Source organism: Salmo salar, chromosome ssa10, assembly GCF_905237065.1.
Source record: "Salmo salar chromosome ssa10, Ssal_v3.1, whole genome shotgun sequence".
NCBI lineage: Eukaryota > Metazoa > Chordata > Actinopteri > Salmoniformes > Salmonidae > Salmo > Salmo salar.
In genome coordinates, this window is record NC_059451.1 from 35,466,523 (window position 1) to 35,610,701 (window position 144,179).

At 41.9% G+C, this 144,179-nt stretch overlaps 2 protein-coding genes and 1 long non-coding RNA gene across 5 annotated transcripts; all 3 read left to right on the forward strand.

Annotated features, from left to right (window-relative positions):
* Positions 1–7,640: 7,640 nt before the first annotated feature.
* LOC123724406 (uncharacterized) lies at positions 7,641–9,934 on the forward strand. The gene is made up of 2 exons (XR_006756939.1): positions 7,641–7,979; positions 9,525–9,934. It is a non-coding gene; the product is annotated as an uncharacterized lncRNA (long non-coding RNA).
* An 11,093-nt stretch (positions 9,935–21,027) lies between these two features.
* On the forward strand, positions 21,028–48,059 carry LOC106560305 (volume-regulated anion channel subunit LRRC8C). 3 transcript variants are annotated; one of them, XM_014123063.2, is made up of 7 exons: positions 21,028–21,471; positions 26,995–27,140; positions 34,558–34,956; positions 41,465–42,072; positions 42,311–42,632; positions 42,715–43,077; positions 43,415–48,059. In XM_014123063.2, exons 2-7 carry the CDS (start codon positions 27,003–27,005, stop codon positions 43,979–43,981), a joined length of 2,397 nt encoding a protein of 798 aa, XP_013978538.1. In that variant the 5' UTR covers positions 21,028–21,471; positions 26,995–27,002; the 3' UTR covers positions 43,982–48,059. The 3 variants fall into 3 exon arrangements, with proteins under 3 accessions (XP_013978538.1, XP_013978539.1, XP_013978540.1); XM_014123064.2 differs by having other exon boundaries at positions 21,029–21,471; positions 34,558–34,947; XM_014123065.2 differs by lacking the exon at positions 26,995–27,140 and having other exon boundaries at positions 21,032–21,471.
* Positions 48,060–56,949: 8,890 nt separating this feature from the next.
* Positions 56,950–66,991, forward strand: LOC106560304 (volume-regulated anion channel subunit LRRC8D). The gene is made up of 2 exons (XM_014123062.2): positions 56,950–57,787; positions 63,345–66,991. Coding segments are annotated over exons 1-2 (2,544 nt in total). The 5' UTR covers positions 56,950–57,786; the 3' UTR covers positions 65,888–66,991.
* Positions 66,992–144,179: the final 77,188 nt, after the last annotated feature.

Genomic DNA, 144,179 nt, shown 5'->3' on the forward strand with positions numbered 1-144,179 from the left:
CCCAGACCATGACAGACCCTCCACCTCCAAATCGATCCCGCTCCAGAGTGCAGGCCTTGGTGTAACGGTCATTCCTTCGACGATAAATGCAAATCCAACCGTCACCCCTGGTGAGACAAAACCGCGACTCATCAGTGAAGAGCACTTTTTGCCAATCTTGTCTGGTCGAGCAACGGTGGGTTTGTGCCCATAGGCGACGTTGTTGCCCGTGATGTCTGGTGAGGACCTGCCTTACAACAGGCCTACAAGGCCTCAGTCCAGCCTCTCTCAGCCTATTGCGAACAGTCTGAGCACTGATGGAGGGATTGTGCATTCCTGGTGTAACTCGGCAGTTGTTGTTGCCATCCTGTACCTTTCCCGCAGGTGTGATGTTCGGATGTACCGATCCTGTGCAGGTGTTGTTACACGTGGTCTGCCACTGCGAGGATGATCAGCTGTCCGTCCTGTCTCCTTGTAGCGCTGTCTTAGGCGTCTCACAGTACGGACATTGCAATGTATTGCCCTGGCCACATCAGCAGTCCTCATGCCTCCTCGCAGCATGCCTAAGGCACGTTCACGCAGATGAGCAGGGACCCTGGGCATCTTTCTTTTGGTGTTTTTCAGAGTCAGTAGAAAGGCCTCTTTAGTGTCCTAAGTTTTCATAACTGTGACCTTAATTGCCTAACGTCTGTAAGCTGTTAGTGTCTTAATGACCGTTCCACAGATGCATTTTCATTAATTGTTTATGGTTCATTGATCAAGCATGGGAAACAGTGTTTAAACCCTTTACAATGAAGATCTGTGAAGTTATTTGGATTTTTACTATATATCTTTGAAAGACAGGGTCCTGAAAAAGGGACGTTTTTTGTTGTTGCTGAGTTTAGTTATTCACATAGAGTTGATATTTTAGAGTTCCTTCATATGTGAGATATGTCAGATTTGTGAAAAGGTCAATTTACATTGGAAAAAAAAGTCTATCTGCACAAACACTTTTGAACTTGGTGCTATAAGGTTCTATCTGCAATCCAATCACACAATGCTATGTTGTCAATAAAAAAAATATTGTTTGTAAGGTGATGTACTTTTTGAGTCATGAAAGAGGAAGAAATCACAAAGCAGTTCTAAGATCTGGGACTTTAAAAATAAAATCTCAAAACCATACATTTTGCAAATAGAATCTTAGAGTCTTTGATTATTCATATTTTTTTTATTTAACTACGCAAGTCTGTAAAGAACAAATTCTTATTTACAATGACAGCCTACCCCAACGACACTGGGTAAATTGTGTGCTGCTCTATAGGACTCCCAATCACAGCCGGATGTGATGCAGCCTGGATTTGAACCAGGGACTACAGTAACGCTTCTTGCATTAAGATGCAGTGCCTTAGACCACTGTGCCACTCAGGAGCCCAATATCATAGTTTCGGCTCCTCTTCTACAATTACCTAGATTTTTTTCACCACTTTTTCAGAAGAATGGCCATCACTTAAGCTCTTTATGGTATAAATAAATCAATACAGGTGCCTTAGAGCATGTTTCAGGCCCGTTGGAGAGGCATTGCTGTTTTTGTCTTGTTCTATATCAGGGATGGGCAAGCCCGCAGATCTCATTCAGGGTCTCAACTTACTGTGGAGAGTTAGAATAGTAAAATACACAAGGTGCAATTTCTAATTTGGTTGTACATCACCAGTTTTTTCATGTTATTTCAGTTACTGACAGTCACTCCATTAGCCCATGTCGGCTAAAATATTTTAGATTGGTAAGTTAGTGTATCCACCGACCTACAGTAAACTGCCCCCTTTTATTTTGTTAGTCACTCTCGACTCTGATATCATAAAAAAAGGCAAAATGTGTAGAATTGCAGGAAATATCTGTAGCCCTTTCCTGCAGTGAAATTACCTAGTGCCTCATGGGTGGAATGTGATTAATATTTTTCAGAATTTCATAACTAATAAACATTCAAAAAAAAAAACAGTGAACATCCAGTGTTTCTATGTCAAACGGGTTGTTATATTTCAGTCTTCTGTGATGTATATAAAAATACCCAAAATGTAGTACATTTCAACTCTATATCTGACAAGGTACAGTTGTCTTCTTTTTTTAAGCCCATAACCATGTGTGTGAGGTGTATACTTTTGTTTCAAAGTAGATTTGTTTAAGACTACCAAAAAACACTCGCTGTGACCCTGATTCAGCCCACTGCAGTAAAAGTTTAAAGGGGAACTTCACCTGCTGATTTCACTTTGTTTATTTGGCTTGCTCTTCAAGAAATGCTGGCGGCCCATGACAGAAGCCAAACGTGAGTTAGCTTGGGGGTGTGGTTTGATGTGGGTATTTCTTGGGTGTGTCCTGTCCGGACCGATCGTGATTTGGCTCAAATGTTTGACCGAACCAAATATGAACCAATAATAGACATCAATGACGGTAGGCCGTCATTGTAAATAAGAATTTGTTCTTAACTGACTTTCCTAGTTAAATAAAGGTTAAATAAATAAATCTATGTTTCACAAATTTGGACAGCAAAGTACAGCACATGAGAGTACATTACAATAAAGAAAATAAGAGTATAATACAGTAACATACAATACAATAGAGCACAGTAGAGTACAGTAAAGTATAGTTCAACAGTCCAGCACAGTAGATTATAGTACAGTATTCAGGGGAGAGGGACTGCCCCCTCATTCAAACCACGGAAGTTCAAGATAACAATGTACTGCAGACATTGTTATCAGAAAACAGGATCCCCCATTATAGTGAATGGAAAAATGTCAATATTAGTGGTCAATCTTCGTGTAAATAAAAAAAATTTTCGAGACAATCATGGTACCAATAATTTATTCTAATACACCAGATTATCTTTTTGACCTGCACTGTTGGAGCTTGGAGTTTAAGAATTTCACTGGACCCTGCAGTTACATCTGCGACCCTGTGCGTGTGACTAATAAAGTCCTCTAAACTAATCCGATGTATGTCCTTGAACAAATAATTTTAAAATCCCACACAGAATAAGTAATAAGGATAATTTAGTTGCTAATGGTAGCCTGCAGTACCCTGGTTGGCTTTCAACTTGAGTTACTCAATGAGCGGGAGCAGCACTGAGCTAGCCTGCAATGGCACTTTCTGAAGTAGCTTCAAACTACGCATGTTATGTTTCTATGAGAAGCCATCTTAACCAACTTCATTTGGCTTCAATGTACAATTGAGTCTTCACATAGGAGTGAATGGTGTCACGTGATCGATGGCTTTGTCCATTCATATATACAGTCATTGACTGCTTTGTATCCTACTTTACTCTAATGTACTCTACTCAATATGTCTTTAAAACATTTATTCAGAACCGGAAATTAACCTGATTTCAAATCCGGAAAATACATATTTCCAACATCTGGAAAATATATATTTTCACCTTTCATTAAAAAACTAAAATTAACCTAACTTCAATGTCTAGAAAAATATACTGAACAAAAATATAAACGCAACATGTAAAGTGTTGGTCCCATGTTTCATGAGCTGAAATAAAATATCCCAGAAAAGTTCCACATGTACAGTTGAAGTCGGAAGTTTACATGCACCTTAGACAAATACATTTTCACTCAGTTTTTCACAATTCCTGACATTTAATCAGAGTAAAAATTCCCTGTCTTAGGTCAGTTAGGATCACCACTTTATTTTAAGAATGTGAAATGTCAGAATAATAGTAGAGATAATTATTTCTTTCATCTTTTATTTCTTTCATCACATTCCCAGCGGGTCAGAAGTTTACATACCCTCAATTAGTATTTGGTAGCATTGCCTTTAAATTGTTTAACTATGTCCAACCGACCTCACAACCGCAGACCACGTGTAACCATGCCAGCCCAGGACCACCACATCCGGCTTCTTCACCTGCGGGATCGTCTGAGACCAGCCACCCAGACAGCTGATGAAACTAAGGAGTATTTATGTCTGTTTTTGGAATATATGCCTTTTAGATGTCTTTTCAGCATCATTTTTTGCTTACTGGGACCTTTCTAGTTTTCCTGGGCGTGTAGGAGGGCGGTCTCGCCTAGGGCAGCAGAATGGACAGGGCCGGGCCTGTTTGTAGTCTACATTAATGTGATAAATGTTGTCTCCTGTGAACTGGAACTAGCTAGCTAAGTGCTAACGTTAATGGTTTGCATATGTCAGACGTTGACACGACTAGCCTTCTTTGCCTCAGAAGCTGCTACTTCATGGCACTAGTATTCCACGAAATGTGCATTCTATCTGACACAAACTGATTAGATTTTCATTAATCGATAGCTTCAATACCAGAACCACTTTCCGACCACATACCAACCCTGTATTACTACGCACTTGTCACTAGTAGTATAAGTGTGCGGGACTACACCCCCTTTTCACTCTTAAGGATATCAATAAACATTCATGAAAAATATTATTTTGGCTAAATAAACTCATGACTGAAACTGTCATAATTTCAAATAAAATACTAACTTAATGTTTCTATTCAGCTTGAAACAGATATTTCATTTAACTCCGTGTTCTTCTGTTACAGGTAAGTTTCAACTGGTTACTTTTTCTCTATACATACAATTCAGAACACTTGTGATAATGAGCTTTCTTTTCACATTCAGTTCAATTTTCTTCAATGTCTCTTTTCTCTTTTTTGTTCAGTCTTTTCATGAGAGTATATACATTTATATTTAGCTCTCTTTTCAAAGTCATTTTTCATGAGAGAATGGAAGGAATAAGGCTATAGAGTCAGAGGTTACTGGCACTTAACCCTTTGGTGGAGTTCAACCTTTACCACCAGCTCAACACAACTGGACCTCGAAGCCAGTGCCACTGGGTTCTTTCATTGTTCCCCTCTAATCAGGGACTGATTTAGTCCTGGGACGCCAGGTGGTTGTAATTAATTATCAGGTTGAACAGAAAAACAGCAGGCTCCAGAACTCAAAGGGGAAACCAAGTCAGTTGTACAACTGAATGCCTTCAACAGAAAATGTGTCTTCCGCCTTTAACCCAACCCGTCTGAATCAGAGAGGTGCAGGGGGCTGCCATAATCAACATCCAGGGAACAGTGGGTTAACTGCTTTGCTCAAGGGCAGAACAACAGATTTTTACCTTGTCAGCTTGAGGATTTGATCCAGCAACCTTTCGGTTACTGGCCCAACGCTCTAACCACTAGAATACCCCTGCTTTATACCTTACCAGTGGTTTGATTTCTTTGCCATTTCTGGTGTGTGTGGTGCTTGTGGTGGATGAGAGCTCTGTGTTCTCTGGAAATTAAATGTGAGGCTCTTCTTCAGGTAAGTCAGTGTACACATGTTGTGTTGCTTGGTGTGCTTCTCAGGTATCTCATGTTGTGTCTGTACTGCTGACCTGATAACGATTCGATGGTGTAAGACCGTGGCTCACTTCTCTGGGCCATGACTACAGCTGGATACCATCCTTGTGGAGACTCCATGTGCACTGTAGCACCTGGTTGCAGCTCTGGGAGTGGTTTTGCTCCTTTGTTTTAGTAGTGGTTTAACACACATACAAAGGACAACATACAGATGCACACAAACATCCACAACATCACCCCTGCCCAGACCTGCTAACACCCCATCTCCAGCGCCCGCATCACTTTCCGTCACATGGTCTCAAACTGCACCATTTTATTTCTCTATGTCACCCACACACTTTCAACATTCAGACAATAAAGCATTTGGCCTTTCCATTGTGTTAATGATGGAGGATTGGTTGATTTACAGGTTTTAAGTATAATTATTTTCAAAATGATTGACTAGAAAAGTATCATCCAACCCATCTGTTATCTCATTGCACCCTCATATGCCATGTGCCAGTATCAGTTATTTTTATGTCTTGGTTCCAATTGTTTTATATTTTTTCTAAGAGATTGTGTTGCTGCTCTTGTACAGTACATGCTGCAGCGTTGTGTGGATACCTTGTGGTGTGGTATTGCATGTTGGTGGACTCTGCTGGAACGTTGAAGAGTGCTCCTGAGTACTCTGCCCATGAGGATCTGTGCTGGGGAGAGTCAGTCCATTCGATTGTGCTTTGCCAGGGCTTGAATGAGTCAGTTTAATACCCCAGGCTGATGTAAAGCTTCTAATTTTAGTGCTTGGTATGCCATTAGTGCTTGGTATGCCATTTCTAGCGAGCACTCCATTCATTCTGCTGTATGTGCTGTTTTGTCTTCTGTTCATCACTTCAGGATACTTCGTCATGTAATCAACAATCAACAGGTAAGACTAACCCCTGATCTCGAAGATGTCTACAGCCACTTTCAGCCAAGGGAGCTCTGGAATGTCATGTGAGAGTAGGGGCTCTTTCTGATTCTTGGGCTGATACTGTTGGCATGTGTAGCACATTTCAACCATTTGTTCAATGTCTCTTGTCATTCCTGGCCAATACAGGTGTTTCCTGGCATGAGCTTTTGTGCACTGCATTCCTCGATGAGCAATGTGAAGCTTCTGTAGCATGACTGTTCTCCTTGTTTTGGGAAGGATGATTCTGTCTCCTGCAAGCAGAACTCTGTTTTGTCCTGCCGCTGTGTCTCTGATTGACCAGTATTGATACAGTCTTGGGTTGAGCTGATTTCTCTGTTGTGGCCAACCTTTGCTGTGGACCTTGTAGCAGTTGTAATGTGTCATCTTTCTGTATTGCCTCATTGAGCTGTTTCAGCATGTCTTCATTAAGGGCGTCTGTTGCCTCCAGAGTGTAGATGATTTTCTCGTCTGTGACTTCATCAATCTCTGTGTGTTGACTCCCCACGACCGCTCGTGGCAGCGAGCAGCATGTCGTTCCTAGGTGTGTAGGATACGTTCAGATCCTACCTCTGCAGCTGGAGGAGCTTCCTCTGGAGTCTGGATGGCGCTATACCCAGTGGCTTCTTGAGTATGGACTATAGCGCCTTGTGGTTGGACTGTACGTTCACTTCCACCCCATACACATACTGGTGGAACCTTTTGGCAGAAAACATAATGGTTAACAGCTCCTTTTCTACTTGGGCATTGACACGTAGGCGATCAGTCGTCCCTATTGTGGTAGACACGTCCCTACTCAGTCTTTGGATGCGTCGGCCTGTATGACGAGTTGTTTCTGTGGATCAAAGAATTTTAGTGTTGGAGCAGGGATCAGAGCTGTTTTGAGCTTCTTCAGCACTTCCTGGAGCTCGTGCTGCCATTGCCAGGACATGTCTTTGCGTAGCAGCTGTCGTAGTGATGCTGTGAGTGATGCTTCACCATGGATGTACTGTCAACTACTTTGTCATGCCCAGCAGTCATTGTAGTGCTGGGCACGACTGCCTATCGAATCTTTTTGCAGCCATGTATGATAGGTGGGACATCTGGGTTCAGATGGATGTGATGTTCTCCAGGATTAGTTCAGTCAGTTGCCTTGATGAGCCCTACCCAGCTAGCTAGTTCATGCTTGTGGCTAGAAACCTCAGTGAGAATTTGAAACTTGTCTGCCGAAGTCGGGACTTATCGGACTACAAAATCAACAGATGTGCTTTAGCTGCCTGTCACCCTGGCCTGATATTAGTTACAGTATCTAGTTACTTCCCTCTTAAGTTACTGCAGGACAGCAGTGCTCGGCAAGTGGGACTCCAGAGCGAAGGACACACTGTGCCTCGTGTTGTGTTGCCAGCTTGCAGGGCAAATTATCCCCTTTGAGCAGCAGTAGTGTGACTTCTAGATGGTGAACCAATACTGCAAGTTATTTCTCCCTCGCCCATCGAAATAAACATCACTTTCTTTTACAAGTTTTAAATTGCACCATGCTGTTGCTGGCTAGCCAGCATAAACTAGCTAGCTAAGAAGGGTTCATCAGGACAATTTACTGAACCAAATCCATTCGACATGCGTCATCAATTTGGGCACCAGGCGTGTCCGTATAGCCTCTCCCCTTTAGCTTGGCAGCTGTTTTTATGTTAACTCGATTGTTTGTGCTCGACAAAATTCTGCAACCAGACCATGTTGTGGATTCTTATGACTGGAGGACTCATTGACTAGGTAGGTATATAGATGACTAGTGAAGCTTGACTTTAAATACAAAATAATAATAATAATATAACAAGATGCTTTTATCCAAAGTGACTTACAGTCATGCTTGCATACATTTTTACTTATGGTTGGTGCCAGGAATCAAAACTACCCTGGCATTGCAAGGCTCTACCAACAGCTACAGAGGACCAAATTAAGTTACTTAGTTTACCTCAGATTACATGTTCATTCATCGATAGCTTCAAGTCCAGAACCACTTTCAGACTGTATGACAACCCTGTATTACTACGCACGTGTCACTGATAGTATAAGTGTGCGGTACTATATACTACAACAAATAGCGTCAGCTGAAATATTTAGATTAATCATGAAAATAAATTCACGTTCATAGAGCTCTGGTTGCTATTATGTGAAAATTTCACAATCAGCCAAAAAGCTTACGCCAATTCAACATGAATAATTGTTTTGTATAGTATGTCATAGGCAATATCATGCATGGTCATTTCATGTGTATGTGAAAACAAAACTCATAATCAAAGTAGACTAAGGAAGGGCCAACATTTATACTTTAGCCACTGATTGTAATAGATAATGACTTTACAATCATTTGTAAATAAAAATGTATTGCATTCAACATATCTTTAACTTCTATTTGGATGTCAGACTATCAATCCTTGCATCCAAAGCCTTTTCTGTGAAATTGAGAATGGTAACATTTCTCTAACCTACACTTTTTGTAAACTCAACTTTCTGTGGCTGGTCACTCACTTACTTTTTGTACCATTAAAAAGAGTTGATCCTCGGTTTTTAAATGTGGACCCTTTATCACTCTTTCCTTAATCGTAGAATATCCAATGTCATTTTTTTAATATATATAGATTATTGGAGTTATTGACATTGTCATCCATGTTGTGTCAACATTGCTATTGAACTCGATGCATTCTGGAAATGGCTAAAACACCTTACAAACACTCCAAACCAACTTACTGTATCTGAACCCAAAGTGTCAGACGTCAACACTACTAGCCTTCTTTTCCCCAGAAACTGCAACTTCATCATGGCACTAGTATTCCATGAAATGTGCATTCTATCTGACACAAATTGGATCATGACAATGAACGTGAGTTAACATACTTTGACTAATCATTTAAAATAATTTGCATTCAGAGGTCTGGTTGACATTACGTGAAAACAACACAATCAGCCATGTTATAACTTGTGAATAGCTTAGTTCCGCCTATTCAACATAGGCTAGGCTATTTCATGTGGATGTGAAAACAAAACTCAGAATAAAAATAGACTACTAATGACTTTTTTTAAACATTTAATTCAATTAATTTCATTGCAAATGTGAACGGCACACCTTTTAGACACCTACTCATAAACAGAAATGCATAAAAGGATGACAGCCAGGTCATCAAACCCTGGGACTTTGGGAAATGTGGAGCTATCTTATTACTTTGACGGCCTTTACAGGAAGATCTTGCATTAAGGTTTTTTGTAAGGCAGACTGACAGTTTTTTATTTTGACATTCCTCTTGTTTCCCACCTAAGCTGGCTACAACAACCTGGAGGTGGCAGAGCATCTCCAGAAGCAAAGGGCTGACATCAACGCACAGGACAAAGGAGGCCTCATCCGTTTGCACAATGCTGCCTAATACAGGGTCCGTCACCTCAAAGATTACATCAGGCTTTTGAAGATGTTTTACATGCAAACCGCGTTTTTGCCTCAGCTCCTGCTTTTCCCAGTTTCTCTTTCTTTGACCCTTGCCTGTCCTGACTCGGAGCCCGCCTGCCTGACCACTCTGCCTGACCCTGACCTGCACCATTGCCCTACCTCTAGATTATTGACCACTGCCTACCTTGAGCCTGCCTGCCTGCCATCCGGTACCCCACCTCTGGTTTACTGAGCCCTGCCTGTCTATTGCCTGCCCTTGTTGATTATTAAACCATTGTTAATTCGACATTGTCTTCATCTTACCGTCATACCTGATACAGAATACCTACACTGTGACCTTGTGGCCTAGGATATTTAACAGCTTAGGTGTCATCGGGCTTTAGAAGACATTGTGATTGTTTTGTTTACAAAACCGTACAGCACATACAATGGAAAAACACCCACAATGTGATGAAGATGACCTTGTGGAAAGCCTAGATATGTAACTGCTTGGATGTCAGTTTTTGGGCAAGTCATTAGGTTAAATCCTTTCCTCTGTCACTTGTGAGGGAAAAATTATGTATTCACCTTATTTTTTGGATATGTAACAATTATTTACTTAACAGTAAGATATTTCTGTCCTGCTAATGCTGTGTTTTATGGTCTCCACTCCTCTCTAGCACCCTGCAGCTAGTCTGGGTGTTGAGGACATGGGTTCTACTAGAGATAGCTTGAGGCTGACAATTGATTGATGTTGGTGATAACCTAAAAGCTGGCATTCTATAGACAAGATGTGGTGTGTGACTCGCGATAGCCTGGAAGAGTTGAACAATGCCTCATTGTCTCATCTTCCTGGCATCTGGGAAACTAAAATACCATCCTGTGTAGATGACCAAGGTGGCATATGGGAAGGTTAGAAATGACTGACTAAGCAATCTTGGTATCAGCTATATAAAAACTGTGCATCATCTATAAAGGCTAGACTCTCAGCCTAACAGTCTGGGCCTTCACCCCTCTCCACGAGGTGGCTCAGAAGGGCCGTAATCCGCTGTGTGCTCTACTGCTGGCCCACGGAACTGACCCTATCATGAAGAAGCAGGAGAGAGACCACACTTGACCTGCCCACGAAACGCATCCTTTCTCTGCTAGTGCTAACAGTAGATAACATGAAGATTGTTACATACACCTTCCTAGAGGGAACGCAACACCCTGCTACAACTCAACTCCCCGTGGAGTGAGAGGTATGGGACTGTAGGTGCGAGTAAGGATGAAAGGCAGAGAATGGTACTGTTTACAGGGAATTTATTCCGTCACATGGTAATTTTGGGGGAAAAGGGGCTGGATGGAACCAAAGAAAGTAAATATCAAAGCCCCCTCTCCTACCTTACCTGCCTACCCACTACTTAACACCACCTGGTGTGCTAACCAAAATACAAGGGGTGGTCCGCCCAGGTCTTACCTAGTGTGCATAGACGGTGAATACTACGGGTTATGTATGCCCGCGGGCCTCTTGCCTAAGCACTCCCTAGGTGCCTTCCCCTCTGGGAACAAATGAAACAGAATATTACAAACTACTTCACAACAGAAACTAACTCGGGACATAAAAGAAGCGCTCTCTCTCTGAGCAACAAACTAACACAGAACATAACAATCAGCTCTCTCAGCAACAACTAACATAGTACATACCAACTCTCTTTCTGAGAAACAACCAACATATGATATAACCCTCAGCTCTCTTCTGAGCAACAGAACACTGGCTTATATAGCTGGAGAAGGAGTCTAATGGGATACAGCTGTATCCTGATGAGGGGGTGGGGTCAGCTCTCCAATCATCAATGGGGCCGACCAATCAGCTGCTTGGGGGAATTTCAGGAAGCCATCCTGCAACACACATACAAAACCACAACACAGAAACTGGGGAACGTAACAAAGATGTTAAATGAAAAGTGTTACCATCAGTATTATATGTTGATTCTCAACATAAACAAGAGAGCTCTCATTAGTTTTTTGCTCAAAATGGTAGACATAGTGAATGTATGCATGTTATATGTTTGTAGTTGCACAACTGTCTGACAAGGACGTAGTCTGTTCACAATTCCCATCAAATATATTTTGACACACATGGCTAGGGAAACCCCTTATCAACCAGTAACTCTCCCTCTGACCACATCCTCCTCCTTCCTCAGGCAGATGATATCCGTACTCTGTTGATGTACACAATGCCCTCAGACGCAGAGAAGAGGGATCACCAGCTCATCAAACTGTCCATTCTCGGGACAACATACATTGCTCGATCGGTACTTGATTGGCCCATTTGCCACCTAGCCAAACAGACTGATATTTTAATGCAGAAATCCATGACCTATTGTATTTTAACATTTTGTGTGTATTTCTTAGAAGCTGGCAAGCTAGTGGCGGGCTGTTCTGAGGTTCAAACAGTTTAATTGTGTTTAACATCTGCTTATAATCAGTTATCAGTTATTACACATGAAAAGATTAGCTGTGGAATTTTCCACTCTATTAGGATATTATTGCTTTGTAACTGATGTAAAGTGGAGTGACTCCTCCACCAGTCCTTTAGGGTTGCAATGTTAAATGTAAAACTCTATTCTCTTATAAGCTGAGGTGAACCAATGGACAGTAGACCAGCAGCAGTTGGTATGTAACCTGACACCACTGGAGGTCATGATGGTATTTGTTTAGAACAAGAAAGAAAACAAGTAGTTGGCCACTACGATGCTGAAAACTATATATTACAGTGGCTACAGTTCCAAACACAGTAGTTAAGTGCCACTGGAGGTCTTTATGGTGTTGAAGAACTCTTGGAAGTGATCCAGGCTGAGCATGTGGGTGAGCTTGTTGTTCAGTAGGTGGGGGAGCTGGGCTGTACCAGGCTGTGGTTTGAGCTTGACGAGGCCCTCCCAGCGAGGACACGTAGTCTTATGCCTCAAACAGGAAGGAGTAGAGTATACAGTAGTCATCATGGAAATGACTTTGGTGCCATATATACGGAACTGGGTGGAGTCTTATGCAACTCTGTTGACTCCACAGAGCTAATGTTTCAATACAGAAGAAAACAAGGGATGAGAACTATTAATTGCCTTATCGCTTTGCAACTTAGGCCCATAACCTATGGTTAATTATATTGGTTTTGAGTACCACCTCGGCTCATATATCCAGCAGGGCCCTTTCTGAAATGAGATGGGATAAAACTTAGTTGTTTTAGCGGTGTAATGGCTCAAACTGTATTGTCCCCAGATGTTCATTTTGTTACATGTATGGCTAACATAATACAGAATAATTGAGTTCTTTATTGCACCGTTCTCTGCTTGACACACTGCAAAGTGTGTCAACTATTGTATTCATCTCCTTTGATTTGATATATAAAAATGTCTCCATGTTGTTATTTGTTTAGTTTTGTCAGATGTACCTCAGTTGGTTGAACATGTTGCTAGCAATGCCAGAGTTGTGGGTTTGAGTCCGGCCGGGACCACGTATACCAGATTTAGCTGGTCTTCTCCTCAATTACTCTGCAGCGCTGGTCGGGGGCTTCCAGGGGGAGCAAGATTAACAAAACACGGCTATTGTGAACAATGTGCTGGCCATATTTGTTCGAGCTTTGGGTGGGCACTGGGTTAGGTATCCTCACATAAAACAAAACATGATAGCCCTGGCCTATTTCTGCGTGACAGAGTTCATTACACCCCTTTGGGAAAGTGTTTTTTAGATGCCATACTCCATAGTTTTTAACAGTTGTTATAGAGGCAGCACATAATAGGCCAGGGCTTTATGTAAGGAATGAATATGATTGAACCCATTCTTACTCTGATGCAGCACTTATTGAATGTTTTGAATAGCAGGACAGAAATCAAGTACCTCATGCTGTACTCATGTTGAAAAGACAGGTCTAAGAGATCTCCTGGCAGGGGTTAGAAAGGATGGTCTCCCTACAGGTACAGCAAACGCTATGTTGGTTTGACATCACTGCAGTGAACAATGCTCCTTCTTTTATTGCGCCTACAATAAAATATCTTGCATAGATAGTTTTACATACTAAGTATTGCATAGTTCATTTTGTTTCGGTATGTTGCATTGAAAATTGCTAATATTGCGTTGATTCGATCACACAGTAAAGGGAAACGTTGATAGTGTTAACGGGGGAAACTAGAAAGTTGAGTGAAGTTCAATCTCGTGCTTCTCTTCGCTGGCTGATATTTGTTCTGCATTGCAGTCTCGGGGAGCTGCACGCAGTTTAGAGGAAACATTGCCTATGACCATATATATATAGTTCAGTAAATAAGCTCCCCAAAAATGCCATATTGTTCGATTTGGTATTGAAGCGTGAAAATTGGCATACTTGTATATTTTTTATTTTACGTTGAACAAAACCTGGCTCAGTTGGTAGAGCATGGTGTTTGCAACGCCAGGGTTGTGGGTTTGATTCCCACAGGGGACCAGTACGAAAAGAAAAAAAAGAAGAAAAAAATATGTATGAAATGTATGCATTCACTACTTTAAGTCGCTCTGGATAAGAGCGTCTGCTAAATGACTAAAATGTAAATGTATAGTGCCATTTCAACAAGCCTCAGGTTGGCCTGTAGCTCTCCCTATAGGTCAATGGTGAAAATGCATTTGCCTGCTCTTACAGATCTACATGGTCCCAAATGTATATGGACCCATGCTTGTTGAATATCTCACTCCAAAATCATGGGCATTAATATGGAGCTAGTCTCCCCTTTGCTGCTAAAACAGCCTCCACTCTTCTGGGAAGACTTTCCACTAGATGTTGGAACATTGCTGCAGGGACTTCGTTCCATTCAGCCACGAGAATTAGTGTGGTCGGGCACTGATGTTGAGCGATTAGGCCTGGCTCACAGTCGGTGTTCCAATTCATCCAAAAGGTGTTCGATGTGGATGAGGTCAGGGCTCTGTACAGGCCAGTCAAGTTCTTCCACACCGATCTTGACAAACCATTTCTAATGGACCACGCTTTGTGCACGGGGGCATTGTCATGCTGAAACAGGAAAGGGCCTTCACCAAATTGTTGCTAGAAAGTTGGAAGCACAGAATCATCTAGAATGTCATTGTATGCTGTAGTGTTACGATTTCCCTTTACTGGAACTAAGGAGCCTAGTCCGAACCATGAAAAACAGCCCCAGACCATTATTCTTCCTCCACCAAACTTCACAGTTTGCACTATGCATTCAGGCAAGTAGCGTTCTCCTGGTATCTACCAAACCCAGATTCGTCTGTCGGACTGCCAGATGGTGAAACGTGATTCATCACTCCAGTGAACGCGTTTCCACTGCTCCAGAGTCCAATTGTAGCGAGCTTTACACCACTTCAGCCGATACTTGGCATTGCACATAGTGATCTTAGGCTTGTGTACGGCTGCTCGCCCATGGAAAACAATTTCATGAACGTCCCAACGAACAGTTATTGTGCTGTCATTACTTATAGAAGCTGTTTGGAACTCGGTAGTGAGTGTTGCAACCGAGGACAGACGATTTTTACGAGCTTCGCACTTCAGCACTCGGTGGTCCTGTTCTGTGAGCTTCTGTGGCCTACTACTTCACGGCTGAGCTGTTGTAGCTCTTAGATGTTTCCACTTTACAATAACAGCACTTACAGTTGACCGGGGCAGTTCTAGCAGGGCAGAAATTTGACAAACTAACTTGTTGGAAAGGTAGCATCCTATGATGGTGCCATGCTGAAAGTCACTTAGGTCTTCGGTATGGGCCATTCTAATGCCAATGTTTGTCTATAGAGATTGCATGGATGTGTGATCGATTGTATACACCTGTCAGCAACAGGTGTGTCTGAAATAGCCAAATCCACTAATTCAAAGGGTTGTCCACATACTTTTGGCATGTAGTGTAGGTTCAAATGTTTGTATTGGTTTGGGGAATAACCAAATCCACATGGTCTTTGCGTTTACCTTGATGATCGCAACAATGATGAAAAGCCAGTATTAAAAACAAAATAACATTTTACACTCCAAAAAAGGTATATACATCATCCCAGTATAGAATATATTATATACTGTGTCACTTTGAGGAAATTTGACAGGAAATATGTCATGTACACATCACTATAGATAAAATCCCTTTAGGAATGCATTGTATCCAGCAGGGAGATACAATACCAGTCAAAAGTCTGGACACACCTGGTGCCACATCGCAGCAGAACGGGAGAGGTGGCACACAATTGGCCCAGCGTCGTTCGGGTTAGGGGAGGGTTTGGCCGGCCTGGTTGTCCTTGTCCTATCGCGCTCTAGTGACTCCTGTGGCGGGCTGGGCGCAGGGGCGGAAATCCCGGGGGGGACCCGGGACACGACCCCCCCATCCTGGGAAAAATATGATTTGTCCCCCCCAATATATCACTGAAACATAACTATGTCATTTAAATAATATTAATAATACGCAATGAAAGCAATTGTGCTGATTATAGACACTTAATAGCACGTTTTTAAGTTTCAAAAGATTGCGACCCCCCCACCCTTTGCCTCACAATGGTTTGATCCACTGCCAGTTCCTTAGCTTGCTAGGTAACGTAGAGGTCGTATCTGCTGTCTGAAAGGCACTCAATGCACGTAACTGACGTGAGGTTAATCCAGTCAATCGCGCACACACACTAGCTGAATATGCAGAGCTAGCGCGCAAATATTAACTATTAAGCTAGCTAGTACCTATTCCATTTGTGGCATCGTCAAAGATGGAATCTTTGCTATCGTCAATTTATTCCAAGATCAGCATGCATGTAAGTTAGTGCTTCAAAGTCCCTGTGATAAGGTTAGCGATAAACTGAACAGAACTACACTCTCTTCTACCATTGTTTTAAATATATTTAATGGTCTCGTTGCAAAAGCTAAATTGTCGCAAGGGAACTTTTATTTATATATTTTATTTCACCTTTATTTAATCCGGGTAGCAAAGATTATAGCAAACACCACTGAATTGGTGCTCGCTAGCTTTGCTAATTCAGCTATTGTTAGAAGACAGCCAATATGAAACAAACGATTAAAATTACAAAAGGTTACAGCATATGTTGTGTAAATGGTGAACTCATACAGCTGTCAACTCTTGTCACTGCAATCCGTTTCACATTTGCTAGCTACCTTTTAGATCGAAGCCCATATAGAATGATAGAAGATAAGATGATAGAAGCCCATCTCCTACTGTAAATAACCTACATACTGTGTGTGTAGCCAGCCAGGTAGAAAAATGGCAGAAAAAAGACGGACATCAGAGTATTTTTCAGTACACCAAAACGCAAAGTAAGAACCCTAGTAGCCTAATATCTCAAAGACTAGTTGATAAAATGTTCATAAGAAAGAAATGAAATTCTAATGGAAATGTTTCACAATGATGTCATTAGGCAGAGCAGGCAACAGATGGCACACAGACAGCAGAGTTGGGGACAGATATGCAGGGACAGACTGGCAGAGACAGGGAGTCTCAGGTAAGTTTGTTGAGTCTTTGTTTGGCAACATTATGAAAGGTTCTCAATTTTTTTTACTTGTAAAATAGGAACATAATTGGAAAATGCCATGGATACCCCCACTCTCAACTTAAACTGGTGACTGAACTAAGATTTGTTAAAGGCAACGGTATTGCTGTTGTGATTAGTTGTGTAGTTTTGGGTACCGGTAGTTAGGAGTACGGCAAACACCTTATTTCTTTGGTTCCTCAATATACATTTACCATATTACAACGTAGGCTATGTGTTACAGCACTACTTTTGGTGTCCCCCTCAAGAATTGCTCTTGAGAAAATTTTATGTAATTGTCCCCTCCAAAGTTGATATCAGATTTTCGCCCCTGGCTGGGCGTAATGCATGCTGACACGGTAGCCAGGTGTACGGTGTTTCCTCCGACACATTGGTGCTGTTGGCTTCCGGGTTAAGCGAGCATTGTGTCAAGAAGCAGTGTGGCTTGGCGGGGTAATGTTTCGGAGGATGCATGGCTCTCGACCTTCGCCTCTCCCATGTCCGTAAGACTGTAACTACCAATTGGATATCACCCCCCCCCAAAATGTTTTTTTTTGGGACACACCTTCTCATTCAAGGGTTTTCCTTTATTTTTACTATTTTCTACATTGTAGAATAATAGTGAAGACACCAACACTATGGAATAACACATGGAATCATGTAGTAACCAAATAAGTGTTAAACAAATCAAAATATGTTTTCTATTTGAGATTCTTCAAAGTACACACCCTTTGCCTTGATGACAGCTTTGCACACTCTTGGCATTCTCTAAACCTGCTTCATGACGAATGCTTTTCCAACAGTCTTAAAGGAGTTCCCACATATGCTGAGCACTTGTTAGCTGCTTTTTCTTCACTCTACGGTCCAACTCATCCCAAACCATCTCAAATGGGTTGAGGTTGGGTGATTGTGGAGGCCAGGTCATCTGATGCAGCACTCCATCACTCTCCTTGGTCAAATAGACCTTATCCAGCTTGTAGGTGTGTTTTGGGTCATTGTCCTGTTGAAAAATAAATGATAGTCACACTAAGCACAAACCAGATGGGATGGTGTTTCGCTGCAGAATGCTGTGGTAGCCATGCTGCTTAAGTATGCCTTGAATTCTAAATAAATCACAGACAGTTTCACCAGCAAAGCACCTCCACACCATCACACCTCCTCCTCCATGCTTCACGGTGGGAGCCACACACCCATTCACCTACTCTGCGTTTCACAAAGACAGGTTAGAACCAAAAAATCTCAAATTTGGCCTAATCAGACCAAAGGACAGATTTCCACCGGTCTAATGTCCCTTGCTCTTGTTTCTTGGCCCAAGCAAGTCTCTTCTTATTATTTGTGTCCTTTAGTAGTGATTTCTTTGCAGCAATTCAACCACAAAGGCCTGATTCACACAGTCTCCTCTGAACAGTTGATGTTGAGATATTTCTGACCTCTGTGAAGTATTTATTTGGGCTGCAATCTCAGCAGAGGTAACGCTGGGTCTTCCTTTCCTCTGGCAGTCCTCATGAGAGCCAGTTTCATCATAGAGCTTGATGCTTTTTGAGACTGCACTTGAAGAAACATTCATAGTTCTTGAAATGTTCCGCATAGACTGACGTTCATGTCTTAAAGTAATGATGGACTGTTGTTTCTCCTTGCTTATTTCAGCTGTTCTTGCCGTAATATGGACTTTTACCAAATAGGGCTATCTTCTGTATACCACCCCTACCTTGTCACAACACAACTGATTGGCTAAAGCGCATAAAGAAGGAAAGAAATTTCACAAATTAACTTTTGACGAGGCATACCTGTTAATTGAAATGCATTCCAGCTGACTACCTCATGAAGCTGGTTGAGAGAATGTCAAGTGTGTGCAAAGCTGTCATTAAGGCAAAGGGTGGCTACTTTGATTTGTTTAACACTTTTTTGTTACTACATGATTCCATTTGTGTTATTTCATAGTTTTGATGTCTTCACTATTAGTCTACAATGTATAAAATAGTAAAAATAAAGAAAAACCCTTGAATGAGTAGATGTGTCCAAACTTTTGACTGGTACTGTAAGTAACCCATTTGAACAAAATTCCTTTATGATGACACAACATGTCTAAGTATAGTAACAATGCAGATTTAATCTATTACACTGTATGGCGGCTGTTTTCCAATATGGCCAGCAACCAGTTCCATGACACCAATTAGGACAGGATTCACATGGCTGTATTTCCATAAATAATTGCTATATAATGCCCAATGACTGCTTAAAATGTTTGAGGTGGTATGGAGAGATATGGCATATATAATTTATGTGTCCTTAAAAAAAACTCGAAAGTGGTGAGAAAGTGCTCCAAAATCTAACTGGGTTACGTTTTTTTGTCAGTGATTTCACTCTCGTTTAAGTTTTGTTTTACATTCAAATCCTTAAACATTTTCTTTAGTGTTATCTAAAGTCTACTGGTTACAATGATAGATAATATTATATACTCTGTAACTTTTAAGGAATGGGACAGCAAACCTGCCCAGTATACGTCACTCTAGGTAAAATTCCATAGGAATACATTATAATCCAGCAGGGAGATAAGTAACCCAGGGCTACAAACCAAGCCCCAGCAGCAGCCCCTCAGCAGATACAACTCACCTCTCACTAAATCCAATAGCTAACTATCACCATCTACCGGCCGTAGTTAATCTCTACCACATGCATGTGAACTCCTTTTCTTTCTAAGGTGACCTTATATTTTTTCCTAGCTCCTTTCCTCGCTTCTTTTCCTATCTTTATTCCTCATTTCCTTTCTTCCTATACATTCTAAGCTTCCCTTCCTTGATCCCTTTCCTTCCCTAGCTTCCTTTCCTCCTTTCCTAGCTCCCTTTAATTTCCTCCTTGCCATTCCTCCTATCCGCCTATCCTTTCTGGGATTTGTTTTCTTTCCTTCTTTTCTTTCCTAGCTCCCTTTTCTTCCCTCCTTTTCTAGATCCCTTTCCTTTCCTCTCTAGCTCCATTTTCACCTTTCCTTTCCTAATTCCTTCCAAATGTTAACTGTCAAGGCTAAGGAGAAGAACCAGATGCAGACAGTTTCGAAGTAACAAAAGTTTATTACAAAAACAGGGGGGCAGGCCAACGACAGGTCAAGGGCAGGCAGAGGTCAGTAGTCCAGAGCAGAGTCCGAAAGGTACAGAATGGCAGGCAGGCTCAGGGAAGGCAGAATGGTCAAAACCCAGGAAAGCTAGAAAACAGGAACTAGCGACAGACAGGAGCACAGGAAAAGCCACTGGTAGGCTTGAAGAAACAAAACGAACTTGCAACAAACAAACAGAGAACACAGGTATAAATACACTGGGGATAATGAGGAAGATGGGCGACACCTGGAGGGGGGTGGAGACAAGCAGAAAGACAGGTGAAACAGATCAGGTTGTGACGTTAACACCAATTTTGGCAAATCCTTAGTTTTTCTACATACATATTTATGCTAGGAAAGGAAGCTAGGGAAGGAAATGGATCAAGGAAGGGAAGCTACTTTTTACTTTTACTTGTAGTTTGTTTTAACCCAGTAATAGTACTGCTACTTGAGTAAAATGTCATTAAAGTAACAGTACTTCTTCTTGAGTAGTATATTTCAGTACTCATTCCATCCTTGATGAAGATGAGCAAAAAAACTGCATGAAATAAATAATATATATACTGAGCTATATTGTATGCTAAAAAAAATGGGGAAATTATATTATTTTGTGCTAATACAATTGCTCAGAGAAATAGATTTTGTTTACCAAGTGATATTTATTTCTCAAAAAGATAGGGGTCAAAATTATTGGCACCGTTGTTCTCAATACCTTTCAACGCCTCACCTTGCGAAGATAATGGCACTGAGCCAAATCTTTATGAGATTGGAGAACATATTGGGAGGGATCTTGACCGTTCAATACAGAGTGTTTACTTGATATCCTTCGTCTGCATTTATGGACTACCCGCTTCAATTCAAACTACAGTTTGTCCGAAGACTGAGATGGCCAAGTATTTTGACCCCAAGACATATTTTTGTTCAGAACTTTGTTATCCTGATCAGAACACGAGAACAGAACGGAAACAGTGGTTATGTTCGGAACGAAATTCATGAAAAAATATTTTGGTTCCAGCCATTCGTTTCAATATTCTCACGAGCCCAAAACGTAAATCGGCTAGTCCCCGCCCTGACCGCGTCAGTCAGTCAGTAGGCTACAGTCTTTGTGCATCACAAACAGGAACATTGAACTAGCTTGCAGTCAGAAATAACGGAAAGCTGAGGACCACACCAGATCCACAAGGACATGATTGCCGCTGCTGCCCTAAAAAACACCCATCGACAAACCGCTATTGAATCTAGGCTGTCAGACGGATATCACTAGGGTAAGGCACATTTTGTTATTGTATTCTTACATGATTGATGATGAACGTACATGTTGTTTTGATAGCGCATATTTCGTTACATTGTATTTGGGTTTTACTGTAAATTAGCCTACACATTGTTGCCATGTTTGCATAGCAATATAAATATACATTTTAACTTTGGCCTGTCTATAGCCCATGTAACCCGAGCCTCCTGCACTAGCTGACATTTCCTCTGAATACTGCTAATATTGAGTTAGGCATATGCCATGTACTGTATCTCAATTAGATTTAAACCCACACATAGTCTTTATTATTTTGTTTAAAGGCTATAAATATGAAACGTGGTGGGAATTTGTCATGTTTGGATAATGATATCACATATTTCCCCCATCCCCTCCCCCCTCTTCCCAAAAAGGAAAGATGAAAAATAGTTCTTAAATATTATTCTCCATATGAATAACTGGTTAGCAGTATGTGTGCCTATTTATGCAAGGCAGAGAATTCACACCATAGATTAGCCATATACTGTATACCATATATACTAATACTAAACCCTTGAGTTTGTCAGTACCCTGTGGAGAGGGAATGGTTTTTATTTTTTTATTTTTTTTTGGGGGGGGGGGTGTCATACTTATCTTAATCTTATCTGGAGATGCAATGTTGTTACCTTCTATTAAGTGGTTTGAAGGTGAACTAAGTGAAGTCGGCTCTAAGGTTAGCCGATAGGCTCCGCAGTTTGCAGTATGTAGTTGAATAATACTGGTAGTATAAGATATTTGGGATTTTCATTGTACAAGTTATTAAAAGATGTCCCAAGTCACTTACATATGTCTGACGTTATTGTTATCATTTAAGACCTATTGTTACAATCCCCCCTATTCTCTCAAAGTGACCCTGGAGTCTAATATTTTCTACATAGTTTTTCCATGGTCCTCCTAAGTAATAAACCCATCTTGGACAGGATGTGTTATCCTTGGGACTGGGTGTGATCTATCCAGACATTCATGTCTGTCCCAAATGGAACCCTATTCCCTATATATTGTAGCCCGAGAGCACTCTGGTCAAAAGTAGTGCACTATATAGGGTATAGGGTGCCATTTGGGACACAGACGGTCTGTTATGGGCAGGCCCAATAAGTCAGTGTTGGAGATTTGCAGAGTTTCCGGTCAGGAAGAGCCAGGCAAAGAATAAAACCCAGGCGGCCCAGACATCCAGGCCAGCTCACTGAGTTGACAAAGCAAACAACTTATCTAGGCTAGGGAGGAATCATTTTCAAAAAATGATATAAGGCTATGTACAGTTTTTCCCACTATAGTTGATTGGAGTTAAACCGATACAAACTGTTTACTAATGCCTTATACCGATTGGAACTTCATATACGTTTGTATTATACAATATACACTGATGATACAAAACATTAAGGACACTTGTCTTTTCCATGACATTGACTGACCAGGTGAAAGCTATGAGCCCTTATTGATGTCAATTGTTAAATCCACTTCAATCAGTGTAGACCAGGTATTCCCAAACTGGGGTACAATGCCGTCGGGGGAACGCCAAATAAAAATGTGATTCACATTTAAAAAAAAACATTTTCAAACAGTACATTTATATTTTCCACCGGAGATATACATTTGGGTGAGTGTTCAGCTAAATAACAACACAATGACAAATTGTAATGAATACTCAGGGAGAAAAAGGTGTAGATTCACACGCAGAGCGCGGCAGATGTTAATTTCACCTTTGCAGAAGGCAGGAATCGTGATCACAGGCAGGCAATGGTCATACACAGGTAGGCAAACAGGCAGGTGAATCAAAACTAGGACTGAAGGCTACAACTGGTTCTCACAAACGACCTAGGAAAAGGCTTAGTAGAGTCAAAACGAACAATACCTCACAAAGGCACAAACAGAATGAACTGAACTAAATAAGGAGCTGATGAGACCCGGTGAGTAACTAACACAGGTGAAATCAATGAACAAAAATGAAAGACAGGGCTACGTTCAAGAACAAAACAAAACAGAACACAAGGTTGAATAAGAAAATAAATACTAAACCTTACACAAATACAGATAGCCTAGTCAATTAATTAACATCCAATCACATTAACCGTTACTCTGTCACAGGAAATGTTCACTCTTGCGCAGACATTTAGAAACGAAACATGACAATTTGTAAAACAAGCCACAGCAGTTTTTTGAGCAAGAATAAAGATGACTTTTGAGTAGTAAGACAGCAACTGATACCATCAATAAGAAGGGGCTAGAAGCGTCTTATATGGTGAGCTACCGAGTGGCTAGGACAGGCAAGCCCCATACTATTGTGGAGCATTTACGCTACCGTTCAAAAGTTTGGGGTCACTTAGAAATTGGTCAGAAATACAGTGTAGACATTGTTAATGTTGTAAATGACTATTGTAGCTGGAAATGTCAGATTTGTTTATGGAATATCTACATAGGTGTGCAGAGGCCCATTATTAGCAACCATCACTCCTGTGTTCCAATGGCACTTTGTGTTAGCTAATCCAAGTTTACCATTTTAAAAGGCTAATTGATCATTAGAAAACCCTTTTGCAATTATGTTACCACAGCTGAAAACCGTTGTTCTGATTAAAGAAGCAATTAAACTGTCCTTCTTTAGACTAGTTGAGTATCAGCATCAGCATTTGTGGGTTCGAATACATGCTCAAAATGGCCAGAAACAAAGATCTTTCTTCTGAAACTCGTCAGTCTATTCTTGTTCTGAGAAATGATGGCTATTCCATATGAGAAATTGCCAAGAAACTGAAGATCTCGTACAACGCTGTGCACTACTCCCTTCACAGAACAGCGCAAACTGTCTCTAACCAGAATAGAAAGAGGAGTGGGAGGCCCCGGTGCACAACTGAGCAAGAGGACAAGTACATTAGCGTGTCTAGTTTGAGAAACAGACGCCTCACAAGTCCTCAACTGGTAGCTTCATTAAATAGTACCCACAAAACACCAGTCTCAACATCAACAGTGAAGAGGCGACTCCGGTATGATGGCCTTCTAGGCAGAGTTGCAAAGAAAAAGACACATCTCAGACTGGCCAATAAAAAGAAAAGATTAAGATGGGCAAAAGAATGCACCCTTCAAGCACACCTTTCTCATTAACCTGTGGTGAGTTATTCACAATTTTTGATGAACAAAAAAGGTTTTATATGTAAGATGGCTAAATAAAGAGCAACATTATTGATTATTATATTATTATTTGTGCTCTGGTCCTATAAGAGCTCTTTGTCACTTCCCACGAGCTGGGTTGTGAGAAAAACTCACACTGATTCTTATGTTTAATAGATGTAGCGTAGGGTGTGTGTATGGCAGGCTTACAATGATGACAAAAAACATTTGAGAGTGCGCTGACCCTGGTGCTAGAGGGGGTACGCAGTTGGAGGTTGAATGTTTGAAGGGGTATAGGACTATAAAAAGTTTGGGAACCACTGGTGTAGATGAAGGGGAGGAGACAGGTTAAACAAGGAGTTTTAAGCTTTGAGACAGCTGAGTCATGGATTGTGTTTGTGTGGCATTCAGAGGACATCCATTCATCTTGATACAACTGTGGGAAGCATTGGTGACATGGGACAGCATCCCTGTGGAATGCTTTCGACACCTTGTAGAGTTTTGATTGTAAAAGGGGGGGTGCAACTCAATATTAGGAAGGTGTTCCTAATGTTTGGTATACTCAGTATACATTTGCATTATTACAAGTTAAGTGTCATGTTAAAAATAATTGTATTGAACCTGAACTGGCTTCCATCCTTCATGTCGAGTTACATACATGCATTATTTCCATATCTCAGGAACTCCTCAAGGAAACAGTGTGTTCAATTGTATGAAGGACAATAGATATTAAACTATAGGTCTAGTTTCCACAGTAAAATCAGTATATCTGTGACTTTGAGACAAAGTTTTAGGCTTTCCGACTCTGGTTAAAGATGGTTGTTTGTTTCTAGCACGGTGGTCTATCTAAACAGTGCAGATGTGTTATTAAAAGTCTCACATATTTAGCTGTAGCTCTCTTGAGATATGTTTTGATAGACTATACACTTGTGTGGTTGTTTAGTGCTGAAGACTGTATATACATTCATTTAGAACAAAATGAAAACCATCGACAAACAAACACAGTCAAGTATATCTAACTTCTAGAATATGATACATCTATTAATTATTTAGTTATGTCCTTATACATACTTATACACATACATATATTTATACGTAAGTAGCCTATATACATACTTATATCATGTAAATGTGACATTTTACAGAGTAAACTATATAGTCCAACTAATGTAAATGCTTCCCACTGGGCACAGAGGTCAGTTCAACGTCTAGTTTTGTTTTACATTTGATTCAGTTGTCAACTAACGTGAAGTCAAAAATGAAATCAACAAAAATGTTAACCATCTTATTGGATTTAGGGTCAAAGTTGGGTGAAAAAAAGACAAGAATTCCTGATAATCCATTACCTTCATGATTTTTTGTAAATGTAATCAGTTTTGATTGAACCAGTTTGTGCCCAGTGGGTTATTATTCTGGTTGTATTGTTTTACATTTTCATTAATGTGCAAACAGAGTAGAATCATACTCATGCTTTGAGAAATAACTTTCCAAAATAAGAGATTATCATAGGAAAAACATTTGACATCCTTTTTGTCTTAATGTTGAAGAATGTTCCTCTGACTCAGATGTTGTTGATGAGAGAGAGAGAGGCACTTATAAGGCCTTGATGATGCTACTAGCATGGCTCTATATATTATGTTATGATTCAGTTATCCATCCTAACAGGCAGATTGTTTAGTGTATGTCAGCCATGAAATTTTGATCTAGACCAACTGCCAAAATCATGCCTCGGTTTATTGTTGTACAGTCAAATCATTAACATTATCACCAGTACGAATTGACACACATGTTCATGTACGCAGTTATAGGTGCAACATGGTTTATTTTCATGTTTAACAGCATGACAGGAAGCAGACTTTAATTCACCCAAACCCCACACATAAAGGAAACCTTATTATTCCCAGTTCCAGCTAAATGTAATTGAATGTTAAACAAAAATGGCCAAAATGGGGCCTGCTGTATTTTGGTAGAGTTATTTTGTTTGACAAACAATAGACAGACTGGTTATACGGAAGGTGATGCTTACCGTTATGGATATGTTTCTGGAGTGTGATTGGGTTGTCAGTGTGAGTGTAGCCCTAATTAGTTCCAAGTATCGTCTTGTGAAGGCTAGCTACATTTCCCCCTACAATTCCCCCTGTGTGTTCAACTAGTCTGGAAGCTGGCCATGTTGAACATATACAGTTGGTCAGCATCCTCCAGGAAAGTGACAAGGCAATTTAAATGGAGCTTCGACTTTTTTTTTTTCAACCAAAAGGCAGCCCTGCCACTTGCCACTTTTAAATTCATAAATGGAGCTTTGATTGTAAAGATTGGCACATATAAGGACTAAATATATTTTGAAGCTATACATTGTTTGTAAACAATATATTTATAAACAATCCCTAAATCTCTGTCCCAGCGGGAGCCATGATTCCTGTGACAGAGTTCCGGCAGTTCTCAGAGCAGGAGCCAGCATTCCGGGTTCTGAAGCCCTGGTGGGATGTGTTCACAGACTACCTCTCTGTGGTCATGCTAATGATCGGAGTGTTCGGATGCACCCTACAGGTTAGTGCACAGACTACCTCTCTGTCATCATGTTCATGATCTGAGTGTTCAGATGCACCCTACAGGTTAGTGCACAGACTACCTCTCTGTCATCATGTTCATGATCTGAGTGTTCGGATGCACAGAACAAGGTCAGTATCTTCAAACCGCACAGTCTCTGCTTTCCCTGCCTCAGAGTGTCCAAAAGGCCTGACTATCTAATGAACAAGGTGCATACACATTATAACATTATCTTGTAGCATAGTCCTATACCTAGTGGGGCAAAAGTGGTTGAATTGATGTCATAATGAGAAATATGTTGTACTTCACGCAGTATGCCTTGTGTGCTGTGTAGTAAGGATGTTATAGCAGATATTAGCCTTTAAAGTAACTTGCTGATTCACTGCTCTGTAGATCTACTGTGTCCTGTTCTGTAGTCACAAACAGCCCAGTGTTGGGTTCATGTAAGCTGCACAGTATAGCGGGAGTTTACCAACGGAAAGGGGAAGACATTCCTGCACTCCACACATACACACACTCACACAGACACTGCGCACCAAAAATGTCTCCCCTGCCTGCCCCACCACGTCTTCATAAACACATGGGCTTCATCCAAAATGGTACCCTATTCCCTATATATGTAGTGCACTTCTTTTGTCCAGAGCCATCTGGAACACAGCCATGATTCCAGCGACCAGCGGCCTGTCACTTCCCTTCCCCTCACCACTCTGACCAGCTGCAGAGAGAGAGGTTGGAGCCCTCCCTTACGAAAAAAAACATGATTTTCACATGATCACATGTGAAGTGTTCCACAATCACATTTTGATCTGGTCACAAGTGATTTTATGTGAAGTTAATGTTATAACATGTGAAGCAACATGTGATAACATGAAACTACACATGTGAAATCATGTTTTTCCATGTGAAATTGTAAGGATTAACCCGAGCCGCTGCCTTCTCTATAAACCCCTGTAGATTATAAGTCATTATTTTTATAGAAAAGCCCAAAACACCATTGACAGGAACTTGTTTATTGGGGTGAGAATATCCCGTGTTGTCCCTTGAACCAAGGGAAGGATCACTACAAAAATAATGACTATTTTGAAAAACTGCTTCCACAGTTTGTAAATAGTGGGTGATTTCCAAACACCGATGACCCTCATTAGTTTACATTGGTAGTTTACACGGTGAACTGAACCGCAGCCTAGTCAAAGCAGACAGCACTGTCCCTAATTAATACATTTCCTGGCATGATGGGACTGTTTGTCTCAGTTTACAGTAGTGGAGGTAAACACTGGCTCTGCCAAAGGGACATTTTTAGCTTTACACACACAAGTGTAGCTACCGCATGTAGATGGACGGTAAGGGGGAGGGAGAGAGAGTGAGAGAGAGAAAGAGAGAAAGAAAGACAGAGAGAGAAAGAGAGCAGGACAGAGAGAGAGACAGAGAGAAAGTAAAAGAAGAGAAAGATCAAAAGTGAGATCAGGAGAGTGAGAAAGAGAAGAGCGTGTGCATGTGTGAGAGAGAGAGATGACCAGGGTGTGTAGAATTCTGCTGATCTCTGTTGTCATGATGTGGCCCTTTGTGGGTATAGATCGTGGCTTCCCCCTCTCACTCTCTCCTACACCCAGGTTCTGTTATCTCAGGTCGTAAATTCCTGGCGGAGACTCTCTCCCCCTGGCCATGCTGAAAGAGAGACCACAGAGTGATCAAAGGATTTCATGTGGCCGAACTCCTAAATCCCCAAAATGTGAAAATGAAACTGTATGTCCACTTGTGAGAATCTGGGAAGGGTCCCGGACACTTAAGGGACAGTTATGTTGAGTGTTTCATTTGGTGACCTCACTAAGGACAGGAAACACGCATAACTATATCTCTGAATGTGTGCATTTCTCAATTATGGTGTTTGCATCTAATTCTTGTATAAAATTAATGAGTAAAGATTAAATTATTTGTGAAATGATGTAATGTGATGTTAAACCTTTAATGTGAGAGAATTGTATTCCCTTTAAAGTTTAACTAAGTCATTGGCCCGCTCCCGTGAGCACAGACATGATCTGGCGTCATGGAATAGCCCTTTCCTATTGTTATGAATAAAATCCCCTCCTGAGGAAATCCTCTTCAGACCACACATACCTCGGTGTAAGCTGAGGTGGCACAGGTTTGAGTACCAAGACTAAGCAAATCCACAGCGTGAGCTGTGATTGCGAATAGTTATTAAATTCCTTACCATACCACGTGGAGCATTGGCTACACGGCTAGAAATGGTTAAACCCTGAGTCTATCGATCCCTAAAGAATAAGAGCAAATCTTAGATACTAATTACTAGTCTGCAGCTAGAAATTATGTAAACCTGGGACGAGAATACAGACAACCACCAAAACATCTATCTATGAGAACATTTCTGAATGGTACTCTGAAGTATCCATTCTAACCATGAAAGACTTTGATCTTCAGGGAAACAGAAAGAGAGAGAGAGACTCGGATGAACTCTCCAGCAGATGGACTGGATTCGAACAGAGAAGATCACAACGACACATGGGCGTAAATATATATTGATTGCAATTATTCCCGAATGATTTAGCGTTCATGTGCAAAGGATTAGCATTTAAATTAATATAATTATCAACTGTGTGTAGTGATCCCTTTTGTCTTTCCCGCTTCTTTCTCAGTCTACACCCACTTCCCTTTGTCCACCAATCCGTCATATCGGCTTAGCCCACTAGGGAATCTTCCCTATTCTTGTTAGTAAGCAATATCTACTGTTTGTTTGTTTATGCATTTCTGTGATTATTTAGTTAGTTAGTAAATAAATTATTAAGCCAATTGGTGTATGGATGATTCATAGTTTAGGCTGGGTTCCTGCAGATAACCAACAATTTACAACGTTTGGAATGAGACTGACGTGAGGTAAATAATAATTCATTAATAGAAGACTAATTGATCAGATATTAAAATATCTGAAGAGTTATATTCGGAAAATTACAACTTTGTAATCTGAAGATTTTCCGTGATTTTCCCCAACTTCCTAGTTAATTGCATTTACACGATTAGTTGAATCACGTAATAATAATGACAGAGAATTGATTTGATAAAATAACAGTCACCACTTATAATGATGCCAAAGACACAACACTGTACTCAGCAAGTCTGACTTTTAATTTCTCCTGTCCTGCATTAAAAGAGAGAGAGCCTCCCCCTTTTCCAGCTGATCATGCATTTTCTTTAGACACATTTTCCAGACAGAGTCCTTTGCCTCAGGAACCACATGGTACTTAGGCTATGTCACTGGTCTGGCTCATAAGAAAAGCAAATATTTACAAAGCTGAAGAAAAATAAACTGTATATACATCACCACATTCATGATTAGTCTATAATTGCAATAGAAAAATTGGTAATATTATAAGTGTTATAAAAGTGCAACGGTAGGTCAAAGAATAACATATAATTTGGTGGTACAGTATTGCATAGCGTTACAATGAGTCTGACTCCCTCTTTAGTCTGCGGTGGCTAAAACACAAATGGTCATTTCCTGTCTGAGTCACAGTCCTACCAATGTTGTCCCAGAAGGAAATTAGAAATAACATCCGATATCCCACTCTGTTGTTTGTATTATCATTGTATCTAAGTTACTGTAATATACTTTTTTGCCAATTGTAATGAATTCATTGGAAATTGTACTCACTTTCCCACTGGGCACAGACGTCAGTTCAACATCTATTCCACGTTGATTCAATGTAATTGCCTAGTGGGTTAGCTCGTTATTAAAAAATAAAAAAGAGCAAAAAAAGAAATGTGCCTAATAAAATCATAGGAATATTACAATCAGTGCAGTATTTCAATATTGCAGAACTGTTTACTACTCAGTTATTGTGATATTGTGTATATATTGCCATTGGGTCTTCTGTTCCGGAACTCCAATTTGAGCAGCAGCAGCTGAAAAATGAGCTCCTACAAATATTGAAATTTACATGGTTTTTAGAGTGAAGTACATCGGAAAAAAGCAAAAGAAAACTGCAAGACTGAATAGGAGAAAAAACAAGCAACAAACAAAGAAGATAGGCTTTTGAAAAATAACTATTTTTCATAAAATTGTAGTTATCTTAGCAAGCTGAATTGTTTACCAGTTGCTAAGCAGTTGCTAGGGACTCTTTTGGAAGAAGCTAGCTAGCTAACGAAGAACAACAAAGAATATCTAGTTAACAGAAGAAAAGAAAGAGAAAATCAGGACAGAAGGAAAAGGATATCAAAGTGAAACAGTTCTCTAAAGACACAGGAGACAATAATACAAGAAACAACACTTCTGTAGCTTGTCAACTATGTGTCTGTCTATCCCTGTTCTCTCCTCTCTGCACAGGCCATACAAACGCTTCACACCGCGTGGCCGCTGCCACTCTAACCTGGTGGTCCCAGCGCGCACGACCCACGTGGAGTTCCAGGTCTCCGGCAGCCTCTGGAACTGCCGGTCTGCAGCCAACAAGGCTGAGTTCATCTCAGCCTATGCTACCCTCCAGTCTCTAGACTTCCTGGCGCTGACGGAAACATGGATTACCACAGATAACACTGGGGTGGTGGCACTGGAATCCTCATCTCTCCCAAGTGGACATTCTCTCTTTCTCCCCTGACCCATCTGTCTATCTCCTCATTTGAATGCCATGCTGTCACAGTTACCAGCCCTTTCAAGCTTAACATCCTTATCATTTATCGCCCTCCAGGTTCCCTTGGAGAGTTCATCAATGAGCTTGACGCCTTGATAAGTTCCTTTCCTGAGGATGGCTCACCTCTCACAGTTCTGGGTGACTTTAACCTCCCCACGTCTACCTTTGACTCATTCCTCTCTGCCTCCTTCTTTCCACTCCTCTCCTCTTTTGACCTCACCCTCTCACCTTCCCCCCCTACTCACAAGGCAGGCAATACGCTTGACCTCATCTTTACTAGATGCTGTTCTTCCACTAATCTCATTGCAACTCCCCTCCAAATCTCCGACCACTACCTTGTATCCTTTTCCCTCTTGCTCTCATCCAACACTTCTCATTCTGCCCCTACTCGGATGGTATTGCGCCGTCCCAACCTTCGCTCTCTCTCTCCCGCTACTCTCTCCTCTTCCATCCTATCATCTCTTCCCTCTGCTCAAACCTTCTCCAACCTATCTCCTGATTCTGCCTCCTCAACCCTCCTCTCCTCCCTTTCTGCATCCTTTGATTTTCTCTGTCCCCTATCCTCCAGGCCGGCTCGGTCCTCCCCTCCTGCTCCGTGGCTCGACGACTCACTACGAGCTCACAGAACAAGGCTCCGGGCAGCCGAGCGGAAATGGAGGAAAACTCGCCTCCCCTGCGGACCTGGCATCCTTTCACTCACTCCTCTCTACATTCTCCTCTTCTGTCTCTGCTGCTAAAGCCACTTTCTACCACTCTAAATTCCAAGCATCTGCCTCTAACCCTAGGAAGCTCTTTGCTACCTTCTCCTCCCTCCTGAATCCTCCTCCCCCTCCCCCCCTCCTCCCTCTCTGCGGATGACTCGTCAACCATTTTGAAAAGAAGGTTGACGATATCCGATCCTCGTTTGCTAAGTCAAACGACACCGCTGGTCCTGCTCACACTGCCCTACCCTGTGCTTTGACCTCTTTCTCCCCTCTCTCTCCAGATGAAATCTCGCGTCTTGTGACGGCCGGCCGCCCAACAACCTGCCCACTTGACCCTATCCCCTCCTCTCTTCTCCAGACCATTTCCGGAGACCTTCTCCCCTTCCTCACCTCGCTCATCAACTCATCCTTGACCGCTGGCTACGTCCCTTCCGTCTTCAAGAGAGCGAGAGTTGCACCCCTTCTGAAAAAAACCTACACTCGATCCCTCCGATGTCAACAACTACAGACCAGTATCCCTTCTTTCTTTTCTCTCCAAAACTCTTGAACGTGCCGTCCTTGGCCAGCTCTCTTGCTATCTCTCTCAGAATGACCTTCTTGATCCTAATCAGTCAGGTTTCAAGACTGGGCATTCAACTGAGACTGCTCTTCTCTGTGTCACGGAGGCTCTCCGCACTGCTAAAGCTAACTCTCTCTCCTCTGCTCTCATCCTTCTAGACCTATCTGCTGCCTTTGATACTGTGAACCATCAGATCCTCCTCTCCACCCTCTCCGAGTTGGGCATCTCCGGCGCGGCCCACGCTTGGATTGCGTCCTACCTGACAGGTCGCTCCTACCAGGTGGCGTGGCGAGAATCTGTCTCCGCACCATGCGCTCTCACCACTGGTGTCCCCCAGGGCTCTGTTCTAGGCCCTCTCCTATTCTCGCTATACACCAAGTCACTTGGCTCTGTCATATCCTCACATGGTCTCTCCTATCATTGCTATGCAGACGACACACAATTAATCTTCTCCTTTCCCCCTTCTGATAACCAGGCGGCGAATCGCATCTCTGCATGTCTGTCAGACATATCAGTGTGGATGACGGATCACCAGCTCAAGCTGAACCTCGGCAAGACGGAGCTGCTCTTCCTCCCGGGGAAGGACTGCCCGTTCCATGATCTCGCCATCACGGTTGACAACTCCCTTGTGTCCTCCTCCCAGAGTGCTAAGAACCTTGGCGTGATCCTGGACAACACCCTGTCGTTCTCCACTAACATCAAGGCGGTGACCCGATCCTGTAGGTTCATGCTCTACAACATTCGCAGAGTACGACCCTGCCTCACACAGGAAGCGGCGCAGGTCCTAATCCAGGCACTTGTCATCTCCCGTCTGGATTACTGCAACTCGCTGTTGGCTGGGCTCCCTGCCTGTGCCATTAAACCCCTACAACTCATCCAGAACGCCGCAGCCCGTCTGGTGTTCAACCTTCCCAAGTTCTCTCACGTCACCCCGCTCCTCCGCTCTCTCCACTGGCTTCCAGTTGAAGCTCGCATCCGCTACAAGACCATGGTGATTGCCTACGGAGCTGTGAAGGGAACGGCACCTCCATACCTTCAGGCTCTGATCAGGCCCTACAACCAAACAAGGGCACTGCGTTCATCCACCACTGGCCTGCTGGCCCCCCTACCTCTGAGGAAGCACAGTTCCCGCTCAGCCCAGTCAAAACTGTTCGCTGCTCTGGCACCCCAATGGTGGAACAAGCTCCCTCACGACGCCAGGACAGCGGAGTCAATCACCACCTTCCGGAGACACCTGAAACCCCACCTCTTTAAGGAATACCTAGGATAGGATAAAGTAATCCTTCTAACCCCCCCCCTTAAAAGATTTAGATGCACTATTGTAAAGTGGTTGTTCCACTGGATATCATAAGGTGAATGCACCATTTTGTAAGTCGCTCTGGATAAGAGCGTCTGCTAAATGACTTAAATGTAATGTAAATGTAATGTAATGTCTTGTTTGACAGTTGTATTTTCATCTTACATTAAGGTTGCTTGCTTTATTGTGAATGTCTTTTTTCATGTTTCTTTTCTTTCAGGTGGTGCAGGACAAAATCATCTGCCTTCCACAGAGAATATCAATGGTGAACCAAACAATACCCTTACCAAATAAAACCGAGCTGGTCTCACCTGTTGTGTCGCAGGATGTGCATGAGATGATGGGCCTGAAAACTAACCTGGACCTTCAACAGTATAGCTTCATAAACCAGATGTGCTATGAGAAAGCCCTGCACTGGTACGCCAAGTACTTCCCTTACCTAGTCCTCATACACACCCTCATCTTCATGGTGTGTAGCAATTTCTGGTTCAAGTTCCCAGGTTCCAGCTCTAAGATAGAGCATTTCATCTCCATCTTGGGAAAGTGCTTCGACTCCCCCTGGACTACCAGAGCTCTGTCCGAGGTGTCTGGAGAGAACCCAGAGGAGAAGGTATTGTTGGTATGTGTTTGTACAGTATGTACTGTATGTATGAATGTATATATGTTTATGTACACTGAGTGTACAAAACATTAAGAACATCTTCCTAATATTGAGTTGAACCCACCCCTCCACAGAGATGCTGATGCTGGCCCATGTTGACTCCAGTGCTTCCCACAGTTGTCTCAAGTTGACTGATTGTCCTTTGGGTGGTGGACCATTCTTGATACACACGAGAAACTTGAAAAACCAAGCAGTGTTGCAGTTCTTGACACAAACCGGTGCGCCTGGCATCTACTACCATACCCCGTTCAAAGGCACTTAACTCTTTTTTTTCTTACCCATTCACCCTCTTAATGGCACACATAAACAATCTCTATTATCTCAAGGCTCTAAAATCCTTCTTCAACCGGTCTCCTCCCCTTCATCTACACAGATTGAAGTGGATTTAACAAGTGACATCAATAAGGGATCATAGCTTACACCTGGATTCACCTGGTCCAGTCTATGTCTTGGAAAGAGCATGTGCTTATAATGTTTTGTACACGCACTGTATATATGTACAGTTGAAGTCGGAAGTTTACATACACTTAGGTTGGAGTCATTAAAACTCGTTTTTCAACCACTCCACAAATGTATTGTTAACAAACTATAGTTTTGGTAAGTCGGTTAGGACATATACTTTTTGCATGACACAAGTAATTCTTCCAACAATTGTTTACAGACAGATTATTTCACATTTATTTTTATTTTTTTATTTCACCTTTATTTAACTAGGTAGGCAAATTGAGAACAAGTTCTCATTTACAATTGCGACCTGGCCAAGATAAAGCAAGCAGTTTGACACATACAACAACACAGAGTTACACATGGAGTAAAACAAACATACAATCAATAATATAGTAGAAAAATAAGTCTATATACAAAGTGAGCAAATGAGGTGAGATAAGGGAGGTAAAGGCAAAAAAGGCCATGGTGGCGAAGTAAATACAATATAGCAAGTAAAACACTGGAATGGTAGATTTGCAATGGAAGAAAGTGTAAAGTAGAAATAGAAATAATGGGGTGCAAAGGAGCTAAATAAATACATTAGGGGAAGAGGTAGTTGTTTGGGCTAAATTATAGATGGGCTATGTACAGGTGCAGTAATCTGTGATCTGCTCCGACAGCTGGTGCTTAAAGCTAGTGAGGGAGATGTGTTTCCAGTTTTAGAAATGTTTGTAGTTCGTTCCTGTCATTGGCAGCAGAGAACTGGAAGGAGAGGCGGCCGAAGGAGGAATTGGCTTTGGGGGTGACCAGAGACTGCTGGAGCGCGTGCTACAGGTGGGTGCTGCTATGGTGACCAGCGAGCTGAGATAATGGGGAACTTTACCTAGCAGGGTCTTGTAGATGACCTGGAGCCAGTGGGTTTGGCGACGAGTATGAAGTGAGGGCCAGCCAACGAGAGCGTACAGCTCGCAGTGGTGGGTAGTATATGGGGATTTGGTGACAAAACGGATGGCACTGTGATAGACTGCATCCAATTTATTGAGTAGGGTATTGGTGGCTATTTTGTAAATGACATCGCCGACGTCGAGGATCGGTAGGATGGTCAGTTTTACGAGGGTATGTTTGGCAGCATGAGTGAAAGATGCTTTGTTGCGAAATAGGAAGCCAATTCTAGATTTAACTTTGGATTGGAGATGTTTGAGTCTGGAAGGAGAGTTTACAGTCTAACCAGACACCTAGGTATTTGTAGTTGTCCACATATTCTAAGTCAGAACCGTCCAGAGTAGTGATGCTGGACGGGCGGGCAGGTGCAGGCAGCGATCGGTTGAAGAGCATGCATTTCGTTTTATTTGTTTTTAAGAGCAGTTGGAGGCCACGGAAGGAGATTTGTATGGCATTGAAGCTCGTCTGGAGGGTAGTTAACATAGTGTCCAAAGAAGGGCCAGAAGTATACAGAATGGTGTCGTCTGCGTAGAGGTGGATCAAGACTCTCCAGCAGCAAGAGCGACATCATTGATGTATACAGAGAAAAGAGTCGGCCCAAGAATTGAACTCTGTGGCACCCCCATAGAGACTGCCAGAGGCCCGGACAACAGGCCCTCCGATTTGACACACTGAACTCTATCAGAGAAGTAGTTGGTGAACCAGGGGCAATCATTTGAGAAACCAAGGCTATTGAGTCTGCCGATGAGGATGTGGTAATTGACAGAGTTGAAAGCCTTGGCCAGGTCAATGAATACGGCTGCACAGTATTGTTTCTTATCGATGGTGGTTAAGATATCATTTAGGACCTTGAGCGTGGCTGAGGTGCACCCATGACCAGCTCTGAAACCAGATTGCATAGAGGACAAGGTGCGGTGGGATTCGAAATGGTCGGTAATCTGTTAGTTGACTTGGCTTTCGAAGACTTTAGAAAGTCAGGGTAGGATAGATATAGGTCTGTAGCAAGAGTGTCCCCCCCCTTTGAAGAGGGGGATGACCGCAGCTGCTTTCCAATCTTTGGGAATCTCAGACGACACGAAAGAGAGGTTGAACAGGCTAGTAATAGGGGTTGCAACAATTTCAGCAGATCATTTTAGAAAGAAAGGGTCCAGATTGTCTAGCCCGACTAATTTGTAGGGGTCCAGATTTTGCAGGTCTTTCAAAACATCAGCTGACTGAATTTGGGAGAAGGAGAAATGGGGAAGGCTTGGGCGAGTTGCTGTGGGGGGTGCAGGGCTGTTGACCGGGGTAGGGGTAGGCAGGTGGAAATGCTTATTGAAATTCTCAATTATAGTGGATTTATCGGTGGTAACAGAGTTTCCTATCCTCAGTGCAGTGGGCAGCTGGGAGGAGGTGCTCTTATTCTCCAAGGACTTTACAGTGTCCCAGAACTTTTTGGAGTTTGTGTAGCAGGAAGCAAATTTCTGCTTAAAAGCTAGCCTTGGCTTTTCTAACTCCCTGTGTATATTGGTTTCTAACTTCCCTGAAAAGTTGCATATCACGGGGGCTGTTCGATGCTAATGCAGAACGCCACAGGATGTTTTTGTGTTGGTTAAGGGCAGTCAGGTCTGGAGAGAACCAAGGGCTATATCTGTTCCTGGTTCTAAATTTCTTGAATGGGGCATGCTTATTTAAGATGGTGAGGAAGGCATTTAAAAAAATAACCAGGCATCCTCTACTGAAGGGATGAGGTCAATATCCTTCCAGGATACCCGGGCAAGGTCGATTAGAAAGGCCTGCTCGCTGAAGTGTTTCAGGGAGCGTTTGACAGTGATGAGCGGAGGTCGCTTGACCGCTGACCCATTACGGATGCAGGCAATGAGGCAGTGATCGCTGACATCTTGGTTGAAAACAGCAGAGGTGTATTTAGAGGGTAAGTTGGTTAGGATGATATCTATGAGTGTGCCGTGTTTACGGCTTTGGGGTGGTACCTGGTAGGTTCATTGATAATTTGTGTGAGATTGAGGGCATCAAGCTTAGATTGTAGGATGGCTGGGGTGTTAAGCATGTCCCAGTTTAGGTCACCTAGCAGCACGAGCTCTGAAGATAGATGGGGGCAATCAGTTCACATATGGTGTCCAGAGCACAGCTGGGGGCAGAGGGTGGTCTATAGCAGGCGGCAACTGTGAGAGACTTGTTTTTAGAGAGGTGGATTTTTAAAAGTAGAAGTTCAAATTGTTTGGGTACAGACCTGGATAGTAGGACAGAACTCTGCAGGCTATCTCTGCAGTAGATTGCAACACCGCCCCCTTTAGCCGTTCTATCTTGTCTGAAAATGTTGTAGTTAGGGATGGAGATTTCAGAGTTTTTGGTGGTCTTCCTAAGCCAGGATTCAGACACGGCTATGACATCCGGGTTGGCAGAGTGTGCTAAAGCAGTGAATAAAAAAACTTAGGGAGGAGGCTTCTAATGTTAACATGCATGAAACCAAGGCTATTACGGTTACAGAAGTCATCAAAAGAGAGCGCCTGGGGAATAGGAGTGGAGCTAGGCACTGCAGGGCCTGGATTCACCTCTACATCGCCAGAGGAACAGAGGAGGAGTAGGATAAGGGTATGGCTAAAAGCTATGAGAATTGGTCGTCTAGGACGTCTGGAACAGAGAGTAAAAGGAGCAGATTTCTGGGGGCGATAAAATAGCTTCATGGTATAATGTACAGACAAAGGTATGGTAGGATGTGAATACAGTGGAGGTTAACCTAGGCATTGAGTGATGATGAGAGAGATATTGTCTCTAGAAACATCATTGAAACCAGGTGATGTCATCGCATGTGTGGGTGGTGGAACTGAGAGGTTGGATAAGGTTTAATGAGCAGGGCTAGAGGCTCTACAGTGAAATAAGCCAATAAACACTAACCAGAACAGCAATGGACAAGGCTGATTGACATTAAGGAGAGGCATGCTTAGCCAAGTGATCAAAAGGGTCCAGTGAGTAGTGAGGTCGGTTGCGGTGACGGCGATTCAGACAGCTAGTTGGGCCATGGGTAGCAAGTTGGCAGAAGATGGTCTGTTTTTGCCACCTCGTGCATTTCCGTCGGTAAAGTAGTGGGGTTCCGTGTGGTAGACGGGACCAATCCAATTGGCAAAATAGTTATAGTGGCCCAAGAAAATTGGCCGATAGACCTATTCAGATAGCAGCCGATAAGACAGCTAACGATTAGCTGGCCGCAGATGGGCGTTCAGGTTTCGTTGCGACGGAGGGGCCAGTTGGATAACTCCCTCGGGCAGATAACGTTGGTAGTCCAGTCGTGAAGGCCCGATGGGGCTCCGCATTGGCAGTAAAACGGGTCCGGATAGGTGATTGTAGCCCAGGAGTGGCTGATGGAACTCTTCAGTTGGCTAGCTCCGGAATAATTGATGTTAGCTCCGGGACTTATAATTCACTGTATCACAATTCCAGTGGGTCAGAAGTTTACATACACTAAGTTGACTGTGCCATTAAACAGCTTGGAAAATTCCAGAAAATTATGTCATGGGTTTAGAAGCTTCTGATAGGCTAATTGACATAATTTGAGTCAATTGGAGATGTACCTGTGGATGTATTTCAAGGCCTACCTTCAAACTCAGTGTCTCTTTGCTTGACATCACGGAAAAATCTAAAGAAATCAGGCAAGACCTCAGAAAACAATTGTAGACCTCCACAAGTCTGGTTCATCCTTGGGAGCAATTTTGAAACGCCTGAAAGTACCACATTCATCTGTACAAACAATAGTACGCAAGTATAAACACCACGGGACCACGCAGCTGTCACACCGCTCAGGAAGGAGACACGTTCTGTCTCCTAGGGTTGAACGTACTTTGTTGCGAAAAGTGCAAATCAATCCCAGAACAACAGCAAAGGACATTGTGAAGATGCTGGAGGAAACCGGTACAAAAGTATCTATATCCACAGTAAAACAAGTCCTATATCGACATAACCTGAAAGGCCGCTCAGCAATGAAGAAGCCACTGCCTCAGAATCGCCATAAAAAGCCAGACTACGGTTTGCAACTGCACATGGGCACAAAGATCGTACTTTTTGGAGAAATGTCCTCTGGCCTGTTGAAACAAGAATAGAACTGTTTGGCCATAATGACCATCGTTATGTTTGGAGCAAAAAGGGGGATGCTTGCAAGCCGAAGAACACCATCCCAACCATGATGCACAGGGGTGGCAGCATCATGTTGTTGGAGTGCTTTGCTGCAGGAGACTGGTGCACTTCACAAGATAGATGGCATCATGAGGAAGGAAAATTACGTGGATGTATTGAAGCAACATCTCAAGACATCAGTCAGGAAGATAAAGCTTGGTCACAAATGGGTCTTCCAAATGGACAATGACCCCAAGCATACTTCCAAAGTTGTGGCAAAATGGCTTAAGGACAACAAAGTCGAGGTGTTGGAGTGGCCATCACAAAGCCCTGACCTCAATCCCATAGAAACTTTGTGGGCAGAACTGAAAAAGCATGTGCGAGCAAGGAGGCCCAGAAACCTGACTCAGTTACACCAGCTCTGTCAGGAGGAATGGGCCAAAATTCACACAACTTATTGTGGGAATTTTGTGGAAGGCTACCTGAAACATTTAACCCAAGTTAATCAATTTAAAGACAATGCTACCAAATAATAATTGAGTGTATGTAAACCTCTAACCCACTGGGAATGTGATGAAAGAAATAAGTGCTGAAATAAATAATTCTCTCTACTATTAATCCGGAAATTTCACATTCTTAAAATAAAGTAGTGATCCTAACTGACTTAAGACAGGGAATTTTTACTTGGATTAAATGTCAGGAATTGTGAAAAACTGAGTTTAAATGTATTTGTCTAAGGTGTATGTAAACTTCTGACTTCAACTGTAAGTATTGTTGGAGTCAAATGGCTGAGGAAACTATGGGGCAGTTTCCTGGACACATATAAAGCCTAGGCCTGGACTGAAAACTCAATGGAGAATCTCCTTTCAAGATTCTGTTTCGTCCAGGACTAGGCTCAATCTGTATCCGGGAAACAGCCCTATATTGGATATATTTGAAATATTTCAAATAAAATGCATTAATTAATAAATGAATTAATTTTTCATTCAAGGACAACAAGAACAACAGTGCCAGCAAAGCGATCCTCAACGTGTCTGTAGAGGGGAACCTGGACAGCCTGGAGAAGACCCAGTCCCTCAAATCCATCCCAGAGAAGATCATAGTAGACAAGCCCACAGCCAGCGCCCTGGATAAGAAGGAAGGAGAACAGGCCAAAGCTCTATTTGAGAAGGTGAAGAAGTTCCGCCTGCACGTCGAAGAGGGGGACATCCTCTATGTTATGTATGTTCGCCAGACTGTTCTCAAAGTGTTCAAGTTCCTCCTCATCATCGCGTATAACAGTGCTTTAGTCTCTGAGGTGCAGATCACAGTGAAGTGCAGTGTGGACATACAGGACATGACGGGATATAAGCATTTCTCCTGTAATCACACAATGGCCCACCTGTTCTCAAAGTTGTCATACTGTTACCTGTGCTTCGTGGCTGTGTACGGATTCACCTGCCTCTACACTTCCTATTGGCTCTTCTACCGCTCACTGAAGGAGTACTCCTTTGAATATGTGCGGCAAGAAACGGGAATCGATGACATCCCAGACGTAAAGAATGACTTTGCCTTCATGCTGCACATGATCGACCAGTACGACCCACTGTACTCTAAAAGGTGTAAAATATATATTTTTAGAAAATTGTAAATTGTTTCATGTAATTCAGCTCTCTGTTGCTGTTGATAAGTATGTAATGCCTCCAATTGTAAAACAAACCATTCGGGTGCAGTTGTATGGCTGCCCTCTGCTCCAACCTTTCAGGGTTGGAATAAAGCGGAAGACAAAAGCAGAAGTTTCCATGGCATATCTGTCTACATTGGACAATAACGAATTCTTCTTCTTTCTTTCTCTCAGGTTCGCAGTGTTCCTGTCTGAGGTCAGTGAGAACAAACTGAAACAACTGAACCTGAACCACGAGTGGACACCAGAGAAGCTGCGTCAGAGACTGCTGACCAACCACAACAACAGACTGGAGCTGCAGCTCTTCATGCTGTCTGGGCTCCCAGACACCATCTTTGAGGTGACAGAGCTCCAATCCCTGAAGTTAGAGATCATCAACAACGTATCCATCCCAGCCTCCATCGCCCAGCTGGAAAACCTCCAGGAGCTGTCTCTGTATCAGTGTTGCTTAAAGATCCACACCACAGCCACTTCCTTCCTCAAGGAGAACCTTAAGGTATGCTATTCTGGTAGTCTTTTGGTGTGGCATGTTTTTATTTATTTTTTATTAATAAAGTATCGTTCTATCTATATGTAAGGTGCTCAGGGTAAAGTTTGATGACAGCAGGGAGCTGCCTCATTGGCTGTACCACCTACGGAATCTAGAGGAGCTCTACCTCATTGGCTCACTGAGTCCTGATGCTTCTAAGAATGTGGTTCTGGAGTCTCTAAGGGAGCTGAAGAATCTGAAGACCCTGTCGCTGAAAAGTAACTTTACAAAGATCCCCCAGTCCATCGTGGATGTGTCCAGCCACCTGCAGAGGCTGTATGTTTACAACGATGGCACAAAGCTGGTGATGCTCAACAACCTGAAGAAGATGGTGAACCTGACTGAACTGGAGCTGGTGCACTGTGACCTGGAACGCATCCCACATGCTGTCTTTAGCCTCACGAACCTACAGGTATGATATTCCGTACTTTGACCGCCTGCTATGATCGCCTACAGTGTCTAAAACTCTATCTAGAATGGTCAACCTACAGGTTTCATATACAGTACAATGACTGTCTGCTACGATTATCTACAGTGTCTCCACACTGAGTGGTCCACAATGTGGTTTTTAAATATGTAATGACTTATTCATTTAAGCTCCTAGTTGAGCAAAGGGCCTTAAAGGTGCATCTCCAGCTAACTCTGTTCTGGGCTGTTTTCTTGACTTCAAATATGTCATATGTATTGCCAATTCCTGTAATATTGTGGAGTGACACTTAAAATACATTTGTATAACTCTAACTCTACAGGAGTTGGACTTGAAGGAAAACAACCTGCGCTCCATTGAGGAGATAGTCAGCTGCCAGCACCTCCACAAGCTGACGTGCCTGAAACTCTGGCACAACAGTATCTGCTACATCCCTGAGCACATCAAGAAGCTTGGCAGCCTGGAGCGCCTCTACTTCAGCCACAACAAGATAGAGATCTTGCCCTCGCACCTGTTCTTATGCAACAAGCTTCGTTACCTGGATCTGTCCAACAACGACATCCGGTTCATTCCGCCAGAGATCGGCGTCCTACAGAGTCTTCAGTACTTCTCTGTTACGTGCAACAAAATTGATAACCTCCCAGACGAGCTCTTCTTTTGCAAGAAGCTCAAAACCCTCAAGCTGGGCAAGAATACGCTGTCATTGCTCTCACCAAAGATCTCATACCTGGTTCTATTGACACACCTGGAGCTGAAGGGCAACCATTTTGAGCTCCTGCCTCCAGAGCTGCGGTTCTGTCGGGCGTTGAAGCGTGGCGGCCTAGTAGTGGAGGACGTCCTGTTTGAAACCTTGCCTTCAGATATCAGAGACAAAATGAAGGCTGAGTGAAATGCCTTACAGAATCTGTGCAAAAGGCCCTGCGATACATTAGCATCCTGTCCAGGGGGTGTACTTGTACATCAAGCTGCCTCACACTACATAAACAGGAGATTGGCTCCTGCCCTATGGGCCATTCTGGCTCGGACAAAGCAAGTTACTTATATGTGCAAAAAGAAAATGCCAATCTTGTCTTAATCTGACAATCATAGTCTACCAAAATGGTAGATTTTACTGTATACTTAGTTTATCATGATCAAACTCTAAGCAGTATACTGTTCTGGGGTGGAAGTTGTGATATTCATGCACAGCAAATTCTCCAGTGTTAAATCAACACTTACAGTGACAGTTTTTTCTACAAGGGTCCACATGATTAACACTTTTAGTGTTATGCAATAACACTTCATATAGTATTTTTAACACTAGGAAGTGTATATAGTTTACACTAATGGTGTTTTGCAATAACACCTTATATAGTATTTTTAACCATTACGCAAAGAGGTCTGTATCTGTTGACAAGGTCGCTGGTGTTGGATTAAGGAGATTACAATAATAATGTCTTTAATGCTACATGTTCTTATGTAAGCATTTACAAAGACTTCAGGACTGGCAGCAGACATATTCGAACTTGAATAAGTATAACCATAGACCACTTAAACTGATACAACACTTCCATTAATGGGTGCCAAAAACAACTAATTTAGAGCCATGCCTCAACTAAGCCACACCTCCAATATAATTTCCCAGTGCCTTGCCTTATCAAGTTAATTGTAGATTTACCACCCATGACAGTATTTGTTAGTGACAGAGACATGGTTGTTGAATTTATTCATTTCACTCCTGTGGACTTCCCACTAGAGGTGAATGTTATCATTAAAATGTAATGCTTTAGGACAATACATTAAATATACAAGGCCTTACTTTGATGGCCAAGTTTTACCCTAACACAGTGGTGTTAGGACAATCCTGGTTTACAGGCCACATCTGCAAGTCACATTATGCAGGCTTGCAAAGTGATGTAATTCCTATAGAAAACCAGACAGAGTTTTAATTATTCAGAATGACTGTAAGGGTTAGGAACATTGTGAGGAGACTACCTAAGTCAGGGATGGGCAACTCCAGTCTTCAGGGTCCAGAAGGGTGTCACACTTTTTCCCCATCCCTAGCAAACACAGCTGATTAAACTAATTACGTTCTAAATTAGCTAGGGCAAAACGGTGACACCAATCAGGCCCCTTGGGGCCCGAGTTTCCCACCTCTTATCTAAACCATTTAAACTGGAACAGCCATTTAAGAAATAGTTGCATTTATTGCATCCATCTGATTGGATTAGTTGAGAAAAATGTATGTTATTTAAAAATGGTATTTGTGTACCATAATATTAATCAATCAATGTACATGCAAAAACACAGATATTAAAAACAATCCTAAAAATGACTAACTCCAGTAGAGCATGCTGGGAAATGTGATAATGATGGGCATGGTTTTATTGGGAATGTTTTACTCTCCACAGAGTAAAACGGACACAATCCCATTCTCACACTTAACATTGGATATTAACACCAACACTGGGGTTATTTTACACTACTGAGTGTTCATTTCAGATTTAATTTAACTTCTGAATCAACACTAGAAATGTTACACTGAAAAATCAACGCTTGGTAACACTGGCCAATTTGCTGTGTGGGTGTATGTTTTGAGTAATATGTCTAAGTGTTACTTCATGTCAGAAGGGAAAATGGCTTTGTGATGTAATTAAATGGTTCTTAACAATATAATTAGTCACAGGAAAGGTATATTTTGTAATGGTGCGTTGTTCATCCGCACCTGCCCGCAATTGCTAATAACCCATCTGCAACCGCCCGTCTATATGTGATAAAGTGAAAATCTAACTTGCTAATATAAAACCATTTGCTGTAGGATAGTGTGAGATGCCGGAACGATTTGACAGGGGGTGCAGGATTCTTTTTTGCCTGATTTCGATATGTTTCTGCTTATAATTTCCAACATTTTGGTAGGCTATTTGTTATTCAACTTGTCATTAGGCCTATATGTTGCCCTAGAAGACTAAATAAACCTTTGCTCACCAGAATAATGTCATACATTGATAGAAATAATGCTTCAATCTAGTTGACATAGGTAAAAAAGATTATCTGTGCAAAATTTCCAAATTACATCAGTTTAACCGGTTCTAAGGAAATAGAAAAGTGTGAAAACGACCCAACATGTTTGATAAGATTTCAGTTCAGCTTGGATGCATATTTTATATGGTTGAAATAGCTTACTGTCAGCTTTTATGATGCTGATAAAGAGATCACCTCCACAGACACTATCTAACTGCGCATTCACATTCTCTCAAGATGCTGAAAGAAAGAAATCTAATTTCTCCACTCTTGTTCCCAAGTCCAAATTTTGCTTACATTTGATGTATCATTTTACTTAAATAAATGCTTAATTCTGCAGGAGTTAATATTAAGTCTATGTGAGAGGTTATAGACTTACAGTCAGTGTCCAGATTTCAGTTTCCATTTAACTCATCTGAACAGTAGGATACAGTTCCCTTGACGTGCAACAGGCCTATTTGAAGTCCGTCTTGTGACTGTGGAATTTGTATAGTGCCTCACAATCATCACACACAACATTGCCAGCACTGCTTTCATCCTCTTTTACCACGTCACCAATTCTTTCCCAAACATTACTTTTCTTGGCTCTCTCTTCTCTTTATTTTCAACTCTCCATTTCACAGCTTTTCTCTTATTGAATTAAAGCCCGACATTGTCCTTTTCGCCTCCATGGATAGACGTTCACTTTTTTTTGCCCATTCCCAAGTGCATTTGGGGTTTGGCGTGTAGGCTATTTGGCGCGACTACAGTTAGGCCCTAAAGATTAAGCTTATGCACCAATGCCAGATAGCCTAAAATAATGAAAGGAAAAACGTCAATGTAGCCTATAGATATACATTTCACAAGAATGATAGGTTACATTTACAGATTTTTTAAGGTATTGTTTTCTTTTTAATCAAGCCGCTCGCTACCCACCCACCCTTCATCCGCACAATATTTAAAGACCCTAAACCCACCCGCCCCGCGGATATAGCCGTGGGGACTGCGGGTTATGAGTCAACCCGCGCATCACTAATACTTAGCCTGGCTACCAGTCTATTTGTGCTAAGATTTGACTCCTTGTACTCTGTGTCATATGCCAAACATAATGTTTGTGGAATGATAGTACAAACAGATCTGGGACCAGGCTAAGGTATACTGTCTATCAGAGGAAATCAACAACAGGATTGCTTGTTCTTGTATTGTTGATATTGTTATTTATTACACTTGTTATACCATATTATGCAGTGTCTAGCACAAGCTTCAATGAACATACACTGGATAGAATGTAGGCCTATAATCAGAAAGATTGAATATATACAAGAATCAAAATATTGAATGTATTATCCTGAAGGGCCTCATATGGACTTAATTTACTGTCCAAAAATATTCTAAAATAGATATACTAAAATGTTTTTTGAAATAACTTTTCTACTCAGTCTCTATATTATGTAGTACTCGGATAATGAAAGTGCTTTATATAACGGTGTAGTTGGCTACAAGTGAAATGTGGACTCAGCTATAACTGTTTGTCAATAGCAGGTGGCAAGACCATATTTATCAGGAGGGATAGCTAGTTTTAGTTAGTCACAGCTTACACAAGCTAAAAAAGACCAGCCATGTTGTAATTAATATATTTTTATTACAATCCACAAACCCCTTGCACACGCCTTATAGATAGAGAGGACAATAAAGTCCACGCCTTAGACATTACAGTGTATCATAATCTGAGCTGTAGATCACTGCAAAGGTGCCATGGTTAGCTGCTATCTTAATTTCTAAAAACAGTATCCCTACCATATTTAGGGCGTTAGATTCCAATGTTAAATATTCCAACCAAATTAATACAGATGGTAATGAGAGAAAGATAATAAAAAGGCATATCTTTTGTACATATTTTTTTATCAGATCATCTTTGCTGTGTTTGGTTCTTCATGTTGATGAATAAAAACAGCCAGATGGCAGCTGCTTCAAATGTGGCACAAATATTTTGTAGTCTGTGTTATCCTATACCTATAAACCATGTTGCATCCCATTTCATGTATAGCTGCACTCCTGGTTTCCCTCAGAGAAAGTAAACCAAGTGTATTGTTGTGTGTGGAATCAAGGTTGCCCCCTAGGTGGCAGTGTTGTGCTTCAAATATAGCCATGTTCAAGTGTCTGAGGGAAATTCTTTACTACAGGGGTACTCAATTACTATTTGAGAAGGTCTGGTCACACAAATTTCCTAGGTGGCAAAGGTCAGGATGAATATTGTCATTATTCAGTGTAGTAACAAGCCCCCACCTCGCAACACATGTAACCCCAAACTGTTCAAACTATTTTAAAGCTAATTTCCTGCAATTCTACACATTTATATAAGTATCCAGACCCTTTGCTATGAGACTCGAAATTGAGTTCAGAAGCATCCTGTTTCCATTGATCATCATTGAGATGTTTCTACAACTTGATTGGAGTCCACCTGTGGTAAATTCAATTGATTGGACATGATTTGGTCACACACCTGTCTATTTAAGGTCCCACAGCTGACAGTGCACGTCAGAGCAGAAACCAAGCCTTGAGGTCAAAGGAATTGTCCGTAGAGCTCCGAGACAAGAGTATGTCGAGGCACAGATCTGGGGAAGGGTACCCAAAAATCTCTGCAGCATTGAAGGTCCCCAAGAACACAGTGGCCTCCATCATTCTTAAATGGAAGAAGTTTGGAACCACCTCTTACTAGAGCTGGCCACCCAGCCAAAGTAAGTAATCGGGGGTGAAGGGCCTTGGTCAGGGAGGTGACCAAGAACTCGATGGTCACACTGACAAAGCTCCAGAGTTTCTCTGTGAAGATAGGAGAACCTTCTAGAAGGACAACCATCTCTGCAGTACTCCCCCAATCAGGCAATTATGGTAGAGTGGCCAGACGGAAGCCACTCCTCAGTAAAAGGCACATGACAGCCCGCTTGGAGTTTGCCAAAAGGCACTTAAAGAACTCTCAGACCATGAGAAACAAGATTCTCTTGTCTGATAAAACCAAGATTTAAATCTGGCCTGAATGCCAAGCGTCAAGTCTGGAGGAAACCCGGCACCGCTCATCGTCTGGCCAATACCATCCCTACGGTGAAGCATGGTGGTGGCAGCATCATGCTGTGGGAATGTTTTTCAGCGGCAGGGACTGGGAGACTAGTCAGGATCGAGGGAAAGATGAACGGAGCAAAGTACAGAGAGATACTTGATGAAAACATGCTCCAGAGTGCTCAGGACCTCAGACTGGGGCGAAGGTTCACCTTCTAACAGGACAACGACCCTAAGCACACAGCCAAGACAATGCAGTAGTCTCTGAATGTCATTGAGTGGCCCACCCAGAGCCTGGACTTGAACCCGATCAAACGTCTCTGGAGCGACCTGAAAATAGCTGTGCAGCAATGCTCCCCATCCAACCTGATAGAACTTGAGAGAATCTGCAGAGAAGATTGGGAGAAACTTCCCAAATACAGGTGTGCCAAGCTTGTAGCGTCATACCCAAGAAGACTCGAGGCTGTAATCGCTGCCAAAGGTGCTTCAACAAAGTACTGAGTGAAGGGTCAGAATACTAATGTAAACGTGATATTTAATTTTTTTTATTTTTTTAATAAATTTGCTCAAATTTATAAAAACCTGTTTTTGCTTTGTCATTATGGGGTATTGTGTGTAGGTTGATAAGGGGGGAAAAAAACAATTTAATCAATTTTAGAATAGGGCTTTAACGTAACAAAGTGTGGAAAAGTCAAGGGGTCTGAATACTTTCTGAATGCACTGTATATAATTAAGAATTGACAAGACAGATTCTTTCAGAGGGGCATGACCGAGGAGACAAAGAACTGTTCGGAAGTGCAGTAGCCTACATGTAGGCCTATTAACAGAAAGAAATAGAGCTGTTGTTATACAGATGGGGGATCTTAATTTGATCAACCCAAGGTAGGACATTTTAAACTTGTAGTGTATTTTGAGTTTTTAAAATACTTTGAAGTTTGTAATTTCCACTTACAATTTCAGACTTGAATTTTGCTTATGAAAAATGTATCAACCCCAACATAAATGTCCATTAATTAAAATCCACATAATAGTTCACATTTCCTGTTGCTGTAGGATTATTTGCCTGCTGTAGAAAACTGGCTCAAATGATGATCCTACATCTGTACTGAATACTCTTAATGATCATCCAAAATAAAATAATGATTCATAACTTTGGCATTTGTTCATTCAACAGAAGTGCTCCAACCTCTCTTTGTTCCATGTTCCTGGCAAGCTGCCCAGTCCAAGACAATGGCTATATTTGTGCTATGCAGCATTTGTTTGGCCCACGAACACAGCTTGTTCTATGAAGGGCATGTTACAGAGAACATAGTGGCATTCTGAATGGCACATGGGCACAGTATTGATAATCATCCACAGGATAGATAGCTACTTTATTGTCCATGTTATTAGAAATTGAAATCTGTCTTCTTAACACCACCCCCTCCTCCCACATGTTGAGAGACACAGCATTTCAATCTAACATACACTACCGGTCAAAAGTTTTAGAACCGCAGCAGAGGTAACTCTAGGTCTTTCTTTTCTGTGGTGGTCCTCATGAGAGCCTGTTTCATTATAGCGCCGGATGGTTTTTGCGACTGCATTTGAAGAAACTTTCGAAGTTCTTGAAATGTTCCATATTGACTGACCTGGACTGTCATTTCTCTTTTCTTATTTGAGCTGTTCTTGCCATAATATGGACTTGGTCTTTTACCAAATAGGGCTATATTCTGTATACCACCCTACAGTACATTTTCACAATTTTTTATTTTCTTTTAAATTTAACCTTTTATTTAAACTAGGCAAGTCAGTTTAGAACAAATTCTTATTTACAATGATGGCCTACCCCAGCCAAACCCAGACTGCGCTGGGCCAATTGTGCACCACCCTATGGGACTCCCAATCACATCCGGATGTGAAACAGCCTGGATTTGAACCAGGGACTGCAGTGACACCTCTTGCACCATGATGCAATGCTTAAGACCACTGCGCCACTCGAGAGCAGCGGTCACAACTGATTGAGAAGGAAGACAACTTATTGAGAAGGAATTAAGAAGGAAAAAAGTTATTATTGTTAAACCTTTATTTAACCAGGAAGGGCTCATTGAGATTTAAAATCTCTTTTTCAAGAGCGTCCTGGCCAAGATAGGCAGCACCAAGTCATTACAAAAATTACAGACAAACAACATGAAAAAAACTACAAATAATCTAGTAAAAACCATAGAATTCACAAGAGTATAACAAAATCAAAAACAGCATATTAAAAACATTGACAGGTCAGGGAATCAGTCTCAAGATCATTCATCAGTGATTTAAAAATACCAATCGGGACAAGTTCTTCCAGTTTAAAAGTATTTTTTAAGGTGTTCCAAGACGATGGCGCAGAGAACATAAAAGCCCTTTTACCAAATTCAATTCGGACATTTGGAACAGTTAGCAGGATAAAGTCCAGCAAAATTCCACAAATGAACTTTTAACAAGGCACACCTGTTAATTGAAATGCGTTCCAGGTGACTACCTCTTGAAGCTAGTTGAGAGATTGCCAAGTGTGTGCAAAGCTGTCATCAAGGCAAAGGGTGGCTACTTTGAAGAATCAGAAATATAAAATATATTTTGATTTGTGTAACACCTTTTTGGTTACTACATATTTCATAGTTTTGATGTCTTCACTATTATTCTACAATGTATAAAATAGTATAAAGAAAGAAAAACTCTGGAATGTGTAGATGTGTACAAACTTTTGACTGGTACTGTATATATTTAAAAATAATAGCCTATAATCTTTGAGAATTTACAATGAATTTATTATTTTTTTTAATTCAGCATAAGAACACAGCATTAGCCATACCAATTGGTCAGTGTATGTTTTTTTTACCGATCAACCGTTAAGGTGGATGGTGAATCAAAAGACACCTCAATTGGTCATTGAATGTAACATGAGACTGATGTAAGAAAAGAATGCCTTGAAATGTCACGGCTTGTCATGGACTGATTGCAGCTACAGGGAAAAAAGTACTTGATCCCCTGCTGATTTTGTACGTTTGCCCACTGACAAAGAAATTATCAGTCTAAAATTTTAATGGTAGGTTTATTTGAACAGTGAGAGACAGAATAACAACAAAAAAATACAGAAAAACACATGTCAAAAAATGTTATAAATTGATTTGCATTTTAATGAGGGAAATAAGTATTTGACCCCCTCGCAATCAGAAATATTTCTGGCTCCCAGGTGTCTTTTATACAGGTAACGAGCTGAGATTAGGAGCACACTCTTAAAGGAGGGCTCCTAATCTCACCTTGTTACCTGTATAAAAGACACCTGTCCACAGAAGCAATCAATCAATCAGATTCCAAACTTTCCACCATGGCCAAGACCAAAGACCTCTCCAAGGATGTCAGGGACAAGATTGTAGACCTACACAAGGCTGGAATGGGCTACAAGACCATCGCCAAGCAGCTTGGTGAGAAGGTGACCACAGTTGGTCAGTGCGATTATTCGCAAAATGGAAGAAACACAAAAGAACTGTCAATATCCCTCGGCCTGGGGCTCCATGTAAGATCTCACCTCGTGGAGTTTCAATGATCATGAGAACGGTGAGGAATCAGCCCAGAACTACACAGGAGGATCTTGTCAATGATCTCAAGGTAGCTGAGACCATAGTCACCAAGAAAACAATTGGTAGCACACTACGCCGTGAAGGACTGAACTTCTGCAGCGCCCGCAAGGTCTGCCTGCTCAAGAAAGCACATATACATGCCCGTCTGAAGTTTGCCAATGAACATCTGAATGATTCAGAGGACAACTGGGTGAAAATGTTGTGATCAGATGAGACAAAAATGGAGCTCTTTGTCATCAACTCAACTCGCCGTGTTTGGAGGAGGAGGAATGCTGCCTATTACCCCAAGAACACCATCCCCACCGTCAAACATGGAGGTGGAAACATTATGCTTTGGGGGTGTTTTTCTGCTAAGGGGACAGGACAACTTCACCGCATCAAAGGGACGATGGACGGGGCCATGTACCGTCAAATCTTGGGTGAGAACCTCCATCCCTCAGCCAGGGCATTGAAAATGGGTCATGGATGGGTATTCCAGCATGACAATGACCCAAAACACACGGCCAAGGCAACAAAGGAGTGGCTCACGAAGAAGCACATTAAGGTCCTGGAGTGGCCTAGCCAGTCTCCAGACCTTAATCCCAGAGAAAATCTGTGGAGGGAGCTGAAGGTTCGAGTTGCCAAACGTCAGCCTCGAAACCTTAATGACTTGGAGAAGATCTGCAAAAAGGAGTGGGACAAAATCCCTCCTGAGATGTGTGCAAACCTGATGGCCAACTACAAGAAACGTCTGACCTCTGTGATTGCCAACAAGGGTTTTGCCACCAAGTACTAAGTCATGTTTTGCAGAGGGGTCAAATACTTATTTCCCTCATTAAAATGCTAATCATTTTATAACATTTTTGACATGCGTTTTTCTGGATTTTTTTGTTGTTATTCTGTCTCTCACTGTTCAAAAAACCTACCATTAAAATTATAGACTAATAATTTCTTTGTCAGTGGGCAAACGTACAAAATCAGCAGGGGATCAAATATTTTTTTCCCCTCACTGTAAGTAGACTACCTGGCCAGACAATCTTGAAGTTCCTCTTCGCTTGTCAAAACATGTACCAACATAACACTGCCTGCTGCAGGTGTTTTAAGAATAGCTCTATATTTCCATGTCTGTGTACTGTGGAGTCCTTGGGGTCTGTGCATTATTTAATGTTTTTAACGGCTTGGTAAGCATGGTAGCAGTGAACCAGGTCCTCTGTAGATTGGGTAAAAGGCAGATGACATGGCTCCTAGGTACAGTGCATTTGATCTTGAGGAATCGACCTACCCTGCAGCACAGGGGAGCGTCTGTGTGTAAAAGAGCTGCCTGAAGGGCACTTTTTTTGAGTGGTTTACCAAAACAATCCCGTTGAGAAAGCTACTTTACCTATATAGGCCTAAAATAAATGATCCTCCGTCTCCCATGAAGACCAAACAATGCAACATTAGTTTTGGATGACAATGTAATACAACCAAAATGTCGTCTACCGTCAAGGGATGGATTTGCAACAGGACATTTTATGGATTACACCTTTAACTGTATGTGTGTGTGTGTGTGTGTGTGTGTGTGTGTGTGTGTGTGTGTGTGTGTGTGTGTGTGTGTGTGTGTGTGTGTGTGTGTGTGTGTGTGTGTGTGTGTGTGTGTGTGTGTGTGTGTGTGTGCCAGAAGTATTTGGACAAATTCACTAAAAGTTGTCAAAAGTGTAGTATTTGGTTCCATATTCCTAGCACCAAAGGACTAAATCAAGCTTGTGACTCCATTCTTTGGGGGGTATGATTTTCATGTCTCTGTAACTTTCTCACTCATCATTATTCACAATTAATTAATGATTATCCTTAATCATGCTAGCATCCATATTAATGTAGAAGTGTTTAGAAAACATATTATATTCTTATTTACAACACATAATTTACAATTATTTACACCACCAGTTAATTAGCTCAGATAATCTTCAAAATCGGACAATCCTTGTCCGGCAGGGAAACTTTATTTTATAGTTAAAAAAAGGAATTTGTTGCATTATAAAATTCTCCTAAATGTACACAACTCAAAAGTTTGGGGTCACTTAGAAATGTCCTTGTTTTTTAAAGAAAAGCACATTTTTTTGTCCATTAAAATAACATCAAGTTGATCAGAATTACAGTGTAGACATTGTTAATGTTGTAAATTACTATTGTAGCTGGAAACGGCAGATTTTTTTAATTAAATACCTACATAGGCGTACAGAGGCCCATTATCAGCAACCATCACTCTTGTGTTCCAATGACACGTTGTGTTAGCTAATCCAAGTTTATCATTTTAAAAGGCTAATTGAAAACCCCTTTGCAGTTATGTTAGCACAGCTGAGAACTGTTGTTCTGATTAAAGAAGCAATAAATTGGCCTTCTTTAGACTAGTTGAGTATCTGGAGCATCAGCATTTGTGGGTTCGATTACAGGCTCAAAATGGCCAGAAACAAATATCTTCCTTCTGAAACTCGTCAATCTATTCATGTTCTGAGAAATGAAGGCTATTCCATGCGAGAAATTGCCAAGATACTGAAGATCTCGTACAACGCTGTGTACTACTCCCTTTCACAGAACAGAGCAAACTGTCTCTAACCAGAATAGAAAGAGGACTGGGAGGCCCCGGTGCACAACTGAGCAAGAGGACAAGTACATTAGAGTGTCTAGTTTAAGAAACAGACGCCTCACAATGCTATGTGCTATGGTGGTGGTAAAGTGGGAGATTCGTACAGGGTAAAAAGGATCTTGAAAAAGGAAGGCTATCACTCCATTTTGCAACGCCATGCCATACCCTGTGGACGGCACTTAATTTGAGCCAATTTCCTCCTACAATAGGACAATGACCCAAAGCACAGCTCCAAACTATGCAAGAACTATTTAGGGAAGAAGCAGTCAGCTGGTATTTTGTCAATAATGGAGTGGCCAGCACAGTCACCGGATCTCAACCCTATTGAGCTGTTGTGGGAACAGGTTGACCGTATGGTATGTAAGAAGTGCTCATCAAGCCAGTTTGAAGTTTGAAAAAATTACGTTGTTTAGAAGGAGTGCAACGGCGAATTTAGTTATTGCACACCCGCACTTCACAGAGGAGGCGTTCCCTTACAGAACTATATATTTTTTATTTTACTAGGCAAGTCATTTAAGAACAAATTCTTATTTTCAATGACGGCCTAGGAACAGTGGGTTAACTGCCTTGTTCAGGGGCAGAAAGACAGATTGTTTGTTACCTTGTCAGCTCAGGGATTCGATCTTGCAACCTTCCGGTTACTAGTCCAATGCTCTAACCACGAACCACTAGGCTACCTGCCGCCCTATATAGATGCGCCACTTGGGCTCCCAAGCGCACAGCGGTGTGAGGCACTGCATCTCAGTGCTAGAGGCGTCACTACAGACCCTGGTTCGATTCCAGGCTGTATCACAACCGGCTGTGATTGGGAGTCCCATAGGGCGGCGGCGCACAATTGGCCCAGCGTCGTCCGGGTTAGGGTTTGTAAATAAGAATTTGTTGTTATTTGACTTGCCTAGTTAAATAAAGGTAAATTAAAAATTAAAAAATATCCGCCAATAGGATCTCGCTAGCTCGTGCTTGGCTCTGCCCACTTTGACTAATTTGTTCATATTGGAAACGACAGGCTGTGGTCTATCTTGGTTAAGTTATACAAATCTTTGGTGTCCCTGCCAAGCTCTGCCCACTGAGCGCTCTCTGAATATGCGCTCGTATCGTCGTATTCCACCGGATCGAGTTCTCATCACACCGGCCCTCAAACAGTGACGGTTCTAGACCATTTCAACTGGGGGGGCAAGCTGGGGCCAGTTGTACTGTTAGAGGGGCCAGTTACATTACACGTTATTGTTGTCATATGGTTTTCTTCACTGCATTGCAGGCATTAGCAGGCAAAAGACCATGTTCATAATCATCATCGTTGCCACTGTCTAATAACGGATGTAAAAAAAATAATGATAGCAAAAACTAGTTATGTAAAAATGATTTCATACTCCACATTTAGGGGGGCCACAAGGGGGTCCAAAATTGTTGTCACTGGGGCACTCCCAGAACCGCTAGTGCCCTCAAACCATCCGCTCCGACAAATATTCCACTAGCTGTTTTTTTCTGGTTCAATGAAAGTCAATGAACAACTCACTATGTAGACCAGACCCAGCTGCTATTGCATTGGTGTCTATGGGAGACCCACCCCGTTAAGTAGACCGGAAGTGACACTTTTATTCAATGGTAAACGGACTGAGTGAACTCTTTATTTATCCATAATCTTTGGTTGGCTAAAACCATTTCCATTTGCAACGTCCTCCGCCATAGCCTGGCTGGCGCGACTAAAGTGGCTAATAGCGCAAAGAGAGATGTACTTCGAGGTGTTTTAGCCTGACTGTCTTCGCCCCGTCAGAACATATTTCAATGCAGATTCAGGCGCGCAATAGTGGATCTCCCGTAGGCTACCTCGTGTGAAGCACAAACTATACATTCGAAATTGACAATAGAACGCATGTTGTGTAACCATTTCACTCTCAAACAGGACATTCAATGGCCGAGATTTATTTCCCAAGTCGGCATTGAGCAATTCCGTACATGCGCTATTGGGCTATAGGATTTTGGGGTAAACGAATCCAAGTGGACCGCGTAGAAATAGCTTGTGGATGTTATCCTAATACCTTGGGCAATGTGCATTGAACTGTGCTATTTGGATATAGTTAAAATACACTGGATAAGACACCATCCATTCGCAGTGCTATCAATAGGCTATAGCGAAGAGGAAAAATGCTGTGTCACATTTGGAGGCCACTCACGCGCATCCCGTGCCAGCCAGTCTGAGCCAGCCAGTGCATGCGCCCAGTGCGCCATCGATGATGTTGTGGGATATATCCAGTCTGGTCGACTAAACCGGCGATGTATTTACCACGCTATGTGTTATAACATTTTTAAAATCGACATAGGCACATACAGCCACTGGACTTTTCATTCAATCTATGTAGCCTACAGTAGCGCTGGTGAACATTATGTTCTATGTAGGAGGAGGTGGTGGGTAGCCTATGCAATTTCAGTTGTCGACGTACTGATCCCATTTTGGAACACAGTAAGTAGCCGAAGCTCTTCATAATATAAGAACCATATAACCTACAGTAGCTGATGTATAACGCAGTGTTTAGCCTTTCTGTCACATGGCAATGTAAACAAGGCATATTTAAAACCTGACTACTGCCCTTACATGTGGTCCAGCAGCTTGTGAATACAGTAGCCTACAGTAGTGTAGCCGAGTTTATCAACTCCATGATGTTGAGAACCCCAGTTAACAGCGTAGCTACCGCAAACATGGCCACTTTTGATTGTGGGATGCTGTGGAATTGGAACACTGGGACAAAGCCCCAGCTGATGTTAAAACGCTATAGGCGACCTCTATCAATGCTTTGCATGTCCCACATATTTGTGAATACTACATCAGCATTATACTGCGTATGTTATATTTACAACTAAATAGTTGACATGGAGTTATATTTTTATTCAGGATAAGACATTGGATCTATGGTAGGCCTAATATGAATATTTTACTGCCGCTAAAGTTCAAATGTCAATTTGTCCTCTCACCTACTCAGGCTTTGAACAGATTTTCATTACATTTTGTTTGTGTGACTGCTCTTGCCTATCAGTGTATCAGTGCTTTCTTACTTGTCGTGTTTTATGTTTTTGTGTGGACCCCAGGAAGAATAGCTCCTGCTTCGGCAAAAACTAATGGGGATCCGAATAAATCAATTACATGCAACAATCTAGTGAATATGCTTACTCAGTTTAAAATATGGGAATGTTGCACAACACAGTAGCCTATTCTTGACACCAAGAGGCTGGGTAGAGTAGTGAGCTGCCCAGCAAATCATAGCCTTCCTCAGTGTGATAATGCTCACCATTGAGAGATCATATGGTTCATTTCATGTCAATGGGTCTACTGAGTGCTCTGATTGGATGTTTTAGATGCCAATCATTTTCTGTTGACAAATGAGTGACTCTTGCATAGCTCTTCAGCACTTGACCTACTTTGGAAAATGTCCATACTGAGGTTAGCTTAGGTCTTCAGTCAGTATGCCAGCCAAATTCTACATAACTGAGCATATTCCTCCCAGCTGCTGTTCTAGTCTTAACCCTCTTGTGCACAGCTGGCAATATAGCTGAAAATATAGAGTTGGCATAATGGTTTATTTGAACTTGGAATATATGTCTGCTTTAGTTGCAAAATGGTTAATTGCACATTTATTTTTTTATTTAACTAGGCAAGTCAGTTAAGAACAAATTCTTATTTACAATGACAGCCAAGGAACAGTGGGTTAACTGCCTTGTTCAGGGGTAGAACGTCAGATTTTTACCTTGTCAGCTCGGGGATTCGATCTTGCAACCTTTCGGTTACTGGCCCACCGCTCTAACCACTAGGCTACCTGCTACTCCAATTTATAACAACATAAGTGTTCTCAACCAACTTTTAAAAGGTAAACGATAACACATGCATCAACAAATCTTGAAGCTGGGACAAGTACACAGTGTACCGTCTACATTTCTGCTCACTCAGGAGTTCAGTTCCGTCTTAAAGCAACCCCAACATCTGGGCCTCGATGTAGTGTGTAGGGAATAGGGTGACAACTTGATCCCCAACTTGCACTGCCTCTGAAGTACAGAAACGTGTACCAGATGATTTCCATTATATTTCAGCATTTTGTCTGAGCAGATTTGGATGTGGAAGACTGACGTTTGCATCCACATGACTTTTCCACCAACACCCTTAACCACATTTGACTGAAACTAAACCACAGTCTAGTCTGCTTGCAAGTGTGACCTTCATAAAAACACACTGGCATTGTACTAGTCACTAGTTGTCTCTGGCATGGTGTCAGTGGGCTCTGCTTTTGTCTTTTACACATTTATATGCAGTGGAGAAATGCTAGCTAGAGCAATTATACACAGATGTTCCCTATATAGTGTACTACTTTTGACCAGGGACCAAAGGGCTCTGGTCAAAAGTATTTGGGTCCTGGTCAAAAGTACTGCACTATATAGGGAATGTGGTGCCATTTGGGACACATCCTTAGTCTTGTGGTAAGCAGAAGGACATTTAGGGCATTGGTCATCTGTTGGTATTATGACGGCACTAGGGAATATGTGGCATGCTATTTCTGTAGGCTGTGTCGATAGGTTACCCTCTGGATGAATGAATGATGAACCACTGAAGGTGATAACATGGGCCAAGATTGCATCACTCTGGACAGCAGGTCTCAGAGGAATGTATTGTAGTGATCCTTGCTATATGAGCCATGTTACAATTACCAGAAGTGGGATGGCGGCTGTGAGGCCATCGGAACGCACTACCCAGACGTGTGAGGAGGCTGAGTAGTTGAAGCACGGAGACATGCATTCACCATTGGGAGGGGGCAGTGTAGTGATCCTCGCTCCATGAGCCATGTTACAATTCCCACCAAGGGGGTTAACCCTATTTTCAGGATGCGTAGGGTGTTTGCCTTTCACGCCAGCAAACCCGGGTTCGCTTTCCTGCACTGCCTTTCGCTACAGTATTATGAATGTGTATTCAGTTCACTTCCAAGACTACTGCCATCTTGGACAGGTTTCTCTTGCAAAATGGATCTTAACTCAGTGAGACTAAACTGTATTTATAAAGGTTAAAAGATAATGGTACCCAATAATGACATTTTGAGAATGAACGTTGAATTATCCTATAGGGTATCAGAATTTAAGGATCTCAGATGATATAGTCATTATATTGAAGTATTTATTTGTTTGAAGACAATATGTACAATTAGACAAATATGATGTTCGAGACCGCAATTAGCTTAAATGCACATAATTACAAATGAGCTACAGAGTATTCTGCCTATAGCAAACGTGTGACTGATTGTCTGGCTGTTCACTTGACTTTCCAGGTCTCATTTCAAAAGGACAAAATTAGGGACCACCCTTTTTTTTTTTTTTTTTGCAGATCCCTGCAAGGCAGACATTCTTAATTCCCCTGCCATCTTTTCTGTCTGGCTGTCAGGTTTTAGTAAGGCTTTGGGTTTGTTCTTAACGCGTGGGTTAGTCACATCAAAGCCCAAATAAGTCTCATATGATGAAGGGTAGGTATAAAGCTAGAGATCACCAAGACAAGCAAAGACAAAGAATAAAGACAGTAATGACAAACAGTAGAAAAGTAGTGTTTTAGGTGGAACATGTCATGACTAAGCCTATGTCGAATAGCTTTAGAAATTGGAAAAAATGCAGAGCCCTGCTGTTCTGCTGGTTCTTCATAGCTTGTTCTCCATCTTATTTTTTAAATAGGAAGCCAATTTGTTCTCAGCACTGATCAAAACTCGTTTTCTCATGGCTCTCTCTTGTCCCTCTGCAGCAGACATACAGTGTCTTTGGAAAGTATTCAGACCCCTTAACTTTTTCCACATATTGTTGTTACAGCCTTATTCTAAAATGGATTAAGTAGCTTTTTTCCCTCATCAATCTACTACACACAATACCCCATAATGACAAAGCAAAAACAGGTTATTAGACATTTTTGCAAATATATTAAAAAAAATATATATTGGAAATATCACATTTACATAAGTATTCAGACCCTTTACTCAGTACTTTGTTGAAGCACCTTTGGCAGCGATTACAGCCTCGAGTCTTCTTGGGTATGACGCTACAAGCTTGGCACATCTGTATTTGGGGAGTTTCGACCCATTCTTTTCTGCAGATCCTCTCAAGCTCTCTCAGGTTGGTTGGGGAGTGTCGCTGCACAGGTATTTTCAGGTCTCTCCAGAGATGTTAGATTGGGTTCAAGTCCGAGCTCAGGCTAGGCCACTGAAGGACATTCAGAAACTTGTACTGAAGCCATTCCTGCATTGTAATGGCTGTGTGCTTCGGGTCGTTGTCCTGTTGGAAGTCAAACCTTCGCCTCAGTCTGAGCAGTCTGGAGCAGGTTTTCATCAAGAATCTCTGTACTTTGCACCGTTCATCTTTCCCTCGATCCTGACTAGTCTCCCAGTCCCTGCCGCTGAAAAACATCCCCACATCATGCTGCCACCACCATGCTGCCACCACCATGCTTTACCGTAGGAATGGTGCCAGGTTTCCTCCAGACGTGACACTTGGCATTCAGGCCAAAGAGTTCCATCTTGGTTTCATCAGACCAGAGAATCTTGTTTCTCATGGTCTGAGAGTCCTTTAGGTGCCTTTTGACAAACTCCGAGTGGGCTGTCATGTGCCTTTTACTGAGAAGTGGCTTCTGCCTGGCCACTCTACCATAAAGGCCTGATTGGTGGAGTGCTGCAGAGATGGTTGTCCTTCTGGAAGATTCTCCCATCTCCACAGAGGAACTCTAGAGCTCTGTCAGAGTGACCATCGGGATCTTGGTCACCTCCCTGACTAAGGCCCTTCTCCCCTGATTGCTCAGTTTGGCCAGGCGGCCAGCTCTAGGAAGAGTCTTGCTGGTTCCAAACTTCTTCCATTTAAGAATGATGGAGGCCACTGTGTTCTTGAAGAACTTCAATGCTGCAGAAAATGTTTGATACCCTTCCCCAGATCTGTGCCTCGACACAATCCTGTCTCGGAGCTCTACAGACAATTCCTTCGACCTTATGGCTTGGTTTAGACAGGTGTGTGTCTTTTCAACATTATGTCCAATCAATTAAATTTACCACAGGTGGACTCCAATCAAGTTGTAGAAACATCTCAAGGATGATCGATGGAAACAGGATGCACCTGAGCTCAATTTCAGGTCTCGTAGCAAAGGGTCTGAATACTTATGTAAATAAGGTATTTCCGTGTTTTTTATTTTATACATTTGCAAAAATAAAATAAACTGTTTTCGCTTTGTCATTATGGGGTATTGTGTGTAGATTGCTGAGGAAAAAAATGAAGAGGTCTGAATACTTTCCGAATGCACTGTATGGTATGTTTGGCACATCGAATTGCAATAAAATCACAGTATCGAATCGCAATATATATAGAATCATGAAAATCGCAATACATATGGTATTGGCACCTAAGTATTGTATTAATATTGTATTTTTAGGTCCATGGCCAGTCCCAACCCTAATGTTCATGCAGTAATGAAAGAAATTAGTGGCAGATAGCCTAGAAATACTAGGGAATGTTGCCATATGCAATTTGTACAATTTTTTTAATTTTTTACTAGGCAATTCAGTTAAGAACAAATTCATATTTACAATGCTGGCCTACCGGGGAACAGTGGGTTAACTGCCTTGTTCAGTGGCAGAACGACAGATTTTTACCTTGTCGGCTTGGGGATTTGATCCGGCGACCTTTTGGTTACTGGCCCAACGCACTATACCTGCCTCCCCATGTTGTTGAAGATGTACTGTTCTTTTCTTCAATGATGTGTGTTCTGCATTTTTAATGCCAAAATCTGAGTTTATCAGTGATGACTGATTTTGCAAATTGCATGTAGTCAAATTAGGACCCATAGTGAATCTAATCAAGACATCTAATGTAATGTAAATCCCGCAGATTTAAAAAACAACAAAATTCCTTCTCAATTTGGGCTTAATTCATTTTCGGAAGGTTTAATTGCACTTGTTTGTTAAATCATGTGTATATTCTGTTTGTCACCGTTTAAATAATACGTCTGCTTTCTGTTGCAGTGATGTTTACTCTTACCGAGGTAGCCGCCCTGAATGACATCCAGCCAACCTATCGGATCTTGAAACCATGGTGGGACGTCTTTATGGACTACCTGGGGGTCGTCATGCTGATGCTGGCCATATTTTCTGGAACCATGCAGTTAACCAAAGACCAGGTTGTTTGCCTTCCCATCCTGGAACCAGCTTCAGAGGATCCCAGCGGCTTCACAACACCGCAGCCAGCGGAGGGGTCTGGTTCTGGGACAGGGAACGGAGGAAGTAGGGGGACGCTAGACGCCGCTCCCCTAGTGACTAAGGATCTACCGGATAGTGTTGTTCATCAGATTCACTTTACACATTCTGGTGGTGTTGGACAGCAGCCTCTGCCAACAGGCGTCAGGACAAACCTGGACTTTCAGCAGTATGTTTTTGTCAATCAGATGTGCTACCATGTCGCCCTGCCGTGGTATTCTAAATACTTCCCATACCTTGCTCTCATACACACCATCGTCCTCATGGTCAGCAGTAACTTCTGGTTCAAATATCCAAAGACTTGTTCGAAAATAGAGCATTTTGTGGGGATTCTGGGGAAGTGTTTTGAGTCTCCTTGGACGACCAAGGCATTATCTGAGACGGCATGTGAGGACTCAGAGGAGAATAAGCAAAGGCTCACTGGTGCCCCTTTCCTGCCAAAACATATCTCAACCAGCAGTGAAGAGGGAAGTCCTAACCAGTCCACCCCGATGCTGGCTAAGTCTGGGGTCAAGTTCACTGCTGATAAGCCTGTCATTGAAGTCCCATGCATGACCATACTAGACAATAAAGATGGAGAGCAGGCCAAGGCCCTATTTGAAAAGGTTAGGAAGTTCCGTACCCACGTGGAAGACAGTGATTTGATCTACAAGCTCTACGTTGCCCAAACAGTGATCAAAACTGTGAAGTTCATTTTGATCTTGTGTTACACAATGACGTTTGTTGCTGCCATTGACTTTGACCATGTGTGTGAGCCTGACATCAAACATTTAACTGGATACACTAAATTCCAATGCACACATAACATGGCATTCATGTTAAGGAAGCTGCTTGTCAGCTATATTTCCCTCGTCTGTATATACGGCCTCATCTGTATATACACACTCTTCTGGCTCTTTCGACGACCTCTCAAGGAGTACTCTTTCGAGAAAGTCAGAGAGGAGAGTAGCTTCAGTGACATTCCTGACGTGAAGAACGACTTTGCATTTCTCTTGCACATGGTCGATCAGTACGACCAGCTGTACTCTAAGCGTTTTGGCGTCTTCCTCTCTGAAGTCAGTGAGAACAAGCTGCGGGAGATCAGCTTGAATCACGAGTGGACATTCGAGAAACTGAGACAGCATGTAACCCGCAACGCTCAGGACAAACTGGAGCTCCATCTCTTCATGCTGTCAGGTTTGCCAGACGCTGTCTTTGACCTGACAGATCTGGAGATCCTGAAGCTGGAACTGATCCCAGAAGCCAGGATAACAGCCAAGATCTCCCAGATGATCAACATTCAGGAGCTACACTTCTACCACTGTCCTGCCAAAGTCGAGCAGACCGCGTTCAGTTTCCTTCGTGACCACCTCCGGTGCCTTCATGTCAAGTTTACGGATGTAGCCGAGATCCCCACTTGGGTGTACCTGTTGAAAAGTCTGAGGGAACTGTACTTGGTCGGGAATCTGAATTCTGAAAACAACAAGATGATCGGCTTAGAATCTCTCAGAGACCTGAGGCATCTAAAGATTCTGCATCTAAAAAGCAATTTGACGAAGGTCCCGACCAACATAACAGATCTCTCTCCACACCTGATCAAGCTGGTGGTACACAATGACGGTACTAAACTCCTGGTACTGAACAGTTTGAAGAAAATGATGAATCTAGCTGAACTAGAGCTTCACAACTGTGAACTGGAGAGGATACCCCATGCTATTTTCAGTTTGACCAACCTGCAGGAGCTGGACCTGAAATCCAACAACATTCGCACCATTGAGGAGGTCATCAGCTTCCAGCACCTCAAGAGGCTGATCTGCCTCAAACTGTGGCACAATAAAATCATTACCATTCCATTGTCAATAAGCCATGTCAAAAACCTTGAGTCCCTCTACCTTTCGCACAATAAACTTGAATCTTTGCCCATACCCTTGTTTAACCTGCTCAAGCTGAGGTATCTGGACATTAGCCACAACTCCATAGTGGTGATTCCGCTGGAGATTGGTTTCATGCAGAACCTCCAGCACTTTGCCATTACAGGCAACAAGGTGGAGGTAGTACCCAAGCAGCTGTTTAAGTGCACCAAACTGAGGACACTATGTCTGGGACACAATTGTATTGCCGTCCTTCCAGAGAGGATCAGCAATCTGGTGCAGCTAACAAACCTGGAGCTGAAGGGAAACTGTCTGGACCGCCTGCCGCCCCAGCTAGGCCAGTGTCACCACCTCCGCAGGAACTGCCTGGTGGTGGAGGACCACCTGTTTGACTCACTCCCCCTAGAGATCAAGGAGAGTATCAATCAGGAAGCCAACGTGCCCTTTGCTAATGGGGTGTGAGTGTGGCAGGACAGTGACAGTCACTTTACCCATACAGGAATGGGATTACAAAAATGAGACAACTGTCCACAGTCAATGTTTTTAATTACAACATGTGAACTGAAAGAAAGGTTTTTGCTCAGGGCTGACTCATCATGAAAGAACAGATTATGTTTTAAACGGGTAGAAAATGGCACTGTGCTCACTCATTATGAAAGAAGATCCCAGGTACTCTGGAAAAAGCCATAAGTATGGTCTAGTTCAAGAAATGGTAGGTTAGTTCCAGAGTGATGGTCTGGTTCCAGAGTGATGGTCTGGTTCCAGAGTGATGGTCTGGTTCCAGAATGATTGGGTGGTTCCAGAGTGATGAGCTGGTTCCAGAATGACAGGCTAGTTCCAGAATGATGGACTGGGGTGTAATCATTAGTCCAAACAGTTGCAAAACAGAACATTTTGCAACTAAAACTAGTGTTTCTATTGGACAATTCAGGTAGGTCCCCGTTTCATTCCATTTGCTTCTGTTAAAGAAATGTTTTGCAACAGAACCGGCGTAATGACTACATCCCAGGTTCCAGAATGAGGGGCTAGTTCCAGAATGAGGGGCTAGTTCCAGAGTGATAGCTAGTTCTAGAATGACGACCAGGTTTGTGTTAGACCACAAAATTATTAGTCAATGTTCTGAGGAAAATGGATGCTCCTCTTAATTATGGAACAGAGAATGGTGGTGTGGAATTTATAGACGCGAGGGATATATGTTCTGATGAGATTTTATGTTTGTTTCTTTTGTTTTCTTTATGTTTTATAGTGTAATAACACATTTTATGGAACGCCGTTTGGTTCTTTGTGTGTCAAAAAAGATGCACGTCAAATAACACTGTCCTGTCAAATAACACTTTTTGTCGTGTCAAATAAGCTTGTTGACCAATCAGGACTGGAATATGACTGCACGTCACATAAATTTAACATGTTCATAATTTATTTAACGTAGTTATTACACATTGATTACACTATCACTCGTATTTCATATGACACAACGATTCATCGATACGTATGCTATGATGCTACAGTACAGTGCTGGTCATAAAAAAAGCTAGCTAGCTCATGGATGCAAACAATGTCTTCCCCAAAAACACAGCAAAACGACAATCTGTTTCAGTAGCTATAGTTAGCTAGCTAACTATATAGCTAGGTATCATCATCATCTAAAATAACCCTAATTTATAAGACAGTTCTTATTTGATTAATGGTGGTCGGACCCATCTATGTGAAGCTAGCTACAATTTTATTTTGAAGGCAAACCGCAAATGTCACTATTGTGCCTAATCCTTATTGTGGCTATCTTCACAACACATAACCCGGTCAGGTCGAGCCTCATGAAGCTAGCTGGCTGCTTATAACGTTAGCTTTTGGCAACAGGGTTTAGTTGCTGGCTAGCTATTTATTTTCATGAACTGAAGTTCAGTTGCAATAGGTGAACAACAAGTGGCTACCTAGCTAATAATTACTCACAAGGATTCCTAAATCATTGCTAAGAATAATAAAAATGACTGCAGTTTCTACTGGTCATTGTTTTCAGGCTGGTTGTATTGGTGCAAGCTAGGTACCAAGCTAAAGTTAGCCAGCTACCCCAGAAGTTGTGGTCCAACACAACATTCTACAATTAAACTGTGTTATTTGACATGTCAAATTAAAAGCTTATTTAACTTGTCAAATAGTGTTATTTGACGTGTATCTTTTTTGACACACAAAGACCCAAACGGCGTTGCATAACATTTCTCTACGTTTTACCTGAATCCAGGAAAGTCCATATCATGGCTGTCTGATGAAAACTTCTCATAATTGTATGTTTGTTATTGGGTAAATAGGGTAATTTGTTCTATTCCCTGAAAAGTGTGTCTGAAGATAAAACTTCATAAGCTATTTTGAATACATTGTCTTGTCATGAAATGTTCAGAGTACATTGAGGGGAGTTAATGCTTTCAATAAATGTACAAAAAAAATTACAACTTTAAGGTTTTCATAAGACAGCGGCGATATGTGGCAGTTTCGGGAGTCCTCTCGATTTTTACTTTGGTCTGTTATGTATATTTCATACAGTATATTACCTGCAGCTGTGTGAAAGGAACCACTAAACTCTCCGACAAATGCGACAACCCAGTCAACAAGCCTGCCTATGCCCCTATTGTGGTAGTACTGTACTGTCAGAACCACACTTAAGGAACAGACTAAAGAATCCATCAACAAGGATGATTATAAAACACTATTGCAGGGTTTCCCAAACTCGGTCCTCGGGACCCCAAAGGGTTCACGTTTAGTTTTTAGCACTAGCACTGCACAGCTGACTCAAATAATCAACTAATCATCAAGCTTTGATAATTTGATTTGGCTGTGTAGTGTAAGGGCAAAAACCAAAATGTGCACCTTTGATATGACAACTCCTATGCATAATTGATGTGCTATAATATGGTCTTGGCTGCTAACTAAATGACTGTGCATGTGTATGTTTACTATCCTAGTCTTTTGCTCATAAATGTGTCAGTAAAGTATTTAATTGTTTCAGCAGACATATTCAACACATGTTCGTAACCCTATGACGCATTCATATGCAAATAAAACTATGTCCCGTATGTCTAGTGATTTCACAATATGTTTCAAGCATTTGAACTAGCCTACAACCACTGATATGGTTGTAGGCTACCAGAATGTGATGCAGGCCATGCCAGGTCAGTTTTAATTGTTTTGCACCTTTCAATCAGTCAAAAGTTTCTTATTTTCTTGCATTCCATTGGTGGTGCACATTTAGTTATATGGCACGTATCTTTTCCATTAATTTGGGATTCAGACCTGCAGATATCTCCTAATGCATTTGGGCTGTTCTACACAACAGATGCTGTTAAACATGGATTCACCTCAACATAATACCACTTTTCTGTTGCATGGAATCATCTGACAAACTTAGATATTTGGGTGAACGTTCCCTTTAATTTGAAATTTTGTTCAACCAGTGAAAAATGCTGCCATCTCAAGTGCTGCGGTGTTCAGTCTCGTATAGTTAAACTATTTTGAATGTAAAGGTATGACAATTGCAACTCAATAAAGGAATTGCGAAGCAAACCAACGGTGTCAAGTCTTGCATGGATTTGATGACAAGCTCATGGGGTTATGAGTAGTAGATTGCACTTGCAAAGTATAGATTAACATTTTTGGAGCCCAGAAATCAAAATGTATCACTTTGGTCTCAGAAACAATCACAATGTGGACCATCGAAAGATTAGAATGATAGAATATTAGCATGTACAGTACAAGTCAAAAGTTTTGACACACCTACTCATTCAAGGGTTTTTCTTATTTTGACTATTTTCTACATTGTAGAATAATAGTGAAGACATCAAAACTATGAAATAATACATATGGTATCATGTAGTAACCAAAAGTGTTAAACAAATCAAAATATATTTTAGATTTGTCAAAGTAGCCAGTATTTGCCTGGATGACAGCTTTGCATGTGCTTGGCATTCTCAACCAGCGTCACCTGGAATGCTTTTCCAACAGTCTTGAAGGAGTTCCCACATATGCTGAGCACTTGTTGGCTGCTTTTCCTTGACTCTGCAGTCCACCTCATACCAAACCATATCAATTGGGTTGAGATCGGGTGATTGTGGAGGCCAGGTCATCTGATGAAGCACTCCATCACTCTTCTTCTTGGTCAAATAGCCCTTACACAGCCTGGAGGTGTGTTGGGATGGCGTATTGCTGCAGAATTCTGTGGTAGCCATGCTGATTAAGCGTGCCTTGAATTCTAAGTTAATTACTGACAGTGTCACCAGCAAAGCACCATCACACCTCCTCCTCCATGCTTCATGGTGGGAACCACACATGCGGAGATCATCCGTTCACCTACTCGGCGTCTTACACAGACACGGCGGTTGGAACCAAAAATGTCAAATTTGGACTAATCAGACCAAAGGACCGATTTCGACTGGTCTGATGTCCATTGCTCATATTTCTTGGCCCAAGCAAGTCTCTTCTTCTTATTGGTGTCCTTTAGTAGTGGTTTCTTTGCAGCAATTCGACCATGAAGGCCTGATTCACGCAGTCTACTCTGAACAGTTGATGTTGAGATGTGTCTGCTACTTGAACTCTGTGAAGCATTTATTTGGGCTGCAATTTCTGAGGCTGGTAACTCTAATGAACTTATCCTCTGCAGCAGAGATAACTCTGGGTCTTCCTTTCCTGTGGCGTTCCTCATGAGAGCCAGTTTCATCATAGCGTTTGATGGTTTTTGCGACAGCACTTGAAGAAACTTTCAAAGTTCTTGAAATGTTACGGATAGACTGACCTTCATGTCTTAAAGTAATGGTGGACTGCCGTTTCTCTTTGCTTATTTGAGCTGTTCTTGCCATAATATGCACTTGGTCTTTTACCAAATAGGGCTATAATCTGTATACCACGCCTACCTTGTCACAACACAACTGATTGGCTAAAGCGCATTAAGAAGGAAAGAAATTCCACAAATGAACTTATTTCATAGTTTTGATGTATTAACTATTACTCTACAATGTAGAAAATAGTACAAATAAAGAAAAACGCTTGAATGAGTAGGTGTGTCCAAACTTTTGAGAGGTACTGTACATATTTGATGCATTATTGATGAACTGCATTTTAATAGTGTTAATATGGAATAATGTGATGACATTACCATTTCCAAATTATTACTATTTTCTCTCCATGATTGTGTTTTGAAACTTGTTTGAGAGAAATGTTTGTTCCTGGTTTTATATTGTATACATTTGTAGTACATGTTTTTACCAAGGTATTTATATTTAAAGTCATGAGAATTATTTGTAGAGAGACTGTCTAACCAAAAGGTTAGTATGAGGGATACGGGTGATTCACTGTTGTAATGGCCCTCAGCAACCATCTCTTGTCAAAGCTTGATTTCTGACTTGTAATGTTTGACAATCCATAAATTAGGTGTGCTTGTCTGTGTATGTGAGTCTGTGTGTGTGTGTTTTTTTTGTGTGTGGCAGGGAATGATTACTTGATTAAGTTCCAATAAAAAATAATATGCATTGTTTTGTAAACAACAGAAATAATGATGGGTTCTCATATGAAGCCATTGGGCTTTTATTTTTGTTTAGTATTCTATAGTTTTAAAAAGGGAGTATTTCCACAGTTGCTGAAAAACAACAACTGCATTTTATTTTTTAAATTATTATTTTAAGCATTTGAATAGAATATTTTGTCTTTTAACCATCTGATATTTTAATGTATCTCTTCTATATCTGTTAAACTAACAGAAGCTAAATTTGAGTCCACTTACACCACCACCAAAAATACATTAGTTACAACTACATACTTCCTTCCTAACAGATCATTCCAGGTTATGCAATCCTATTTGTGTTGACAACTGTCATTGTGTAATATTATTATTATACAAACCACACTGTGTACCTGACAATGATTAATGCCATTAGGATAGACGATAACAATGGAATCCCTGCAGCACTCTGAAACCACTCCTGATCAAATTCCTCCTGGTTAGGCCTACCTGTCAATTTCATTTTCAGATCATGTATTACAGGCAACAGATTTTTTTTCAATCAACAATAAACACAATGAAATACATTTTTGACCTGTTTCATCTTTTGACACTTACAGTAGTTACCAATATTACTTTTTATTATTTCAATGAATGATCAGTTTAGCGATCTGTTTTGAATGGGGTTCTCAGATCTGCACCTCTGCTTTCTCTTGGGAATGAGGATGCAACATAAAAGTTAAAGTTTAAATAAAATAAACAAATAAACATAAGAAAAGCCTATTGGAGGCCCTGATGGAGTGCAGGCCTAGTGGCGAACTGTCTCGGAGTGCCATCGTGTGGGCAGATAACGTTTATACAGGTTATTTCCTCGTAGATAGGCCTTTTTACATGGCAAAACCAAAATATTGATCTTACTTCACTGACACTACTGTTATTTAGATATGTTTATCTTCAAATAAAACGAAATTGTCTGTTTTTAATCCATATAGCAAATAATGCAGTCAAAGTTACGCGTGGTCCCGCCCGCCCCCACAGGTGTTCAGGTGTGTCAATCATCCCAGTTGCTGGCTATGCATGTAGACAGGTAGCCTAACTGAGGTAATTAGCATGTTTCATCGTAGGTAGGCTATTTGACTGGTACTATTAAAATTATCACAGAGTTAATTTCGTCATCAAAAATAGTGACTAAAATATTTTTAATAAATACGTTGAGACACACTTCGGCGGGTCATCTCATCATGAAACACTAGACTATATCCGGAAGCAAGCCAAATATAAAGGGAGTAATGAACTTTTCACATGTAAATCCAGGGTTCTCCAATGCCAAGTATTCATTTGGGATTTCTTTGTTCATGTTTTTTTGTACAGGAGTTTAAGTTGAGTAAATTTCGGAAGATAGTGTCTAAGCAGACAAAAGAGGAGCTCCCGAAAGCAGTCATGAAAGGTATGATGGTATGGCTTTTCTTCAGAATTCCCACATGCCCTGGATTGTGAATGTCAGAGGAGGCTGGTGGGAGAAGCTATAGGAGGACATGGTCATTGTAATGGCTGGAATGGAATGGAGTCAACATGTGGTTTTCATATGTTTGATGTGTTCAAAAACGTTCCATGAATGCCATTCCAGCCATTACAATGAGCCTGTCCTCTTATAGCTCCTCCCTCCAGCCTCCTCTGGTGAACGCCCCCCATTCAAAATCCATAACTTAATCCAGTCAACCAGATGGTCAGTCAGTCAGTCTCATCACAATCAGTCTGTAATGGAAATATTCCTTCAGTAGCCCGTCTCTCTATACCAGGAGTGACAGAGGAAGACTACATGAGAAAGATCGAGATGGTCCACCTCCCTGCAGTCCTGTCTTCAACACTTAACTCCAGTTGTTGTCCTTCACTTAACAGGTCTCGGCTCAAATGGTTTCAGGTCTACAGCATTTACCAGTATGAGTAGAATTTCTGTTCATAGAAAATATTGGTGATGTATATCCAGGGAGTGGATCCATTTGATATTGACGTATGGGAAGGAGGAGGAGCTGTTGAGTAAAGACCAAGAGGAAAGCAGCTCCAATGAAGCAGACCCAGATCAAGATGAGGCTTGGCACATTGCAAAGGAGGTACAACTGTAGGACTGTAGGGCTGAGAACATCATGTTTCACCTACTGTATGCTGTCCTCAGGTTTCTGTCAAAACAAAACAAGCATTGTATGGATGCGCTTAAAAGTAATTGTCCAGTGAAAGTCGCCCTTTTAAAAGTTAATATTCTTTAACTAATGATGTTGTTGACTCACCCGATACTCGTACTTGTGGCCAAAGCATAAATTGGAGAAAACCCTCCCACATAATTCCCCCACCTCAAACTTGTATCTCAAATAGACCGTTTCAAAATGCTTGCCATTTCCTCACATTAATATTCTTAATGACCAGTATATGCCAACACCATTCCAACACAGAAAAGCTGCTTTTTAACATACTTAATGTGAAAAAATTGGAAGGATACTATTTCACTCATATTGTAATGAATTATAGGTCATATTTCATAGAAATCTGGAAACACAGTACAGTTACTTTAAAGATAAGCTTGATTATGAATAGATTCACAAACGTTGTTGTCTATATCAATTCATATTTATAAGTGTGTGATTGCTTTGTGGTTCCAGGGAATCAAATTACTGGACACATTATTTTGTAATCTCTACAGAATATGCTGTCATGAAGTGGTGTGACTGACCATTCACCAAGTACCTGTATGGTATGTGTGGTTTCTTTAAGTAAACTTTTCAGATATTATGGTTTCTCTTCTTGTTGCCTTTACATTCAATGTCTTTCATAAACCACGTTTACATCCAACCATTTCATGCGGATGAATAACCTGACACAGGAAACAATTCACCACTGAGCTGATGGAAACTTGAAATGCAGAAAATTTGTTCGTTTGACAAGGTGGGATCATTTTATCGGAAATGCCTTTATGAACAAATATTGATATTATTGAGTACCACAGTATGAGTCATAATACCAATAAAACTTAGCGGTAAAACCCGTTAATGGTTCCAAACGTTTTTTCCCCCATTCACTTTACCGTCAGGGATTTTAGAACTACTTCATATAAGGTTTGACTTTCGTGTAGGTTTACCCCAGCTTGATGTTTTGATAACCGCGCAAATCTCTCTCGGACAAGGTAACTTTTATCAATATATTTGCCTGTATTTACCCCTAAAAAATGAAATGCTAATTAGTCGCTATTGTGGCTATTACACAGAACTACACATCCTGTCGCAAGCTTAGATTTCATCCCTCTACCGTTTGTAGTGAACTAGCTCTCCGCCGATCTGAAGCAAGGATGGTTCTTTGCTACCAGCAAAATGACTGTGGTGACCTTATTATTGACGAGTCCTTCGTGAGCTAGCAAGCTAGTTAACGTTAGCTCAGGGTTTGTGTAGTCATACTTTTTCACGTGGTGACTAGCTAGCTAACGTTAGACCACCAGGGCAAGGGTATAGCTAGTTAGGCACCTTGGTTGGCTAGTTGGTTACATTAGCTAACGTTGCACCACAGATAGGTTTAGTTATAAAAACCTTTGGTTGCACAGTTTCCAGGGTTGGGTAGATTACTTTCTAAATGTAATCCATTACAGTTACTAGTTACCTGCCCAAAATTGTAATCTGTAACGTAACTTTTGGATTACCCAAATTTAGTAACGTAATCTGATTATATTCAGTTACTTTTAGATTACTTTCCCCTTAAGAGGCATTAGAAGAAGACAACAATGTATGTTACCAATTGAACCATATCTATTGCAGGATAAATCAATGTTGAAGTTTACATAGCTGGCCATATATGGATGTTAAATTTCAATTAATGGGTTGGTTATGTAGGCTTCTTCTAACCCATCGCTTTCTACTACATATAATAATACGATTAAATTAGACTTTGGTTTTTTATGTAAAGATATATCAGAATTCTAGTCATTCCAATAAATGTTATACCCCTTGATCTTCAAGAATAGGACTTGGAAATATGGAAGTATAGATTAGCCAAATTGTTTTACCTGAGCATAACCTCAAAAGTAAGGACTTATTAGCCAGCCTTACTCTGTTGTTTATGATTTTGTTGTCATGGAGGACTGATTGGGCTCATTGATTCGAGTTGAAAATGAAAGCCATATGCTTCATTTGCTATAAGCCCATTGTTGAACTTTTTGTTGGTGACACTTTGATATCTTGATAATATGCAGCTGTTTAAAGGGCAATTCAATAGATTAAACAATAACACAACGGTTGCCCTGCGTCTGTTTTGGTAAAAAGCTGAGGGATGGGCCTGGAGAAATGTAACTGCTCTCAGTGGGCTAGTGGGCTAACATTAGCTAGCATGTCACCACATGGAAAATGTTCTACATGAACTATGAGCTAACATTAACTAGCTGGCCAGCTAGCTCACAAAGGACTTGTGGACTCAATGTTTTACACAAACAGTTGTGTTCCACAAGTGCGTCTTTTGCAAAATACTAATCAAATGACCTGTGAAGTCAGTTATACATGTCAGCAGGGATGGAAATTAAGCTAGCCCGAGTCTAGTAGTTTACAGACTGGGCTAGTATAAAATGTGCCAAACTAGCCTGACACAGCAAACATTTAGGACCTGAATGTAGAAATCGTGGTCTGCTGGGCTGTTCCCAAAATCCTACATCCCTGCATGTCAGTCCCTTTGTTGTCAGTTCATTTGATTTGAGTTAATCATTCCACTTAAACTGGCTGGTTAGTTGGCTAACAAACATACCTTGCAGATATATCTACAAATTTGCTTGGCTAAATAATAGTTTGAGGAGAAGTGGCATGATGCTGTGCTATGACATTTGAAAAATTACCTGGTATAAGGTCAAAATGAGTTAAGCGGAAGTATCTGCTAACTACTTTAATTAATGCACAGGCAGCTGCCATTTTCCATTTGGAAAGAAAACCGTCCCTGCATTTACCATAAAAGGAATCTCCACACAACAAACAAATAATTTAAACATCACATATATAAATTCATATTATGCCCATGATAAAATAAAATGTGAACTGTGTTGTACTACTGAATGAAATTGTGAGGAGATGCACTCAGACCAGCCTTTGTGATTGAACTTAGGTACAGGTAGGGATGACTGGGGCCTTCAGGAGGTAAGACACATGGGGTAAGAAATGATTTGAACATCACAGATATAAATTCCCAATGTGCCCATGATAATGTTAACTACATGACTTTAGTTAGCTGCTTTGAGCAATCTAACATAACCTATTCTGGGAGCCTAATGTGTTTTTCTGATCCAGTGCACTCAGGATCCCAGACCCTGTGACTTAAAGCCCTGACCACTGCACATCCTTCCCTGTAGCCATTTTTAATGCCTTGATGTCCTTATTGTTATCTGTGCCCCACTTTACAGACAACACTCCATCCAATGACTGTAAACACCTTGAAATGCATTCGTTCTAAGAAATGTGCTATATAAATAAAGTTTTATTTGATTGATGACATTACAGCTATAGAATATTTAATAAACTGTCATTTTCACATGAGGACAAGTGCAGTTTTTTCAATAAACTTGTAATTCATAACTTGGGATTTTATCACTTGACATTTCAATCATAGTAGGAAGGATCCTATAAATCAAGACTGTGTGAATGCATGTAGCACACCGAATAAATACTGTGCCTTTGAAGATTTGTCTCTGGTCATGAAACTACAATACAGGCTGGATCTCTAAACAAAGTCAATTTTGAATGTCAATAGATTTTTAGATTCATTCTTATCATTGACAACATTCTAAAAATGAGTTATCACTCATTGAGGTCTGGTATTTGGGGTAATCTGATTAATGATTAGACAGTATAATTTATTGAATGGCTCTTTCTGTCACGACTTCCACCGAAGTCGTTTCCTCTCCTTGTTCGGGCGGTGTTCGGCGGTCGGCGTCACCAGTCTTCTAGCCATCTTCGATCCACTTTTCATTTTCCATTTGTTTTGTCTTGTTTTCTTACACACCTGGTTTCCATTTCCCTCATTAATTGTTGTGTATTTAACCCTCTGTTACCCCAATGTCCTTGTGTGGTATTGTTTGTTTGTAAGTGCTTGTACTTTATGTTACTGGTGCGAGTCGGGTTTTGTACCCATGTAGGTTCTTTTTGTATTGCCGTGGGTTTTGTAATTAAACTGCTCCGGCTATTACCTATTTCTGCTCTCCTGCGTCTTGACTATACTGCCACCAGTTCCACAACCCTTAGAATTCCACTCCTGCCATATGGAGTCAGCAGGAGCAGGTGCCCTTGGTATAGGGGTCGAGGAGCGCGTCCTGGAGCAAGAGGCGATGATCCACCATCTCGGCGCCGCCATGGACTGCGTTGTCCAAATCATGAACCGCTGGGAGAGACAGGGAGTTCCTCCAGCGCCTCCCCCAGCACAACAGGGGCCTCCACTACTCACTCCCCCTGCACCCGGTTCCAGTTGGATTCGCCTCACCCTTCCCGGGGAGTACGATGAGATGGTTGCCTGCTGCCAGGGGTTCCTGCTACAGTTGGATTTATACCTGGCAACCGTCCACCCGGCTTCTTCGGGCCGTGAGAGGGTGTCCGCCCTCGTCTCATGCCTTTCGGGGAAAGCCCTGGAGTGGGCCAACGGTGTGTGGGTGGAAGGAGATGCGGTGCTGGACCACTTTAATAAGGAGTTCACCCGTCGTTTCCTGGCAGGCTTCGACCAACCGCTCGAGGGCAGAGCGGCAGGTGAAAATCTTTTCCACCTACGACGGGACGAGGAGCGCACAGGAGATCGCTTTGGACTTTCGGACCCTGGCCTCCGGAGCGGGATGGAACGACAGGGCCCTGATCGACCACTATCGCTGCAGTTTGTGCGAGGACGTCCGTCGAGAGTTGGCCTGCAGGGACACCACCTTTACCTTCGACCAGCTGGTGGACCTGTCCATTTGGCTGGATAACCTGCTGGCTACCCGCGGACGTCTAGATCGGGGTCTGTTGGTTCCATCCCCCAGCACCACCGCTCCGATGCCCATGGAGTTGGGAGGTGCTGCGCTCAGGGAGACCGGAGGAGGTTCCGTCTCGTGCACCCTCTGTGGCCGCAGAGGTCACATTGCCGGTCGGTGCCGGGTTGATTCCTCTGGGGGTCGAGGCAGCAGGCTGGGCACTCTGGCATCACCCCAGGTGAGAAAGCACCATTCTCACCCAGAGCCCTCTGTTGCACACATGTTTTTGTTTGTCACTTTTCCTGAGTTTTCCCCACATTCCCAGCATAAGGCGCTTCTCGATTCAGGCTCTGCTGGGAATTTTATTGACAGATCATTTGCCCATAGTTTAGGGATCCCCATCGTTCCTGTGGCTACGCCCTTCCCAGGTCACGCCTTAGATAGTCGACCATTAGGGTCAGGGTTGATTAGGGAGGCCACCGCTCCTCTGGGCATGGTGACGCAGGGGAGTCACACGGAGAGAATCAGTCTCTTTCTCATCGACTCTCCTGCGTTTCCCGTGGTGCTAGGCCTACCCTGGTTAGCTTGTCATGACCCCACTGTTTCATGGCTACGGAGGGCTCTCACGGGGTGGTTGCGAGAGTGCTCGGGGATGTGTTTAGGGGTTTCCGTAGGTGCTACTACGGTGGAAAGTCCAGACCACGTCTCCACCGTGCGCATTCCCCCCAAATATGCCGATTTGGCTCTCGCCTTCTCCAAAAAGAAGGCGACTCAATTACCACCCCATCGACGGGGGGATTGTGCGATAAATCTCCTGGTAGATGCTGCACTTCCCAGGAGTCACGTGTATCCTCTGTCACAGGAGGAGACGGTAGCTATGGAAACATATGTCTCAGGGGTACATTCGCTCCTCCACTTCCCCCGCCTCCTCGAGTTTCTTTTTTGTGAAGAAGAAGGAGGGAGGTCTGCGCCCGTGTATTGATTATCGAGGTCTTAAAATACACTACTACATATTACCACACTTCCTGTTAACAGCCTAGTCCTAGACTAAAAACACCTGCTCAATGGAGAATCTGCATAGAAATAGTTTTTAGTCCAGGACTAGTACTAACCTGTGTCCCGGAAACTCCACATGTAAAAGCCCCATGACATAAAACCACTACATAGTAGTATTCCTCACTGTTCAGGTCAAATAGGTGTGCAACCACAGACCCTGTCCAATCACATTCCACACTGAGCAGTCAGTGATTCCTCCATGCATACCATGTCATTAAAACAATAACATTGTTTCCTTATTGGAAATGTCAACCTCTGTAGACCTATTAGACTGTCGAGCCACAGTTTGGGCTGCCAGTAAACCTTAAAGTACCCTTTAACACTGGACATGCTGTCTCTGTCCCCAGGCCACACAGGATGAGTTGAAAGCCATCAGTATGGTCAATGACCATAGTGCAAAATTAACCCTAAGTCACTGTATAGGCAATCACTTGAAAAACTACAAACCTCAGATTTCCACACTTCCTGGTTGGATTTTTCTCAGGTTTTTGCCTGCCATATGAGTTCTGTTATACTCACAGACATCATTCAAACAGTTTTAGAAACTTCAGAGTGTTTCCTATCCAAATCTACTAATATTATGCATATCCTAGTTTACTACGGGCACGCCTTTCATCCGGACGTCAAAATACTGCCCCCTACCCTTGAGAAGTTAAATATGAAACTATTTGTGAAAAGATGAAATGTAATTTTAGCTTCCAAATGAGAGAATTGGGTTTTCATAAGGTTAACCTCTCTTGGGTAGGGGGCTAGCGTCTCACATACCCCAGAGAGGTTAAACCTCTGCTCACTCAGTGGCCCCGCCCATGTGATGAGACATTGGTTGTAAACTATGAAACATGCAGTCAAGTGTCTGTGTGCAGCGGGTAGGACGGAGTCAGTCGCAGGACACAGAACTGAGTAAAAACGTACTTTATTCGATAAATCACAAACTAATTCCATACAGGGGAAACAATCCAGCTCGACACAAAAGAGAGACCACTTAACAAAGAACAAACACGCACAAAACCATGTGGGAAGCAGAGGGTTAAATAGGGAATAAATTATAATGTAATGGAAACCAGGTGTGTACAATCAAGACAAAACAAATGCAAAAAGAAACGTAGATCGGTGGCGGCTAGAAAGCCGGTGACATTGACCGCCGAATGCCACCCGAACAAGGAGAGGCACCAACTTTGGCGGAAGTCGTGACACATGCCCTCTCTCCTACCACTATATAAAGCCCTTGACGAAAATGTAACTTTCTGTTCCAAGGACGTGAGGACTTGTGGTCCCCGCGTTGAAAGGACAAAGATTACCTAAAGAACTAAGCCAACCTCAGCGTGAGCTCTGGTTGAACGACAAGAACCTAACGAAATTAGCATCAAATCTCAATGTAAAGGTGACGATCTACACCCTGGAAGGATGAATTTCAACTATACCAGCCAGAATATAGCATGAGCTTAAAGTATGGCAACTTGGTATGAACTTTGAACTCTTATTCACTCCAGAAGTGATACCTTGAGTTAGCAGCAGTTGCTAAACATGGGCTAGGAGAGGACGGACAGAGTATTCATTCTACCACGCTCCAGTTCACCACTAGACATTCTTCAGAGGACCAGAGATCCATAAAGGACAAACCGCCCTTCCATCGACGACCAATCTACCGAAGCGCAGCTCAGAGTAAATATTTATTGCATTCTCCTTTTTCAAATGGGTGGTTATTTAGAATGCATAAGATTCTGTATTTACGATAGCATAGCTTCTCCCCTTTGTTACTCAGTCATCCCGCTCTTTCACTCAAACCCAACCCCCTCTCTTTGTGTAACCAGCCGTCGTATCTGTTCCGTCCACCAGGGACGTTTTTTTATGACATAATAGGTCCAACAATGTATGATTCTTATGTGTATATGATTCATTCTGAGGATATGTAATTCTGTGGGATTAGTTAGGTATTTAGTAAATACATAATTAAACCCAATTTTGTATTGCTGATTCAACTTGTTAGCCAGGGTTCATGAAGATAACCAAGAATTTACCACTTTCAGATGAGACTAAACAAGGTGACGATTAAATATTGACTGCTATTGATGTAAAAGATTACTAGGTCATTAAGAGTTTATTCGGAAGATAACAGCTCTATAAACATTATTTTGTGGTGCCCCGACTTTCTAGTTAATTATCTACCTGATTAGCTTAATCAGGTAATATTAATTACAGAGAAATGATTTTATAGAATAGCATGTCATATCACTTAATCTGGCATAGCCAAAGACACGAGAGGAGGCTTCACATTTATAAATCCGGTGGAATATTTGTCTCATTGTAGTGAAAGCCCAGTGGCCGGCAGTGGGAGAAGATGGAAGGAGATGGATTTTCGCCGACATTCTGCAAATTTTCTCATCAATGAAACATCTGATCTCAATACAGTTTTCTGTTCCCAAAACTAGAATCTGTTATGAACAGAGTGGACTACGATTTGTAGACTTTAACCTTTTCCAAAATTGTAAAAAATGTTGTTGTTTAAAAGGAGTGCAAAGGCAAATTGAGTTATTGTACACGTGCACTTCACAGAGTAGGTGTTCCCTAACGGAAATATGCAGATGCATGCTAGAACGGTCTAATAGGATCTCGCTAGCTCGTGCTTGGCTCTGCCCACCTCCTTGCTTGTTCTGCCCACAATGACTCATTTGTTCACATTGGAAGTGCAGGCTGTGTTCTATCTTGGTTTAGTAAAAGGCTACAGATGAAATAATGTATGTTATGATGAACGTCACAGGGTGGTGAATGTGCACGGTGATTAGCTTGATGTTCCTTTCCAATAAATATTGAGGGTCTTATTCTGGTGACATGATGATCGATGCTTGCCTGCCATTTTGAAAATTACAAATAATATTCATAATAATCTCATAATGTAGGTCGCCAACCCGCACTGTATCTGCGAGATGTTGGCTAGAGCGCATGTGCCAAGATCAGAGTGGGCCCACTTTCTATATAACGCAACACAACAGTTTTTGTGACAAAACCATCAGTAGAGTTGAAAATGCGATCAAAACCCATTTAACTTGTATTTTTCATTCGGTACATGGGAATTTAACGGCAAAAGTAATTTTTATGTGCTCTACGTCAGCATGCACAGCCTTTTATTCGCATAAAGTCAGTTTGATGGAAAACATCTCGGGGGGAAATACACATATTGTTTTATGCAGAATTTAGAATATTTGCATGAAAATCTGTCGCAAATATACTATACAACTTGATACAGGTCATGGTAAAGTGTTAAATATGGGTGGGAGGAGCTATAGTATGACAGACTCATTATAATGGCTGGAATGGAATAAATGTAATGGAGTCAAACATGGTTTTCATATGTTTCTGTTTGATACCGTTCCATTTATTCCATTCCTCCTATAGCTTTTCCTACCAGCCTCCTCTGGTGGGCAGATGACTTTGACCTAGACTGACAGTGTGTTTGTTATGACTCCTCTCCTATCAGGTTGACCAGGGAAACACACTGCCTGGAGTCCAGCCCATTATTTCCTTTAAATCAAAGAATAGGAATAACCTTGTCCTTGGTCACAAACATTCAATGTACTCTTCCATCATGGAAGACTACTGCCATGTTGTCCATTTGTGAGGTGGTCGTTGACCATACCGATGGCCTTCAACTCATCCTGTGTGGCCTGGGGACAGAGACAGCATGTCCAGTGTTAAAGGGTACTTTAAGGTTTACTGGCAGCCCAAACTGTTCAGCAGTCTAATAGGTCTACAGAGGTTGACATGTCCAACAAGGAAACAATGTTATTGTTTTAATGACATGGTATGCATGGAGGAATCACTGACTGCTCAGTGTGGAATGTGATTGGACAGGGTCTGTGGTTGCACACCTATTTGACCTGAACAGTGAGGAATACTACTATGTAGTGGTTTTATGTCATGGGGCTTTTACATGTGGAGTTTCCGGGACACAGGTTAGTACTAGTCCTGGACTAAAAACTATTTCAATGCAGATTCTCCATTGAGCAGGTGTTTTTAGTCTAGGACTAGGCTGTTAACAGGAAGTGTGATAATATGTAGTAGTGTATTTTGTTTGAGTCCCAAATACTATAGCACACTATTCCCTTTATTGTACTATGGACCCTGGTCAAAGTAGTGCACTATAAAGGGAGAAGCTAGAGTGATGGCTTGGTAGTGAAGGGGAATTTGGATGAGTGTATGGCCTGTTATGCCATCTCTGCCCGGAGGTACAGGGAGTAGATCTCCAGTGATAGCACTTTGATTAAAATTATGTTTTAATGATTTCTGTAGGGCATCTTTCTCCCCCCCTCTGTGCGTACCCCTATCCCCTCCACCTTCCCTCTTTCCCCCTACAAATTAAGACGTAGAGTAATTTGAAAACATTTAGTGATGAAACTCTCTAGCAGCTTCCTAAATGGCATCCTATTCCCTTTATAGTGCACTACTTTTTACCAGAACCCTATGAGCCATGGTCAAAAGTCGTGCACTAAAAAAGGAATAGGATGCCATTTGGAACACAACCTCTACTCTCTATGAAGTCTACTAATTAATTACCGCAGTGTGAACCTTGCATGGGCACCATGGGCACCCGCGGTATGTTGGTTGGCAGCTTTGATGTCTCCAGTCTGCTGCCTTCCTGGCCAAAGCGCCTGATAGTTTAGGGCCAAAGATCGTCCTGATTGGCTATAATTGGGACAACTTGTTTTAGAAAAAGGGCATCGGATGACTTTGACAGCTGTGTCGCCCCGTCAATGCCCCTAGTCACTGCTAACCACCCACTCCCTCACTCCTCGTCTTCCGATTGCGTGCCCAGGGGCATCATGGGTAGCCGTGTCACTTATTAAGGAGACTGTGGCTGTAAAGTGACAGATGTCCTGATGCAATCTGGCTGCCTCTTTGGCCTCTGTCTGTCTAGTTAGTACACATGGTTTAGGAGTGTGTGGGGACTAGCAGACAGACCAGGGTGCTGTTGTCTAATAACTATACATTTTTGGGGAGAGCTGGCCCTTCTTTTTGCGAGGTGGGTTCAGTGACAGACTCAGAGCACTTCATCTCTTTGCAGTGTTGGGGAGTAGTGAACTACATGTAGCTCAACTAGTAATTGATCTACATTTTGCAGTAGCTTGGTGGTAGCTCAACTCAATTCTAATCAGTAGTTAATCATTTCTTTAGCATGTAGTGGTGTAGGTAACTACTGAAACTACTTTCTTAGCGAAAATATCGGTGAAGGAGGCAACAATTTCCTTTTTTTCTCTTTTTTCTCAGAATGGTCTAATTCTCATTTAAACATCAATTTTGTATTATAGGCATATTTACACATTTTTTTTACATGGCCCCAAAGGGATGACAAGATGGCGCCAATAGAGATGGCAGCTTCGCTTCAAGTCCTTAGGAAACTGTGCAGTACTTTGTTTTTTATGCATTATTTCTTACATTGTTAGCCCAGAAAAACTTTACATACAGCCGGGAAGAACTTTTGGATATCAGAGAGACATCAACTTACCAACACAACCAGTACTACGACCAGGAATACGACTTTCCCAAAGCGGATCCTTTGTCTGCACCTCCCAGGGCACTTGAACTGATTCAGGGGCCGACCCAAAACAATGCCGTCGGAGGAGAGGGTGCTGGAGCGATCTTCTAGTGAGGCATCGGATGCGCGCACACCACCCACCGCTTCTGAGTATATTACTTGCTAATGTCCAACCCCTAGTTAACAAAGTCGACGAAATTAGGGCAACTGTTGCTTTCCAAAGAGATATCCGGGATTGTAACATACTCATGCTGTCGAAGTCCGTACAGCCAGTCCGTACAGCGCCGACAGAAACAAGCATCTCTCTGCTTTTTCAGTTCTGCCCACAGATTTTCTATAGGATTGAAGTGCACCAGTCCCTCCTGCAGCAAAGCATGCCCACAACATGATGCTGCCGTGCTTCACGGTTGGGATGGTGTTCTTCGGCTTGCAAGCCTCCCCCTTTTTCCTCCAAACATAATGATGGTCATTATGGCCAAACAGTTCTATATTTGTTTCATCAGACCAGAGGACATTTCTCCAAAAAGTACGATCTTTGTTCCCATGTGCAGTTGCAAACCGTGGTCTGGCTTTTTTATGGCGGTTGTGGAGCAGTGGCTTCTTCCTTGCCTAGCTGCCTTTCAGGTTATGTCGATATAGGACTCGTTTTACTGTGGATATAGATACTTTTGTACCTGTTTCCCCCAGCATCTTCACAAGGTCCTTTGTTGTTGTTCTGGGATTGATTTGCACTTTTCGCAAAACAAAGTACGTTAATCTCTAGGAAACAACGCATCTCCTTCCGGAGCTGTATGACGGCTGCGTGGTCCCATGGTGTTAATACTTGCGTACTATTGTTTGTACAGATGAATGTGGTACCTTCATGTGTTTGGAAATTGCTCCCAAGGATGAACCAGACTTGTGGAGGTCTACAATTGTTTTTCTGAGGTCTTGGCTGATTTCTTTTGATTTTCCCATGATGTTAAGCAAAGAGGCACTGAGTTTGAAGGTACACCTCCAATTGACTCAAATGATGTCAATTAGCCTATCAGAAGCTTCTAAAGCCATGACATAATTTTCTGGAATTTTCCAAGATGTTTAAAGGCACAGTCAACTTAGTGTATGTAATCTTATGACCCAGTGGAATTGTGATACAGTGAATTATAAGTGAAATAATCTGTCTGTAAACAATTGTTGGAAGAATTACTTGTGTCATTCAAAAAGTATATGTCCTAACCGACTTGCCAAAACTATAGTTTCTTAACAAAAAATGTGTGGAGTGGTTGAAAAATTAGTTTAAATTACTCCAACCTAAGTGTAGGTAAACTTCCAACTTCAACTGTATGATAATATTTCATGAGGTAGTTTGGATGTAGTGAACAACTTTTTAAAAGCAACTTTAGTTAAATAAACTATACTTTTCGTAGGCGTAGCTTTAGCGTGTCTTAACTTCTTTGAGTGTGAAGTAATTAGTAGCTTGGTAAAGTTTTTTCAGTGTAGCTTCCAACACTGTCTCTCTGTCTATGTCCCAAATGGCACCCTATCCCCTATATATAGTACACTACTTTTGACCAGAGTACATAGATAGTGCATTATGCAGAGAATAGGGTGCCATGTGGGATGTTCCCATTACCCCCAGATTGGGAGATGTATCCCCTCTCTCTTCTCTTCTTTCCCCTGTGGTGCAGACCTTGACTTTCAGGGGTTCACTGCCATTGAAGTACACTACATGACCAAAAGTATGTGGACACCTGCTTGTCGAACATCTCTTTCCAAAGCCATGGGCATTAATATGGAGTTAGTCCCCCCTTTGCTGCTATAACAGCCTCCACTCTTCTGGGAAGGCTTTCCGCTAGATGTTGGAACATTGCTGGCGGGTCTTGCTTCCATTCAGTCACAAGAGCATTAGTAAGGTAGGGCATGGATGTGGGGCAATTAGGCCTGGCTCGCAGTCGGCATTTCAATTCATCCCAAAGGTGTTCGATGGGGTTGAGGTCAGGGCTCTGTGCAGGCCAGTCAAGTTCTTCCACACCAATCTCGACACACCATTTCTGCAAGGACCTTGCTTTGTGTACAGGGGCATTGTCATGCTGTAACAGGAAAGGGCCTTCCCCAAACTGTTGCCACAAAGTTGGAAGCATAGAATTGTGTAGAATGTCATTGAATTCTGTAGTGTTCAGATTTCCCTTCACTGGAGCTAAAGGGCCTAGCACGAACCATGAAAAACAGCCCAAGACCATTATTCCTCCTCCACAAAACTTGGCACTATGCATTCAGGCAGGTAGTGTACTACTGGCATCCTCCAAACTCAGATTCGTCCGTCGGACTGCCAGATGGTGAAGTGTGATTCAAAACTCCAGAGAATGCGTTTCCACTGCTCCAGAGTCCAATGGTGGTGACCTTTACAACACTCCAGCTGACGCTTGGCATTGTGCATGGTGATCTTAGGCTTGTGTGCGGCTGCTCAGCCATGGAAACCCATTTCAAGAAGTTACCGACAAACAGTTCTTGTGCTGATGTTACTTCCAGAGGCAACTGAACTTACAGTTGACTGGGCCAGCTTTAGCGGGGTTGAAATTTGACGAACTGACTTGTTGGAAAGGTTCCATTCTATGCCACATTCAAAGTCGCTGAGTTCTTCAGTACAGGCCATTCTACTTCCAATGTTTGTCTATGGAGATTGCATGGCTGTGTGCTCGAATTGATACACCTGTCAGCGTAAGGTTTGGCTGAAATAGCCAAATACACTAATTTGAAGGGGTGTCCACATACTTTGGTCATGTAGTGTATTTATCAATCTAAATTTGTGCTGTGTGTTCCCCCTGCATGACACGGGATAGATTAGGGTTTGGGTCCTGAGGTAGTCTATGTCTCCCATCCCTGTCCTCCCTCTCCTCACACCCTCCCCCCTCAACCAGCCTAGGAGAATCAGACCTTTTTAGCTTCTTCCACTAGTAAAATTATCAAGGACCTTGCGAGCCCCCAGCCTGGTCTCATAGACTAGACTTAAATGTACACTACCGTTCAAAAGTTTGGGGTCACTTAGACATTTCCTTGTTTTGATAGAAAAGCACTTTTTTTTGGGCCATTAAAATTACATCAAATTGATCAGAAATACAGTGTAGACATGGTTAATGTTGTTAATGACTATTGTAGCTGGAATATCTACATAGGCGTACAGAGGTCCATTATCAGCAACCATCACTCCTGTGTTCCAATGGCACGTTGTGTTAGCTAATCCAAGTTTATCATTTTAAAAGGTTAATTGATCATTAGAAAACCTTTTTTGCAATTATGTTAGCACAGCTGAAAACTGTTGCCCTGATTAAAGAAGCAATAAAACTGGTCTTCTTTAGACTAGTTGAGTATCTGAAGCATCAGCATTTGTGGGTTCGATTACAGGCTCAAAATGGCCAGAAACAAAGAGATTTCTTCTGAAACTCGTCAGTCTATTCTTGTTTTGAGAAATGAAGGCTGTTCCATGCGAGAAACTGAAGATCTCGTACAATGCTGTGTACTACTCCCTTCACAGAAATGCACAATCTGGGTCTAACCAGAATAGAAAGAGGAGTGGGAGGCCCCGGTGCACAACTGAGCAAGAGGACAAGTACATTAGAGTGTCTAGTTTGAGAAACAGACGCCTCAACTGGCAGCTTCATTAAGTAGTACCTGCAAAACACCAGTCTCAACGTCTACAGTGAAGAGGCGACTCCGGGATGCTGGCCTTCTAGGCAGAGTTCCTCTGTCCAGTGTCTGTGTCCTTTTGCCCATCTTAATCTTTTATTTTTATTGGCCAGTCTGAGATATAGCTTTTTCTTTGCAACTCTGCCGAGAAGGCCAGCAAATCTGAGACTCTCAAATTAGTATGATATGTTAACCCTTCCCCTAACCCTAACCTTAACCCTTTAACCTATCTCCTAACCCTAAGCTTCATCCTAACTTGACCCCTAACCCCTAGTCTAGCCACCTAGCTAACGTTGGCCACAACAATTGGAATTCGTAACATATCATATTTTTGCAAATTTGTAACATATTATGAGAATTACCATTTGTAACATGTTGTATGAATTGCAATTCGTAACATATCATACAAAGTGTAATTTGTAACATATCATATAAAAAGGATATGGAAATCCACAAATGAATACATACCATACGAAACGTAACATATCATACAAATTGGATTTCAATATGCACATTTACTTTATTACGTCTACCCCTGAGTCCAGGTCGGAGCCCTGGGTTCCCCTGGAGGTAAAATCAATAATGGAGTTTTGATTTGAGCTACACAGGCCTTGACAATGGAGTTCTTTAAATTATCCACATGCCTGCTGCCTCACAGAAGGTCAGAACAAGAGATCAACTGCAACAGTGAGGGAAACAGAGAGAACAATAAGAAATGGTTTTAGTCCAAAAAGGGTGAGCTGTAGATGTTAAAAAATAATAATAATAAAAAAATCAAACGTGTTCTGCTGTTTCTTAAATTTGAACACCCTCAAAATGATTTATGCAAACCATAAAACACCCAGCATTATTAGTCGTAGGGCTTGATATAATCTCCCATGGGCAGATTCTGCATATAGCTGATCAAATTATGTGCGATTTTATTTACTGGTTAAGAGAGGCCTGATTAGGCCTGATCTGAAGTCTCAACCTGGTCTCAGAGCATTTCATATTATTCTGAATATTACATCTGGGACGATCCATTTATTATCATATGTTGCAATATGTTACCAATTAGGAAACCGTATGATATGTTATGAATTCTAGCTAGGTGGCTAACTTTAGCTAGCTGGCTTACTTTAGCTTGGCTTTGGGTTAGGGTTAGGGGTTATGGTTAAGGTTAGGGTCGAGTTTGGAGTTAGGTTAAAGGGTTGTGATTAGGGTTAGGGGAAGGGTTAGCTAACATGCTAAATAGTTGCAAAGTAGCTAAAAAGTAGTAAGTAGTTGAAAAGTTGCTAAAATGCTAAATGTATACATGATGAGATTCAAACTCTTTAACTTTGGGTTGCCCCACCCCGACAAACCACCCTACTTTCATTTTTTTGCCTTAAATAACAATTTGTCTTATGTAACCATACCAAACGTAACATATCATTCTAATTTGAGCGTCCCGTATTTTAATTTACTATGTTACTTCTAGTCTATGACATCAGGCTGGAAATCTAGTAGGCTATATGATCCCAGTTCTTTTGTTGCATGCTCAAACACCTAACCATTGTCCAAACTGTCTGGTTTCTGTGGTAAATCAGAGTTAAATATTTGGTAGTAAAATCAATTAGGGAAATTGTACATATCATTAAATAATTTGCTATTTGAGATAATCACAATAACCCGGAGCTCTCTGTTGTGGATAGTGGACCTAAACATTTCACAGTACCAGTTGCCAGTTCATGTATGTTATGTGCTACATCTACCGCTAGAGGGCGCTCAAACCATAACATTAGATTGACTCCTGACAGATTTTTATTTAGCCACATGCACAGGTTGCAGTACAGTGAAATTAAACTCGAGCTCCAACAGTGCAGGTGTGAATGTAACAATAAAAATCACATTATTAATAATATATACATGATTTAAAGTGACTGAACAATCAACATACAGCTTACTACTTGAGATTCATCGGATTATATATTTTATATTGCTTGGAGTGAATCGATAATGTGGTTTAAATACATTTTATTTTGACATTTCATTTGATTACAACAATGCAAAGTCATTATTTTCATATTTTTTCACTCCAAACACTCATTGCTATACCTGCAATATATGTGTTGAGTTATAAAAAAAGAAATACATCACAATATATTACAACTAGTCAGTAGGGTTTCACTGCTGATATTGTCCCGAGATAATAATCATATGCATTTTGAACCAGAGAGCCTCATTTTGCACAAAACTTGCTAAGATGTTTGCTCAATGTCAATTTCTGAATTTGAAATTCCACACAAATGGTTTATTACCACTTTATTGATGTATCCTCCGCTGACTTTGTTAAATTATTCATGAATCTACCCCTCATGAAAACACTGTTTGCTCTGCCTCAATCTGTGTTTGGTATCAACACAGGGATTCACAGAGCCATCACAGCTATAATCGTAGTTTATCATCTCATTTAATGCACTTAGTGTTGCATTTTTTCATATCCTAATAAATGTGTGCAAAAAATAATTTCCCCTTGTTCCACTTGTCATTGGTGGTGGTTTGGGCTTGTCAAAATTATATGATTGGTCAGAATGTAATTCCTTTCAATCAGAGTTTTTTGGGACCTAATGTGATGTGACAGTTGAATTGAGGCTCTGAGTTTCTCTCTAAATACTTCTCATAGCGATGACTTAAACACCCCCAGGAGGCTCAGTAGAGGTTCCCTTTGAACAAACACCTGAGGGAGACTAAACTGGGACTGAACCAGCACCTAGAGGTCTTATCAACCAGCACTGGGACCGCTACACCAACTAGACAGATTAACCCAAATGGCACCCTATTCCCTATATAGTGCACTACTTTTGACCAGAGCCCTCTGGGCCCTGGTCAAAAGTACTGTACTATAAAAGGAATAGGGTGCTATTTGGGATGCACAACCAGGCCTGTTTGGGTTTATCAAACAGCACAATGGGTAATTTCTCCTGCCACTGCGGAGGAGAGAAAAAGGGAAGAAAAAAGAGAGAAGGGAGTATGTTTAAGAGAGAATCTTTATCTGAGCTTAATTTTCCATGCTCTAGCAGAGTGGAGGATTTCTCCCCCAGTACAGATCTCTTTGTCAGATCCTACGTACCCAGAATAGACCCAGGGGTGCTCAGAGAACATACGCATCACCTAGATTTGCCTTCCAGCTCTCTTCACTTCTCTCCAGTGATTGCGCTCTCTCTCTCTCTCTCTCTCTCTCTCTCTCCCTCTCTCTGTCTCTCTCTCATTCCCCCCCACCCCTCTCTCTCTTTCTCTCTCGCTCTCCCATTCTCTTTTCGATCTCGCTCTCCCATTCTATTTCCCCCCACCTCTCTCTCCCTCCCCACTGGCTTCTTTGTGTAGAAAGAGACGAGCGAGCATTTTGGAAATCAAATCTCAGTTTGTCGGAGTAAAACTGGAGCAGACTTCAATTTGAATAGATTTACTGCAACATAATTGTTCTGAGCACATATACACACACTCAACCCCCATCCTCCCCTAGCTACCTCTTTCCAACTGTGGTGCAAACCAGGCATCACAGTCATTAAAGGAAACACTGCAAATTAAATGTAATGTCTCTAGCAATGCACCTCCCAATATGTGAATAAATGCAGTATGGAAAGATTATTTAATCAGTTCCAAAAAGTACATGTCTGTGGGGAAAACAAATAGGTTAGTAGCTTGTCTTTTATGAGACAAGCTACTACCAACCTTACTACAATTTGATCCTCACTGTTGCTCTTACCTGGAATTGCAGTGACCTTCCAGCCTTAATGACCTAGTTCTTGTTAGATCTGTCATCGCTCTCTGATGACTATTAATTATGCTCCTTACTGTCATGCTTTTATGACGCACTAATCATGACACTCACTGGAGCTCTGTAATGACACGTGCTATGTCTCTCATGACCTCGTCACATTAGCTACAAGAGAGGACTGGAGAGGACTAGAAGGGACTAGGGTAGTGATTGTTGTCACCAGGGAGTCCACAACACTGTTGGGACATGGGAGGTGGTGGTAGAACACATGAGGTGGGTGGTGAGATAGAGAGAGGCAATTCTGGAGGCTTGGGTGGAGAGGTGTGGTATGTGTGTGTGTCTGCTTACATGTGCACGTTTCCATGTATGTCTGTGTGGGTATAGGGCTGAGGTAGAGGGGTGTATAGAAGGTTGTGAGGAGTCCCCCAGCTCTCCTCCTGTGATGACCAGAGTGTCCATCAACGAGGTCTCACGGGTGCCACGGAAACAGCAGCGCTGGCACAAATAAAAAACATACCCTGGGAAAGTGCTTTTTCTTCCGTCAGACACAGAGTGATGGATCAGCCTGGCTGCAGCACACATTTGTGAAGAGAGGAGAGGGGGGCGAAAAACAAGGTCTGGCAGAAAACACTTCCACTTAACTACTAGTTGGCTCTGAAATATTAAACAGTTAGATATTTATTTCATTATTCGAGAGGCTGGATTTAGAGATCAAGAATAGGCACACACAACATAACAAAAGAATGGACACAACACAATAAAATAATGGACACAACACAGCAAACACAACTGACTGAAAATTAACCATGTTATTTAATAACACAGAGGGACACATTAATATTCACATATGCCTAACTCTTAGAAAATGTACATACATCATACTATTTAGCTAATCTAATCTGATAGAACACTATTAGAATACTAGTAAGTACTATTATTAATCGCAAAGAATTCCAACAGATGACCTTGGGGATAAAACTGTCTCATTTGTGTAGTCTTACAATGTGTGTGTGTGTGTGTGTGTGTGTGTGTGTGTGTGTGTGTGTGTGTGTGTGTGTCTCCTTACTCTCCCTCTGCTCTGAGCTCGGGGCATGGGCAGCCTGGGTTCACACTCTGATTGATGGAAGCTTTATTTTCTTGAGGCGTCCGGAAAAGAAATAGAGAGGGAAAGAGAGAGAGATACCTGCTTGTCTTCAGAGAGTTATAAGACAGCCAGCCGGGAGAAAAATAACCACTGCTTCCTCCAATAATTGTCCCTGTTTCCTTTGAAGGAAATAAATTATCCTTGATATTCAACCAACATCTTATTTAGGGATTTCTCCTCTTTCAATCTAAGGTTGTTTTAATGAATGCATGCCTTTCTTAAATTAGCCCTCTAAGGAGCTATAACTCAAATTCTTGTATTTAAGGAAGTAATAGGTTGGAAAAAATGCTAAACTGAAATAATTATGCAGTCCAACACTTTGCTTTGAGTATAAACTGCATGAGACACCCGATGAAATATGAATGTTTGTAGGGTGCAAAGATATTTAAATATTAACCACTCTCTGTTTGTCTACAACCCCAGTAAAGATGCTAGTCAATGGCAATAATTGCTTTGCTGCAAAACTTTGTACTTAATTTATTGGTTTGCAGTGTACACAGAAGTTTAGGCAAATTTGTATTTCTCTCTCTCGATATGCAGAAAAAGATTGATATTTTTCAAAGTACTCAATTATGCTAATTCACAATGCCAAGGTCTGTGTGATTTAATAATACAGCAGGTATGTGCATCTCAAAGAACATCTTAGGTTATTGATATAAGTGAACGGTACACTCCAGTCCATAAGGAAGAGAGGAAAGGGAGGGAGAGGAGAGGAGAGGAGAGGAGAGGAGAGGAGAGGAGAGGAGAGGAGAGGAGAGGAGAGGAGAGGAGAGGAGAGGAGAGGAGAGGAGAGGAGAGGAGAGGAGAGGAGAGGAGAAGAGAAGAGAGGAGAGGAGACCCCTTGGGGACTGATCCTGTATCAGGAGATTGCATATTTCTACGCTAAAGCTATTCAAACCCACCAAAGCTTGAATTATTTAAGACACTGTTTTTCAAAGGCTTGATTTAGCTGTGTGTGTGTGTTTGTGCGTGTGTGCTTGTGTGTGTCTGCGTGCGTGTAGGGGGGTTCTAGGCTATCGTAGTCCTGAATTGTTTTATGTTTCTACCCCACCCACTCGCCTGGTTGGCTAAAATGGCCTTTTACTTTCTAAGCATGCTTTTACTGCCTCCGAATAGTTATTTTTGTTGATGAAAAAGATATGCCTTGGTAAAGTGAACCCCGGCTATTCACAAGGTTGTTTAATACTTTTCCCTCAGTTTGCCTTATAAATTTATCATCAGTAAAATATACTAGTGGTCTCATGCCTTAGTGCAGGCTTAAAGCTAAGTGGTAACGTTGAATAAAGAGAGAGAGGGGGAGGGAGAGAGAAAGAAAGAGAGAGAGGGGAGAGAGATGGAGAGAGAAAGTGAGAGAGGGAGTCAGAGTGAGAGAAGTGAATAGAATATAAAGGGAGAAGAGAGAAAGCAAGAGAGCGTTTATATGGTGGCTGATGGTTGATCCCATCCATTCTGCAGTAGAGGGGAGCTTTTGTTCAACGTTTAAGAACATTGACAATCCTGTACCGGCTTCATCGATGCATCACTTGATTCACAGATACAGTACAGAGGCCACACTTGTTAAACAAGTTGTATGTTAATGACTTGTATTAGAACTGATCAATCCACTGTGGACGCAGGCGCTTCCAATCTCTTTGAAGTGAACGCATTGATCGGCCAGAATATAAAGGAATTAAACAGTTGGTCCACCAAAGAGTTGAGTGTCTGGAACTAATGGTTATGGTAAGCTGCTTTTCCATGTGATTGAGGAAGCAAAATCTAACACCAAACAAACAAACAAATAAACCTACAAAATGTTTACCCAAATTAGGGCAGTACACCCGTGAAGAATAACTTTGCAAAGTGCACCATTGAGAATAAACAAATTATTAAACAGGTATGGTTTCGGTGTAGTTCGTCTTGAGGTGACAGGAAAGGACTATATGTGACTCTCTCTCTCTCTCTCTTTCTCTCTCTCTCTCTCTCTCCCTCTTTCTCTCGGGACAGACTTCCATTTAAGCAGGTTGAATAATGTCCTACTTATTATTTAGGAGGATTTAATAAATATGAACTAGAGTAAGTGTTAATTGATATGTTGCTTCTCCAGGGAGTCTCTGTGTGAAGGTGCTGGGATTGGGACACGCTGCGATTTACAGACAGATTGATCTCCATTAGCAAGAGGGTCTGGTGTGGCCTTGTGGAGTGAATTAATAAGCAGTACATACAAGTTATGCCACTGAAAATAACAGGGAATAGAGAAAAATGATTCAATGTGGAGCTAGTTGTTGTTGTTTTCAAGCCTTGACATGTGGATAGCTGTTTGAGATGGTTAGAGCTCCTGAAAGATTGGGATATACTTGTTGTTGTCTTGCCCTTGTGGCAGATGTTTACTCCTGAATAAGCTAGCTTTGCTTCTTCCCTGGATGGGATGGAGGAGGGAACGGTATTTCCTGATACAGAACTGGAGCGCAGTCTGTGAGCAGATAAAATATGATGATATAATAATATTGATAGATCAGTTTTGACCATCTATCACGTTGATGGAGCATAGTTTGAGAAATATTTTTTGTGTGCTGTAAGTTATGTGTACATCACCAATATTTGAAAGACTGTCTGGAAAAGTCAGAATGTATAGTATAGTGTTTCTCCAACCTGAGAGACATCATCATCTCATGAGCTTCCAGTATTGTTTGCCGCAGTGGAATTAGGTAGGAGGGGCCTAGTAGCAGTATCATAGATCACTGCTCTATTTGTTCACTATTAGGCTACAGGAACTCACATTGGAGGTGAATGCTTCTAACTTACAAGAACCACCTTAAGCACCTTAATCACCCATGAACCAACCCGATTCCTTCTTTCCTCTCCTCTCCATTTCCCCGTCTCTAATGACGCTGTGGAGGCCCTTGACAAAGAGTGCGTCCCGTATGGCACCCTATTCTCTATAAAGTGTGCTGCTTTTCGCATAGGGCTCTGTTCCAAATGAGTGCACTATATTGGGAATAGGGTGCCATTTGGGATGTAGACAAAGCGTTGGGTAATTAAAGCAATAACACAGGGAGGATGTCGTTGATGTCATCGATATAGATTGGTAGCAAGGCACCGCTCTGTGGTGTGTGTCAGGCTCAGCATCCGAGCAGAGCAGCGGAGGAGAGGAGCGTCAGGCTCTACCCGTTCCCTGCATCCCTCCACCCGACACTCTCCTTTCATCTTCTCCACTCAGACATGAAAAATTCATCCAAGACCTGCAGAAATATTTATTGTGAAATCTTAGTAGGGAGAAGTGGTAGCACTGAAAAATGTATGTCCTCCTTTGGCCTCCAACAGCTGTGGACCCCTTAATTAATTTGATTGCTCACATTATACAGTAAATTCATTGATACAATATTTATCTGGCCTTTTTCTCTTTCCCTGTTCCCAGCTCTACCAGGACTGATCAGATAGTCACAGATGAGAAGATATTATCCTCCAAGCCTTGTCTCTTCCCAGCTCTACCAGGACTGATCCGATAGACACATGACAAGAGGCTAGCCTTCAAGTCTTGTCTTTTCCCAGCTCTACGAGGACTGATCAGATAGACACACATGAGAAGAGGCTAGCCTTCAAGTCTTGTCTCTTCCCAGCTCTACCTGGGCTGATCAGATAGACACACACGACAAGAGGCTAGACTCCAAGCCTTGTCTATGAATAGTAGTGTTATTCTTTTCCTAGTCCTCTTTCGTTCTCTGTCTGATTATTTCATAAATAAGCAGATACATCCCTTTCCTATGGGACGTTTGCTGTTGGTCCAGAGGTGTCCTTTATCATACAATGCATTTCTCACAACAGACTAGCATGGATTCTTATACAGTACTAGTGCATTTTCATGCTTTACATGTGTGAGTGTGACCATACTCTAGCGGCGTGCATTTGATATATAATCCTAGTGTCAGACTTTTCATTATGCTTTACCTGGGATTATGGGGTTGGATTATCTTCAGAGTGTGACCATACACACAGTGTATTATGTATTTTGTTATTATGTACTGTATAAAGGATTACATGGCTTAGGCCGGGTGGAGGTTTATCAAGGTGTTGATATAGCTTTCTTCTGCAACGGGATTGTGATATCCTAGGCTACACACATTGGCAAACACAAACACACGCACGCACGCACGCTTCTTGATTAGACAGTGTTAAATTCACATGGATACAGTAATCCTCATAGTAGAACAACACAGAGATGACATACTACTCTACAGGCCCATAAGAGACGTTTAGCTCCTAGTGACTCCTGTGTGCAGAAGCAACCTTCCTTCCTTATCTCCCCATGTTGCTCACGCACCACACCGCACAGAATAACAGTCAACACAAGTCTTGGCACTTGGCTCTAAAGAGAGCAGGTTATAGACTAGCTGTGTCTCTGTCTGAAATTCCCAAATACAGTAACTTCTTTTCTATTCCCTCCCTAATCAATTTCAAAAGCAACAAAAATGCGGGTGAGGGGAAGATGCACAAGATAACAAGGCGAAAGCAAACATATGCGTGTCTGTTTAGTGGGGGGAGAGAATTAGAACTTGGTTTCGTCTTCCTCTCCTTACCTGTCGTTATCTGTTTTAGGTCTTTTAATGAGAGCTCCTCTATTCTCGGTCACATCACATTTGTTTTATACCAGTCCCTTTGAACAGCTGAGATATATTGAGCCCCCTTTGATCATGGAATCCTTCTGAATTCTAAATCAGAAATGAGCCTCCCCTCCCCTCGAAATATCTCTTGCTAGGTCGTCTCCTCATTTTCTGCGACTATTTTGTTTGTTTACTATATACAAACCAAACGATGCCAGGAAGAAGGGGGTAAAATGAAACAGAAAGAAGAGAAAGAATGAAAAACATTAGATAAAGAGAACATGAGAGACATGGGAGAGCCTGGGAGAAAGGAGAGAGCCCACGTGGGTTGTGTAAATTTTCTTCATTTATGTTTATAAATTTAACAAAGAGAGAGGAAAGGGAGTTGAAAGGAAAAAATTTAAGAGAAACTTTTCCACCAGACGCAGTGGCGGCGCGCCTGCCTACTTTGCTTTTCTCTCATTCTCTTTTTTTTGAAGGCGGCGTGCATTTTCTAATGATGACCGTTGGCATGCTGTGACACCTGGGACTTCCCCCAGCATCCACGGAGGATGAGGGAGGCTGATCAAAATTAGCTCATTCTCATTTCAAACAGAATTTGGCCCGCTCCCTGATCACAGTGAAACACATAGATAGCCTGGACCCTGGGCCCCTCATGGTCCTGCAGAACTGGAGTAGAGAGACACGCATCAACCAGAGAGTTCTCCACCCGGTTGGAGGGAGCAGAAGGCTCTCCCCTGGAGAGGGTGGCGTTGCGGCGGAGGGAGCAGGGGGAGCAGGGGGAAGACGGCACAGTGACATGGCTGTGGGACACCAGGGGTCTGGATGTTCTCTGGCTGTTATTCCCTGTTAAAAGATTTAAACCATCGGGTATGATAGGTCCCTTTGATGTTTGCTAAGCATAGAGCCAGGGTACAAGAGAGAGACTGATAGAATGAAAGAAAGAATGAAAGAAAGAATGAAGAAAGAAAGAAAGAAAGAAAGAAAGAAAGAAAGAAAGAAAGAAAGAAAGAAAGAAAGAAAGAAAGAAAGAAAGAAAGAAAGGGAAGGGGGAGGGAGGGAGGGAAAGAGAGGTGAGGTGGTGAAGGGGTGAGGCAGGGGGATGTTACCAGGAGGCAATCATCTTTATCGGAGCCATAAGCAGGAGGAAGAGGGGTGAGGAAGGGGTGAGGATGGTGGAAGAGGGTGGGAGAACCCCTGTCTCAGTGCAGCCACTCCAACAAAGGAAAGATAAAAGCGATGCGGTTGAGGCCAGGGCCAAGGCTGACTGTGAAGCAGAGAGAGAGAGAGAGAGAGAGAGAGAGAGAGAGAGAGAGAGAGAGAGAGAGAGAGAGAGAGAGAGAGAGAGAGAGAGAGAGAGAGAGAGAGAGAGAGAGAGAGAGAGAGAGAGAGAGAGAGAGAGAGAGAGAGAGAGAGAGAGAGAGAGAGAGAGAGAGAGAGAGAGAGAGAGAGAGAGAGAGAGAGAAGTAGGGAAGTTGTGGTGCTTCTAACCACTCCTGCAACTTCTGCCTTTTTAAATCCAACTTTGACTTTTATTTTAGAAGGCGGTAGAAGAGGAGGTAGAAGAGGAGGTAGAAGGTGGATACGGCTGTTGTCTTCATCAGTATCAATGGTATTTTGGTTTGCTAATATACAGGGAGAGAGAGAGGAGCCTGAAACCTTATGGGAAACTCACCTCTCGCCTCTCTCTGCTGACACAGGCTCATAAGCTTTACAAGGTAAATTATTCACCTAGACAGGCTCCAGGCACAAGGTAGTCACGTCCGCAATTAGCCAGTCTGTAATAGCATGACCCTCACAGACACACACAAGTCCTCTCATTCCTCATTTTCTACAACTCACAACTGAATACTGCTTGTCAGTATTCAAGAGTGTGTTCAAACTACCTAACCTGGTGTGTGTATGTGTGTGTGTGCGTGTGTGCGTGTGCACACAAGTGTGTGTACCGTATCCCTTATTCGTGCAGTGTTTGGGAGACAGATGGAAGCCAGTCTCAGCAAAGGGAATAGTAAAGATCTGAAAGTGTTTAAGCAACAATTAAAATCTTTGATGGTTTAATCTGTTCACATCAAAAGCAACAACCCTACTGTTTGATTTTCTTTTGATGACAGAGTATAAAAACTGATCTGCCAATTGTCAGCAAACACAGAGCTTTGTAGAGAAGAGGCAGAAGGCAGAAGGCAGAACACTGTGGGTGAAGCACTGTGGAAAAGGATTAAAGGCCCAGTGCAGTCCAAAACACGATTTGCATGTGTTTATCTATATTTCCACACTATGAGGTTCGAATAATACTGTGAAATTGTGCAATTGATGATAATGCCCTCCCCCTGGCCACACACTGGTTGAATCACATTGTTTCTACGTAATTTCAATGAAATGACGTTGAACCAATGTGGAATAGATGTTGAATTGACGTCTGTGCCCAGTGGGCTTTTAGTGTAAGAGCTGTTTGAAAAGACCGCCTGAAATATCTGCCTGTTAATAGACCAATAAGAAAGAGTTCAAAATATCTTTGCCAATAACAGCTAGTTTTCAGTTTTGCCCTCCCCACTCAGACTGAGCAATATTCTTGCTTGATAAGAAGCTATTTTTGTTTATTTTTGACCATTTTGATTGAAAACAATCACACTAAGGTACATAATTGTTACCCAGAAATGATAAAAACGTCTGCATTGGGCCTTTGAGCAAGCAACCAGAAGAAAAGGGCATAACTCCAATTGAGTTTGAATGGAAAGCCTGTTGATGCAAACTACTTTAGCAACACAAAAATGTGTTAACAAAAATCACCAAAAAGCAATATAAGCCAAGAAATATATATTTATATGAAATCCAAAGTTCCCATTAAATTATAAAGACATTAAGAATAACAAAATCAGATATCTGTGGGTTCTGCAAATTCTTATAAAGTAATTATATTGTTGTCTATGCCTGTGCTGATGTGGTAAAGCTTGATTTTCCCTCTCTCTTCCAATGTCCTGTTGAGATGTATTAATCTATTAATTACACATTCTAAAGCACAATGGAGTGTTGTGAAGCTTGTAAGAAAGAGGCAGAGATACACATTGGAGTGATTATTACACCAGTTAGGGCTGGGCGGCCATGTTGTTTTATTGGGGCTAATACTCTAGTCAAATATTTGTCTTCTTCTGGGAGTTTCTTGCCAAAGAAGAATTTATTATCCACATAACATTAAAGGACAAAAGTCTATCAGTGTGCATCCCAAATGGCACCCTATTTGCTATATTATGCAATACTTTTGACCAGAGCCCTATGGGCCCTGGTCTAAAGTAGTGCACTATATAGGGAATTAGGGTGCCATTTGGGACAGTCTTTCAGACTGGCTAACGAGCGGTTCCTCTAACCTATTTTCCTGTTCTCCCTCCGTCTTTGTGCATGTTCATTAGGAAGTTAATCACAGGAGAGGCTTCTCCTCTTTTTCCCTGTTCGTGCGCAGGATTAGTGGAGTCAGGGAGGCTTTCTAAAACTCTGACAGGGCTCTTCTCTGTGCTGGGGTATCACTCCTTTTCAAGACATTACTTTCCTCCAAAAAGTCTCTCTCTCTCTCCCTCTCTCCCCACAGGGAAACACATTAATTTACACAACTGCCCTTTTATTTCAAGATACCATCAACCACAGAAACATCAGTAACAGCAGTAGAGCCGCAAACATCCTCATATCCATGCATTTTCTAACTCAGAGTGTGAGACAGGTTGTTTTCTATTTAGTTATATCTGTATATTTGGTTTCAAAAGGAGTTTGACAGTACTTTCTGCTGCATAATTAGAAAAAGTGTTTCTACTGCAAAGGGGCTTTAGAGAGATTATGCATTGTTTTTAATATAACATATACCTGGTCTAATTTACACTTCCTTTGTGCAATCACATTCACAAAATCACATTCCAGCATGCTTGGGGTCACGACCCTGTGCTCTGGAGATTTGCAGCTGCGTGAAATATGTTTACATTCGTCTAAAAGCAGTGTAAATTGAATTATCCTGTATGTTCCCGACGGTGACTGCTGGTGTAAAGTGGTGTGTACAGAGTTGTACACTACACAGCACTCCTCTGGGACACAAACCCTTCCCTGTTTTTCCATCAAGCCTCCAAACGGAGGGAGGGAGAGATGGAGGAGAGGAGAAAATAATCAATGAATCACATGCCATCCATCCAGCATCCAGGAAAACACTGTACAGACCTAAATTAATTTGACAACAGGGATGAAAAACAGGAGAAAGCTCCTCTGGATATCAGTTTGTGTGTCTTTGTTCTTCACATGGCAGAGGAACAACGACCAAATAGGGAGTAATTGAATTCAAAGTGCTTATTTTCTCCTACGTCTTCTCTTCTAATGCAGCCCACACCCCCGAGCCCTCGGGGCGAGACCAGCACAAACCGCATCACATCAGAAGGTGACATATCAAAAACTGTGTCACAAAATCACAAGAAAGGCTGTAATGGCTGCCAGAGACGTGGCAGCAGGCAGTAGTTCAGGGTGTTTCTAGTCTAGTGGGCTCTGTTCTATCCTCCCTTGCCTATTGGGGTTGTAGGGGAATCAGAGGGAAAGCTAGCTCTGCTCTGCTCTGCTCTCAAGCCTGCCAAACGAACGTGGCATCGGCGGGATTTGATGTTGATGGCTTAGTGACAGTTAGGATGAAGGATGGTGGTTAGTGTTGAACACGAGACTCAGGGCTGATCAATGGGACCTCTCAGACAGACAGGCCTGTGTGCAGCCGACTCGCCGAGTTATAGGATGATTCCTCCATGCTCTTCAAAAAGCCCCCCCCCTTTCTCTCCTTTCTCACCCTCTCTCCCCTTCTCCTACCCCACAACTCCCCCCATCTCTCACTGTAACCATCCCTTTCTCTTTCTCGCTTTCTTCCACCTCCAAAAGCATTAAATGACAAATCCATGCCCCCAGTACAGAAAGATATCGGCCTGCTGTCTAGTTCTTCTCCTACGGCATTGCATGAGTCAGCTGCATTTTCTGATAGACGTGCTGCTGAGCTAACATCAGGACCAAAGACCGTCAAAACAATAAGGAGATAACAGTGGTATGGAAGACCGTCCATCCACAATAATATTCCTCCACCAGGGGACATTATGTCCATTTTGAAGACAGTGATTTGTTTCTCTCTAACTTCAGGTTATTACTGTACCTTGATAAACTGACATTTTTGCCATCTGAAATACCTTGTCACTCTTTGTGCAATGGACTTTGAACGGTAGTTACGTTCATTTTCCATCATCAAGATCATGTTCCTTTGTCAAGAGAGATGAGATTCTTCTTAAAGATCCTTAAAATGGCCTCCTGTATCTGGTCAAAAGGCCCTTCATCAAAGCGTTGTGGTAAAGGCCAGGGATGAGTATTGGTGAGACCATAGCCTCCCAGAGATGCTACTGTGGCATGATGGCAGGTCCTCGGGGTCCAGGGAAGTATCACAACGCGTGGTCACAGAAGAAGAGACACTTTATGGATCAAATGCCAGCGGCCATGTGAAATCAAAGGGAAAGGCGTACGGCGAGGCAAGCGGCTTCTCCCACTTAGAGTTCAGCTACAGAGGAAGAGAGGGTTTTATTATGGATGTACTAGAGAGGCAGCCCAGGTCAGGAAGCAATCATAGCTCTGACAACTAGCAGACACCTAGCCCAGCAGGTAGAGGCCAGCGTCGCCCATAAGAGATGTCATTCTCTCTGGACCACCAGTGGAGACAAGGGGCCAAAGGGATAGTGGAAGGCCACCATTCCATCGCTGACAGTGGAAAAGACCCATAAGAATCTTTTCTCAAAGTAGAAAAATAGAGCTTGTCAATGGGTTTCCTTGTTAGTCTATAACTGACAAACATATCGGAGGGGAAAGTTCATACATGGACATGCATCCAGGGTTTGATAGGAAAGCTGAATACACACTCTACGTCACTGGATCTATAAGTAAGCATGGATATGTTGACTTGATAAAACTCCACCTTCAAAGCTACCGTTTATGTATGTCAAAAAATGACCTGATATAGCCTTCTCTCACAGAAGAGACAATCAAACCCCATGCAGCATATGGCAGTATGCTGAGACAGACCAGGCACAGAGATAGACCAGGCACAGAGACAGACCAGGAACAGAGACAGACCAGGAACAGAGACAGACCAGGAACAGAGACAGACCAGGAACAGAGACAGACCAGCTCAGAGACAGACCAGGAACAGGGACAGACCAGCACAGAGACAAACCAGGAACAGAGACAGACCAGCACAGAGACAGACCAGCTCAGAGACAGACCAGCACAGAGACAGACCAGCACAGAGACAGACCAGCACAGAGACAGACCAGCTCAGAGACAGACCAGCTCAGAGACAGACCAGCTCAGAGACAGACCAGGCACTAGCCCATTCAGGTTCCAGCCATTATGCTGCTGCCATCCCTTAAGAGCAAACCATTCATTAACAAGAGCTAATGAAATGCAGGACTGAGACTAATGTCCCCTCTTCCCTCTCCCAGGTATGGGAACTAGGACTTGGCAGGGCTCAGGCAGGGTGACATACTGTAGAGGCTAGACTTCAACAGCGCTGAACATGGATACTCTGAACAGCCATTAACCCTGACCTCTGCACGGCCTGGCCATGGACAGATCTCCCCTCAGGCTTACATCTGGTCAGGACTGGACCAGTACCAAGTCTCAGTGGGCAGTCAGGCAGTGGGCAGCAGGCTGCACTGAAACACTGCTGCATAGCCTACGTGCAGACTGGTAGCCGGGCATGGGTCTGAGAGGAGTAGGCTAGCTAATTGTCTGGCATGGGTCTGTCTGAGAAGAGTAGGCTAGTGGATTGTTTGAGTTTGCAAAACCGACCAATTCTCCATCAATTTTGTGGCTTTACTGAATGGTATTACTACAATAAAATATACACTGAGTGTACAAAACATTAGGAACACCTGCTCTTTCATTGATATCTAGGTGAAAACTATGATTCTTTATTGATGTCAACTGTTAAATCCACTTCAATCAGTGTAGATGAAGGGGAGGAGACAGGTTAAAGAAGGATTTTTAAGCCTTTAGTGAATTGAAACACGGATTGTGTATGTGTGCCATTCAGATAGTGAATGGGCAAGACAAAAGATTGAAGAGCCTTTGAATGGGGTATTGTAGTACGTGCCAGGCACACCAGTTTGAGTGTGTCAAGACTGCAACGCTGCTGGATTTTTTTACGCTCAATAGTTTCTTGTGTGTATAAACGATGGTCCACACCCAAAGGACATCCAGCAGCTGTGGGAAGCATTGGAGTCAACATGGGCCAGCATCCCTGTGGAACGCTTCGACACCTTGTAGAGTCCATGCCCTGATCAATTGAGGCTGTTCTGAGGGAAAATGCTTATGAAGGTGTTCATAATGTTTTGTACATTCAGTATATAAATCCAATTTAAGCAGAAGCTCACTAAAACGCTTTTTCTATCTATTCTACACTATTCAGAGCAAAAAATATTGCTGCACCTTATAAGTTTGAGACAGACAGCAAATAGATGGGTGGTTTCACATTTAGATAACGTTTTTAGAGAACTGATTTGAAAAATGACTCAATCTCTTTCTGCTCACATTGCAAGAGGTCTCAGTGAGGACTGCCATTGCATTCACAATGCTATTTTGGGACACAATCTCATAGTATATCAAAAGCATGTACTCATAGTCAGAGCATAGCATTACACCTCAAATAATGAAACCATGGAAGTGTGTCAATGATTATGCATCTTCTTCATAGCAAATTCAAGATATTCTCACTCCAGATGCTTACATTTTAAAATCATTCTCTGGTCACCCTGTGGCTCTGACATTGATAAGAATATGGTGTTGTATTGTGTGTCTATCGTTTTTGTCTGTTTTGAATGTACTACAAACACTGCATTTACATCACATGCACATATAAACTCAAAACGATGTTCTGTGCATTGTAACAGAGATAGAGCTAAAAAAAACTATGTCTGTGGTACTTTACAGTGTTTTATACAGTACTTACAGTACTTACGTTCCTCAGACAAGCCTTTTGCTTCTGTTTCTCTACATTGGTTTTTGTCTTGACCTTCAGTGAGTACTGAGCAACACCTCTCCAATCATACTCAGGCTAGCTCTGTAGTCTCTCTGTGCTCGGAGGAGTCATAAAATATTCAGACTCCATGTTTCCCTCAGACCAGACTGGTGGCGGTGGCTTTGTTAGCCAGGTTGCTCTCTCAGCTCTATGTTGTGTTTCACAACTGGGAGGCTAGCTAGCTGCTTGCTGCTGTCTATGCTGAATACTCCATAACAGCACAGCTTGTCAATAATCAGTGGTTTGTGGTGGTATTGGTAGAGACGATGTGTGGCGTGGACTGCAGTATGCAACTAGCTAGCTCCCTGTGCCGAGACTTAGCTAGTCTTGCTGCATACTGCTGTTTATTCTAGGTGTCGTCAGTGCTCCTTTCCATCACAAACCAGTGATTAGTGACAAGCTGTGTTGTGGTTAGTCCACTCCCAACACACATACACCACCAAAACACACCTTCCTTCATTCTCTGGTTATCACCAAATGTTTACATTTTATTGGATCACTCCCTCTTTCCTCTCAATCCATTCTTTCCTTTGAGATATCGTCTGTCTTCTGTTTGTGTGATGGTCTGGCTGTCTGGTGTTTGTGTTGTTCTATCCATCTGATATTGTTGGATATTGTTGCCCTCTGTGTGGACTTTGTCAATTCATAACCGATGGCGAGGCCGTGAATTATACACTAAGCTAGTCGAGCAGGAGAAACAGGCCTGGCTCACAAACCTTGTGAATTCAAAAAGATTGTTGTGGCTGAGGAATTAAAGCAGGAAGCTATCATACAGGGTCCAAGACATAGCAAGAGAACAGGTAAGAATAAAGTATGTACAAAAGCACAGTTAATCTTCAGCCTCGGGTGAAGCTACAATGTTATACCCTCCCAAAAGCCACAATCCATTCTAGGTTTTACTGTTTTGTAAGGTTGTTGTTTTTTGCTCTATTGAAAGATAATGACAGCTTACACTGGACAGCTTGTTCAGAGAGATTATACTGGCCTAACGCTCAGTGGTATTACTGTAGACCCCTGTCTGGTACATGTCACTAACAACGTACCTGGAAAACATATCTGGCTTCTAAAATCTGGAAATACAATTGCCCTTTGATATCAAAGATAGGGATTTGTACATAATGGACAATGGAGAAGCGGGACCCACTCTTCACATCAGGTGACATGACAATAACACACATATAGGCTTTGTCCCAAATGATACCCTATTCCCTATTTAGTAGACTAAATTTGACCAGGGACAACACGGCTCTGGTCAAAAGTAATACACTGTATAGGGAATACGGGGCTTTTTGGGACGCAGAAAACAACATCATATCTTACATTCATAACATACAGATGACTTCCAAAATATCATCCAGGATATCTAATCCCAGCATTATTTTCATAGCATCTCTTCGTTCCTGGAATCATCAAACACAGTCCCATGACTAAAGCCTGTAACAGGGAGAGGAGGAGAAGGCGGTGGTGGATGAGTAGGAGCAGGAGGAGGAAGAGAAGAAGGTGGTGGTGAATGAGGAAGATGATGAGGAGGTTAAGGAGGAGGTGGCAGAGGAGGAGGATGATGAGGAGGATGATGAGGTGGCAGAAGAGGATGACGATGAGGAGATGGTGGTGATGGAGGATGACGAAGATGAGGAACAGTGGAAGAGGGGGATGATGAGGAGGTGGCGGAGGAGGAGGAGGAGGAGAGTATGTGTATGTGTCTTTCAGTTAGTAGAGGCTGAGCTACAGAGGAGGCGGCAGCACACACCCAAATCCTTCCCCATCAACCCCTATCTCTCATCCCTCCCTTACCCGCCACCATACCATATCCATAAGTATAACATTAACCCCAGTCTCTCTCTCTCTCTCTCTGTGTGTATGTGTGTGTGTTTAGGCCTTCTTATGCATTATTTCTGCCGTCTTCCCTCCTCATCAGCATGAATGGGGATTCAAGTTGTAAACAAGGCCTGAGCTGCCAGTCAACTGATGGGTGGCTGGGTGTCTGCACTGCACCCCTTCTGCCCCCCTGTCCCACTCTACTCTGGACCCTTCTACACCGGCAAACTTGTCCTCCTCCCCAAACAAACAGGACTTGCAAGGGCCTCGCCTATTTGGAGAAAGTATTACTATTGTGATGCTCACATTAAATTCCTAATGTATTCCAAATTATATAGCAATCTAATTGACTAATCATGTAATCTGCTAATTACAGGTGCATCTGTTTTATCTATCTTAATTGTTATATATGTGCTATCAACCTGACAAATACTGACAGAGAACACAACATAACAATTCATTCAATATATTAGTTATGGTGGTAAATTATTTTCTAAAATATGTTACTGGTAGCTAAACTAACAACACATTCTTAAAATAATACACACATGCACGCAAGCATGGACAGAAGCACTGTTGTGTAGCACAATAATACCTACGCTTTATGGTTTCAATTAAATAATCAGGGTTGGGTAGTTTACTTTCTAAATGTAATCCGTTACAGCTACTAGTTACCTGTCCATAATTGTAATCAGTAACGTAACTTTTGGATTATCCAAACTCAGTAACGTAATTTGATTACATTCAGTTACTTTTAGATTACTTTCCCCTTAAGAGGCATTAGAAGAAGACAAAAATGTATGTTACCAATTGAACCACATCTAATGCAGGATAATTCAATGTTAAAGTTTAGATAGTGGGTATACATAAATGGATGTTACATTTTACTTCATGGGTTGGTAATGTAGGCTTCTACTAACCCAACGCTTTCTACAACATACAATAATACAATTAAATATCTTTACATTAAAAACCAAAGTCTATCAGAATTCCAGTCATTCCAATAAATGTTATACCCCTTAATCTTCAAGAATAGGACTTTGAAATATAGAAGTATAGATTAACCAAATTGATTTCCCTGAGCATAACCCCAAAACTAAGGATTTATTAGCCAGCCCTACTCTGTTGTTTATGATTGTGTTGTCATGGAGGACTGATTGGGCTCATTGCTTCGAGTTCAAAAATAAATGCTGCGCTCATGAAATGCCATGCTTTGAGCACTACTGAAAAGTTATATTTACAAATCAAATCAAATCAAAATGTATTTGTCACGTGTGCCGAATACAACAGGTGTAGACCTTACAGTGAAATGCTTACTTACAGGCTCTAACCAATAGTGCAAAAAAAGGTATTAGGTGAAAAATAGGTAAGTAAAGAAATAAAAACAACAGTTAAAAGACAGCGAAAAACTGTAGCGAGGCTACATACAGACACCGGTTAGTCGGGCTGATTGAGGTAGTATGTACATGTAGATATGGTTAAAGTGACGATGAATATATGATGAACAGAGAGTAGCAGTAGCGTAAAGAGGGGTTGGCGGGTGGGGGGTGGCGGGACACGATGCAGATAGCCCGGTTAGCCAATGTGTGGGAGCACTGGTTGGTCGGGCTAATCGAGGTAGTATGTACATATGTACATGAATGTATAGTTAAAGTGACTATGCATATATGATAAACAGAGATTAGCAGCAGCGTAAAAGAGGGGTTGGGGGGGGGCACACAATGCAAATAGTCCGGGTAGCCATTTGATTACCTGTTCAGGAGTCTTATAGCTTGGGGGTAAAAACTGTTGAGAAGCCTTTTTGTCCTAGACTTGGCACTCCGGTACCGCTTGCTATGCGGTAGTAGAGAGAACAGTCTATGACTAGGGTGGCTGGGGTCTATGACAATTTTTAGGGCCTTCCTCTGACACCGCCTGGTGTAGAGGTCCTGGATGGCAGGCAGCTTAGCCCCAGTGATGTACTGAAACCAGTGATGTACTGTACATGTGAAAATGAATACCATATATAGGCCTATTGTTACATTTTTTGTTGGTGACACTTTGATATCTTGATAATCCACAAATGAAACAATAACAAAACGGACGCCCGCCTCTGTTTTGGTAAAAAGCTGAGCGATGGGCCTGGAGAAATATAACCACTCTCCGATGATTAATAGACAGAGCTATGGATGCAAGGACTGACCGTCCATGATATCAAAATTATTGTTTTAACCATGTTATGAGGCTACAGTGTTGTTTACATTTACAATGTTTACAAACATTGGAGAAAAACAAGCTTATATTTTGGGTTCTCATGGAGTGTGACAGTTGAACTAAGCTTATGAGGCATTTATAAGTTATATTCTTCAAGAATCAATGGATAAAAATATATAATGTATAAGTCCAAAAATGGATGTAGCAACTACAGATTGCCTCTTTTAGTCAATCAAAATTAGATTGAGCAATAAAAAAAACACTTTTATTCCATAAGCTGGGATCCGCACTGTGCAGCTGTTGCAAGAGCGCATTTTTCACTGGCTGTCCACTGGTTTCAAGAACAATGATTGATAGGCAGCTTAAACTTATTGAATTCAATCATTATTGGGTTCAAATACACATTTAGATTCGTGAACAGCCATCCACAACAACCACAATGCGTAAGGCACATGTAGCTAAATGAGAGAGCAACAGTGTGATTCACATCAATGCGCTATGTAGATATCAATAATAAGTGATATCTGTATCATCCTTACCTCCAAACTTTTATTCAAATTGGATAATCGTTGGATGCTGACAGCAGTCTTTCCATTGGATGACATAGCTTGGACTGTAGCCTACAAAAGCCTATTCCTGCTCTTTTCCCACGATCCATCAAACCCATTTGCTGTATCATAGTGGTCTCTGACCTGTGGTCATACTCACTCAGGTGGAACAAATTTAAACTTGCACCTTTTTCAATACTGATTTGAATGTCATTGAGAAAACAGAGAAGTGTCAAATATTTTTTTTCCGCAAACATCCTTTCTGAATTTAAAAGTAATCCTCGAAGTAATCATCTAGTTTTTCAAATGTACCTGTAATCTGACTACAATATTTTTGCTAGTAACGTAATGGATTACAGTTACCATTTTTTGTAACCCCTTACATGTAATGGATTACATGGAATCTGTTACTCCCCAACGCTAGAAATAGTGGAAACTGACATACCCCATCTCTGTCCATCTCTAAGCCGGTAAAATTGTGTTTTGGATACCAACAAGCATATATGTCATTCCTTCCTTCGATCAATGCATTCCTAGAGCTACAATGGTTCGGTATTCACTGCAGTATTTCCCACATGAGCCATCTGCCTGCCATACAGCCGCTCAGTCAGTCATACCACCACAATGCGGCAGGGGGCAGTAAAGGACTTAAAACATATTATATTGGATCGTGGTAGACATGGAAGGCCTCAGCACTATTCAGGACACGAAGACAGGAAACCAGACTGACTCAATGTTCTCCTCAGTAAAAGCATTGCTTACACTGATTCCTATAGAAGTCAAGTAGGTTTTTAGTGTGTTACCTTGCATGTTTGGATCTCCTCTAAAACACCTGAAAATATAACAGATGCACTGTATGTGTTGGACTGACAAGGCCGTATGCTACATCGATTTAACACAGCATCATTACACAAAGAGCATAAAGCCTTTACGTGGCTCAAAAGGACGTTTCCTAATTTTCAACTTCTTTGTTTAATGCTTATGAAAACTGTATGTTTTGACTTAGTTTGATGCATATGAGTAGTGTACATTTGTACCTAGTTTGATGCTTGTGAATAGTGTACGTTCTGAATCATATACCTTATATAGGCAACAATAGTCCCCAATGTATTTTTAAAAGAGAAGCTCAAAGTTTCCTCATCCAGTCGGTTCTTACCAGGACGGAAGAAAACTCAGGTCTCATGTTTACCAGTCTAACGGAATGTGAGCAGCGGGTAACCTCTTAGTGAACACTCCATGCAAAATATATAACGTTATACTGGACTATAAAATGCAGCTCTAATAATCTGAGAGCGCTCAACCGGCCGCTTGTTTAGCACTGTTTTACTAGAACCCACGTTTACCCGAAGAGACAAGCAATACAGTATATCCAACCGCCACAAAATCCCCCCTGTGGAAGATATATTTGGAAAGCAGTTTCTTGGCATTTAACCAAATCATTCAATTTTGAGTGTGTCAACATGATGTTTTATTTGACGTCTATTAAACGATGGGTGTTCATGTTTTTGCACCGAAAGATGTCGGCATCGAAGACTCTCCATGAGGCCAATCATGTTAATTTCATAATGTCAATTCCTGGAAAATATATGTACAAAAATAAATGTAAAACATTCCAAACATTTATCTGGATAATTTATCAACTGACTTTTATCCATGTAGCGCTAAAACCTATTTACCTCCTAATTTGAAATGCAGACGGGTGCGACCACGGCTCTGACACACGGCTAGTCTATGAACAGTCAATTAGGAGAGGCTGTAGTTATTTGTAAATTAAATAGGGGGGCTACCTTACCCACAGAGGCTAGGGAGCTAATACCTTTCAATGCAACAATAAGAGCTGCTAGGTCCTGTTCGGGGGTAGAAAAAGAGCGAGGGAGAAAAAAAGAGAGAGTGAGGTCTGTTCATTAAGCAGTGATATCTCTCCTGGGTTTGTCCACCTGTCTTGATCACGTTAACATTAATAATGCATGGTGGGGTGCAGTAATACAACCATTACGTTCGCTCTGACTCTTTCCTCTCTCAGCCTCCTCTCACACCGCTACACGGGGGACAAATGTAATCTTTCCCCTTTATCTAGTGTCTTCTGTTGTATATTACCACCCAAAGAACACGTCTCTGGTGACACACGAACAAACAAATGAACACACACACACACACACACACACACACACACACACACACACACACACACACACACACACACACACACACACACACACACACACACACAGATAGACATACACACACACACACACACACACACACACACACACACACACACACACACTGAAATGGGTTTACCCTTTCTTTTTAGGTTCACTACACTCTGAAAACAATACAGCATCCGTGGTTTCCACCAGATGAAAGTTGTCAATTTGGAGTCAGTGAATCTGAAGAATGTCCATTCCGCTGCAATTTCCTATCTACTACGGTACAAAAGAGAACACAGAACACGAGGATTGTTCTCCACAGAGAAATGCCAAGAAAGAGATAAAGAGATAGAGCGAAAGAGAGACTGGAAAATAAAAGCCAAGAAAAATATAGGCTTTTCATACACAGACATGCCTTTCAATACGGTTAGAATTCTCCAAGTGACCACTATACATTTTTATGTTAGCAGAAATTGTTTTAGGAGATTGCCTTAAATCACTGGATCTGCCTCTTAAGAATAGATTGGAGGGGATTTACATATATTTTAAACACCTGTAATTACACCGAAACGTAGCATGTCCTCTCTCAAACAGTAGGCTGTCTGTAAGAGGGCCAGAAAGAGACAGAAAATGCAGAATATCACAGGGATCAAATCTTTTTTAAAATCCACATCATACGTTCCTTTCTACCTGGCAATATCCAAACAGTCAATAAAAAAAGGAGACCAAACCAGTTGCATCGCATAGTATTAATAGGCTGCAGATGCTTTTCAATTGGTTAAATAATACTTATTATATGTTAATGTAACGGTCCTAAGCCGGAGCTCAGATTTCCATTTGGAGGCACACATGAATGAGATTGAGGGGTTCATAGGAACGGCCAAGTAATTAATGCGAGGCTCCATGGCCACCTGGCCAGGACATTCAGCCTGGTCTCATAGGCTAGATGTAACATAGTAAACGTAAATCCGTGACACTCAAATTAGTATGATATGTTAAGTTTGGTAGGGTTACATAAGACAGAAGGTTACTAAAGGCAAAAAGTGAACATCTAGCAACAAAAAGGTTGTGTGTTTGAATCTCATCACGGACAACTCTTAGCTAATTAGCAACTACTTACTACTTTTTAGCTACTTTGCAACTATTTAGCATGTTAGCTAACCCTGCCCCAACCTTAACTATTTAAATGAATTCCTAACCCTAACCTTAACCCTAAGCTTAACCCCTAGCCTAGATAACGTTAGCCACCTAACTAACATTAGCGTTAGTCACCTAGTTAACATTAGCCACAACAAATTGGAACTAGTAATATGTCATACGTTTTGCAAAGTCAATACATACTGTGCAAATTGCAAGTTGCGTAACATATCATATGCTTTGTAATTCGTAACATACACTACATGACCAAAAGTATGTGGACACCTGCTTGTCGAACATCTCGTTTCAAAATCATGGGCATTACTATAGAGTCCAAACTTTGCTGCTATAACAGCCTCCACTTTTCTGGGAAGGCTTTCCACTAGATGTTGGAACATTGCTGCGGGACTTGCTTCCATTCAGCCACAAGAGTTGAGGTCGGGCACTGATGTTCGGCGATTAGGCCTGGCTCGCAGTCGTTGTTCCAATTCATCCCAAAGGTGTTCGATAGGGTTGAAGTCAGGGCTCTGTGCAGGCCAGGTAAGTTCTTCCACACTGATCTCAACAAACCATTTCTGTATGGACCTCACTTTGTGCATGGGGGCATTGTCATGCTGAAACAGGAAAGGGGCTTCCCCAAACCCTTGTCACAAAGTTGGAAGCACAGAATCGCCTAGAATGTTACTGTGTGCTGTAGCCAGTGGTGAAAATAGTACCCAATTCTCATACTTGATTAAAAGTAAAGATACAGTGAGGAAAAAAAGTATTTGATCCCCTGCTGATTTCGTATGTTTACCCACTGACAAAGGAATGATCAGTCTATCATTTTAATGGTAGGTTTATTTGAACAGTGAGAGACAGAATAACAACAAAAACTCCAGAAAAACGCATGTCAAAAATGTTATAAAATGATTTTCATTTTAATGAGGGAAATAAGTATTTGACCCCTCTGCAAAACATGACTTAGTACTTGGTGGCAAAACTCTTGTTGGCAATCACAAAGGTCAGATGTTTCTTGTAGTTGGCCACCAGGTTTGCTTTGTTGCCTTGGCCGTGTGTTTTGGGTCATTGTCATGCTGGAATACCCATCCACGACCCATTTTCAATGCCCTGGCTGAGGGAAGGAGGTTCTCACCCAAGATTTGACGGTACATGGCCCCGTCCATCGTCCCTTTGATGCAGTGAAGTTGTCCTGTCCCCTTAGCAGAAAAACACCCCCAAAGCATAATGTTTCCACCTCCATGTTTGATGGTGGGGATGGTGTTCTTGGGGTCATAGGCAGCATTCCTCCTCCTCCAAACACGGCGAGTTGAGTTGATGCCAAAGAGCTCCATTTTGGTCTCATCTGACCACAACACTTTCACCCAGTTGTCCTCTGAATCATTCAGATGTTCATTGGCAAACTTCAGACGGCCAAGTATATGTGCTTTCTTGAGCAGGGGGACCTTGCGGGCGCTGCAGGATTTCAGTCCTTCACGGCGTAGTGTGTTACCAATTGTTTTCTTGGTGACTATGGTCCCAGCTGCCTTGAGATCATTGACAAGATCCTCCCGTGTACTTCTGGGCTGATTCCTCACCGTTCTCATGATCATTACAACTCCACGAGGTGAGATCTTGCATGGAGCCCCAGGCCAAGGGAGATTGACAGTTCTTTTGTGTTTCTTCCATTTGCGAATAATCGCACCAACTGTTGTCACCTTCTCACCAAGCTGCTTGGCGATGGTCTTGTAGCCGATTCCAGCCATAGGTCTACAATCTTGCCACTGACATCCTTGGAGAGCTCTTTGGTCTTGGCCATGGTGGATAGTTTGGAATCTGATTGATTGATTGCTTCTGTGGACAGGTGTCTTTTATACAGGTAACAAACTGAGATTAGGAGCACTCCCTTTAAGAGTGTGCTCCTAATCTCAGTTCGTTACCTGTATAAAAGACACCTGGGAGCCAGAAATCTTTCTGATTGAGAGGGGGTCAAATACTTATTTCCCTCATTAAAATTCAAATAATTTTATTACATTTTTGACATGTGTTTTTCTGGATTTTTTGGTTGTTATTCTGTCTCTCACTGTTCAAATAAACCTACCATTAAAATTATAGACTGATCATTTCTTTTTCAGTGGGCAAACGTACAAAATCAGCAGGGAATCAAATACTTTTTTCCCTCACTGTAACTTAATAGAAAATGACTTAAGTAAAGTGAAAGTCATCCAGTAAAATACTACTTGAGTAAAAGTCTAAAAGTATCAAAAGTAAATGTAATTGCTAAAATATACTGAAGTATCAAAGTAAACGTATTAGTATAAGTCATTTCAAATTCCTTATATTAAGCAAACTAGACGGCACAATTTTCTTGTTTTTAAAATTTACGGATAGATGAGAGATATAATTTACAAAAGAAGCATCCGTGTTTAGTGAGTCCGCCAGATCAGAGGCATTTGGGATGACCAGTGATATTCTCTAGATAAGTGTGTGAATTTGACTATTTTCCTGTCCTGCTAAGCATTCAAAATATAAGAGTACTTTTGTGTGTCAAGGAAAATGTATGCACTAAAAATAACATTCTTTTCTCTAGGAATGTATTGAAGTAAAAGTAAAAGTTGTCAAAAATATAAATACTAAAGTAAAGTACTGATAGCCCAAAAAACTACTTAAGTACTACTTTAAAGTATTTTTACTTAAGTACTTTCCTTTCTCTGTAACTAAGGGGCCTAGCCCAAACCATGAAAAACAACCTCAGACCCTTATTCCTCCTCCACCAAACTTTACAGCTCCCGAGTGGTGCAGCAGTCTAAGGCACTGCTTCTCAGTACTAGAGGCATCACTACAGACCCTGGTTTGATTCCAGGCTGTATCACACCTGGCCGTGATTGGGAGTCCCATAGTGTGACGCACACTTGGCCCAGCGTCATCCGGGTTTGGCCGGGGTAGGCCGTCATTGTAAATAATAATTTGTTCTTAACTGACTTGCATAGTTAAATAAAGGATAAGTACATTTTAAAAAATACAGCTGGCACTATGTATTCGGGCAGGTACAAATCTGGGTTTGATGTCTGCCCAGATTCGTCCATTGGACTGCCAGATGGTGAAGTGTGATTCATCACTCCAGAGAACGTGTTTCCACTGCTCCAGAATCCAATGACGGTGAGCTTTACATCACTCTAGCTGATGCTTGGGGTTGCGCATGGTGATCTTAGGCTTGTGTTCCGCTGCTCGGGCCATGGAAACCCATTTCATGAAGCTCCCGACGAACAGTTATTGTGCTGATGTTGCTTCCAGAGGCAGTTTGGAACTCGGTAGTGAGTGTTGCAACCGAGGACAAGCACTTTTTACGCGCTTCAGCCCTCGGCGATCCCGTTCTGTGAGGCTTGTGTGGCCTACCACTTCGAGGCTGAGCCATTGTTGCTCCTAGACGTTTCACTTCACAATAACAGCACTTACAGTTGACCGGGCCAGCTCTAGCAAGGCAGCAATTTGACGAACTGACTTGTTGGAAAGGTGGCATCCTATAACGGTGCCACGTTGAAAGTCACTGAGCTCTTCAGTAAGGCCATTCTACTGCCAATGTTTGTCTAAGGAGATTGCATGACTGTGTGCTCGATTTTATACACCTGTCAGCAACGAGTGTGGCTGAAATTACCTAATTCACTCATTTGAAGAGCTGTCTGCATGCTTTTGTATATATAGGGTATCATAGAAAATGGATGATTGACATCCACAAATTAATACTAAGTGTAACATATCGTACTAATTGGAGTGTCCCGAATTTACATTTACTATGTTACGTCTACCCCTGAGTCCAGGTTGGGACATTAGAATGTTAACAGTGTGTGAGGGAGGGATCCATGTGAGAGGGCATACAGAGTGAGGGCTTTATTACTGAGGCCTAGACAGGGGGTGACACCACTCTTAATTGGGGACATCACAGTTCCTACTGCCACTTCTTATCCTCCATTCAGATCTTCTCTCGCTCCCTCTTTTAAAACATTTATTCACCCATTAATTCCCCCTCTCTCACTTTCGCTGTCCCTTTCTCGCTTGAGCCCTCACATTTTCCCTGTCTCTCTCTCTACCTCTTTTTCTTTCTCTCTCTCTGTCTCGCTCTCTCCCTCTCTCATTCTCCCTATTTTCTCTCTGTCTCTCTCTCTCTCTGTCTCTCTCTCTCCTTATCATTTGTTCTCATTAGCAGTCGGCTGCATGCATTCCCCTCGCTTGCATTTCAAGTGGCTGCGCTGTGCAGGAGCAGCCCTGTATTACCATCATGGGAAAAAGGGAGGGAAAAGGGGAGAGAGCAAAAGAGGGCAAAAGACAGACAGAGGAAAAAGAGGTAGAGAGAAAGAGAAAAATAGGTAGAGAGAAAGAGAAAAAGAGAGAGAGGAAAGAAAGAGATAGGCAGGGGAAAGAGAGGGGGGAGAGAAATAGGAAGAGTCCACATGCGTAACTTATGCAGGCAATTCTTCATCACAGCAAGAGGGGTAGACATCTGGGGCCGTGTCTTTTCCCACAAGCTCCACTGTGTCATTAACGGGATTAATCTAGGCCCTAATTTGGTAATGATGGTTTTTAATGTATGTAATGATAGCTGATTTAATGTATGTGATCAAGCACGGTCTCTTGACTCATTACCGACAATTTGTCTGAGACACACATAATCAGGCTCTCTTTACATCCCCCACACATTTATTTTTGCTAGTAATTTTTTTTATTGTGTGTGGTGTGAGCAAACAGTTTAGTTCTGTCTGAGTGCCTTCTCAATCAGTCCTTAACGTATGCTTTACAAATGCAGGCTGATCAACATGCAGATGAGAGCAGTCTACTCTAAATGCAACTAAATTAATATGTCGCTGGATGTATAGTTGCTTATGTCGACAGAATATTACATTATCTAGGGGCGATTAAAATATTTGCTTTAAAGACAAGAAAGGCAGAGACTGTATAGGTTGTTGTCAGTCCTTTAGCCATAGTGTTCAAAGCCCATGCATATGTGACCAACAGAGTATCGAACCCGGGTCTTCTCTGCACCTCAAGGATATTTCTTAGCTGAAGGGCTCTATTCAATCAGATCCACTTTACCCAACATCCGCATTGTGGTTTGGAGGTGTCGGAGGTGGAACTGCGTTAGAACTGTCAAATCCAAAAACGCCTCCTGGCATTATACCTAAAGCGGACATTGCCATTGGCTGCACGCAGTCGCATTAGGAGAAATCCCATGCAGCCTTGTTTACAAGTTCGAACACTGGAATTTGAGAAGTAATTTACACCTGAATTAGAATGATAGAAATCCTCATTATTTTGTTTAATGATTTTTCAATTTGAGCACAATTATTTCTATATAGCCTACACTTTCTCGTTCTGAACTTCAAACGGGAGTGGGGTGTGGTTTCATGACAATGATTGCAAGAGCAGCTGCTCACTGATGCTGCTTACCGATTTGACAGCTCCAACACAGTTCCACCTCAAACACTGCTATAACATCCGCTATGCGGGTATCTGCTATCGCCAGTTAAAGCTTGATCTGATTGAATCTAGGCCTAAGTCTAAGCATGGATTTCTGGAAGGTAATACAAGGTATTCAGGTCTTAGAGGTGAAATGTATGTTTTAAGATTATCCCGCTTCCTTATAAACATCTACACTGAGAGGAACGCAAGGGGTCTTAAGGGGAAAGCATTAGGATATGTGTCTATAGTATGTACCACAGTGTCCCATAAACAGGTAAATGCATTCTAGCCCTAAGGCACCTGGGGGGTCTGGCCTGTGAAACTCTGTCGAACCCTGATAGACCCTTGCCTTGGTGTCTGAGGAAAGAGGTCTCTGAGATGATCACCCTATAGGATATGCCCTAACAGTTGACCCCTGACCTCAAACTAACAGCAGGTGCAAAAGGGCACTCAAGTCAAGCCTTACCCTGGCAGGTCAGGTGCATTAGGACACATACTTTAGTAGTGAAACTATTTCAAGTGTTTTGCAACGGAAAACGAAAACAAGAGTTTATGTTTGGTACATGAGAGTAACTCCCTGTTTCACTGAACACAAAGATGATGAGCTGTCAACAGAGACTAAAAACCCATCCCAACCCATATCTTCCTACCCACCACATACCCCAACTATCACCTCCCCACCCATCCCACTGCCTATCAGACATTCAATTTCATCAGTGACAAATATTAATTAAAGCCCTCTAAATGCCAGCTTGTTAATTGGTTTGCACCTGCATTCAAGCCACGAGCAGATTTTATCATTAATCTCCCCCCTCCCGATATACAAACATGCACGAATGCACACACACCAACGTCCTCTGTGTAGAAACTCATAGAACAAGTAGAGGAGGAGCACTGGGTAAATATTGAGAGAGACAGAGAGAGAGAGAGGGATGGAGGGAGGGATGTGTGAGAGTTGGTAAGCGCTATCTCATTAAGTAGCTTCTAATCAGGCTCTGAGCTGGGGGGGGTGAGATGGTTCCCTGGGTGTCATCTGTTATATTAAACCATGCTACTTCTCTGTCCTCCTATCTCTGTTTGTTGTGGCTCGCATGGCTAAAACTGATCCCTTTAATAAAGCTGGCAAATATACACCCCTCAAACCCAACCCTGCAACCCAGGCCAACTAACTAAGGGGGACTTTGTGTGGAGATGGATTTATTGCTTCTTAAGATGCTGGAGGACTAAGCTTCTTCTTCTGCTGTTGAGTTTGTTCTGCTCCATGGTCACTGGATACACATGTGGCTCTATGATGGTCATTGGCCACATGTTGAGCAAAGTCATTTGTTGTTGTTGTACATGTTATGTACACACACATAGCATGTATACATTAGTTTCAAGTTTTATTAGTCGTATGTACGGGATACAAATGGTATACACCGTCCAACAAAATACTTACTTGCAGGTTCCTTCTCGACAATGCACAACAATAAGAAATAAGAAAATACGACTATAAAGTAAATGGCTCAGTAGAATAGAATAAACATTTCAGCATAAGTATAGTACAGGAAGGTACAATTTATTGCACAATATACAAATGTATCAGAGAAAGGGGGAATTGGGGGCCAAGTGTTTAAATTGTGCAGTATTAACATTTGTAAATAAGAGTCTGGTAGCAGCAACTGTGATGTGTGTGTATTCCATTGGTGGTTTGGTATACACCTACAGTGCATCCGGAAAGTATTCAGACCCCTTGACTTTATCCTCATTTTGTTACATTACAGCCTTATTCTAAAATGGATTAAATAGTTTTCCCTCCCAATCAATCTACACACAATACCATATAATGACAAAGCAAAAACAGATTTTTAGAACATTTAGCAAATTTCTACCATTTAAGAATGATGGAGGCCACTGTGTTCTTGGGGACATTGAATGTTGCAGAATAATCTTGGTACCCTTCCCCAGATCTGTGTCTCAACCCAATCCTTCGACCTCATGGCTTGGTTTTGTGTCGTTTTGTTTGTCCAATCAATGGAATTTACCACAGGTGAACTCCAATCATGTAGTAGAAACATCTTAAGGATGATCAATAGAAACAGGAAGCACCTGAGCTCAATTTCGAGAATCATAGCAAAGGGTCTGCATACTTATGCAAATAAGGTATTTCTGTTTTTTTATTTTTAATACATTTGCAAAAATGTCTAAAAACCTGTTTTTATTTTGTTGTTATGGGGTGTTGTGTTTGGATTAATGAGGAAATTGTTTTATTGAATCCATTTTAGAATAAGGCTGTAACGTAACAAAATGTGAAGAAAGTCAAGGGGTCTGAATTCTTTCCGACTGCACTTTATATACAGTGCCTTCAGAATGTGTTCACACCTACTGACTTTTGTGATTTTCAGATTCAACCACAAAGACCAGGGTAGAAAGTTATTAATTACACTTTGGATGGTGTATCAATACACCCAATCACTACAAAAATACATCCTGTTTGCAACAAGGCACTGAAGTAATACTGCAACAAATGTGGCAAATCAATTAAGCTTTTGTCCTGATTACAAGGTGTTATGTTTGAGGCAAATCCAATTCCACACATAGCGGTGGCTGCATCATGTTATGGGTATGCTTGTAATCGTTAAGGACTGGGGTGTTTTTCAGGATAAGAAAGAAACGGAATAGAGCTAAGCACAGGCAAAATGCAATAGGATTTGGTTCAGTCTGCTTTCCACCAGACACTGGAAGATTAATTTACCTTTCAGCAGGACAATAACCTTAAACACAAGGCCAAATCTACAATGGAGTTGCTTACCAAGAAGACAGTGAATGTTCCTGAGTGACCGAGTTGCAGTTTTGATTTAAATCTAATTGAAAATCTATAGCAAGACCTGAAAATGTCAACAACCAATTTGAAAATAATAAAGGAAAAATGTTGCACAATCCAGGTGTGGAAAGCTCTTAGAGACTTACCCAGAAAGACTCACATCTGTAATCGCTGCCAATGGTATTTCCTTTTCAATAAGTTAGCGAACATTTCTAAAAATATACCTTGTCATTATGAGGAATTGTGTGTAGAAGGGTGAGAAAAATGTTTTATTTCATCTATTTTGAATTCAGGCTGTAACACAAACAAATGTTGATTATGTCAATTTGTATGAATACTTTCTGAAGGCACTGTACAGCTTGACCCCTGTTGGACCAGATCCGCAAGCAGCTGTGGTTGTTTATTAGGATCTCTTTAAAAGTCAGTTGTGGTGCTGTATATGTTTTGTTTACTCATGGCAGGAAAACAAACATAGCAATATGCATATAAAAATAACAGTTTGAATAACTGCAATCCTTGACATTGTATTGGGCCAGTTCCCCAAGCCCAGACAAACGCCATGCAATACTGGATACATGAAGAATAACTATGCATAGAAAGACCCAGAATCATCTCTACATCTCTGAACAGATTCCCCAGTCTGAGGATGGGGTACAAAAGGCCAAGTACCCCACAACGAAGGAAGAAACATTTATATCCTATTAGCTGAACACGTTCATTATCAATGGATGAAGGTGCAGATCTCTCCCATTCTTACTGTGTATTTACATGTCACCACTGACTCAATGATGATGTGGTGTATGGTGTTTCCAAAATGGCAACCTATTCCCTACATAGCACAGTACTTCTGACCAGAATCCTATTTGGGATGCAGACCATGGAGAAGTAGTTCTGTAGCTGAGTAAGCTGAGGCCTTTTCTGTCAGAGTCTCAGGATAAAGAGGGCTAACAGTACCAGGAGACATTAGTATGGTCTATGGGGAATACTGTAGAATACTGGTGGAACAAAAAGAGCTGCTCTCAGCTGCTTAACCCAGTCAACTAAAAGCATTCTAAGAATTCAGGTAGTTGCTGCTGTCAAATGGATGTTGTGACTATTACAAGCACTGAGCTAAGCCCACTTAAATTCATGCCCCATTTTTAGGAGTTTCATTGTAAACACAGGAATTTTGAAGCAGGCCAGTCTGGCTAGATTTGACAGACAAAATAGGGTGAGACACACATGATAAAGCTAATATGTTAAGGTCACAGATTAGGGCCACTAAAAACACTGACTGATCAATGAGTAATGTGGGGGATTACTCATTGATCAACTGACTACGCCAGTGTACAGTATTATGTGGTACACAAATGATGCCTGACCAAACAGTATACAGTGCATTTGGAAAGTATTAAGACCCCTTCCCTTTTTCCACATTGTGTTAAAGTTACAGCCTTATTCTACAGTTGATTAAATAAAAATGTTTCCTCATCAATCTACACACAACACCACATAATGATGAAGCAAAAACAGTTTTTTAATTTTTTTTTGCAAATGTATTAAATATAAAAACAGAAATAACTTATTTACATAAGTATTCAGACCCTTTGCTATGAGACTCAAAATTGAGCTCAGGTGCATCCTGTTTTCATTGATCGTCCTTGAGATGTTTTGACAACTTGATTTGACTCCACCTGTGGTAAATTAAATTGACTGGACATGATTTGGAAAGACACACACCTGTCTATCTAAGGTCCCACAGTTGACAATGCAGGTCAGAGCAAAAATGAAGCCATGAGGTTGAAAGAATTGTCCGTAGAGCTCCGAGACAGGATTTTGTCGAGACACAGATCTGGGAAGGGTACTAAAAAATCTCTGCAGCATTGAAGGTCCCCAATAACACAGTGACCTCAAATTATTATTAAATGGAAGAGGTTTGGAAGCACCAAGACTCTTCTCAGAGCTGGCTGCCTGGCCAAACTAAGCAAATGGGGGAGAAGGCCCCTGGTCAGGGAGGTGACCATGAACCTGACGTTTACTCTGACAGAGCTCCAGCATTCCTCTGTGGCGATGGGAGAAACATCCAGAAGGAAAGCCATCTCTGCAGCACTCCTCCAATCAGGCCCTTAAGGTAGAGTGGCCAGAACGAAGCCAATCCTCAGTAAAAGGCTTGGAGTTTGCCAAAATGCACCTAAAGGACTCTCAGACCATGAGAAACAAGATTCTCTGGTCTGATGAAACCAAGATTGAACTCTTTGGCCTGAATGCCAAGTGTCACGTCTGAAGGAAAGCTGGCACCATCCCTAGGGTGAAGCATGGTGGTGGCAGAATCAAACTGTGGGGATGTTTTTCAGCAGATTGAGGGAAAGACGAACAGAACAAGTGCAGAGAGATCCTTGATGAAAACCTGCTCCAGAGCGCTCTGGACCTCAGACTGAGGCAAAGGTTCACCTTCCAACAGGACAACGATCCTAAGCACACAGTCAAGACAATGCTGGAGTGACTTCAGAACAAGTGTTTGAATGTCCTTGAGTGGCCCAGCTAGAGCCCGGACTTGAACCAGATCGAACATCTCTGGAGAGACCTGAATATAGCTGTGCAGCAACGCTCCCCATCCAACCTAACAGAACTTGAGAAGATCTGCAGAGAAGAATGGGAGAAACTCCCCAAATACAGGTGTGCCAAGCTTGTAGCGTCATACCCAAGATGACTGTAATTGTTGCCAAAGGTCCGTCAACAAAATACTGAGTAAAGGGTCTTACTTATGTAAATGTGATAAATATATATATATATTTTTTAAATCTAAAAGCCTGTTTTTGCTTTGTCATTGTGAGGTACTGTGTGTAGATTGATGAGGGAAAAAAGCTATTTAATCTGTTATAGAATGAGGCAGTAACGTAAATAAAAATGTGGAAAAAGTCAAGGGGTCTGAATACTTTCCGAATGCATTGTATTTCTATCTTTGAAGTCATTAGTTACATAAATACTGTATGTTCCAAGGACAGTGATGTAAAAATGATTATTCTGTTAGCATGCATGGACAGTTCTATTGCTGTTTGTCAGCTGAATATACAGTACTGCGTAACTAGTTACTCACGGGTATCAACCACGGAGCAAGGTTATGACCGAGTGTTAATCGCAGGCAGATCCATCACTAGGTGTGAATGAGGTGAAAATTAGCAAACCAAGAAACATCTGAGACCATCCATACAATGCAAAGTGTGTGTGTGTGTGTGTGTGTGTGTGTGTGTGTGTGTGTGTGTGTGTGTGTGTGTGTGTGTGTGTGTGTGTGTGTGTGTGTGTGTGTGTGTGTGTGTGTGTGTGTGTGTGTGTGTGTAGATTAGGTACATCGGAATATTACTGGTAGGTCTGATAATCTAGTAGAATTGGAATACAGTACATTCCAACATGCTTTATGGTAAACACTGCAGCCCTCTGTAACCATTCAGATAGCTCAGTATAAAAGCTACTTCAGCGGCTAGATCATGGTTAATTATTAATTGTCAGTAAGACACATGTGACATCATTAAAATCATTGTTATGTCTGAGGGTAACACACCAAAGCTGGGGGTAACTGCAGTCAGAGCACTTAGGCACACAGATGGTCCTGTAACACTACTCAATAGCTGTACCCTTACACAGGAAGTGCGGGCAGGATAGTGAAACTGGTATGGGTGTACCATTAACCACCGTGTCAGAGTGTCTCTGCTAAGGATCTGTGTATCTGCTTCAGGGGAGCTCACAGCAACAGCTACAGACAAGCTCCACAAGGAGGGCTTGTTTAAACGACATGTTTCACTCTGGTTTAAAGGGAACGCAGTGATACCTTGAAAGATCTTGATGTAGATAGAGCCATGGCTGTCATCTACTGAGGCTATTCCAAATCACATAGGCTATACTCCAATGTGTATCCCAAATAGCACCCTAGTCCCTATTGTGCAATTCTTTGATCAGATCACTATGGGCCCTGGTGATAAATAGTGTACTATATAGGGAATAGGGTGCCATTTGGGATGCATTAAAAGTTGGGTGGAGGTGAAATCAAAGTCCAGTCATGATCTTGCTGGATGTAAACATCCTGTCGATTTACCCTCAATGTAACGCCACCGCACGTCAGTGATGGTTATTATCATGATCAGAGAAATGGACACAGATGGAGACATTATATTCAACTTTTTGTATGATTTTTTCTTCTGAAATGGTCCCCTACCAAAAAACATTAAAGGTATAACGGAATAGCATATTACGGAAGAGCAAACAACTGTGGCTTATACTGAAGCCAGGTAAAACAATTTGGAAATTGGGGTTGTTTAAATTTTCTGAAGAAGTAGAGAATCAATAATGAAAACAAAAAAGAAAGCAATTTGTTAAAGAAAAAAAACTGAATTCCAGCTACATTTATCTAGGTCAGTTGAACTAATTGCATAACGGACCCAGAATTATTCAACATAATTGGGATACCTACTTGAAAAGCTGGAATCAAAGAATTGAGGATTCTTTTTTAATAAGTAAAGGTTTACATTTTCTGTACTCAAACTTTTGGAGGATCGAAGTAGAGCAGGAAGGACTGGTGTTTCTGCTGTCAATATGTTCTGTTCCATCATGATGCTCTAATACTGTATGTTCCAACATAACACTCTGTATAACAACAACACTGTACAACAAGGTTGTATGACACTGGTCAATGTCGTATGTAGGCCTACAGAAGAAACGTAAAAGTGGAACAATTAACATTTATCAGGACTCAGGATAAGACCCAAATCCAGACAGTTCGAATCACAGATGTTTATTTACAAAACAGGGGGCAGGCAAATGACAGGTCAAGGGCAGGCAGAGGTCAGTAAACCAGGGCAGAGTCAGAAAGGTACAGAACGGCAGGCAGGCAGGGTCAGGGCAGGCAGAGGTCATTAAACCAGGGCAGAGTCAGAAAGGTACAGAACGGCAGGTAGGCAGGGTCAGGGCAGGCAGAGGTCAGTAATCCAGGGCAGTGTCAGAAAGGTACAGGACGGCAGGCAGGCAGAATGGTCAAAACTGGAAGAAATAGAAAACAGCAACTCTAGAAACTTGAAACCGGGAAAACACGCTGGTCAGACTTGACGGGACAAGACGAACTGGCAACAGATAAACAGAAAACACAAATATAAATACACAGGATATAATGGGGACAAATGGGAGACACCTGGTGGGTGGTGGAGACAAGCACAAGACAGGTGAAACAGATCCGGGTGACACCATTGGGTTTTTTGGTGCACTCATCTACACACAATACCCCGTAATCACAAAGTGAAAACATGTTTTAAGAAATGTTAGCAAATTTATTAAAGAATTGCCCAAAAATGTATATACATTTACTCACACCTCTGAGTAAATACATGTTAGAATCACCTTCGGCAGCGATTACAGCTGTGAGTCTTTCTGGGTAAGTCTCTAAGAGCTTTGCACACTTGGATTGTACAATATTTGCACACAATTCTTAAAAAAATTATTCAAGCTCTGTCAAGTTGGTTGTTAATCATTACTACACAGCCATTTTCAAGATTTGCCATAGATTTTCAAGCAGATTTTAGTCAAAACTAGGCCACTCAGGAACATTCAATGTCGACTTGGTCAGCAACTCCAAAGTATATTTGGCCTTGTGTTTTAGGTTTTCGTCCTGCTGAAAAGTGAATGTTTCCCAGTGTCTGTTGGAAACCAGACTGAAACAGATTTTCCTCTAGAATATTGACTGTGCTTAGCACTATTCTGTTATTAAAAAAAACTCTGATGACAAGCATATAACATGATGCAGCCACCCACAACATGCAGCCACCCATACCCATAACATGATGCAGCCACCACCATGCTTGAAAACATAAAGAGTTGTACCCAGTGATGTGTTGTGTTGGGTTTGGGCCAAAAATAACACTTTGTATTCATGACAAAGTTAATTTCATTGCCACATTGTTTGCAGTTTTATTTTAGTGCCTTATTGCAAACAGGATGCATGTTTTGAAATATTTTTATTCTGTATAGGCTTCCTTCACTCTGTCATTTAGGTTAGTATTGTGGAGTAAGTACAATGTTGTTGATCCATCCTCATCCTCTATTTCTTGCAGGTACAGGTTAGTCAAGGTAATTTGTAAAGTGACTATGCAAAAACAAAGGTGGGGGTGGTTGTTGTAAATAGTCCGGGTGGCCATTTCATCAGTTTTCTTATGGCTGTTAAGCTGTTAAGGAGTCTTTTGGTCCTAGACTTGCCGTGCAGTAGCAGAGAGAACAGTATATGACTTGGGTGACTGGAGTCTTTGACAATTTTTTGGGCCTTCCTCTGACACCGCCTAGTATATATGTCCTGGATGTCAGGAAGCTTGGTCCCAGTGATGTACTGGGCCGTACGGACTACCCTCTGTAGTGCCTTACAGTCAGATGCCGAGCAGTTGCCATACCAGGCAGGGATGCAACCGGTCAGGATGCTCTCGATGGTGCAGCTGTAGAACCTTTTGAGGATCTGGGGACCCATGCCAAATCTTTTCAGTCTCCTGAGGGGGAAAAGTTGTTGTCGTGCCTTCTTCACAACTGTCTTGGTGTGTTTGGACTATGATAGTTTGTTGGTGATGTGGACGCCAAAAGGAACTTGAAACTTGTCACCCGCTCCACTTCAGTCCCATCAATGTTAATGGGGGCCTGTTCGGACCTCCTTTTCCTATAGTCCATGATCAGCTCCTTTGTCTTGCTCACATTGAGAGAGAGGATATTGTCCTGGCACCACACTCCCTATAGGCTGTCTGCTCGTTGTCGGTGATCAGGCCTACCACTGTTGTGTCATCAGCAAGCATAATGATGGTGTTGGAGTCGTGCTTGGCAGTACAGGAGGGGACTGAGTAAGTGTTGAGGAACAGTGTGGCAGATATGTTGTTGCCTACCCTTACCACCTGGGGGCCCTTAGCTTAGTGATGAGCTTCGAGGGCACTATGGTGTTGAACGCTGAGCTGTAGTCAATTAACAGCATTCTTACATAGGTGTCCTTTTGTCCAGGTGGGAAAGGGCAGTGTGGAGTGTGATTGAGATTGCATCATCTGTGGATCTGTTGGGGTGGTATGCGAATTGGAGTGGGTCTAGGGTTTCTGGTATGATGGTGTTGATGTGAGCCATGACCAGACTTTCAAAGAACTTCATGGCTACCAATGTGAGTGCTACGGGGCGGTAATCATTTAGGCAGGTTACCTTCGCTTTCTTGGGCACAGGGACTATGGTGGTAGTTTGAAACATGTAGGTATCACAGACTCGGTCAGGGAGAGGTTGAAAATGTCAGTGAAGACACTTGCCAGCTGGTCCGTGCATGCTTTGAGTACACATCCTGGTAATCCATCTGGCCGCACGGCTTTGTCAATGTTGACCTCTTTAAAGGTCTTGCTCACATCAACTATGGATTGCGTGATCACACAGTCGTCTGGAACAGCTGGTGCTCTCATGCATGTTTCAGTGTAGCTTGCCTCGAAACGAGCATAAAAGGCATTTAGTTCATCTGATAGGCTCGCGTCACTGGGCAGCTCGCGGCTGGTTTTCCCTTTGTAGTCTGTAATAGTTTTCAAGCCCTGCCACATCCGACGAGCGTCAGAGCCGGTGTAGTAGGATTAAATCTCAGTCCTGCATTGACGCTTTGCCTGTTTGATGGTTCATCTGAGGGCATAGCGGGATTTCTTATAAGCGTCCGGATTAGTCTCCCGCTCCTTGAAAGCGGCAGCTGTACCTTTAGCTCGGGGTGGATCTTGCCTGTAATCCATGGCTTCTGGTTGGGAAATGTATGTACGGTCACTGTGGGGACAACGTCGTTGATGCACTAATTGATGAAGCCGGTGATTGAGGTGGTATACTCCTCAATGCTATTGGATGAATTCCGGAACATATTCCAGTCTGTGCTAGCAAAACGGTCCTGTAGCGTAGCATCCTCGTCATCTGACCACTTCCGTATTGAGTGAGTCACTGGTACTTCCTGCTTTAGTTTTTACTTGTAAGCAGAAATGAGGAGGAGAGAATTATGGTCAGATTTGCCAAATGGAGGGTGAGGGAGAGCTTTGTATGCATCTCTGTGTGTGGAGTAAAGGTGGTCTAGAGTTTTTTTTTCTCCTCTTGTTGTATATGTGACATGCTGGTTGAAATTAGGTAAAATGGATTTGAGTTAGCCTGCATTAAAGTCCTCGGCCACTAGGAGCACCGCTTCTGGATGAGCATTTTCTTGTTTGCTTATGTCCTTTCACAGCACTTTGAGTGCGGTCTCAGTGCCAGAATCAGTTTGTGGTGGTAAATAGACGGCTAAGAATAACATAGATGAGAACTCTCTTCATAGATAGTGTGGTCTACAGCTTATCATGAGGTATTCTACCTCAGGCAAGCAAGACCTTGAGACTTCTTTAATGTTAGACATCGGCCAGTGGTGATTTTAGCATGTAAATCTTGGTGGACCCACCCAAAAAATGTGGGATGCTTGCCATTAAAGCCAGTACACAACACAACACTAAACAATACATTAATTTCGCTATAACAGTGACAAACGGTGCCGACAAACTGTTAGGGCCTACATAAAGCTGTCCCAACAGCAGTCTCAACACTTTACCACTGCTACACCTGGCTACACAACGGAGCCTTGTCTGGCAGCGAAACAGTTCATTCAGTCTCATTTACTGCCATTTTAAAAAACATAGCTGACATGACTGACTTGCTTTAACAAATGTGGTTTCTACTGTCAATTGAGATGTACAAACTATGGCATAAGGGGACGACAAGCGGATAACCTCTCTAGGGTAGGGGCAGTATTTTCACATCCGGATAAAAAACGTACCCGATTTATTCTGGTTATTACTACTGCCCAGAAACTAGAATATGCATATAATTGTTTGATTTGGATAGAAAACACCCTAAAGTTTCTAAAACTGTTTGAATGGTGTCTGTGAGTATAACAGAACTCATATGGCAGGCAAAAACCTGAGAAGATTCTGTACATGAAGTGCCCTCTCTGACCATTTCTTGGCCTTCTACACTCTCTTTATTGAAAACAGAGGATCTCTGCTGTAACGTGACACTTAGTAAGGCTCCCATAGGCTCTCAGAAGGCGCCAGAACGTTGAATGATGACTCTGCTGTCCCAGGCTGAAAAACAGTAGCGCATTTGGTAAGTGGTCGATCTGAGAACAATGAGACGGGGGCGCGCGTGCACGAGACGACTCCATTTTCAACTTTGAGTCTTTGAACGAAAACAGGGTTTCCCGGTCGGAATATTATCGCTATTTTACGAGAAAAATCGCATAAAAATTGATTTTAAACAGCATTTGACATGCTTCGAAGTACGGTAATGGAATATTTTGAATTTTTTTGTCACGATACGCATCCGCGCGTCACCGTTCGGATAGTGTCTTGAACGCACGAACAAAACAGAGGATATTTGAACATAACTATGGATTATTTTGAACCAAAACTTCATTTGTGGATGAATTAGAAGTCCTGGGAGTGCATTCTGACGAAGAACAGCAAAGGTAATCCAATTTTTCTTATAGTAAATCTGAGTTTGGTGAGTGCCAAACTTGGTGGGTGTCAAAATAGCTAGCCTGTGATGGCGAGCTATCTACTCAGAATATTGCAAAATGTGCTTTTGCCGAAAAGCTATTTTAAAATCGGACACCGCGATTGCATAAAGGAGTTCTGTATCTATAATTCTTAAAATAATTGTTATGTTTTTTGTGAACGTTTATCGTGAGTAATTTAGTAAATTCACCGGAAGTGTTCGGTGGGAATGCTAGTTCTGAACGTCACATGCTAATGTAAAAAGCTGGTTTTTGATATAAATATGAACTTGATTGAACAAAACATGCATGTATTGTATAACATAATGTCCTAGGAGTGTCATCTGATGAAGATCATCAAAGGTTAGTGCTGCATTTAGCTGTGGTTTTGGTTTTTGTGACATTATATGCTAGCTTGAAAAATGGGTGTCTGATTATTTCTGGCTGGGTACTCTGCTGACATAATCTAATGTTTTGCTTTCGTTGTAAAGCCTTTTTGAAATCGGACAGTGTGGTTAGATTAACGAGAGTCTTGTCTTTAAAATGCTGTAAAATAGTCATATGTTTGAGAAATTGAAGTAATAGCATTTCTAAGGTATTTGAATATCGCGCCACTTGATTCCACTGGCTGTTGAGTAGGTGGGACGATTTCGTCCCACATACCCTAGAGAGGATAAGAGGCAATCCGTAACTAAAATTAAGACATTAATGAGCTAGCTAGGATGAACGTAGTCTATTTGTTCAGCACTTTTGAAATGTACAGCAACAGAATTCAGAACATGGACCGTTCTTACAGTGTTCTCCCCTTACACCAAGTCAGAACGGTAGGATAAATAAAGGGGGCATATACGCAGACATTGAAAGCTCTTACAATATTCAATGATTACATTTCTCAAAAACAGGTTATAGGCTACATGTGCACCACCAAGTCAGAACAGTTGGCGGAATTAATAGCTGAAAATAGACCAAATTATTAGGGTGAGACACATGGGCTACTAACAGCTTACTACACAAAATACACTTAGTATTACTTTCTTAGCTACAGTATACATATCTCCCTGGCATATTACATAATTTATGCAGCAGCATACAAGACATTTTTGTGCTGTGCTCACTTTAACAGGAAGGTGGCGCGGCGGTCCTTCGGGGGCAAATTCTGTCTTCAAACTTTGTCATCAAAGTCTGGCATTCTCTGGATTTGTGGTGCTTTCAAGACAACTGGGAACTCGAAGGAAAAAAAGGTTGAATCATGATATCAGTGATCTTCAGGTCGTAGCTCTATAAAGAGGCCCGATTTCTGAATTTGGATTAAACATATTTTCCCAGTTGTAGCTTATTTTTCCTGAGTTCCCAATTGTCTTGAACTCACTTAAGTCAGATTTTGCAGTCCCGAGTTAACAGTTGTTTTGAGCACGGCACAAATCATCCTTCATATACAATGTTGAATGTTTATAATTTTAAACTCGGAAAAGAGACCCTTCACTCTTACTTTGGACCACACAGCCACTCCACTGAATAGCAGGCAAATGATTGCTTTGCAATGCTTGCAGTTAGCTACTGATTCCTTCCAAACCACTCATTGTTGAATTTGTGATTTCCAACTTGTTGTGTAATGTTTGTGTCCAATGGCCAATGGCCAATGAGCACTGATAGGTTTTATCTATAATTTCTCTTCATTATTTCTCTTCATATGAGAAGGATTAAAATGGATTTGCCAGTAGATTGTCGACTTGATTCATGATTTTGAAAGTATGATATTGACATATCCAATGAAAACTACTGTAGATATAATGTGATTTGACATCATTTTATCTGTGGCCAATGACTTTGATCCTTCTTGGATGGGCACTTCTAATATCTCTATGGCTGCACCCAAGGGGCTTGAATTTCCTAGCTCTACCCTTAGACTTGGCGGTGACGTAGTGTCCCCATGAGTGACAGAATACTGAGCCAATCACGGTGCAATGCTCCGTATTTGCTGCTGGATTGCCCCGTCACCACAGAAACCACTGAGCAAGGCTGAAACACCTGCATTTTGGAACTGCCTTACTAAAAAAAAAAAAAGAGACCATGTTTGTTTGCGGCTTTATTAACTCAATGATATATATATATTTTTACTTTGTTTGCAAAGTGATATGTGACGTGTATTAATGCCCAAATAACACGCAAACATTTGAGGCTCAAAACAGGTTCTGGCCCACCTGCCCTGGTTCTGCCCAGCTCCATATTATCTGTGTTGTCGTTCAGCCAAGTCTCAGTGAAACATAAGATATTACAGTTTGTAAAGACCCGTTGGTAGGATAGTCTTGATCGTAGATCGTCCAGTTTGTTTTCCAATGATTGCACGTTGGCCAATAATACACACTGATGATGGGGATTTGGGCCTTGTCAAGACAAAGCAGTATATCTTTCGCATCAGACTCATTAAAGGCAACATTGTCCTTATGGCAAAATCCCTGAGTGGTTTCCTTCCTCTCCAGCAACTGAGTCAGGAAGGACGCCTGTATATTTGTAGTGACTGTGTGTATTGATACACCATCCAAAGTATAATTCATAACTTTTAATTTGTTACCCATCTAGCAATAGGTGCCCATCTTTGCGAGGCATTGGAAAACCTCTATGGCCTTTGTGGATGAATCTGTGTTCAAAATTCACTGCTCAACTGAGGGACCTTACATATAATTGTATGTGTGGGGTACAGAGATGAGGTAGTCATTCGAAAATCATGTTAAATACTGTTATTGCACACAGAGTGAGTTCAGCAACTTATGGGACTTGTTAAGCAAATGTTTATTCCTGAACTTATTTAGGCTTGACATAACAAAGAAGTTGAATACTTAACGACTCTTCACATTTCAGCTTTTCATTTTCTATTAGTTTGTAAACAATAAAAAAAAATCACTTTGACATTATGGGGTATTGCGTAGGCCAGTGGCACAACATCTAAATGTAATCCATTTTAAATTCAGGCTGTAACAAAACAAAATGTGGGAAAAGTCAAAGGGTGGGAACACTTTCTGAAGGCACTGTACATGATTATTGTCTTTATTTAGTATTTCTTCGTCTTTGTTTGGCACACCCCAAATACAGGTGTGCCGAGATTGTAGCGTCATACCGAAGAATACTCGAGGCTGTAATCACTGCCAAAGGTACTTCAACAATGTACTTAGTAAAGGGTCTAAATACTTATGTAAATCTAATATTTCAGTTTTTTATTTTTAATACATTTGCAAAAATTTCTAAAAACGGTTTTATCTTTGTCATTATGGGGTATTGTGTGTAGATTGATGAGGAAAAAATAACAATTTCATCCATTTTAGGATAAGGCTGTAACGTAACAAAATGTGGAAAAAGTCAAGGGGTGTGAATAATTTCCGATTGGACTGTAAGCTGTACAGGGCTCTGTATCATCAAACATACGTTTGACATTCAGATATATCCAAAATCTAAAATACAGGGTAGTGTACAATATTTAATGCTAGTTAAAAAACAGAATTGGGTATTCAACAAGAATGTTATATGGTAAAAGTTACATACAAAAAAATATAGTACGAACAGTTTAGTACAGTTCATTGTGTCTCATGTGTAGTAAAATGCAGAGAACTGTAGCTACAGATTGTTACAACAGATCATTTGATTTAACCAAAGATTTTTGGTGTCCATTACTGGGAGATACAGGATAGGCACTGTTTGGTGTAGCACATAGGATTTACGACCAATCTTAGATTGGCAATTCTGTCATCGTCCTCGATTCGTGGAAACAGGGGTTTCAAAATGTCTGTGTCCAGTTGCAGGCGGTCCGTTTATTGCTAAATACTACATGAAGTAATCTAACAGCGTACGTCGCCTTCTTATCTATTTCAAGTCTTCCCTCATTGATCGAGACAAGTGTTCACCCCAAAGTGCCTCATGTCATGATGACAGACACCTGTTTCGATCAATCTGGGAAGACTTGAAATTGACAAAATGGTGACGAACACATTGCTGGATTACTTCATGGAGCAAAACAAATATTTTGTTTAATAAATTAGCATTTTCTAAATACAAACTTACCCCTGCAACTGGACACGGACATTTTATGAGACTGTTTCCCCGAATCGAGGACAAAGACAGCATCGTCAAGCTAAGGTTGGTGGAAAATTCTGTGCTACACAAAACAGTACCTATCCTGTAACTCCCAGTAATGGACACCAAACGTCTTTGGAGTCAATGCCCGCGCCCCCACAGAAATCTAATTAGGATAATACAAATCCAGATAGAGATATATGTTTTTTTATTTGGATGCGTCTCAATTCACCGCATCCGCCAATGTTGCACTTCTGGAACTGCGATGAAAGGTGACACAGTGATGTTTGTCAGACCATGAGACATCCTGAAAATCGATCTTCTCACAAAATCGTCTGTTGCGTCCGAACTGTTTGGCCTACAAACTTTTTATGGAGAGATGAGAATCTCACCAACACGATGGTGTTCTCCGTTTTGCTCTACGACCCCCACAACCGTCTTGGGACTCGTCTGAAGTCGGTACAGCCAATCTACCAACTTCTGTCTGTAGCTGTAGTTTGGGTTACATTTCACGAACACGCACGTCTGTTGTTTTTCTCTAGAATGCCCACAGGCCTCACAAGAATCTTCTGAAGGTCTGCCGGTACCTGTGAAAACAATTTATGGAAGTATGTATGGAGTGCCAAAAATAAGGGGTTAAAAAATAATAATAATGTTAACTGATCTTTCTTATATCTCTCAGATATAGGACAAACACTTCAGAACAAACTTCCTTTAGATTTTTTTTTTTGGGGGGGGGAACAATGTGTTGTTCCATGTAGTGAATCTGTTATTTAATGTGTTTCTATGGTCTAATAGCTCTAAGACTAAATAAAATGTTTTATCAAATTATTTTTGTATGTATTTCTTGTATTTCAAGGGGTCTTAAAATTCAAAATCAAATAGCAAAATGATCCTTGGTATGACTTTCTTTAAACAATTCCATATAGCTTACCTTGAGTCATATTCTTTTTGAAATCCAGCATAATGTCCAATCCATCGAGGGGGATGCAGTTCACGGGATACTGTTCTACTACAATGACACACGCAGGCAAAGGAATCTGGTTTTCTCTCCAAGAATCCATTCCAGGAAGAATCTCAGGCACCATACGGTATTGTCTAAGAAAAGACAATACATTATACTCCACTGCACAGTTTGAACAACAGTTGAACTGTGCCAGCATAACACCATTATGGTAGACTAGTTGAACATGTATACATGTGCATAGAAATAGAGATTACATTTAGAACAATATTTAGCCTAATAGAAAGAAATATGGCATAACCATCAATCTTTGCATTGACCAGACCGTACAAATGTACCTAGGTAGGTAGACATGCTTAGACAAATATATTTGTAGAAAAAACAGCTTATCAGTTTTGGAGATTTACAACAGTTAAATTGTTGTATTATTGTTTCTCCTACACTGTTAGCTAGTAAACTTAGCAGGCTAACTTGCTGGATAGCAAGACATTGTTATTTACATCTGTTTGGAATCCTATCTTGCATCATGCCTATCATTTTGTGATTTTGAAATGCATCCACGGTCATAATCATAATCAATGTCAAGCCTAGTCAATTATGTTACATAGCTAGCTAGTAAAAACTATTTACTGTTGCTGATGTTACACTTTGCTAAAAACTTACAAACTGGAGGCTTGGCGCATAGTAACAAGTTAGCATGTGCCAGGATAACTAACTAGCCTGGCCAAGATAAAGCAAAGCAGTGCGACAAAAACAACAACACAGAGTTACACAAACAAACATACAGTCAATAACACAATAGAAAAAACTAGAAAAATCTATATACAGTGTGTGCAAATGTAGAAGAGTTGGGAGGTAGGCAATAAATAGGCAATAGAGGTGAAATAATTACAATTTAGCATTAACACTGGAGTGGTAGATGTGCAGATGATGTCCAAGTAGAGATACTGGGGTGCAAAAGAGCAAGATTGGCTGTGTACAGGTACAGTGATCGGTAAGCTGCTCTGACAGCTGATGCTTAAAGTTAGAGAGGGCGATATAAGACTCCAGCTTCAGTGATTTTTGCAATTCGTTCCAGTCATTGGCAGCAGAGAACTGGAAGGAAAGGCAGCCAAAGGAAGTGTTGGCTTTCGGGATGACCAGTGAAATATACCTGCTGGAGCGCGTGCTATGGGTGGATGTTGCTATGGTGACCAGTGAGCTGAGACAAGATGGGGTTTTACCTAGAAAAGACTTACAGATGACCTAGAGCCAGTGGGTTTGGCGACGAATATGTAGTGAGGGCCAGCCAATGAGAGCATACAGGTTGCAGTGGTGAGTAGTATATGGGGCTTTGGTGACAAAACGGATGGCACTGTGATAGACTACATCCAGTTTGCTGAGTAGAGTGTTGGGGGCTATTTTGTAAATGACATCGCCGAAGTCAAGGATTGGTAGGATAGTCAGTTTTACGAGGGTATGTTTGGCAGCATGAGTGAAGGATGCTTTGTTGCGAAATAGGAAGCAGATTCTAGATTTAATTTTGGAATGGAGATGCTTAATAAGAGTCTGGAAGGAAAATGTACAGTCTAACCAGACACCTAGGTATTTGTAGTTGTCCACATATTCTTAGTCAGAACCGTCCAGAGTAGTGATGCTAGTCGGGCGGGAGGGTGTGGGCAGCAATCGGTTGAAGACCATGCACTTAGTTTTACTAGCATTTAAAAGCAGTTGGAGGCCACGGAAGGAGTGTTGTATGGCGTTGAAGCTTGTTTGGAGGTTTGTTAGCACAGTGTCCAAAGAAGGGCCAGATGTATACAGAATGGTGTCATCTGCGTAGAGGTGGATCAGAGAATCACCAGCAGCAAGAGCGACATTATTGATATATACAGAGAAAAGATTCAGCCCGAGAATTGAACCCTGTGGCACCCCCATAGAGACTGCCAGAGGTCCGGACAACAGGCCCTCCAATTTGACACACTGAACTCTATCTGAGAAGTAGTTGGTGAACTAGGCGAGGCAGTCATTTGTGAAGCCAAAGCTTTGAGTCTGCCAATAAGAATGCGGTGATTGACAGAGTCGAAATCCTTGCCCAGGTCGATGAAGACGGCTGCACAGTACTGTCTTTTATCGATGGCGGTTATGATATCTTTTAGGACCTTGAGCATGGCTGAGGTGCACCCTTGACCAGCTCGGAAACCAGATTGCATAGTGGAGAAGGTACGGTGGGATTCGAAATGGTCGGTGATCTGTTTGTAAACTTGGCTTTCGAAGATTTTAGAAAGGCAGGGCAGGATGGATATAGGTCTATAACAGTTTGGGTCTAGTGTTTCCCCCTTGGAAGAGGGGGATGACCGCGACAGCTTTCCAATCTTTGGGGATCTCAGACGTTATGAAAGAGAGGTTGAATAGGCTAGTAATAGGGGTTGCAACAATTTCTTCAGATCATTTTAGAAAGAGAGGGTCCAGATTGTCTAGCCCAGCTGATTTGTAAGGAACCAGATTTTGCAGCTCTTTCAGAACATCAGCTGTCTGGATATGGGTGGAGAAGCGGGGGGGCAAGTTGCTGCAGGGGGTGCTGAGATGTTAGCAACCGAAGATAGCAAAAAAGTTAGCAAAAAAAGTTAGCAAGTTAGCAAAAGTTAGCAAAAAGATAATTTGATTTCCCCCCAGTGTAACACAGTTGTATGTTAGCCAGCAATACACAATATTTGTTTAAATAGATACACTAAAATTAGCTAGTGAGCTAGGTGGCTTGCAGAAAAAATAACTTACATAGCTAACCACCGTATTTCTCATCTGCCCTCTTGGTGCTGGCATCGGCTGTAGCTGAGCTTCTAGCCAAATCCAAATCTTTGTTTCGAATCTTCTTCGATATATTCCAGTTGAGACATGTATGTTTGAATGTCACCATGTAGCAAAACAAAAAATGTTCCATCGTCGAATTTGTCTTGATGAGAGGAGTCACTTGAAGCCATTGTGGTCTGGTCAGTTCTTTCAGTTTTGCCCAAAGGATTGTGTTGTTAGTGTACGCCTCCCTTTCAAAAAAGCCTGCCTTGGGGGAGAGACCGGGCCAGGGCACAAAGCACCATCCCACAGTCTTACAGAGACTGGAAACAATGTATGAGCTTGTACTGTATATTTAGCAATGAATCTGCTGATTGGAAGATCGCTGAAAGACAATGGCTCTATCGAGCAAGGACAGCTATATCTATACACTCAAAAATGTATTGTGCAATCAGTATCACATAGAGCCTTCGCAAAATGCCATAAAGCAGGACTACATGTATTTTCAGATCTCGCCCCCTCATCAATACACCGGAAGCCATCACAGGGTGTATCATTCAGCATGCAAAGCCCAGACCTGCCTTCCTCCTGGGCAATCATGTGTGAAACACATCTCACTGACCTAGAAATGCCTCGGACATGATGAAAACAAGCCCAGATTCCTCCGGGGTGAAATTCCCCTTTAATTGTAATGTTGGGTCGGGGAGGAGGAGGAGGGTGGAATCATCTCTTCCTCACTGGAGGTGAAACAGGTTAAATTGAGTTGAAAATTAGTTTATAGCATCATCCCCTAGCTGGTCTAATAACATCCAGCAGCATGTGGGTATGCTTTGTGTTAATAGCGTGAGAACACAGGAGAATACAGTGTTAGTTTGAAGAGAGAGAGAGAGAGAGAGAGAGAGAGAGAGAAAGCGACAGAGAGAGAGAGAAGAGAGAGAATACGGTGTTAGTTTGTGAAGAGGGGCAGAGCAAGTGGAAACCAGACAGATCCTCAACATGATCAGGCATGAAGTCAATTAGAGAGAATAGAAGGACTGTGAAGGGGAGAGAGAAAGGGGGTGAGGGAGATAGAGAGTGAAGACGAGAGCTAGAGAGAGAGAGCGAGAGGGGGGAGAGAAGAGAGAAACCGAGAGAGAGGAGAGCAAGAGAGAGGGGGGTGAGGGAAATTGAAAGAGATTGAAAGAGATTGAAGATGAAAGAGAGCAAGCGAGAAAGAGGGGGGGGGGTGAGAGAGGGGAGAAAAAGAGAGCATATGTATAGCAAGAGGGAGAAGGTACCAAGAAGAAAACAGACACTATACTCAGTGGCATGTATTCATGAGTCCAAGGGAATCCAGACTTCCCCAAAAAATTGACCAAGAAAAAAATATATATACAGTACCAGTTAAACATTTGGACACACCTACTCATTCAAGGGTTTTTCTTTATTTTTACTATTTTATACATTGTAGAATAATATTGAAGACATCAAAACTATCAAATAACACATATTGAGCCATGTAGAATGCAAAAAAGTGTTAAACAAATCAAAATATATTTTATATTTCAGATTCTTCAAAGTAGCCACCCTTTGCCTTGATGAGAGCTTTGCACACTCTTGGTATTCTCTCAACCAGCTTCATGAGGTAGTCACCCGGAATGCATTTCAATTAACAGGTGTGCCTTAAAAGTTAATTTGTGGAATTTCTTTCCTTCTTAATGTGTTTGAGCCAATCAGTTGTGTTGTGACAAGGTAGAGGTGATATACAGAAGATAGCCATATTTGTTAAAAGACCAAGTCCATATTATGGCAAGAACAGCTGAAAAAAGCAAAGAGAAATGACAGTCCACAATTACTTTAAGTCAGTATATCCAGAAAATGTCAAGATCTTTGAAAGTATCTTCAAGTGCAGTCCCAAAAACCATCAAGCGCTATGATGAAACTGGTTCTCATGAGGACCGCCACAGGAAAGGAAGCCCCAGAGTTACCTCTGCTGCAGAGGACAAATTCATTAGAGTTACAAGCCTCAGAAATTGCAGAACAAATAAATACACATCTCAACATCAACTGTTCAGAAGAGACTGCATGAATCAGGCCTTTATGGTCGATTTGCTGCAAAGAAACCACTACTTAAGGACACCAATAAGACTTGCTTGCTTGGGCCAAGAAACACAAGCAGTGGACATTACACCAGTGGAAATCTGTCCTTTGATCTTATGAGTCAAAATGTGAGATTTTTGGTTCCATCCACTGTGTCTTAGGTGAACAGAGTAGGTGAACAGATGATCTCCGCATGTGTGTTTCCCACCGAGAAGTATGGAGGAGGAGGAGTGATGGTGTGGGGGTGCTTTGCTGGTGACACTGTCTGTGATTTATTTAGAATTCAAGGCACACTTAACCAGCATGGCTACCACAGCATTCTGCAGTGATACGCCATCCCATCTGGTTTGCGCTTAGTGGGACTATCATTTGTTTTTCAACAGGACAATGACTCAACACACCTCCAGACTGTATAAGAGCTATCTGACCAAGAATGAGAGTGATGGAGTGCTGCATCAGATGACCCGGCCTCAACAATCACCCGACCTCAATCCAATTGAGATGGTTTGAGATGACTTGGACTGCAGAGTGAAGGAAAAGAAGCCAACAAGTGCTAAGCATATGTGGGAACTCCTTCAAGACTGTTGGAAAAGCATTCCAGGTGAAGCTGGTTGATAGAGTGCCAAGAGTGTGCAAAGCTATCATCAAGGCAAATGGTGGCTACTTTGAAGAATCTAAAATCTAAAATATATTTTTTTGATTTGTTTAACACTTTTGGGGGTTTATGTGATTCGATATGTGTTATTTCATAGTTTTGATGTCTTCTACAATGTAGAAAATAGTAAAAATAAAGAAAAACCCTTGAATGAGTAGGTTGTAACATCTGCTTCCAACTCACACTCTCAAACACGTAGATCCCCTGAACGCAGCACACTTTCCAGCCCACTTTCCAGCTCACACTCTCAAACACATAGATTCCATGAACTCAGCTCATTCTCCAGATCCTAATCACCTGAATTCTAATCACCTGTTCACACACCTGTATGTCATAATCACACACTATTTAGTTCAGTTCTTTGCACCCCATCACTGTGAGGTATTGCTTGTTTTGTGATACACTTCTATTTAGAGTGCTGGTTTCGCCAGTAATTTACTCCTCCCGTGTATGATAGTTTTTGCCTGCCTCACTAACGACTCCTTTTGCCTGTACTTTAGCTTATCGGATTTCCTGTTATCAACCTATTGCCTGACCTCCCGGACGATGTTACTAGCCTTTTCCCTGCCTGTGCTGTTGCCTTTTTGGACCCCCTGTGTATGACCTTCTGCCTTCCCCTGGACCCAGCTACCTGCCTCCTCCTGTGGTCCTTTACAATAAACACCTGCTGCGTCCTGTGCTTGAATCAAGCACTCTGTCTCCCATCATGTTCATTACATAGGTGTTGTCAAACCTTTGACTGGTACTGTGTGTATATATACTAAATCCTTTATCTTTTGTCAATCTCTGTTTTATACATGTTCCCCTCTGTCTCAGTATGTGTAGCGTATCTATCTGTTGGTGTCTGGTCAAAATAAGGTATGACATTGTTACCGCCCATAGCATTGAATGCAAGTGAAGCCAGTGAGCATTTGGCCTCCCTTGATAAAAAAATAAATAAGATAATAGCCAAGCAGTGTTGAGCTAAACTGAGTGAGCTCAGCTGTGGTCCTGGCGCACCAAAAAAAAAGTATAAAGGGAAGCCAGTTTGGTTTTGACTTCAGACCAATCACATCAGAAGCCAAATGTTATTGACAGAAAAAAATGTTGTGTCATTGTCCTCCGGTGTCTAGCTAGCTAAAAATGTCCCTTTCCTAAATTAGCCATGGATGGAGATAGGGATTTGGACTTGAGGCTTTACTTAATTCTCGGTACAGGCCAATAATTATAATGGAGATTCTGATCCAACCATTAATTCATACATTGTGCCCCTGGCCTGGGAGGATGGAAGTTCAACATGTAGCTAGATGTAGTATGCTAATATTAACTAGCTGGCCAGACGCACCGTTGCCCATGAAAGGAAGTTAGGCTAGCGAGCAAGCATTTTAGCCAGGTAGCCCAGGACAACAAAAACTAAAAGCGTGTACTGTATGACAGAGTCTTAGACCGTTTAGGGAACATGAAAGAGGAAGATGGCATTGGCTTTTCTCTACAAGTAGGGTGAGTAAGCATGTTTTTGTTCTACTTACACACACACACACACACACACACACACACACACACACACACACACACACACACACACACACACACACACACACACACACACACACACACACACACACACACACACACACACACACACACACACACACATATAAACAGAAATCAGTACCATGGACAGCCACATCATATTTAGCTTACGTTGATTAGACTAAATCATTTTGTGTATCTTTTAGTTGTCACTGTATGACTAAGAATAGGTGAATAGATGATGTTGAAGTTGAGATGGTGCTGGAATAGTGGAGGCAACTCTTGCGGTAACTCTATGTAGTTCTAAATCAATATTTGTTTAGTGGTCTGAAAATATTAGAAAGAGGTGTCTCGCTGGTTTTGTAATGAAACAAGGGTTTGGTTGAATTTATTCTGCCTCTGTGTTTTCTTATTGTCTCGGCCTTATGCCTATCACGGCGGCAAGGCATATGAAGTAAGGGGTTATAGAGCAAACTACACTGTAGTTTGTAATATAGCTTTTTTGGGGGAGGGGGGAGGGGGCATTGGCATCCTCAGTGATTTTACCCACGCACCTCTACTGACTATACTTCAGTGGTGGTCACGTGAGAGAACAACCTTGGCAGAGAATTACTGAGAATTAAAATGCAAATTTGGAAATAGATGATTACTAAAAAAGAGAGGTCCATTGCCTGTGAGGACAACAATATTTTAGTTTTAACCTCTACTGACTATACTTCAGTAGAGGTCAAGTGAGAGAATAAGCATGTCAGAGAATTACGCAGAATTAAAATGTACATTTGAAAAGAGATGATTACAAAAAAAAAGAAGTCCATTGTCTGTGAGGATGATATGGTTATTCAAGTGTTGAATAACCATGTTACCTGGGCTGATGGAAACATGAAATGCCGATACAATTTAATAAATGGCAAC

Excerpts from the sequence above, each read along its gene's own strand:
- LOC106560305 (XM_014123063.2), top strand. The coding sequence starts at position 27,003 with ATGATTCCTGTGACAGAGTTCCGGCAGTTCTCAGAGCAGGAGCCAGCA. Across the intron at positions 34,957-41,464 it reads CAGAGGAGAAGGTATTGTTG|GACAACAAGAACAACAGTGC; the intron begins GTATGTGTTTGT and ends TTTTCATTCAAG. Across the intron at positions 42,633-42,714 it reads TCCTCAAGGAGAACCTTAAG|GTGCTCAGGGTAAAGTTTGA; the intron begins GTATGCTATTCT and ends TCTATATGTAAG.